The sequence below is a fragment of the Ranitomeya variabilis genome, chromosome 4 (genome assembly GCF_051348905.1).
Source record: "Ranitomeya variabilis isolate aRanVar5 chromosome 4, aRanVar5.hap1, whole genome shotgun sequence".
NCBI classification, from domain to species: domain Eukaryota; kingdom Metazoa; phylum Chordata; class Amphibia; order Anura; family Dendrobatidae; genus Ranitomeya; species Ranitomeya variabilis.
The window spans coordinates 436,504,563-436,648,741 of NC_135235.1; the positions used below are offsets into that span (position 1 = coordinate 436,504,563).

At 45.9% G+C, this 144,179-nt stretch overlaps 1 protein-coding gene across 1 annotated transcript; it reads right to left on the bottom strand.

Moving 5' to 3' along the window:
• Positions 1-24,815: 24,815 nt before the first annotated feature.
• EBI3 (Epstein-Barr virus induced 3) lies at positions 24,816-91,450 on the bottom strand. Its single transcript, XM_077251432.1, has 6 exons — positions 91,156-91,450; positions 49,273-49,518; positions 40,800-40,917; positions 38,523-38,701; positions 35,709-35,872; positions 24,816-25,284 (listed from the first exon to the last, which is right to left on the bottom strand). The coding sequence occupies exons 1-6, from the start codon at positions 91,331-91,333 to the stop codon at positions 25,111-25,113; spliced, it is 1,059 nt and encodes a 352-aa protein (XP_077107547.1). The 5' UTR covers positions 91,334-91,450; the 3' UTR covers positions 24,816-25,110.
• Between the last annotated feature and the right edge of the window lie 52,729 nt (positions 91,451-144,179).

Here is a 144,179-nt window from a genome sequence, read left to right on the forward strand (position 1 = left end):
GGCTGGGCTTTAAAGGAGAGTGTGATTTTGCTATCTACAGAAACACTGGTATTTTTGTGTATAGCACTAGCGATTCAATGGTTTCATATTCACAAGACCCCCTAAGAGGACTAATAAATACAGTAAAAGGTAAAAAAAAAAAAAAATCACTGCATTCAGTGATAGTCCAAGCTATCAAAATGTAAAACGAATTAACCCTATCAGTAGGCACCTTAAACAGAAAAATATTCAAATTCAATTTTTGCCGTTTTGTTTTTTTATTTTACAAAAACAAAACCTGAGCAAAAGGCGAAAAAGGGCATCATGTGCCCCAAAACGGTATCAATAAAAATGTCATCTTGCCCTGCCCATTACTGGTCTTGGAAAATGGTGGCAGAAATAGTTTTTTTCTGTTTTTATGTATTTTCTTTTTACCATTAAAAGAATGCAAAAAACTTAACAAATTTAGTCACCATAATCGTATTGTTCTGGACAATCGTGGTGCCATGTCATTTTTTCCACACGATGTACGCCGTCAAAATAATTCCCTAAAAACAATGTTGATGTGATTTTTTTTTTTTTTTTTTTTTTTTCCAATTTTGCTGCACTTGGATTTTTTTCCCGTGCTCCTGTACAGTATGTGCTAAAATGAATGGTGCCATTCAAAATCTAACTCTACCAGCAAAAAACAAGGCTTCATAAGTCTATGTGCACCAAATGAAGGAGTGCAAAAATGGAATTTGCCCATGACGGGAAGGGGTTAATTTGTTAGTGATTCGCTCCCTAGCCAAAACGAGTATAATTTACTAATAAAAGGCTTTTACGGAATAGTATATAATAATGTAATTAGCCTTGTATCACTTTTCTTTTCCCATGATCCACTTTTTTAATTGCATTTTAAGTTAATCAGGCAGTTACTTCTTAAGATCTTCTTAATATTTTTTACTTTGCATCTACTGTATAATATATAAAAGTATTTAATATTTTGCTGTCTTAGGCTGGTTTCACACTTGCGTTTTGATCCGCAGCGTTTTAGCGCTAAAAAACGCATGCGTTTTTTTTCCTATACTTAACATTAAAAACACACGCTTTTTTTAGCATGCGTTTTGACGCGTTTTCGGCAACGCATGTGTTTTTTGACGCGTGCGTTCATTTGCAGAAATGCAACCTGTAGTAATTTCTAGCGGCGTTTTTTTGCCGCAAAAAAATGCATTGCTGTCTATGTAAACGCATGCGTTTTTAAGCACATGCGTTTGCTTGCGTTAAAAACGCATGCGTTTTTATAGAAAAACACAAGAAAACACAAGAAAACCCTAAACACAAGAAAACTCTAACCCTGACAAGCCACCCCCCACCATCAAGGTGATAAAGGGATCCAATCCAGTCCATACTCTACGAGTTTATATTTTTAGTACTCTATAGCAATACCGTATATCTTGGGGTGTCCACATTGAACAAAGCTTTTTATTAGAAGAATGTCCTGGTCACCAGGTCAACATAATAGCCAATTCCTATGGATCCCTAGGGTTAGGGTTAGGATCCCTTTATCAACTTGATGGTGGATGGTGGCTTGTCAGGGTTAGGGTTTGGATCCCTTTATCACCTTGATGGTGGATGGTGGCTTGTCAGGGTTAGGGTTTGGATCCCTTTATCACCTTGATGGTGGATGGTGGCTTGTCAGGGTTAGGGTTAGGGTTAGGGTTTGGATCCCTTTATCACCTTGATGGTGGATGGTGGCTTGTCAGGGTTAGGGTTAGGGTTTGGATCCCTTTATCACCTTGATGGTGGGGGGTGGCTTATCAGTGACCTGGTGACCAGGACATTCTAATAAAAAGCTACCCCTAACCCTAACCCTAGGGATCCTAACCCTATCCATAACCTTAACCCTAGCTATTTCTATTTATAGTGGGTTTTCTAGTTGATTTTGATGATTGGCAGCTGTCACACACTTCTCAGCATGCGTTTAAAAAATGCAAACGCATGAAAAAACGCATGTAAACGCGGCAAAACGCCGCATTTTTTTCTGCATGCAAAAACGCATGCGTCTAAAAAAACGCGGCGTTTTGCCGCGTTTACATGCGTTTTTTCACCACATGCGTTTTTTTAAAAAACGCTGCAGATCAAAACGCAAGTGTGAAACCAGCCTTAGGTTTACATCAGTCTTTTTTTTTTTTTAATCAAGATGTCCGAAAAAGAGAAATACGTATTAACCCAAATGTGTTAAAGGGAATCTGTCACCCCAAAAATCGTATATGAGCTGTGGCCACCAGCATCAGGGGCTGTAATGCTGTAGATAAGCCCCCGATGTAACCTGAAAGATAAGAAAAAGAGGTTATATTATACTCGCCCAGGGGCGGTCCCGATCCGATGGGTGTCACAGTCCGGGTCCAGGGCCTCCCATCTTCTTACGATGACGTCCTCTTCTGGTCTTCACGCTGCGGCTCCGGCGTACTTTGTCTGCCCTGTTGAGGGCAGAGCAAAGTACTGCAGTGCGCAGGCGCCGGGCCTCTCTATGGTTGCTGATGCCGGCTTGCTGTGAGCGCCACCCTGTGGGTCGGCGCTCATAGCAAGCCTGCAATTCAGCTCCATAGGAGTGATCTGATGATGGCTGCTATGTAGCAGAGCCGATCAGGCTATGCCAGCTTCTAGCCTCCCATGGAGGCTATTGAAGCATGGCAAAAGTAAAAAGAAAAAAAAAAGTTTAAAAAAATATATAAAAGTTTAAATAACCCCCCCTTTCGCCCCATTCAAAATAAAACAATAAAAAAAAAAAATCAAACATACACATATTTGGTATCGCCGCGTTCAGAATCGCCTGATCTATCAATTAAAAAAATAACCGGATTAACCTGATCGCTAAACAGCGTAGCGAGAAAAAAATTTGAAACCCCAGAATTACGTTTTTTTGGTCGCCGCGACATTGCATTAAAATGCAATAACGGGCGATCAAAAGATTTATATCTGCACCAAAATGGTATAATTAAAAATGTCAGCTCGGCTCGCAAAAAATAAGCCCTCACCCGACCGCAGATCACAAAAACCTGAGACGCTACGGGTATTGGAAAATGGCACAAATTTGTTTTTATTTTTTTTTTTATAGCAAACGTTTGGAATTTATTTTTTTACCACTTAGATAAAACGTAACCTAGACATGTTTGGTGTCTATGAACTTGTAATGACCTGGAGAATCATATTGGCCGGTCAGTTTTAGCATTTAGTGAACCTAGCAAAAAAGCCAAACAAAAAGCTAGTGTGGGATTTCACTTTTTTTTGCAATTTCACTGTACTTGGAATTTTTTTCCCGTTTTCTAGTACACGACATGCTAAAACCAATGATGTCGTTCAAAAGTGCAACTTGTCCGGCGAAAAACAAGCCCTCACATTACCATTATTGACGGAAAAATAAAAAAGTTATGGCTCTGGGAAGGAGGGGAGCGAAAAACGAAAACACAAAAAAACGAAAACACAAAAACGGAAAAGGGCAAGGTCATGAAGGGGTTAAGGTTGAGACGAGACAAGCTGCATATTTTCCACTGTAAATTAGGTAGCAAATTTACTGTAGTTTTTTTTTTTTTTTTAAACAGTTTTCTATGAAATTTGGCATTAAAAACAAAGCATGCCCCAAATTTAAAGTAGAGATGTCCAAACATAATGGATTGGCTTTTTAAAGAGAACCTTTCACTATTATTTTTGTTGTTGTTGAAAAGGACATATAATATAATAGGTCTTGCAGACCAGGATTGTTTTTTTTTTGTTAAAAAAAAAAAAAAGTGTATGTATATGTATATGTATATATATATATATATATATATATATATATATATATATATATATATATATATATATATATATATATATATATATATATATATATATATATATATATATAATATATATTTTTTTTTTTTCTTTTACTTTGCACCTAAGCTGTTAGAAAAATAAAGTACAACTGGGCTTTACCAGAGGGATTTCATTACGGCTGTGTGAGACATGTACTGACAAACTGTTTGCTTTCCTCTGTGAGGAATGGTGACGTATGCTCGAGCACAGCAGACCTGAGTGTGATTAACTGACAGCTTTCAGCTCCCATCTCTGGCGGTCAGTGTGGGGGGAGGGGCAGTACTGGAGAATTTGTCTCATTGCAAACACTTGTCAATACATGTCTCACGCTGAGCCTGTTTAAAGCTATTGTGGGGGGGATTTTCTTCTTTCCCCAATCTGTTCCTGCCTGCTTATGATTGGTCACCGTCTTCTCAAGAAGAAGTAAATGCCACCAGTGGAATCTCTCTAGCTATGCCCACTTTGACTTTAAATAAAAATTAATTGTTTAGGTGCCAAATACTTTGATCGCGAGTATCTCTGCAACAAAGAGGTGAAATTAAAAAAAATGATAATAAATATATTCTACTTTGCAGCGCCTATTACATCATGTGTCTAGTTCAACATGAAAGATTTGGTGACTGTTCTTCTTTATGACTTTATATGTGTTGACTTGTAAGACGAGCACTTTCCATACACCCTCTTTGTTCCATTAATCACCCATTGTAAGGGTGCAATTAGACGGTCGTATAAATCGGACCAAGATCAGAACACAGTGTAAGCCTGGCCGGCGACTCTCCTGACTGAAGTGTGACAGCTTCATGTATTTCTATGCAGCTGTTACACTTGTGTCTGGAGAGCTGCGGGGACAGTCCGAGCACTGCAATCCGATTTTGGACTGATTTATATGGCCATCTGTCTGCACCCAGAGCCTGAGTGAAGAGTGACGAGGTATATCAGTGGTTTATTATCTGGCTTATCTACATATGTGGATGGCCATCCATTTGAATGGTGTCATGTACTACAGATGTGTCCTCTCTCCTTACCCCTATGTTCAATATTTCGCAAGATGACCAGCTATTAAACATGATTTTGTCATACCCTTTCCAGAGACACTGAATGGCCAATGTATGTGAGACACCTGCCCCTTCATGTTTGGGAATTTCTTGTATAGACTTTGGACACGTGAATCCAGAGAACAGCATAAAATCCAGTGTGCAAGTTTTTGGTGGATCAGTTTTTTTGAATCCACATTAGCATTGGAAAGTAGAGTGATCTTAGCAACTTCTAAACAAGTGGTCGTCTATGGTAGTCTAGCCGGAGTCAGAATTTAAAAAGCTGCCAAGCCTGCAGGGTTTTCTCATGTAACATTGTGTTTAGAGTATAGCCAGAGTAAGTGTGGTCAGGGAAAAATATCCAGAAAGTGGGATCATGTATACCAGGGGTAGGGAACCTTTTTTCTGCCAATGGCCATGTGCATATTTATTTATATTTATACCATCATTCGGGAATAATCAATTTGAAAATTACATTGCAATATTTTATTCCATTTAATTGGCCCACCCATACTGTGATGGCTGCAGCTGCTTCTGTTTGGTGTAGCTGTGATCTTAGGTGGTATGGATGATGTTGCTTTTCATAACTACTTTTCCTGGTTTACATCTGTCTAGTGCAGGTGACTCTTTGCAATAAGTTTTGTAAAGACTTTGCAGTGATAAGTCATACTAAACACAGATGTATGTTACACTGCATGTCTAGTTACACTTGGAAATCCATCACTGCTCACATTGCATTTATAGACCTCAAGCAGTGGGAGCTCTGCAGTATACATCACTTAGTGGACACCGAGACTGCTGTATACACAACACATAGGAGACACTAAGACGGCTGTATATACATCACACAGGAGACAATGGGGCTGGTGCCTACACACGACTGAAGATACTAGGGCTGGTGCCTAAAAACGACTGGAGACAAAGAGGCAGGGGCATATACACGACAATAGACATCGAGGCTGGGGCATACACACGACTATAGACACCGAGGTTGGGGAATACACACGACTGGAGACACTGAGGCTGGGGCATACGACTGGAGACTCCAAGGTTGGGGCATGCACACGACTGGAGACACCGAGGCTGAGTCATGCACACGACTGGAGACACTGAGGCTGGGGCATGCACATGACTGGAGACACCGAGGCTGGGACATGCACACAACTGGAGACACTGAGGCTGGGGCATACACACGACTAGAGACACCGAGGCTGGGGCATACACACGACTGGAGACACCGAGGCTGGGGCATACACACGACTGGAGACACCGAGGCTGGGGCATACACACGACTGGAGACACCGAGGCTGGGGCATACACACGACTGGAGACACCGAGGCTGGGGCATACACACGACTGGAGACATTGAGGCTGGGGCATACACACGACTGGAGACACCGAGGCTGGCGCATACACACGACTGGAGACACCGAGGCTGGGGCATACACACGACTGGAGACACCGAGGCTGGGGCATACACACGACTGGAGACACCGAGGCTGGGGCATACACACGACTGGAGACACCGAGGCTGGGGCATACACACGACTGGAGACACCGAGGCTGGGGCATACACACGACTGGAGACATTGAGGCTGGGGCATACACACGACTGGAGACACCGAGGCTGGCGCATACACACGACTGGAGACACCGAGGCTGGCGCATACACACGACTGGAGACACCGAGGCTGGGGCATACACACGACTGGAGACACCGAGGCTGGGGCATACACACGACTGGAGACACCGAGGCTGGGGCATACACACGACTGGAGACACCGAGGCTGGGGCATACACACGACTGGAGACACCGAGGCTGGGGCATACACACGACTGGAGACATTGAGGCTGGGGCATACACACGACTGGAGACACCGAGGCTGGGGCATGCACACTACTGGAGACGCCGAGGCTGGCGCATACACACGACTGGAGACGCTGCTGAGGTCGTGGGACCGGAGCACATTGCACGCTCCCTCCTGCCAGAGTACGTCCTGACCGAAGTAATCTTCCATTGCATGTGCCATATCATTCAGCACAGGACATGTGTGTGCTTGCAGAGTAATAAGAAATTAGTGCTGGCAGCCATCACAATGCAGCTGCCGGCCAGAGCACTTTGGTCCCCAGGAATCTGGCCGGGAGCCGGAGAAAAGGATAGCAGCCTATGGAGGCACATAGAGATAGTATTGGTGGACACCTCTGTACTACACTTCTCTGGCTGAAACCATTTTATAGATCTAAACTATTGGCTAACTGGCTTTGATCCTAATATTTAAGGGTAAACTTTGGGAAATGAGTGGTTTGGGCTAAACTCTTTAGTCCAGTAAAGATACATTTAGACAACAGGTCAGATAAATGAACCTGGAATGATACAAAGGTACCTAGAGATTGATTACTATAGCAAACTTGGCCAAAATCTGGCCTTACATCATGCTTGATAATAAATTGATCCGATCCTCCACAGCCTTGTTCCAAAATGTAGTGGAAAACAGAACGCAAGAGCAGATGTTGCCATAAATGGAAGAAACTAAATTTTACAACAGATACTCCTTGTGAAGTTTTAGATTTAGTGACAAATGGAAAGGAAAACTTTTAATCCCACAAAGTCAGAAGTGCATACTGTTCTTTTACAGTCATAATCTAATGTCCACAATCTCCAGTTAAAATCATTACAGTAACTATGCTTTAGAGTGTCCTTTTTTATGGACCTATTGTCCGCAAGAGAAAGAAATAATAAATGGAGGCAGGTCCTACTTTGAGCCATACTGTGGACCCATGTCGTCCATTTAAGTGAATGAGTTCATGAAAACTACAATGATCACTGATACCATTATTCATGCATTAAATGAGTGGCTGAGTAGTTGAATTTTTATATGGGAAAATGGATGGCGCGTGGCTGGTAAAAAAAAAAAAAAAAAAAAACAGGCCACGATCAAAAAACGGATACAGCACAATGAGCTAAAAAAAAGTACATTTTTCATGTATGAGTGAAAAAACTGATGTGTGCAGCTGGCCTAACTATTCCATAGTATAATCTCTGGAAAATGGTTAAAAATGTATTCTATTGCTGTCCCTCAGAGCATTTATATAGTTATATAGTGCACCCTATTTTATATATAAACATTACATGTCTGACTATATTTTATATTCATTTGTGCTCAGGCTGTGCCTGCCAAAGATCCCCATTGAAATAAATGAACAACCCTAAAAGTTGGGTATGCTGTCTAGTTCCTATAGTGCACGTGGCTTATGATTATTTTTAGCTCATGGTAGAAGCAAGTGCCCCCTGAATTATATCATGAAATTAGGAAGAAAGCTCTGACATGGTATTATGGGAGTAACATGTGAAAGACTTGAAAAGGGAAAAAGGGTCTGCAGCTCCAATGACTGGGTAACTTACAGGAGTTTTCCACTTCTGGGGGCTTTTTTTTCGGTATATAACTTTGACACAAAATAATTTTTGCCATTGGATTAAACTAAAATGATTGCACCATTCACCCTCTATATCATGTGTTTATTGCTGGCTGCAGAATGAGTTTACTGAGAATCTGTCAGTGAGCTTATTCAGATTGAGGACTGAGTGATGGCGCAGTTTGTAACTCTTCAATTAATTTTTTTTTCTTTCTGGGCTCATCTCGGCTGATTTATGGCCACAGAGAATATCAAAATTGATTTGGCACCAAATGACGCAAAAAGTTTTAAAGGCCCAAAAAATTTTTCAGTTTCAGAAAGAAAATACCTTAAAGGTGGACAACCTCTCTTAAGATTAGTCTCGATTACTTACAGAATTGTGACAATTCCCCCTCCCCAGTTTCAGAGAAGCTCTGGGTTAAGCTGCTGACCGGACTAGTGATATACCTTGCAGGGTATAACAAAAGGAACACTGACAAGTTAATGCAAGTTTATTTATTTTTTTAAGGGCTGGAGTATGTTAGTATCCACTGTATTTAAAGGGATTTTACAGGTTGGAAGATTTGGCTTAACCAACAAAAATTTATCTGTAATATATTTACTGTCAGAATTCAGCTCTTAGGTTGTCATCACGTGTCTGCAAGAATGCGATCTGCATAGGTACGTGGACGTCCTGACTAGCTTCTTTTCCTGCTAATTGCAGTGTTCATTGAGAGAAGTAGACGAGAAGCTAGTCGGCACTTGACTGCTAATATACAGATCGCATACTTGTTATCACATGCTGACTGGTAAGCAGAGCTGAATCGTGACAGTATGGAAAGTACTACGGATCTGCATGCTTCAGTGATTGCTGAAAAATGTCCCTGGACTAGAAAACCCCTTTAAAGGAAAGCAAAAAACTGGGACAGGCTCAAAAAAAAAAAAAAAGTTTAAAAATGAACCAGGTACAGGGAGAATCTTTGTTGGGGGTGTGCCCTATGGCCTTTCCCTGTTATGCTCTCTTTAACAGGTCCCTCCCTTTTTGTGTATAAAGAGTTACCTGTGGATCACTTTTAGCTGTGATGTAAAAAGCTGGATAGAAGTTACTGTCGCCTCTGCAGTGTGACCATTTAAAGGGAATCAGTCAGTAGGGTTTTGCTATGTAATCTGAGAGCAGTATAATGTAAGAGTAGAGACCCTAATTACAGGATGTCACTTACTGGGCAGTGTTTGTACTGAAATGGCAAATCAGTGTTTTTATCAGCAGGAGATTATCATTGCAGGACAACATGGCACGTGCACAGTAGTCCAACCCTGACGCCAGCACTGATTTAGTAGCTCTCTTACTATAAAATGTACACAGTAAGCTTCTTCACAGAGTATAGTAAGGCTACTTTCACACTAGCGTCGGGAACAACCCGTCGCTGCGCGTCGGGCCGACGTTCCCGACGCTAGTGTGTTCTCCGCCGCACAACGGGGGCAGCGGATGCATATTTCCCACGCATCCGCTGCCCCATTGTGATGTGCGGGGAAGTGCGGGGAGGTGGGGGCGGAGTTCCGACTGCGCATGCGCGGTCGGAAAAAGCGGACCGTCGGGAGCAAAAAACGTTACATGTAACGTTTTTTTCTCCCGACGGACCGCTACCATACGCCCAAACGCCGCCAAACGCATTCACCGTTTGGAAATGCGTCGCAAATGCGTCGCAAATGCGTCGCTAATGTTACTCTATGACGAAACAACGTATCCAGCAAAAACTTTTGCTGGATGCGGCGTTTCGCAAAAACGACGCATTTGCGACGTATTGCAGTTAACGCTAGTGTGAAACTAGCCTTAGTGACACATCTCTGGAATCAGGATCTCTTTCTCTACCTCATGCTGCTGTCAGATTGCATTCAGAAAACCTGCTGACAGATTCCCTTTAACCCCTTCCCGACATGTGACGGAATAGTACGTCACATGTCGGGACCCCCGCTTTGATGTGCGCTCCGGCGGTGAGCGCACATCAAAGTCGCGACATGTCAGCTGTTTTTTACAGCTGACATGTGCGCGCAATAGCGGCGGGTGAAATCGCGATCACCCGCCGCTATTAACTAGTTAAATGCCGCTGTCAAACTCAGACAGCGGCATTTAACTACCGCATCCGGCCGTGCGGCCGGATATGAGCGCATCGCCGACCCCCGTCACATGATCGGGGGTCGGCGATGAGTCAGGAAGGTAACCATAGAGGTCCTGGAGACCTCTATGGTTACTGATCGCCGGTGGCTGTGAGCGCCCCCCTGTGGTCGGCGCTCACAGCACACCTGCATTTTAGCTACATAACAGCGATCTGATGATCGCTGTTATGTAGCAGAGCCGATCGGGCTGTGCCTGCTTCTAGCCTCCCATGGAGGCTATAGAAGCATGGTAAAAGTTAAAAAAAAAAGTAAAAAAAAATGTGAAAAAAATAAAAAAATATAAAAGTTTAAATCACCCCCCTTTCGCCCCAATCAAAATAAATCAATTAAAAAAAACCCCAACCTACACATATTTGGTATCGCCGCGTTCAGAATCGCCCGATCTATCAATAAAAAAAAAGCATTAACCTGATCGCTAAACGGCGTAATGAAAAAAAAAATCGAAACGCCAGATTTACGTTTTTTTGGTCGCCACGACATTGCATTAAAATGCAATAACGGGCGATCAAAAGAACGTATCTGCACCAAAATGCTATCATTAAAAATGCCAGCTCGGCACGCAAAAAATAAGCCCTCACCCGACCCCAGATCACGAAAAATGGAGACGCTACGGGTATCGGAAAATGGCGCAATTTTATTTATTTATTTTTTTGCAAAGTTTGGAATTTTTTTTCACCACTTAGGTAAAAAAGAACCTAGTCATGTTAGGTGTCTATGAACTCTTACTGACCTGGAGAATCATAATGGCAGGTCAGTTTTAGCATTTAGTGAACCTAGCAAAATAGGCAAGCAAAAAACAAGTGTGGGATTGCACTTTTTTTGCAATTTCACTGCACTTGGAATTTTTTTCCCGTTTTCTAGTACACGACATGGTAAAACCAATGATGTCGTTCAAAAGTACAACTCGTCCCGCAAAAAATAAGCCCTCACATGGCCAAATTGACAGAAAAATAAAAAAGTTATGGCTCTGGGAAGGAGGGGAGCGAAAAACGAAAACGGAAAAACGGAAAAAGCTCCGGGGGTGAAGGGGTTAAGTGCATGGGGACAGCTGCAGTTCCATGCACAGGTGGGAGGCCTGTAATGGCACTGTGCACGGAAAAAGTAGGAAGGGGATGCAGCACTGGATAGTTCTGGGGGACCCTTCATGCTCAGGATTGATGGGGGTTCTCATAGGTTGGAATCCCAGTGATAAGTGATGGCATGACGCTTGGATGCACAATCACTTACTGGAAGTTATCAGAAAATGGTATATTGTTTAAATCAGATTTTTGGGTTACATGTTTGTTTTTTTTGTCACTTTGGCAATGTTTGTTTTTGTTTGCTTTTTTTTGTTATATTACAATCTTAAAAAAATGTATATGAATGATTAATCCTGCAGTTTTCACACAGGCCACTAGGGCTTTTTTAGACTCGTACTTCCTGCTCCTTCAAGAATATTTTGCAACTCTCCATAATATCAGAGGCAGGATTAGGCTATGTGCACACTTTGCAGATTCCACTGCGGATTTTTCCGCAGCGGAATTCCAAAATCCGCAGTGAAAACCCGTCGTGGTTTTTACTGCGGATTTATCGCGGTTTTTACTGCGGATTCTTCTGCGGTTTTTCATCCGCATTTTCCTATTGGAGCAGGTGAAAATCCGCAGAAAAGAAGTGACATGCTGCGGAATGTAATCCGCTGCGTTTCCGCGCGGTTTTTTCCACAGCATGTGCACAGCGTTTTTTGTTTCCCATAGGTTTACATTGTACTGTAAACTCATGGGAAACTGCTGCGGATCCGCAGCGGTCAAATCCGCTGCGGATCCCCAGCAAAATCCGCAACGTTTGCACATAGCCTTACACTTCAGTTGTTTGGCGTCAGTCAGGACCGACATCGTGACGGATCCGTCACAATTGTTGAAAAAACGGTACAAACGGATCCGTTTTTGTGACGGATCAGTTACACTGATCCGTCACAAAAACGGATCCGTCGGAACCGTTGCGACTGTTTTTACATCTGTTGGAACCGTTTTTTGACGGATCCGTTTTTTAAAAAGGGAGGATCTCAATGTGATTGGCTACTGGAAACTACTGGAAAACTATATATACAGTGTATTTACACCACATCTTTGAAAGGTTGTAGAGAAAGTGGCAGAGATGGAAGGAGTACTGGCGAATATTGTAAAGATCTGTGCGGATTTTACTTTTGAGGCAAATCGGTTGGCAGTCATTGTTCGAGACAAGGAGGAAGAAAGACTGCACATCCTGCGGCAGCGGCGGAAGAGAAGGCTGTGGATCCATCCCATCACAGCCCAACGCATGACCCGTGGTGTTTATTCCACACTTTACATTGAACTGAGGGAAAACCCTCAGAAGTTCTTCAACTATGTGAGGATGAAAGCCGAAAATTTTGAGATTTTATTGGGCCATGTGGAAGATTCTATACGGAGACGAGACACCCAGTTGCGCTTCTCCATATCACCAGCAGAGCGTCTCATGGTGACTATTCGGTAAGTTATTTTTTTTTTAAATGATTCTCATTCATCAGACTTATAACTGTAATGTTGTTTTTTGAAGTTTTTACTAATTATTGTCTTTTCCTTTTGTTAACAGATTCCTCGCAACTGGAGAGTCGTTTTCATCCCTACATTTTCAGTTTAGGCTTGGGATATCCACAATCTCAGGGATCATCAGAGATACCTGCCGGGCATTGTGGGATTGCTTACAAGCGGAATACATTCCAGAGCCATCACAGGAGAGGTGGCTGGAGATTGCACAAAATTTTCAACAAATATGCCAGTTCCCAAATTGTGTCGGCGCAGTCGATGGGAAGCATATAAGGATCGTCAAACCTTCTGGCTCTGGATCAGAATTTTACAACTATAAGAAGTTCTTCTCTATTGTATTGATGGCCATAGCCGACGCACACTGCAAGTTCATTGCTGTGGATATCGGTGCGTATGGACGCGCAAATGACTCACAGATCTTTAAAAGTTCACCAATGGGGCATCGGTTGTATGGAGAGACATTTGACTTTCCGCCCCCTAGACCTCTCCCCGGAACCACCGGTCCACCATTACCATTTGTTTGCGTTGGAGATGATGCCTTCCAACTTTCCCCACATTTGCTGAAACCCTTTGGAAGTAGTGGACTGACCCAGAGAAAGAAAATTTTTAATTACCGCTTAACCAGAGCACGAAGAGTAGTGGAATGTGCTTTTGGCATCTTAACTGCTAAATGGAGAATGCTACGAACTGCAATTAAACTGCAGACTGAAACTGTCGATGATGTGGTGAAGGCTTGCGTGGTACTTCACAATTTTGTTATATCAAAAGAACATGTTTCCCTGGAGGATGTGTCAGAAAGCACCTTGCGGGATTACAACAACACAACTTTTCGCAGTCCAGTGGCAGTCTCCAGAATGCGGGACAATTTTGCAGACTACTTCATGTCTCCTCCAGGATCTGTTGACTGGCAGTATGAAATAGTGTAAAAAAAAAAAAATTTTCACACTTGTAAAATACCATTTTTTGGTTTGGTTACAAAACCTTTGTACTTTAAACTTACAGTATTGTATGTTTTGAACTGGTACCCTTTAAACATTTTCTACTGTTACTATTGCCATAACCTTGGTGGTTTTAATACAGTTAAAAAAAAAAAAATACAAAGACAATAAAATTGTTTTAAACCCAAAAAAGTTTTATTTATTTACAAGAGTTTTAAAGGTTCTCCTAATTTGGGGTGGAGATAGTAGCGGAGGGGCTGACAGGACATCACGGGGAGGAACAGAAGTGGAATGGGTGGTGAAAACATGAGGTTGGGCAGGGAGTTGAGGTACAGATGTGGTTTGTGGGAGGTATGGTGAAGGTGTTGGTGGGATTGGGAAAGGTGACGTGAAAGGGGAAGGTAGGAACTGGGAAATACTGAGGGGGGAAGGAAGGTATGGCGAAGGAGTAGGAGGAGGATGGACGGAAGGAGGACGGACGGGAGGATAGACGGCGACTTGAGAGGGGAAAGGTGTTGAAACATGAAGGGTGGGTGGAGGGGCTTGGGACATCGCCTGCGCTAGAGCGGTGTGGCAGCCTTGCATCACATGCATCTGCAGGTCAGGAGTTAGATTTTCCATGTGCCTGAGGACTGACTGAAAAAAAACAGTGTCTTGGTGACTGGTTTGCATCTGATTGCATCCTATCCAGACGACTGCTGAGTTCCAGTATGCTTTTGTTAAAGCATACTGTACCCAGCAGATGTTTGCTCACCCAAAAGTTTGATGGCATTCTGGAAGGCTGCATTCAGATGCAAAAACTCAGGCGCATAGCTCCTTTCCTGACCTCTCTGGCGCTGCCGTCCTGACCCCAAAGGTGGTCTAGATGTTGCGGCAGTGTCAGAGGGGTGGGGTAAAGGGAACTCTAACTCATCACCTGCAGCTTCAAGTGACGAAGTCCGCCCTGCTGCTCCAGCGCTGGTGGATGGGGCCGAGGGATCACACAAAAGGGAAGGTACAGACACAGAGGGGTCGACGTGGTCCCCGGTGGCGGACCCCTGAGAGATCGCTCCAGAGGGGTGCAACTCTGATGCAGGCTCCCGAGTGCTGCAGACAGTACTGTTAAAGAAGAAAAAAAAACAAAACAATTATTATCTTGATATCACAATTGCCCTTGCTGCCAAAAAAAATTGAAGGTTACACATTTTAACAGTTTGACTGAAAACATGTGGTGTTGAATATTTACCTTCTGCTCAGCAGCGTCGACCGGAGGAATGACAGGGCTCTCGCATATTTATACCTGCTCCTGCGTCCTCTAGATCCACTCGGGCCCTGCATCTCCTTGCTGAACTCCCTCTTGAAGCGATCCCTCAGTGACCGCCACCACACGATAACCCTATTACCTGGAAAGATAAAACAAAAATTGGTTACTATACAACACATTAAATCATGCTAACATAAGGTAATGAAGTGTGATTACTTACGCGCTAGATCCTGGGCCCCAGCTTCGAGTTCCTCCCAGTTATCAATAACAACACTGCACACTTCCTCCCATAGCCGTCGGGTGACGAACTGGTCAGCATGGCGGCGGTCTCCCATGTTCCATAACGGCTCCCGGCTTTGGACCGCTTGGATGAGGGTGTCCACATCAATGCCCTCCTCTTCCTCATCCTGTTCGGGAGCACGCTGTGAAGCAACAAAAAAAATGAATAAAAAGGGAAAGATTATACCACATAAATTTTACAGTTTGCTAAACACCAAACCAAAAAAGGAACTTACTCTTCGGTGACCGCCGCGACTAGCATTCCGACGACTATGGGAGGTGCTCTGAGGAACTCTACGTCGAGCCCCGGATTGTGAAGACTAATAAAAAAAAAATAAATAAATGATGTGCTTGGATGGAGGCATATGTACTGTGTGTGGGCTGTGCTGAATGTTTGTGTTGGGTGTAGGGTGTTTTATGTGAGGATCTGTCTCTGCAAACTTACACTATGCGCTCCCGCTCCTCTCATTTCTCCACCCTGCCCGTCTCCTTCTGGAAGCCCCTCTGCTTCATCTTCCTGTGAAAACAGAATAAATACATATAGGGTTCAAAAACATATCAGATGTACCAAAAAAAAATTAATCAAGAGAAAAAAAAAAAAACCTCAGGTGGCTGACGATGTGAGGGGGGGCTCTCAGAAGAAGACATTATGTTTTCAAAACTTTGGGGGGCCTACTTGCGTCTGTCTTGGTCCCTAGTCCCTTGGTACCGTGGTCCCTAGAATCTGCAAGTATAAAGAGAGTTTAAAGCTACTATACTATGTATTGGTATGCCAAATTACATTCTCCCCCCCCCCCCCCCTTAAAAAATTTTTAACCACACCTAAAAAAAAAATAAAAAAATGGTAACTTGATATGCTTGATGTACAAGCTGCAAAACCCTCCACCTCCTGTTTCCCCCAAAAATTTCTGGAAAGCAACACCAAAACTACTTCAATCTTGATATGCGCCATGCGCATGTTGGTAAACCTACCCCACCCCCTCCTCCAAACACAGTTTCAACCTTATAAAAAATTTCCCTCATTCAAAGTTAAAATACCAATACCCAAAAATGATAATTATGGTTACCCTAGTTACTATTTTCTATAACCAGAACATTTTCTATACCAAAGGTTTGCATTCCGCATTTGTATATAGAACCTCAAACACCTTTATTGAATATAGACCAGTTTCACATTTATCTTGAAATCATACTACGGACGGTTTTGTGTAATTTTTATTACAATTTTTTTTTTTTTTTCTTTTTTTTTGGTTGGAAAGTAGGAGCTACACTGCTCTTTATTTGAAATACCAGTACAGTATGTTAATGTATGAAAAAAAAAAAAAATGCAGGACACACATCACTTAGCATTTATACACACCACACACGTCACAGCACAGCCATTCAAAATACCAGCACAGTATGAAAAATAAAAAACATGCAAGGTGAGCGGTCGGGCACACACATCACACGGCATTTATACACACACGTCACAGCACAGCCATTCAAAATACCAGCACAGTATGAAAAAGAAAAATAAACAAGGCGGGCACACACACACACACACACACACACACACACACACACACACACACACACACACACACACACACACACACACACGCTGGATGGCAGTACTCACATAGCAGTGTCAGGCTGGGTCTTGATGGCTGCTAGCAGGGTCTCTTGCAGGCAGGGTCTCTCTTTTGCAGGCAGGGTCTCTCTTTTGCTGGCGGGATCTCTCTTGCTGGCAGGATCTCTCTTGCTGGCAGGATCTCTCTTGCTGGCAGGGTTTCTCTTGCTGGCAGGGTCTCTCTTGCTGGCAGGGTCTCTCTTGCTGGCAGGATCTCTCTTGCTGGCAGGATCTCTCTTGCTGGCAGGATCTCTCTTGCTGGCAGGATCTCTCTTGCTGGCAGGGTCTCTCTTGCTGGCAGGGTCTCTCTTGCTGGCAGGATCTCTCTTGCTGGCAGGATCTCTCTTGCTGGCAGGATCTCTCTTGCTGGCAGGGTCTCTCTTGCTGGCAGGGTCTCTCTTGCTGGCAGGGTCTCTCTTGCTGGCAGGGTCTGTGTTCTCTCTTGGTGGCACATTGAGGAATGAGGCCCACCTGTCCTGTTTATATAGTTTTGGGGTTGTCTGGGCAAAGTATCTACTTTTTGGAGCATGCTCAGTTGAAAAAAACGGATAGGCACCCATTCTATGAATTGACGGTCCGCGACGGATCCGTTGCGGACCGTCAATTAGGCGTAGACAAAAAACATTACAATGTCCGTCAATGTCTAGACAACGTCCGCCAAATTTCGACGGATCCGTCGCATGGCGGATGGTACGGACGACCATCCGCCACAATCCGTCGCTAATGCAAGTCTATGGGGAAAATAATGGATCCGTCACAAAAAATGACGGATCCGTTATTTGATGAAAATGGCGGTTTTAGACTGACGCCAAACAACTGAAGTGTGAAAGAGGCCTAACACGGCTAACAAAGCATCCACCTTCCACAGCTGACTCTGCTTCCCTCCCTCCAGTGACTTTTGCACACGTTCACTAGAGGCTTCATTACAAAAGATGGGGGTCAGTCTGTTCAATGTGGCTAATGTTCATGTGTTGTTTCCTGAAACAGAGTAAAAAAATTTTTTTTAAAAAAGCCCCAGTGGCCAGTGTGAAAGTTTTAGGATTTTTAGTTTTAATAAGCTTGCAATAAGAAAAAAAAATTGGTATATGTTAAAAGAGAAAAAAAAATAAAAAAAAAAAAATATATATATATATATATATATATATATATATATATATATATATATATATATATATATCTATCTATCTCTGATTTAAACAGTATGCCATTTTTTCATAGATTCCCTTTTGACTGTTGTAATAATTTTATAGATTCTAGTTTTCTTGACTGAGTTTAAAATACACTATCTGGTATTGAAGGGATGGTTTCTATTTTTAATTGTGAATAAAAAAGTTAAGAAAATATCATTGCAACTGTTAACTTTTATTTAAAAATATTGAAATGTGCTGCAAATAAAAATCTCTAAAAACAAATGTAACCGTGTTATTATTTATTAGTTGTGTGGCAGCTGGTCTACCATGCTCATCAGTGGCCAGTATACGGGTTACTACGTTGCTCCGCACGCAGTTCTACCACTTTACAAATGTCAGGCCCTACATCGCTTAATATCCAATGAAATTCTTGTTTCTGAGACTTCCTCTGCTTGTTCAGAACACTGTGCAGAAGGACCCATGTGATTTTTGAAAAGTAAAATAAAAATACAATTACTATTTATGTCCATTAAGTTGCCTGCTGAGATTTCCATGGATAGGACTTCTTATTCTTGCACATACCAAAGATGATCGATCAGAATAAGATTTGGAAGCTACAGTAATTCTGTCACATTCCTCAAACCATTCCTGATTGATATATGAAGTGTGGCAGGGCGCATTATTCTGTTAAGAGATCACTGCCACTAAGTATTACTATTGCCATGAAAGGGTGTCTTTGGTCTGCAGCAATGATGTTAGGTGGTGTCTGTGTATGGCATGGCCCAAGGTCTTTTTGAGAACATTGCCCAGAGCATCACATTGCCTCTACTCATAGTGCGTCCTGTTCTCATACCTTCCCAGGTGAGTGCTGAACATGCCCTTAGGAATCCATTGTTCCTCAACATCTGATATTGTGTAAGTTCCGATGCTCCTATGCCCTTGTAAATGCATTCTTCAGTGAACATAAGTCATCAAGGTCACGTTGACCAGCAAGCTGTGATGTAGTGTTTGTCCTGCATCCATCTGTTACTATTTTTTTTTCTTCGATCACTTTTATTAGGTTGTAACCATTGCATTAATTTTTTTGTAACAAGATGATGAATGTTATTTATTATTATAGCGCCATTTATTCCATGGCGCTTTACATGTGAGGAGGGGTATACATAATTAAAAAAAGACAGTAATATTAAACAATACAAGTCACGACTGGCACAGGAGGAGAGAGGACCCTGCCCGCGAGGGCTCACAATCTACAAGGTTTTGCTTCCTCTGTCAATGTTAGATGGCCAGGGACTCTTTGATGTGGGAGCTGCACATGGCCAAAACCCTATCCACGTGCGATGGCCGAAGGGCGCTCAATTTTGTGGGTGAAGTTGAAATATCAACTTGTACATTTCAACCATAACATAAAGCTGGTGCAATAAGGGACCTTTCCTCCTGCTTTCAGCTCCATGCAATAAAGTGAGTTGAGCTTAGTGTGGAGAGGACATGACCAGTTTAATATCATTTATGCCAGGCTACGTCCTTGACTGACTTGGTACTTATTCAGACATCAGTATTTTTTAAAAAAAAGGTACTGGTGTAATCCGTTTTTTGGATCCGTGTCTAATTGGTGTTTGGTCAATATGTTATCCGTGATTTTCAAGTATGGACAAATATATTACAAAGTCCTCCTAAAGTTAAATATGGATGGTACACTGATGCCATCCGTGTGCTGTACGTGTTTTTCACAGACCCATAGAATTGTATTGGTCTTTTTCATCCGAGGTTCCGTAAAAAAAAACCCGGTCATGTCTCCGTGACTTTTGAACGGGCAAAACAGTGTGTGAAAAAACAGACCTGAACAGCTACATAGACTATAATAGGTAGAGTAGTGTTCAAAATAATAGTAGTCCAGTATGACTAACCAGATTAATCTCTGGTTTTGGTACAAATTATATTACCACATGGCAAACAATTTACCAGTTGGTGCAGTAGAGTCTAAGAAAACCAACAGATTCCGCATTCATGATCTGCAGGTTTTTGAGTCTGCGGATTTCCTGCAGAAAAAGTCCGGTTTTGTTCAGAAAAAATTCTGCAGAAAATCCTGACGTGTGCACATAGCCTTAGAATTGATTTTCTGCCACCCAAAGATATGCCTAATTTATTAACAGGGATGTGCCCCTTAAAGGGAACCTGTCACCTGAATTTGGCGGGACATGTTTGCGGTCATATGGGCGGGGTTTTCAGGTGTTTGATTCACCCTTTCCTTACCTGCTGGCTGCATGCTGGCCGCAATTTTGAATTGAAGTTCATGCTGCGTCCTCCGTAGTACACGCCTGTACAGCAGGCAGTATGCTTTGCCCAACTGCGGGCAAAGCCGAAACTATGTCCCGGAAGTATTTTGCTGTGTTCCGGGACATAGTGCTCCAGCGCATGCGCACAAGATTGCCTTGTGCAGGCGTGTACTACGGAGGACACAGAATGAACTTCAATCCAATATTGCGGCCAGCATGCAGCCAGCGGGTAAGGAAAGGGTGAATCAAACACCCGAAAACCCCGCCCATATGACTGCAAACCTGTCCCGCCAAATTCAGGTGGCAGGTTCCCTTTAATAAATTAGGACATACCAAAGCAAAGGGAAGCCAAAAAGACCATATAGAAATAACAATACAGAATTTATTAGAATAAGAATAAAACTAAGACACCAAAAATCCCTTTGCATGCATCCAAAAGGATGGCAACCAGTATGTCTGATGAGCTCAGTGGCCCATATATCCATACATAGAAGTAAGTCAATATTCAATGGTGGTTAAATAATAATCTTTATTTTAATATAGCGCAGTGCTTTACAGTTTGCACACATTATCATCGCTGTCCCTGATGGGGCTCACAGTCTAGATTCCCTATCAGTATGTCTATGGATTGTGGGAGAACCCGGAGGAAACCCCGCAAACACGGGGAGAACATACAAACTCCTTACAGATGTTGTCCTTGATGGGAATGAACCCAGGACTCCAGCGCTGCAGTGCTTACCACCGTGGCACTGTGCAAGTGCATAAATGAATGTTCCAAGTGGACGTAGGATTCATCCACAATAAGATATTAAAAAAACCATGGAAGTATAACTGTTAGTACAACTAGTCCTTGTGGGCTTCAATAATATTAGACAATAGTGTGAAAAATGAGAGGAGAATGCCCTCTGGTGGTCAATGTGCAAAAGCATGCATGATACTACATAAATATATACTGTACTGTATGTAATAACGTGTACGAAAGCCAGGAGGGAAGGTGACCAAGACCCTGATGCGCATTTCAGCAAGCTTTTGATTAAGACCAGTGTTTAAATTGGCCGTCATAATACCTAATCAGAAGGTAATATGATACTTCTACAAAATGAAGTTGTCCATTTCAGTTTCAATAAATATTTTTTTGTATAAATATTATGAATGCCCTGTAACACGGCACGGTAGCTGTCGGTGAGGAACTCGTGCTTCACGCTCCGGCACACTACATGAAAATGAAGGAGACTACCACTCAAAAATTAACTGTCTTTTACTGAACAATAACATAGGCAGAAGTATATATGGTGAAAAGCAGGTGCAAATCTTCGTGGACATTTCTCTTCGAAAATATGACATTTTCATACACATTTAGTTCATTATTGCGTTCGCTCCACTCTCTCCGTTAGCCTCTTTCTGTAACTACACCACCACCCAGTACAGCACTTCAGGAGCTTCTGTAGTCTCCAACAACAGCCCCACTAACCAGTAAGCGAGACTCCAATTTTTCAACCCATGGTTCCTTGTGACTTTTCCCCTAAGGTGAGCTACTTGTGCAACTATGGCCGTTACTTAGCTTCTCTGCTTGCCAACACCTTGCAACTACTGCACGAGGCACTCTCTACTCTCTATTTGTCACGCTGTCCTGCTCCATCATTTGACTGTCAGATAACTCCATACCATTCTGTTAGGCTTTCTACCCCAGACCTCGTCCACAGAGAATCACTCACTCCTAACACTTTTCCTTGTGGATCGCGCTATCCATTGCTCCAGTCTCCACTCACTTTAGGGACACCCAATTCATGTGGCTTTGCTGACTAACCAGCTGAAAGGTCTGCTCTAGCTCCTCACGAGGAACACGTGGGTTGGCCTGGTGGTCAGTAGCCTGCTCATGGCCCATGTAATTGCAATCTTGGTCCCTCTGTAAAGCCCAGCCTCAGCCTGTGGGTGGACTTCATAGGAGAATGTAATTTTCACTATACACTGGAGTATTGTAGTATTACAGTATAAAGTTTACGCCAGACATGGGCAAAGTGCAGCCCTTTGGCTGTTCCTGTCCGACCCATGGACAGTCAAAATGCTGGAAACATCATCCCACACCACGTGGCCTCCACTTGTCCAGGGTCTCAGTTTTATCGGTAATTGCATCCTTGGGATGCAGATAATGGTGAATACAATGATTGAACAGGGAGCTGTCTGTTTCCACCATTAAGCCTGTGCATCCAAAAGCACGAACACGATGTCATGACTACATCGCGATTATTGTGAGGAGCTCAGTACACACCATAGACCGGAAATGGGGATAGGAGACTTTTTTCTTTTTTATGTTATTATTACTTGTGGGGGCATCATACTTTGTGGGGGCTTCATGGGGACATCATACTATGTGAGGATCTCTGTACGGGATTCATGTTGTTTGGGGGTGCTGGGTGGAAATCATACTGTGTGGGGGCATCATACGGTGTGAGAGGCTATGGGGACATCATATTGTGTTTGGGGGGGCTGTGTGGACATCATACTATGTGGGGGCATCATATTGTGTATGGGGGCTGTGTGGACATCATGCTATGTGGGGACATCATACTGTGTGAGAGGCTATGGGGATATCATATTGTGTGTGGGGGCTGTGTGGACATTATACTATGTGGGGGCATCATACTGTGTGAGAGGCTATGGGGACATCATATTGTGTATGGGGGCTGTGTGGACATTATACTATGTGGGGGCATCATACTGTGAGAGGCTATGGGGACATCATATTGTGTATGGGGGCTGTGTGGACATCATACTATGTGAGAGGCTATGGGGACATCATATTGTGTATGGGGGCTGTGTGGACATCATACTATGTGGGGGCATCATACTGTGTATGGGGGCTGTGTGGACATCATACTATGTGGGGGCATCATACTGTGAGAGGCTATGGGGACATCATATTGTGGTGGGGGCTGTGTGGACATCATAGTATGTGGGGGCATCATACTGTGAGAGGCTATGGGGACATCATATTGTGTACGGGGGCTGTGTGGACATCATACTATCTGGGGGCATCATATTGTGAGAGAGGCTATAGGGACATCATATTGTGGTGGGGGCTGTGTGGACATCATACTATGTGGGGGCACCATACTGTGAGAGGCTATGGGGACATCATATTGTGTATGGGGGCTGTGTGGACATCATACTATGTGAGAGGCTATGGGGACATCATATTGTGTATGGGGGCTGTGTGGACATCATACTATGTGGGGGCATCATACTGTGTACGGGGGCTGTGTGGACATCATACTATCTGGGGGCATCATATTGTGAGAGAGGCTATAGGGACATCATATTGTGGTGGGGGCTGTGTGGACATCATACTATGTGGGGGCACCATACTGTGAGAGGCTATGGGGACATCATATTGTGTATGGGGACTGTGTGGACATCATACTATGAGGGGGCATCATACTGTGAGAGAGGCTATGGAGACATCATATTGTGTGTGGGGGCTATGTGGACATCATACTATGAGGGGGCATCATACTGTGTGAGAGGCTATGGGGACATCATATTGTGTATGGGGGCTGTGTGGACATCATATTGTGTGTGGGGGCATCATACTGTGTGAGAGGCTATGGGAACATCATATTGTGCATGGGGTCTGTGTGGACATCATATTGTGTGAGGGGGCATCATACTGTGAGAGGCTATGGGGACATCATATTGTGTATGGGGGCTGTGTGGACATCATACTGTGTGGGAGGCTATGGAGACATCATATTGTGTATGGGGGCTGTGTGGACATCATATTGTGTGAGGGGGCATCATACTGTGAGAGGCTATGGGGACATCATATTGTGTATGGGGGCTGGGTGGAAATCATACTATGTGAGGGCATCATACTGTGTTGAGAGCTGCTGATCAATATACAGGGGCTGAATAGCAGCAGTATGATTTATTGATTTATATAAACTTTTACAAAAAAAACAGTAAACTACCGTATATGGTTTTGGATTTGCTGCTTCTGGTAAGAATACAGGTTACAATGAGCCATAGTGCAACATGTATTAGCAGCAGCAGCTAGTGAGCATACTTAATTTATATGTCGTAGGTACGCCAAAATTGTATTAAATGTATGCTCAGCGGACAAAAAACAAGCCCTCACCACTCCATTAATGGGACAATAAAGAAATAATTGATTTGTGTCATGGGTAACTTTTTTACTTTTAAGAACTTCTGATGTTTTAGTTTGTTTTTTTAAACTAAAATCTAAAAAAAAAAACATGTTTGATATTGCCGTACTCTTACTGACATGACAAAGCATACTGTAATGTCATTTTTATCCAAGAACGAAAGCCATAAAATGAAAACCCAAAAAACAATGTCAGAATAGTATTTTTTTTCACAGTTTTATCACTCTTGTAATTTATTTCCTGTTTTTTTAGTATATTACATAATAAAGTGATTGACATCATTAAAAACTTGAACTCGACCCCCAAAAATAAGCCCTTCAAGTGACTATGTGCAAAATATAGAAAAAAGTTGCTTTAATAAAAAAAAATGAAAGCTCAAAAATGAAATTTTTGTCAGTAGGTAAATAGGGTTCTGTTTGCCCTTATTCTGGCTATTAAGGTAAGCCCAGCCTGTACCAGTTCTATGCAGTAAGTGCTGCAGTGTCAGTGTGTAATCATTGTGCAACTATATAGAAAAACACATGATATCATATGGCTTCCATGGCCGACCAGCTACTACTTCACTCCAGTTACTGTTGTGTCCCAAGTCCGTAATATCTTTAGCAGCCACCTGAACATGTACAGTGGTTCCTGGTCGAATTCCCGTGAGCACTAAATAGGTCTGTTCATAAGGTCCAACCTGTGGGGGATGTAGAAAAATAAGTGAAAATGCAAGATGAATAGTCAGTACATTTCAATGCTAAACTATATGAATCTAAAGGGGAATCTGTTACTAAGTTTTTGCTAGCTCATCTGAGAACAGCATGATATAGGGACAGAGACCCTGATTCTAGTGATGAATCACTTAGTTTACTGGTTGCAGTAATTATGATAAACTCACTGTTTTTTCTGCTGCATATCTAGCAGAGCTCAAATGCTGAGCCCTGTGTAACCCCTCCCACACATCTGATTGGCAGCTTTCTGTGTACATTTTATATTGACAGAAAGCTGCTAATCAGTGCTGGGGTGTGTGGTTACATAGATCAGGAGGACTACTTGGTGCAAGACTAGTCCTATATTGATAATCTGATGAAAACACTGATTTTATTGAAATAGCACACATCCTAGTAAGTGACACATCACTGGAATCAGGATCTCTGCCCCTACATCATAGTGTTCTCAAAATACTGCTGATAACATATTTTCCCGGACAAGTTCTATCACCTATTCACAAGCTGGGAATAACTTGTTGATCAGTAGGGGTCTGACTGCTGGAACTTGCAAGGATCGCCAGAATGGGGTAATTTTATCTCCATTAGAATTTATCCTAAAATCTGTATGCTCAATCTGTATGCCATTCATTCCCTATGGGGCTGCGGAGCACCTTTTGACCTGCAGCTCCATTTTGAATCCAGGATTAAAATCCTCCGAGGATAGGGGATAACTTGTTTTAACCGGACAACCCTTTAACCCCTTAAGGACTGATCCACTTTGTAAGTTAATAACCGGGCCTCATTTTTTAAAAAAATCTGACCAGTATCACTTTATGATTTAAAAAACCTGGAACACTGCAACGGATCCCACTGATTCTAGGGATTTTCCCTGACATATTGGACTTCATGATAGTGATAAAATATGTTTTATATAGCTTGCGTTTATTTGTGAAAATATCTGAAATTTATCTACAATTTTGAAAATGTCACAATTTTCAATCTTTAAATTTTTATGCCCTTAAACCGGAGAGTTATGTCACATAAAAGGAGTAATAAATAACATTTCCCATATGTCTACTTCATATCAATACAATTTTTGAAAAATAATATTATGTTTGAAGGGTTAAAAGTTGATCAGCAGCTTCTCATTTTTCCAACAAAATATGCAAAACTATTTTTTAGGACCACATCACATTAGAAGTGACTTTGGGGGGTGTATATGACTTATAAAATAGCCAAAAGTGGCACCATTCTAAAAACTACAGACCTCACAGTGCTAAAACCACATTCAAGAAATGTATTAACCCTTCAAGTGCTTCACAGTAATTAATGCAATGTGGAAGGAAAAAATTAACATTTTACATTTTTCACAAATTTTAATTCAGCTCCAGTCTTTATCTTTTCACCAAGGTAGCAAGAGAATTTGAACGCCGATAGCCCATATGTGGGGGAAAGCTACTGTTTGGCGCATGGCAGAGCTCGGATGGGAAAGATCGTCTTTTGACTTATGGAGTGCAAAATTGGCTGGAATCATTAGCAGACACAATGTTGCTTTTTCAGAGCCCTTGATGTGCCTAAACAGTGGAAACCCCCCACAAGTGACACCATTTTGGATACTAGACCCCTCAAGGAATGCATTTAGATGTGTGGTGACCACCTTGAACCCCCTTCACAGACGTTTATAAGGTAGAGCCGTGAAAATAAAAAAATAAAAAATCACATTTCCTACAATAATTTTCTTTTAGCCCCATTTTTTTTTTATTTCCACAAGGGTAACAGGAGAAAATGCACCATACATATTTTTGCAGTTTCTCCTGAGTACGCCAATACACCATATGTGGTCAAAAACTACTTTTGAGGCACAATGCAAAGCTCAGAAAGGAAGAAGAGCCATATTGGAGTTCAGATTTTGCTGAAATGGTTTAAGGGTGCCATGTCACATTGGCAGCGCCCCTGAAGTTCCAGAGCAAAAAGTGATGTCATTTTACAAACTCCACCCCCTAATGAATTCATCTAGGGGTGCAGTGAGCATGTTGACACCACATGTGCCTCACAGAAATTTATATCATTGGGCGGTGAAGAAAGAATAATTACATTTTTACCTCTAAAATGTTGTTTTAGCCCCTAATTTTTACATTTATTAAGGGCTAATATGAAAAAAATGGACCTTTCAGTTTGTTGTGCAATTTCTCCTGATTGTACCAATACCCTACATGTAATCGGTAACTACTTTTGAGGCACAGTACAAAGCTTAGAAGGGAAATGAGCACCATATTATAGTGCAGACTGTTACTGTTCTGGTTTGCAGGTGCCATGACCCACTGGGAGAGCCCATTTGGTGCCAGAACAGCAGAAACCCCCATAATTGACCCCATTTTACAAACGACACCTTTCAATGAATTCACCTAGGGGTGCAGTGATCATATTGAGACCACAGGTGTGTCACAGAATTTTATACCATTGGACAGTGAAGAAAAAATAACTACATTTTTACCACCAAAATTTTGTGTTAGCCCCAGATTTTACATTTTCACATGGCAAAATGGGTAAAAGTTGCACCAAAAATTTCCACACAATTTCTGCTGAATGTGGCCGAACCCCATATGTGGCTGTACAATACTACTTAGCACTCCATCCCTCTCAAAACTATTTGCTTCCTGGAGCACAGATTTTAATAGAATAGTTTGCAGACTCGATATCCAGAGCCCCTAAGTGCTAGAAAAGCAGAATTCTCCCTCAAGGGACACCATTTTGGAAATTATACCCCCGCCAAACATGCCGATGCTAAATGTGGTTTAAGCACACTGTGGGAATCTGAAGGGAAGGAGCATTCGGATTCTGGAGCGCTTTATTTTGGAGGGTGAGGAACCATAGCGCTTTTCCGGATCCTTTGTGCTACCAGTAACGTGGAAGCCCCCTTTATTTCCTTTAACAGATGACGGATCTGAGTGGGGACTTGCTTTTTTGTGGATTTAATTGAGGCTGTTGTTGGGAACATTTTACATTATTTGAGGTCACATTTATCTGGCGTTCGAAGCTGAGAACTTATATCGGGTTTCCAGGTTTGTATCGGTGATTCTGTCTGAATCACATATTTTGGAGATTTACATGGAAACCCCTAAGTAAGCACTCATCACAGAGTGAGGGAGGTCCTTCCCACTGCCTGCCTCCTATATGTTGTGATCGCAGTGTAGGGGACGGGGACCTGGTGAGCCGGGCAGACGGGTGGAACCATTGTTGCCGGGAGTCGGGGTTCCGAGAGACAGATTTGAGGGGCGGAGGGGAAGCCAGGCTCATGTGACAGGAGGCAGGGTGACGCAGGGAGAAGGGAGGATAAAAGGCTTTATGCGCGAGAGCAAGGGGAGAGAAGCGCGGGAAAACTCTGAGGAGAGGAAACTGCAGCGCAGTTGTCGTGTGTGTGCAGGCCGCAGTGAGACTTGCTGGAAGCAGGGGGAAAACGTGCAACAGACACTGCGGGCAATTACCAGAGCCCCCAAAAAGAGGCGCATTCGTCGTCAGCGACCCCCCAGGCAGAGGGGTAGTGCTGATCAGCTCAGGGACAGTATTACCGCGCTCCCCGGGAGCATCTTGCCACAGAGTGCTCCGGATCCTCCTGGGTTTTTCTTAGCTGTGACTGATACTGATAATTCTGCTAATTCTCCTCAAAAAGACTCCTCTCTGGACGTGGAAACGGTTACCCCGGATCAACGTCCGCCTGCGGGAGGTAACGCAGCACCGCAAAAGACATTCTGGACTCGAATCTACACCTGGGTTCGACGTCGGAGGACACCGCCTTCCCTCACCACTAGGACTACGTCGCTGACGGAGCCTCACCACCGGGACTACATCGCTGAGACAGCACTGATAAGTGAACGTTGTTGACTTTACCTTAGTAGGAGAGGTACTAGTGAGGCGCGGCCGCGTTCTTCGGGTATAGTTCAGGCCTCCTATATAGTAGTTAGGATTTACTGTGATATTGTATACTTGTACTCAAGTTCCCTGCGTGGAAAACTGTTGTTATATTTTTGGGTTGGAAGTTAAAAGAAAAGTTAAAAACGCTGTTTGCTTTCTGGCTCCCATTTGTCCCTGCATCCTTCTTTACCTGCGGTCTCTACATTTGGCGTAGTCGGCAGGATGCAGGATCCAAAGAGGGAGCCAGAAGATACGGAGGATGGGGCTGGCCCGAGAGCGTCTCTCTCATTGGGGGCCATGTTAAATAATCTGCCCAAGTTTAATGGGAGCAACATGTTGTTGTGGAGCTGGACTGAAAGGATGCGGGGGCTGCTGAGAATGCATCCTATGACCCCGGCCCTGGAAGCAGAGGTGGCCATTATGGCCTTAGACGGAGAGGCTCGGGATTCAGTGATGTTGAGACCCCCCACGGAGCGGAATACTTTTACCGGTGTGTTAAATGTGTTAGAGGGGACGCACGGGGATCCCACCGACGTGGGAGAGCTGCGGGCCCGGTTGTTTAGACGGCGACAAAAAGAGGGCGAGTCTGTCACTCAGTACATGAATGCTCTGCAAGAGCTAAACATTGCAATCGTGCGGAAAGATGGTATGGGGATGGGAAATGTTAACGTGACCCTGCGCGACCAGCTGGTGACGGGACTGCGGGATGAGTTGACCAAACAGGCTCTACGTGAACGAGTGCGGGTCGACCCGCGCCTGACTTTCTCCGACATAGGCAATGAGGCCCGCACCCGGGAACAAGAGAGGGGGGTGACCGTCCCGACAGGAGAGACTCGGGTTATCCAGACCGCCGCCGCAGGAGGGGGTGAGCCGTCGTGGGTTCAGGAGATGCGACAGGAGCTCAAACAAATCAGAGACGAACTGGCTGAAGTAAAAGAAAATGCGCGAAGCCCAAGGGAGTTACCCCGGGGGCAAGGTTCTGGGAGTCTAGCTCGTGGCGCTCGTCCAGGAAATTATCCGGTCCCCGGTGTTTGCTATGGTTGCGGGGAGGCCGGACATTTCGCACGGGAGTGCCCCCGAAGGGGGAGGGCCTCGTCTCGTCGGGCGTTAAACTAGAGGGCTCCGAGCTAGGGGGACGACGCTCGGAGTCAGAGTCCCCGCGGATGGGTGGTGAAAGTCCCGAAAATTTGGTTGCCAGCTGCCCCCTGGTCTGGGCAGAGTTTGAAGGGAGGGCTGTACGTTGTCTGGTGGATACCGGATCGCAAGTCACGACTATGCCCGAGGCTTATTTTAGAAAACACTTTCCTTCGCCCGTCAGACCCCAATGGGGCCCCGTAATTCGGTTACAGGCCGCCAATCAGCTGCCCATCCCAGTAGAAGGGGTCACCTGGATGCAAATATCTTTATGTGGGAAGGACCTGGGCCGCCGGGGGGTTGTGTTAACTCGGGGAGATCCCAGCCCACAACATACCGTGACCTTGGGGATGAACGTATTGAAAGATTTTGGCAGTTTTCTGTTAGGGGAGACTACGCAAGAGACACTCAATCAGTGGGGGACCAGTACACCTCAGGGCTCCGTGTTCAGACAGTTAGTGAGAGAAGTCCGGGTACAAGAGACCTGTCAAGAGGGAGACATACTAGGGAGAGTGATTACTTCCCCGACAGCTAAGGTGACGTTCCCCCCAGGACAGACTGTTATATCCCTGCCCATACGAGCCCGCATCCCTCTAGAAGGAGTACAAGTACAGATTGAGCCCACCTTTACATCCCCTTTGCCCACAGGACTGCTGGTGGCCCGATCTCTGGCTACTGTTAAAAATGGAGCCATACCAGTGCGATGTGTGAATGTGGACGAACACGATGTCGTGCTACGGGTCCGAAGTGAGATGGCCAAAGTGTTACGACCTTTAGAAGTGATGCCTCCTCCGGATACTTTGCAGTTAAAGGTGGATTCCCCTGATCCCTGGACGGTCAGTGTCCGGTCTACGCAGGATCCTGAGCCAATAGCGGTCCGAAAGGGACAAACTATTCTGGAGCACATGCGGACAGGATTACCGGGCCTGGATCTATCACAGGTCTCGCGAGTGCAACGACTCCTTGGGCACTATGCTGAAGTGTTCGCGCAACATGAAGATGATTTTGGCTGTACCACGGCCATCGAACATGGAATTCCTACCGGGGAGACAGTGCCCATCAGGGAGCGGTACAGACAGATTCCCCCGCAGATGTACCAAGAAGTAAAGACCTTGTTAGGCCAGATGCTGCAAAAAGGAGTGATCCGCGAGAGTCAGAGCCCGTGGGCTGCCCCGATCGTGCTGGTGCGGAAAAAGGACGGCACGCTACGGTTCTGTGTGGACTATCGTAAGCTAAATGCATGCACCGTCCGAGACTCTTATCCACTTCCCCGTATTGAGGAATCTCTCTCCGTGCTGGGTCGGGCCAAATATTTTTCCACCTTAGACCTAGCCAGCGGATACTGGCAGGTCCCGATGTCAGAAGCAGATCGTCCCAAGACAGCGTTTATCCTGCCCATGGGATTATTTGAGTTCAATCGAATGCCGTTTGGACTGGCCAACGCTCCCGGCACCTTTCAGCGATTAATGGAGTGGTGTCTGGGGGATTTGAACTTCGAGGCCACTCTCATTTATCTGGATGACATCATCATCTATGCCCCAACATTCGAGGAACATCTGTGCCGACTGGAGCAGGTGCTGGACCGGTTACTGAAATACGGGCTTAAGGTGAAGCCCCAGAAATGTCACTTGTTCCGGGAACAGATCGAGTACCTGGGGCATGTGGTGTCCGCCGAAGGAGTCCGACCATCACAGGAGAAGATTGCCGCAATCCAGGAGTGGCCCACACCGGAGACCGCCAAGGATGTACGGGCGTTCTTGGGCCTCGCTGGGTACTACCGGCGCTTTGTGAAGAACTTTGCGCGCCGCTCTTACAATCTACAAGTCTTGCTGAAAGGAAGTTCCCCCAAGGAACGGGGGAAGAAGATACAATGGCAGGAGCCACAAGAGGCAGCGTTCCAGGACTTGAAGACAGCTCTCATGGAGCCGCCTGTGTTGGCTTATGCGGACTTTTCGCAACCGTTCATCCTGCACACCGACGGCAGCTCTCAGGGATTGGGGGCTGTGTTGTCTCAGGTTCAGGATGGGCGGGAGAGAGTGATCGCCTATGCGAGTCGGTCTCTTCATGACTCTGAGTTGAACCCGGACAATTACAGCTCGTTCAAGGTGGAGTTGCTAGCCGTGGTGTGGGCTATGACGGAGCGGTTTGCTGAGTACCTGGCCAGTTCTGAGGTGCTGGTACGCACGGACAACAACCCATTGGCACATCTGGAAAATGCGAAATTGGGTGCCCTGGAACAGCGCTGGGTAGCCCGGATGGCCAAGTACAGATACCGTATCCTCTACAAGCGAGGAGCGGAGAATGTTCATGCTGACGCATTATCTCGTCTTCGGAGGGTCACCCCAAGAACTAACCGAGATGAGGAGCTGGAGGGAGAAGAAATCCCTTACACCATCGGGGGCGCTGCTCGGACGGCTGTGAGCCGGGAGCAGACCGGGAACGGAACGGCTACAGGACTGTTGGTTCAGAGTCGAGACGAATGGATACGGTTACAACAAGAAGACCAAGAACTAGCTCCATTGCGACAGTGGGTAACGAATGGCCTATTGCCCGTGAGAACTCCTGGACAAACCATCTTGTCAGACCTGAACCTTCTTCTGCGGCAATGGGAACGCCTAACTCTTCAGGAAGGGCTCTTATGCCACTTAACCATGGCTCAGGCAGATTCCGGGCCGACGTGGCAGATGGTCTTACCAGGGCCCGTGGTGGCCGCAGTTGCTAAAGAAGCTCATGAGTCCGGGGCACACTTCGGAGTGAAGAGGACATTTAAGTGGCTGCAAACTCGGTTCTATCATCCTCGACTGCTCGCGGAAGTACAAACTGCCTGTAGGCAATGTCGACAATGTGAGTTAACCAAGTCACCGGAGGAAAGGGCGCCTGTGCAGAGCATCACGACGTCTGCCCCTTTTGAAGTATTGATGATAGACTACATCACCATTGGAGCAGCGCATCAAGGCTACGAACACTGCCTCGTTATGGTGGATCATTTTTCAAAGTTCGCAGTAGTCACCCCTACCCGTGATCAGACAGCTGAGTCTGCGGCGAGCGCTGTCTGTAAGAACTTTATCCAAGTCAACGGCTGTCCGAGGCGAATACATTCGGATCAAGGAGCCTGTTTCTTGGGCAAAGTCATGGATGAGCTGCATCATCTTTACGGCATTGATAAGTCACGCACCACACCGTATCACCCCCAGGGGAATGGGGCTTGTGAGCGGTTTAACCGGACTTTGCTTCAAATGTTGCGGGCGCTAGAACAAGATCAAAAGACCCGCTGGCCGGAGTATGTGTCTGACCTAGTGTGGGTCTACAACAATAGGGTTCATCAAGTCACAGGACGCACCCCGTATGAAGTGGTCTTTGGGCGCCCAGGGAAAGGCGTGACAGATCTAGAACTGTCTTCGGAGGAAGAAGGCCCCCGAACAGGGATGGCTTCGTGGGTGCGTGATCATCGACATCGGCTGCAGACCTTACACCGGATGGTGCACACTCGAATTCGGGAAGTGGAGCATCGGAGCACCCCTACAGCAAAACCCCCAGAGTTCCGGCCAGGTGATCGAGTACTCGTTCGAGAGCAAAGACCACAAAACAAGTTAGACCATCGTTGGGAAAAAACACCCTATCGGGTGCTTCGCCGTATAGACCCGCATGGGCCTGTATATGAAGTACAGTCTGAGGTCCCCGGAAGTACAGGTACTCGCATTCTCCATCGCAACATGCTCCGGTTGTGTCGCTCTGTTGACTCGGACCCCCCAGAACCCACAATTAGAGAAGAGCCACCTACGACTGAGTCCCCCAACAACCATTGGTGGGATGAAGAGGATGATGAAGAAGAAGAATGGCATCAAAATACTCCCCCTATCTCGACTAATACCCACCCCCTGACCAGTCGCCCCTCCGTTGACCGCATTCCCCCGACACCCTCGACACCAGGACCCGAGCTACGACGTACTGAACGTTCTACTGCAGGAAGACCCCCAACTCGCTACAGTCCTGACTTACACACTAGACAGACCCAAGTGTGGAACAACCCGTCAGGTAGACGACCTGTCAGTGCGAAGGCCTCGCCCAGGGACTGGCGAGCATACAGGGTGGGGGAATGTAGGGGACGGGGACCTGGTGAGCCGGGCAGACGGGTGGAACCATTGTTGCCGGGAGTCAGGGTTCCGAGAGACGGATTTGAGGGGCGGAGGGGAAGCCAGGCTCATGTGACAGGAGGCAGGGTGACGCAGGGAGAAGGGAGGATAAAAGGCTTTACGCGCGAGAGCAAGGGGAGAGAAGCGCGGGAAAACTCTGAGGAGAGGAAACTGCAGCGCAGTTGTCGTGTGTGTGCAGGCCGCAGTGAGACTTGCTGGAAGCAGGGGGAAAACGTGCAACAGACACTGCGGGCAATTACCAGAGCCCCCAAAAAGAGGCGCATTCGTCGTCAGCGACCCCCCAGGCAGAGGGGTAGTGCTGATCAGCTCAGGGACAGTATTACCGCGCTCCCCGGGAGCATCTTGCCACAGAGTGCTCCGGATCCTCCTGGGTTTTTCTTAGCTGTGACTGATACTGATAATTCTGCTAATTCTCCTCAAAAAGACTCCTCTCTGGACGTGGAAACGGTTACCCCGGATCAACGTCCGCCTGCGGGAGGTAACGCAGCACCGCAAAAGACATTCTGGACTCGAATCTACACCTGGGTTCGACGTCGGAGGACACCGCCTTCCCTCACCACTAGGACTACGTCGCTGACGGAGCCTCACCACCGGGACTACATCGCTGAGACAGCACTGATAAGTGAACGTTGTTGACTTTACCTTAGTAGGAGAGGTACTAGTGAGGCGCGGCCGCGTTCTTCGGGTATAGTTCAGGCCTCCTATATAGTAGTTAGGATTTACTGTGATATTGTATACTTGTACTCAAGTTCCCTGCGTGGAAAACTGTTGTTATATTTTTGGGTTGGAAGTTAAAAGAAAAGTTAAAAACGCTGTTTGCTTTCTGGCTCCCATTTGTCCCTGCATCCTTCTTTACCTGCGGTCTCTACAGCAGCACGCAGCATTCAGAGGGTTAAACGGCCCTGGGCAATGCACTGTCCCTGGCTGTTAGCGCAGGAGATCAGCCACTAGTAGCACCAAGCTCCTGCTGTGATCAGGCAGGAGGTGCTGCCTGCGCGATCATGCTGTGACCGGTCAGACAGATTGACTGACCAATCACAGCTCCCTGAATGCGGGGACCCGCACCTCTTCTCTTGTCACTCAGCTGTCAGTACGAAACTGTCAATGTGTCTTTACACATGGTTATATATAGGGCACCATGCTGGTTCATAAGCTTTCAGTTTAGTACTTTGTATAAAAAGAAGAAAGTAGGGTGCATTTGTGTTTCTTACCATTGTGTAGAATTTGGAACCCTCCTTTCTGTAGCGGATATTGTATTTTAGTGGGAAAAGGTCCGGGTATGGCCAAGAATATGGAGGCTGCCACTGTATATATAATTTCTTACTTTCATGACATATGGAAGATATGCTGACATTCACAGGAGGATCAGGGCGTACTAGAAAATAAAACATATTAAGTGTAATGAACTATATGCCCTACACAAGTGCTCTGTTAAAAATCTTTAGCTACATCAATGTGGCTGTTCCTCCTAAGGGAGTACACAGACTTTCACTGCTAAGAAGACAATGGTGCTCTTATTAACTGCCATGGCCATTCATATTACTACTTGGACAATCCCTTCTGAAATCTTACATTCCCTTTGTAAAATAAAAATACTCAACTTTCCGATTTCGACGCCAGGTCTCCGAGGTTCGCATGACACTGTTATGCCTTGAGAGCCCTGCAGCCAATCAATGGCTGCTATTGAGCTGCTGCACTTCCATTTCCTACAAATTAACCTCAGAAGTACTGGGAAAGGAAGGAGCCCTACAGCCTATTGGCGGCCACTAATTGACTGCAGAGCTTAATTGACAAATCAATGTCATCCAAGCCTTGAGAGATCCGGCGTCGATATTGATGGTATGGGAGGTGAATATAGGTTTTTAGTTTTTATTTTTTACAAGGGGGAATATAATATTGACAGAAGCACTCTCACGTATTTTTTTAATTATATAAGTATATAATTAGTTAGAAGGTCACTGCCAATGTGTTGGAGGGGAGATATGTTTCACTGAGGTTATTAGCCACAGTGATATGAACCTGGAGGTTGCGCCAGCATGTTATGTGCCGAGAGGGGTTAATCAGCCATGACAGGGCCACGTTTTTTTGTTTAGCAGCTAAACAGTGGGGTGGTATGGTGGTGTGCTCCTGGAGGTAAAAGTGAAGCCTCTGGACTTTGTTCTGTGTGTGCTCTGAAGGGGAAACTGACCTACAGAGCTGTGCTCTTGCTAAAGAGAGCTAAATCCTGCTTTCTGAGCCGACGGATCCCCACATTTATATGGACTATAAGGTTGCTGTGTGCTCAGTGTCTCTCTGTGAACTATTACCTGTCTGATGGCACCGCAAGCGTGAGAAAGTTCTCCTGCTTGTGGTGCCGTCAGGAAGGTCCTGGGAGTTTACAGCCAATGAACTCACTTTACCTTTCTGACATCAGCGCGAGTGTCGTGGGAAAATTCTCCACTGCGCTCATGCTGATGTCACATAGGTAAAGTGAGTTAATTGGCTGTGAACTCCCAGGACCTTTCTGACAGCACCACAAGCAGGAGAACTTTCTTACGCTTGCGTTGCCATCAGACAGGTAATAGGAGTTCACAGTGAGAACTGAGCACATGCACAGTGTGACTCCAGCCTTAAAGTGATCCTGTCAGCAGGATTTTGCTAAGTAAACTACAGGCATTGCAATGTTGGTGTTATTAAACTGATTAAAATGATACCTGGGATGAAAAAATTTGTCTTGTGGTTCTTGTATAATCAATGTTAGAAGTTTTGAGCTAATGATATGCCCGTGCCCTGAGTAATGACTGTAGGCAGAGTCTTATCTTCCTTCTCTAAGCCAGAGAAACTAAGGAAACACCTGCCCACAGGCCGCTCTGAAGCATAAGCATGTTCCTCATCATAGAGAGAGACAGACTGTTTGTGCTTCGGGGCGGCCTGTGGGCAGGTCTTTCCTTGGTTTCTCTTAGAGCAGAAAGATAAGATACTGTCTACAGTCCCGCCCCAGAGCATGGGCATATCATTAACTCAAAATGTCTAACACTGATTACACAAGAACCACAAGACAGATTTTTTTCACCCCAGGTATCATTTTAATCAGTGTAGCAGCACCAACCTGCCAGTGCCTGTAGTTTACTTAGCAAAATCCTGCGGACAGGTTCGCTTTAAGGAGGAAATAGTTACTATTGAATCTGAATTACTATTACTAGTGCATCTACTGCAAAGTGATGTTAATTACAATATTGTTCCACTATTTCTGTTGTAAGCTGTCTAATTAATGCCCACTATACTGTTCTTCACAGCAGAGATATAAAAATAATGTCACTGTAGCATTAGTAGTGACAAGATTGGAAACATTACAGCTACCAGTGCCTGTGACCACACATACTCTGCCTAATATATATATACGGTGTGGTCACTAATGTAGTGGAGAAGAAACATACATTAGAAAGATTAGGGATCTGGAGAGGTGACTAAACAAACAGGAGGTACTTTTTTATGTGCTTATGCCTAAAAAAAATATTAGAGGTATTCCCAAAATTGAAAGTTATCCCCATGTCTATAACAGTGCTGTATTTCCCTGGCAGTCCCATAGGCAATGAATAGAGGTCGAGCATGTGCACCTTCACTCTATTCAAGATAGAACCCTCTGAATCACTGGGGGTCTCAGCAGTTAGACCCCCACTGATCAGCACAATACTCCTAATCCTATGGTTAGGGGATAACTTGTGATGTTGAGAAAACCCCTTTAAATGAATAAGAATGTAATTATCTTTATTTTATGGATAATAATATCTGCCTTATTAAAGTGGCGCTGAGGATATATTTCAGTGGTGTTTTTATTGTACTTTATTAATATGAATAAAAGAGTCAAATGTAAAATATAAAGAAACGATCGGGTTTTGTTGGGGGTTTTTTACCCACAAAGCATTAAAGCTTCCATTCTCCGCCACATCACTGCCCTGTGTGAATAAGCCGATATAATGGCACAACATTGTATACACGATCACATCTGCATTACTAGAACGCCACAGTTATGGAGTGAAACTCACTGATGTTCTCCACAAAGAAATAGTACAGTTGTGTTATGGATCCCAAGCGGTTCACAGCTGTTACATTAAGTAGATAAGGAAACGCTTCAAACATCTGAAAGTTTCTTATCTCACAGCTCATTGGATGCATTTCATGCTGTACACACTTCTTAGGTGACCCCGGTCCTATCAAGCCCAACCTAAAAAGAAATACATGTTTTAGTGATCAGACATAAGATATATTACAAAAGTTTCTTATTATCAGAGAAATCTGTTTCTTTCTCCATCCGCACTCATCTTTCATTCTCAAAATTCTCAATTCACCAGTAAAGTCTGCCTTCAGTGAATGCAGATTTTTCCATTACTGAGACAAATGACAGTTAGTTCTCATGACATTCTATGGAAAACTATAACTGTCGTTTCAGGAGAACTTGCAGCAGAATGTTGGTCCGCCTCTAACTCCTCCATCCAAGCACCAATAGTCATCTCCTACCTCAGTAAGGGCTCGTTCAAACACAAACGTTTTATGCAAAACTGATAGAATGTGGACAGCATACTGACCAATGCAAGTCGCTATGATAGTTCACATGAAAAATAATTGCACCATACACTACTGTGATTGTATTCTGGGTCAGAATCATCCATTATAACGCAGGGTTCACACGATCGAATGCAAATTTGTCTGTTTCACGTTCAGAAAAAATGACAATTTTTCATCTGAATTGTCATGTGTGTGCCTTCTGTTCATCATTTTTTTACGTCTGTATGTCCATTTTGCACACCCTAATACGGCATCTGTTTTCTACATAAACAATTTAATAAATAATGGAGGCCAATATACAGTTTCCAATGTCAATAATAGTATTGGATCTATGAAAAAGCCATGACATATGGATGGTAACTGTGGCACCCCAAGAGTCCGGTTGCCACAGTGGCATTGCCTCCCTCACAGGGGGTGATGTCATGCCTGGAAGCAAGGAGGGGTCCCCTTGCCAGGTAACATCAGGATACAACACCTTCCTGACTCCAAAACCAGAAGGGGGAACTCTAACACCTGGTTTCAGGGGAGCTTCCCTATAAGTTCTGGTCTGGAGGCGGAGTTAGTCAGTATAGTCTGAGAGTGAGAGAAGAGGAGGGAAGTCGAGGAGAACCTGGGGAGTGGAGCTGTGACCAAGCTCACTCCAGAGCTGAGCGCTGACAAAATAGGACACCAGAGTCCTTGGCTGTGTGGGTGCAGTACGCCCCGAAAGCCAAATCTGGTGGGCAGGGAACTGCAAGCTCCATGGCCACACTGAACACCCTGAGGCACGACAGCAGACCAAGAACCAGGGCTGCCAGTGAAAAAGCAGTGCTCGTGATAGGCTCACGCTGTCTGCCACACAGGTTAGAAGCAACACGCAGGAGAGGAACTTGAGCAGAGCTTAAAGCAGCAAGGACCTAAGAGAATAGCGCAGAATGAAGGACTCCAAACCCACCTGGCTAGGTGGATCCTAAGTTGCTTCCAGGCCGCCTGGACCCCATCATCACCTGTTACCCATGCCCCGGACTGCACCTGCAACTAACAAGTAAAGGTAAAGAAAACTGCAATCCTTGTGTCCTCCAGTCATTTCCCGCACCCTCAGTTCTGCACCCCATCGTCTACGATCCCTTACCAACTGTACCGGTAGCCCTGGGGCCCGATCCACCTGTGGGGAGCAGAACCGTCCCAGCTGCGTTACCATCGGCCCCAGCGGTCCCCTTAAGTAGCGTCAGCCATCCATTGCCGAACAACACAGGTGGCATCACGAGCTAACTCCCTATAGACTCTATTTCCCCTTCATTTCATTAATTTTATTGGACGCCCAGGGCCACAGACTGGGTCACTGCTGCCTTTGACAACCCCTGAAGAACCATCGGACCCAGCCCGAGTACCCCACAGTCCCGGCGGGCGCACCATAACCCATATGTGATCCGTTTTGTATGCTCCCATTGAGTTATAATGTGTGAATTTGACCCAGAATACGGATCACAGTAGGGCGTACTACAACATTTTACTCCCTGACAATCGGTCCAAGGGTAAAAACAAAAAAAACACCAGTACACAGGCAGAGATGCTTACCTGTCCAAGGCCTCCGAACAATTGCACTAGCCAAGGTGCAGCGGGCCCAAGTTAAGATGGCAGATACACAGGTGCAATTATAAAAACGTTCACGCGACTATCACAGCAACTTGCATTGGTCAGTAGTGTGCTGTCTGTATGCTATCAGGAGAAGAAAGATGTAGAAAATGCTTCCAATTCACTAATTGTAGAAACATTACCTGTATGTTGTAAGGAAGTTGGTATGTAAGTTGGTATCAGGATTGAGGTGCCAGGTACATTTTATTTTCTCTGGGTAACTTGCAGACCAACATTGGATATGGAGCTTTTCTGGAGGAACTAAGTAGACAATAAAATTAATAATCAACAAGACTATAAGTTTTATTTTATTTTATAAGTGTACTGTGTGTTTGGTGGATATAAAGTCATGGCTAAAAGTGTTCACACCCTTGAAACTATTCCAGAAAATTAAGTATTTCTAGCAGAAAAAATATTGCAATTAAACGTTTTGTTGTACACATGTTTATTTCATTTGTATGTATTATAACAACACAAGAAAAGACAATAAAGGCATATTGGACATAATTTCACACAAAACCCCAAAAATGGGCCAGATAAAATTATTGGCACCTTTCCAAAATTGTGGGTAAACAATTTTGTTTAAAGCATGTTATGCTCATTCAAACTCACCTGTGGCAAGTAACAGGTTGATTATAGTCTCAATCCCCTGATGATGCTAGTTTAGGCCTGTCCCACACGTCCAGATAATTCCGGTACCGGAAAAATCGGTACCGGAGTTATCCGTGTCCGTCTGTCCGTGAGCGCACGTGGCATATCAGTGTGCCGCCCGTGTGCCGACTGGGTACCACACGGACCGTGCAGGAGAGACAGCGCTACAGTAAGCGCTGTCCCCCTGTGTGGTGCTGAAGCCGCCATTCATCCGTTCTCTCCAGCAGCGTTCGCTGGGGAGAAGGGATGAAAAATCCTTTTTTTTTGTTTTTTTGGGTTTAAAATAAACTTTCGGACATCCAACCCTGTGCGCCTGGCCGCCGGCATTAAAATACTCACCCGCCTCCCTCGACACTTGCTCTCTGCCCCGCAGCTTCTCCTGTATGAGCGGTCATGTGGTGCCGCTCATTACAGTTGATGAATATGCGGCTCCACCTCCCATTGGCTAAAGCACTCGCTCGTGCCTGTAAACCCCGGGTGCTGAAAGGAAAGCAGGATCATCTGTACTTACGTTGAGTCGCGGTGAGGCGCCCTCTGCTGGATGAACTCATATGAACTCGAGCGTGGGAACTTTTCCAAGGCTCCAGTTCATGAGGACATCCAGCAGAGGGCGCCTCACCGCGACTCAATGTAAGTACAGATCACCCAGCTTTCCTTTCAGCACCCGGGGTTTTTACAGCCACGAGCAGTGCTTTAGCACAGCTCCTGCCTGTAAAATGATTTAACCCCTTCAGATGGATTTACTTTGTGGGACGTGACAGATCAACAGAAGGTATGTATATTGTTGGTTTATTTTGCCGAGTGAGGGTCTTCAGGTGGATTGAGAGAGCAATAAAATATTAAAACAACTTGTGTTTCATTAAAATACTTTTTAATAATGTGTGTGTGTTTTTTTAACCCTTTCATACAATTGGATTAATAATGGATATGTGACATAACTGACACCTCTCCATTATTAATCTGGCTTAATGTCACCTTACAATAGCAAGGTGACATTAACCCTTCATTACCCCATATCCCACCGCTACACGGGAGTGAAAAGAGAGTGGCCAAGTGCCAGAATAGGCGCATCTTCCAGATGTGCCTTTTCTGGGGTGGCTGTGGGTAGATGTTTGTAGCCAGGGGGGGGCCAATAACCATGGACCCTCTCCTGGCTATTAATATCTGCCCTCAGTCACTGGCTTTACCACTCTGGCGGAGAAAATTGCGCGGGAGCCCACGCCAATTTTTTTCGCCATTTAACCCTTTATTTTAGCAGCTACAGCACCCAAATTTTGCACATACACACTACTAACATTAGTAGTGTGGAATATGCAAAAAAAAGGGATATGAGATGGTTTACTGTATGTAAACCATGTCTCATATCCTGTCGGGTTTGGGAAGGAGAAATGAAAAGCCGGCAATTGAATTACCGGCTTTTCACTAACACCGCTGCGTATTTCTCGCAAGTCACACTGCTGGTCCATGTGGAATCCGTATTTTTCTCGCCCCCATAGACTTGCATTGGCGATTTTTTTGCGCAATACAGTGACAAATGCAGCATGCTGCGATTTTCTACGGCCGTACAAGACCGTATATTACGGATGCGTAATATACGGCAGATATGAGCTGGGCCATAGAGATTCATTGTGCCGTGTGTAATGCGAATTTTACGGACGTAGCTTATGCGCTCATACGTCCGTAAAACTCGCTAGTGTGAGGCCGGCCTTATACTGAGCTGACTGGTGCGAATTTTAACACTTTAGTTCCCTTATTAATAATGTCAGTAAAAGTTATATTTTAGGTCTTTAGTTAGGGATTAGTTGCCTTCTGACAAATTGCTATTTAGACAAAATTGTTTAACCCCTTCATGACCCAGGGTATTTTCATTTTTTGTTTTCCCCTCTTTCCCAGAGCCATAACTTTTTTATTTTTCGTGAATATGGCCATGTGAGGGCTTATTTATTGCGGGACGAGCTGTACTTTTGAACAACATAATTGGTTTTAGCATGTCATGTACTAGAAAATGGGAAAAAAATTAAAAAATTCCAAGTGCGGTGAAATTGCAAGAAAAGTGCAATCCCACACTAGTTTTTTGCTTAGCTTTTTTGCTAGGTTCACTAAATGCTAAAACTGACCTTCCATTTTGATTCTCCAGGTCATTAGGAGTTCATAGACACCAAACATGTCTAGGTTCTTTTTTATCTAAGTGGTGAAAAAAAAATTCCAATCTTTGCTTAAAAAAAAAAAAAAAAAAAAAAAAAAAAAAAAAAAAAGCGCCATTTTCAGATACCCGTAGCGTCTCCATTTTTCGTGATCTAGCGTTGGGTGAGGGATTATCATTTGCGTGCTGAGCTGATGTTTTTAATGATAACATTTTGGTGCATATATGATCTTTTGATGGCCCGTTATTGCATTTTAATGCAATGTCGCGGCGACCAAAAAAAGTTATTCTGGTGTTTCAAATTTTTTCTCGCTGTGCCATTTAGCGATCAGGTTAATGCTTTTTTTTATTGATAGATTGATTGGGCAATTATGAACGCAGCGATACCAAATATGTGTATGTTTGTTTTTTTATTGTTTTATTTTGAATAGGGCGAAAGGGGGGGTGATTTAAACTTTCAGATATTTTTTATTTTTTTCATATTTTTTAAAACATTTTTTTTTACTTTTGCCATGCTTCAATAGCCTCCATGGGAGGCTGGAAGCTGGCACAACTCGATTGCCTCTGCTACATAGGAGCGAAGCTCAGATCGCTCCTATATAGTAGACATACTATGAGCGCCGACCTTCCGGATGGCCGGAAGCGCTAGTTAAATGCCACTGTCAGCATTTGACAGCAGCATTTAACTAGTTAATAGCGGCGGGTGAATCGCGATTCCACCCGCCGCTATTGCGGGCACATGTCAGCTGTTCAACAGCTGTCATGTCCCGACTTTGATGCGGGCTCACCGCCTGAGCACACACCAAAGCAGGGGATCTGACCTCGGACGTACTATCCTGTCCGAGGTCAGAAAGGGGTTAAAGCATGTGATGCTCATTCAAACATACCTGTGGCAAGTAACAGGTGTGGGCAATATGAAAATCACACCTGAACCAGATAAAAGGGGAGAAGTTGACTCAGTTGTTGTATTGTGTGTCTGTGTGAGCCATACTAAGCATGGAGAACAGAAAGAGGAGAAGCTAGCTGTCTGAGTACTTGAGAACTAAAATGGTTGAAAAACAATCTCAAGTAGGGTTGAGCGAAACGGATCGTTCATTTTCAAAAGTCGCCGACTTTTGGCAAAGTCGGGTTTCGTGAAACCCGACCCGACACCAGCGTGGGATCGGCCACGTGGTCAACGATCTTGGCGCCAAAGTCGCATTTTGTATGACGCCTTCCCCGCCATTTTTTTAGCCAATTAAGGAGTGTGGGCAGCGTGATGACATAGGTTCCGGCCTGGTTTCTGCGGCGTCATAGAGCCATATTACCGTTTGGGCTGCAGTGATTTCCGCAGTCAAATACAACATATGCTTTGCACGGAGGGGGGAGGGAGAGAGAGAGAGAGAGAGAGAGCTACAGCACTGTAGCTTATCTCCCTGGATGCAGACAGCACGGTGGTAAGGTCCAGGGGCCGCCGGAGAGGTGAGTATATATATATATATATATATATATATATATATATATATATATACACATATATATATTTATATATATATATATATATATCCATATACTCACCTCTCCGACGGCCCCTGGACCTTACCGCCATAACCGGGAGCCTCCGTTCCTAAGAATGAGCGCGTGAAGGACCTGCGATGACATCGCGGCTTGTGATTGGTCACGTGAGCGGTTACATGAGCGCTCACGCGACCAATCAGAAGCCGCGACGTCATCGAAGGCCCTTCACGCGCTCATTCTTAGGGACGGAGGCTGCCGGTTACAGCGGTTAGATCCAGGGGCCGCCGGAGAGGTGAGTATATCCATATTTTTTATTTTAATTCTTTATTTTACACATGAATATGGTTCCGATACCGATTCCCGATATCACAAAAGTATCGGAACTCGGTATCGGAATTCCGATACCGCAAGTATCGTCCGATACTTGCGGTATCGGAATGCTCAACACTACTCAGGATGCATCAGTGTCAGTGTGAACTATCCGTCAATATTAGAATGAAATTAAATGCTACGGCAGGAGACCCAGGTGGACCCCACTGCTGACACAGAGACACAAAAAGCTATACTGCAGTTTGCCAAAATGTACGACAGTAAGCCAAAATTCTACTGGGAAAATATCTTGTGGCCAGATGAGACCAAGATAGAGCTTTTTTTGTAAAGTACATAATTCAACTGTTTACCGGAAAAGGAAAGAAGCCTGCAAAGAAAAGAACACAGTACTTACAGACAAATATGGTGAAGGGTGAAAGATGTTTTGGGGTTGCTTTGCTGCTTCTGGCACTGGGTTCATTGACTGTGTGCAAGGCATCATGAAATATGAAGATTACCAAAGGATTTGGGTCGCAATGTAGTGCCCAGTGGCAGAAAGCTGGGTTTGCGTCCTAGGTCATGGGTCTTCCAGCAGAATAATGACCCAAACATACTGTACTTCAAGAAGCATCCAGAAATGGATGGCAACAAAGTGCTGCAGAGTTCTGAAGTGGTCAGCAATGAGACCGGCTCTAAATCCCATTGAACAGTGGAGAGAGAGATCTTAAAAATGCTTGTGAAGGTGCCCTTCCAATATGAGAGACCTGGAGCCATTTGCAAAAGACGAGTGGTCAAGAATTCCAATTGAGAGGTGTAAGAAGCTTGTTTATGGTTATAGGAAGCGACTGATTGCAGTTATTTATTCCAAAGGGTGTGCAACCAAATATTAAATTAAGGGTGCCAACAATTTTGACTAGCCCATTTTTGGGGTTTTGTGAGTTGTTCCAATACACACAAAGGAAATAAATGTGTGTATAACAATGCATGTGTAATTGCAATCATTTTCTGGGAGAAATACTTCATTTTCTGGAACAATTTCAAGGGTGCCAACACTTTCAGCCATAACTGTATGTGGCCCTGAAGATAATGCCCAATTAAGGACAATACCATCCAAAACCACTTTTATACTAAAATATATATAAAAAATACTTTCTAAAAACCCAAATAAAACAAAGCAGTACCCTACAGACAATATTGTAATCCAGAAAATATCAATATGCAAAACATACCAAAAGGTAAATCAATAAGTGAGTGTGTTTCCAGAGAGAGAAATATTAATATATAAGTTAGGATAGGTTAGGGTGTTGTGTGTCCTTAAAGGGAATCTGCCAACGGGTTTTTGCTATGTAACCTGAATACAGCATGAGGTAGGTACTGAGACACAGATTTCAAGGATGTGTTGCTTATTAGGCTGTGTTGTGTTGATTCAATACAATGAATGTTTTATCACTAGGAGATTATCACTGCCTAGACTACAGCTCACTTGAGCCCTGGTCCAACCCCACCCCTCCTCTGATAAGCAGCTCATGGTCAATAGACAATGTACACAGAAAGCTGTAGTGTGGGCAGGGTTGGCTTCCTGAGCTTACCTACATGTTACATCTAAAAACTCTGATTGTATCGCAACCGCTGCACCTACTAAACTAAGTGACACATCCCTGGAATTAGGGTCTTTTTTCCTACATTATGCTGCTCTTAGATGAGGTGGCAAAAATCTAATGGCAAGTGTCAGATTCCCTTTAAAATGATCCTTCATAAACACATACCTTGATCGCCAACAAGAAAAATATGTAGTGCCCCTGCTTATGAATTACTGACCCTGGGTATCTATGGTAAACCTCTCGAGACCTCAAAGGCCACATCAACATGATAGGTAAATAAATGTGTGAATTAATGTGAACCTAATACCTCATCCACATGACAAATAGATGTGGAAATACACAATACTCAAATAGAAAAAAAATGTAGGGTCACCTCAGTCAAACTCAGTCCTCAGTTATAAACCACATATGTATATACTGATGACTCCATTGAGTATGTATTAACATCTAATAACTACATACAGTCATAGAAAAAAGTTTAGCAAAAACATAGCTTTCAAATCTGCTGCATGTCAATTCTTTCTGCGTTTGTTTTTTCTCCCATTCTATTGAATGTCTAAAAAATGCAAAAATAAAATGCATAACAAAGAAGAAAAACTTGCGAAATGCATGCAATATTTTTCCTGCCAAGACCTACATTTTTTACGCAAAAAAAAAATTGCTGCAAAAATGCCCTGTGTGATCATTCCCTTATAAGCATTTCATACGTTTTTAAACTTTTATTGACAAATCATCAAGTTCATGCAAAGACTCAATACATACAGTGTTAAGAAGCTCAGGAGAGGGACAGAAGCGCACACAAAATAGGGCAATAATAGAAGCTGGCATGTTTAGGTGGGTTGCGTTGCGGGAATGAAGAGCCTTGGGATTCCAAAACTGTTTTTTATTAATAAATCCATTTTAGAATACCAAGGGTCTCTTCTTTCACGCAGCACAGCCCGCCTAAACATGACAGCTTCCATTTTTGCCAATATTTACAGTGTTGTCTCTTAAAGACTTAGCAAGAAGTACAGGGATTGGACTACAGAAAACTGGGGTGGTTATTTCTCTGATGAAGCCCCCTTTGGACTGTTTAGGACATCTGGATGAATGATTCTGCAGAGAAGAAAAAGCCAGAGGTACCATGAGTCCTGTGTCATGCCAACAGTAAAGCATCCTGAGACCAATCGTATGTGGTGTTGTTTTTCATCCATGAAGTCAGCTCACGCGCAATTTTTCCTAAGAACACAGCCATGACTAAAGAGTGGCATCTAAACATCCTTCAAGAACAACATCTCCCAATGAGCCGGGGCAATTTGCTTTTTCCAGCATGATAAAGCACTATGTCATAAGGCAATAGTGACTCAGAGAAAAAAAAATTGAAATGTTTGGTTTAGTAAGGTCCCAAATTTCAATCCAACTAAGAACCAGTGGTCAATCCTAAAAAAGCAGGTGCACAAACAAAAGCACAGAATTATGATTCATTTCAAGCACTGATTAGGTAATAATGGGTTGTCCTCAGTCAGGATTCGGCCCAGACGCTGATATCGAGCATGTCAAGCCAGATTGCAGAAGTTTGAAAAATAGGGGTCAACGCTGTGAATATCAAATTTTTACATAAACTTGATGTACTTGTCAATAAAAGTGTAAACAATCCTTAGAATTGTACTTCAGTAACCGGAGAAGCTTCTGACCAAAAGATCTAAAAACACTGAAGCAACGAAGTATGTGAAAACCAATAATTGTAATGGCATCAAAACTTTTGGCTATGGCTGAACATTCTGTCTTGTCCAGTGTTCCCCTTGCTGTCTGGGGTTCATCATGAAGGTCCAAATGGCCAGAAATGGAGTTCAATAGATAGTGTGTGCAATAAACCAATCAAACAAGGACAAAGTGAATAGCTTGGCACAAATAATATTAGGTGTAATAGGACAGGGGCCGCTGTTATTTGGGCACTGCATTGTACTGTTATGGGAATATATTGGAATATTGCCGCAGTTGTACTTAATTTTGTGCCTCTTCGTTTGATCATTGGTTTGGTTTTTTTTCTACATATCCACGACCCTGCTGTAATTAATAACATGTGACCAGGTACAGACTGGGGCTGAAATTGAGCCCTGGCATTTGAAATCACACCGGCCCATGTTGTCCCTGTCCCAAAGCACCAGATGGGATATATTACTAATATTACCCTGGATGGAGGAAAGGAAGATTTTCTACAAGACGAATATTTCTAATGATACCCGTGGCCAGCGGTGTTAATTGACGAATTCAGCAGCTCCTTCACACATCTTAACAGTATGGGTATCTTGAAAACACTGATTCTGTTAACAACGTACCAGACAAGGCGGCCCACAACCAGACAGGCCCTTCTGGCATTTGCCAGAATTGCCAGATGGCTAGTCCGGCCCTGCATGTGACATAGATTACACTTACATCCAAGTTGTAGTTCTGTTAGGGACAAAGTCTTGTTGCTCTGAGGGTGATGACAGCTGTAATTACCGCTCTGGTGTTTCTTCGCTTCCACTAGTGTGAGATTACGACTTCCATTAGAATACGCACCATCGCTCTCGCCAATTTCCCTACCATTAAGCCTCCATTCTACAGATGGACAAGTAGTATGACAGTGCACTACTATCTCTTTTCCTATTTCCCCAAACTGACGAGTAATTGGAATTACCTCTGTGGAAAAAAAGAGATAAAATATTTAATTAATCCTCTTGATCAGAAATTAACGCATATATTTCTTAAAAGAAACAGCTGTTGGAAATATTATTTGTCCGCAAAATGAATTACTGTACTGACTTTGTTTCTTTTACGCACTTATATAGCGCCATTAATTCTACAGCGCTTTACCACCATCATCATCGCTGTCCCCGTTGGGGCTCACAATCTGCATTCCCTATCACTATGTCTTTGGGAGGAAACCCATGCAAACACAGGGAGAACATACCAACTCCTTACATATGTTCTTGGCGGGATTTGAACCCAGGACCCCAGAGCTACAAAGCAACAGTGCTAACCAGTTTTCAGCCTTACTCTAGTCACACCACAGGTGGTCTTATGTTTGGCAATATACAGTACATGTAGATATATGAGAAGAAACATTATAAAATCCTTTGGATGACAAACTTAGTAAGCCCATATCAAAACATGTTTTATAAGATGCAGCCATAAAGCTAAAGTAGAATCGATGCCGCTTGGGGAGCAGGAGTACTCATTGCCACATTATAGGGGTTGACAGGGTGCCCCTGAAGAAGGACCCCCAAAATGTAACATTTAATATCACCTCTCCAGTGACACATTAGTATATGCTCATGTCTTTGAAACCGTAGGAAGTGAAAGTTGCAAGTCACACAAGTTCTACTGACTTCCGGTTTGCATTAGTAGAAATGAGAAACAAACCTCAGAGACCAAACACAATGACATAGCAAAGACACGATTAGTCTGAACAATGAATTTTATGATTCACTGTTTGTCAAGCGATTGTACCAATACTTGGACACTGAATGAGTTAGTGTAAGATCCACAATAATGAATAAGACTATTGTTCAATTTATTACTGATTAAAAACAAATGCTGCTCAGAGCAAGGCTCTAGAAATTCTCTACTTTTCATTTTGGTTCATCCTATTCTGAGTAAAAGGCTCAAGGTTACCAGCATTTAAAAAAAAAAAAAAAAAAGCTACAATGCCTATGATATATTCCAATTTGCATTACAGTCTGTGAAAGGTTTTTCTAGTATGTCACAATGATGTATTAAGTGTGTTTTGTGTGAAACTGGAGACTTTAAGGAGGATCTGTCATGTGCCTAAAAAATTGGAGTTAAACACTTTGCAAAAATCCCCTGACTCTGCCGTTCTTTTCTGTTTTACTCTGCGATACTCTATTGCAGAGATATTCACATCTGTTGATTTTGGAGCGCAGCATGTGAAATCTCTGCTTCCAGACCAACTAGGCATTTCTTCAAAGTCTTCTCTAGAGGTGTGCGCTTTCACTCCTCCTTCTCAGACACTGCCAATTACAGCTTGGCAGTGTATAACACTGCTATATCAGCTGCCGAGCCGTGATTGGGAGCGAGGAGTAAAAGCACAAGGCCCCAGAGAAGACTCTGAAGAAACATCCAGTTGGTCTGCAAGCCAAGATTTCACATACCGTGCTTCTAAAGTAACAAATGTGAATATCTATGAAATGGGTTGACACTGTGCAAAATAAAAAAGCGGCAGAATCAGAGGATTAACTATTTTCTTTTTTAAGTGACCGGTCCTGTTTAACCAATTTCAAGAAAAGGTATGGGTAGAAAAGCTTTAGCTACTTTACAATTACCTAAACTAGAAACCAAGCTACTAAGAAACTAGCAAAACTGAACTATTAATTTACCTTTATTGTTTACAGACATCACTAAGACGTATCCTGCAAGCAAAGCTAAATCCTGTATACCCTATTTTTATGTAATGACAGTCTTAAGCAGTTCTCATTTCATTGTTAAAAAAAGCCATGTCCAAAATTGAGAAATAATGGTTACGTCAGTTATAAAGATGTCCACTAGGTGGCTCTGATAGCATTTTCTTTGGTTCATAATCCTTATTAAAGCAACAGGAGGGAAGGGCTGCAAAACCAAGCAGATTAAAAATAGAGTGAAAAGATCACATGGGAGGGTATTGCTGGAGGAGCAAAGAGGCTAGACTGGCTCATCTGGCCAAACAGCAATAATGATAAGATACAATGTCAGTTCTCATAATAATAAAGTACATGTAACAAAATAAACTAATATGGAAACAGCTCTATTACATTTCAGGAGATAAATGTAACACAATTTACTGTTCATTTGCAAAATAAAGTAAGTTTCAGAAATTCAAATTTTATACTATCTTTAAAATGTCTTTAGATGCCTAATGTCTTTACGAAATTGCTACTCCAGACTACACTCAATTCACACCGAAATGTCATCAACTGAATATCGGTTTCATACATGTAAATGGGACAGTTTCAGATAAAGGAGACAGTTGGAGAATTTTCTGCAACAAAGTCCGCAGCTTGTGAATTCACCCTAAAAGAGGTACACCAAGATACTTTTCAGGTGGACATCTCTCCTGCGTATGCTTTTCACTAAACCAAAAAGCTGTTGCCTTTAGTGTAAAGATTGGGTGCCATGAAATAATACTGTACACCATAGTGCGAAAGGGCATGTCCAGTTAAAACGTTATCTGTAAATGGGTTTATGAAAGCAAGATGTAAAACAAAGGTAAAAAGAGTCTCTGATTTCATGATACCCGCACCAATTCCAAGTCCTGGATTGACGCAGGAGAATGTTCCCTATGTTGCAACATCATCGGCACTTTGTGTGAAGGGGGCTGGCTTCTTATTTCAATAGCAAGGCCAGCTTCCTCCTGTTTCATGACCGATGTATAGAGAAAGCGGCTAACAGCTATTGAAAAGAGCCATTCCTCCAGCCTCCTACATGCAGCAACTTATTGTGACCATCGCAGATACAGTCATGGCCAAACGTGTTGGCACCCTTGAAATTGTTCCAGAAAATAAAGTATTTCTCCCAGAAATGTATTGCAATTACACATGTTTTTCTACGCAAGTTTATTTCTTTTGTGTATATTGGAACAATACAAAAAAAACCCGAGAAGAAAAAAATGGGAAATTGGACATAATTTCACACAAAACCCCAAAACAAAATTGTTGGCACCATCAACTTAATATTTGGTTGCAAACACTATGGAATAAATAACTGCTATCAATTGCTTCTTAGAACCATCAATGAGCTGCTTAAACCTATCAACTGGAATTTTGGACCACCTTTCTTTTGCAAACTGATCCAGGTCTCTCTTGTGTGAAGGGTGCTTTCTCCCAGCAACAATTTTAAGATCTTTCCACAGGTGTTCAATGGGATTTAGATCCAAACTCACTGCTGGCCACTTCAGATCTGGCCAGCGCTTTGTTTCCATCCATTTCTGGGTGCTTCTTGAAGTATGTCTTGGGTAATTGTCCTGCTGGAAGACCCATGACCTAGGACCCAAACCCAGCTTTCTGACACTGGGCACTACATTGCAACCCAACAATTGTTTATTAATCTTCATATTTCATGATGCCTTGCGCATAGTCAAGGCACCCAGTACCAGAAGCAGGAAAACAGCCCCAAAACATCTTTAAACCTCCTCCATATTTGACTGTACGTACTGTCTTTTTTTCTCACTGTTTTCAGTAAACAGTAGAATGATGTGCTTGGTCTCATCGGTCCACAATACTTTTTTTTTTTTTTTGTTTACCCGGGTACATTTTGTCAAACTTCAGTCTAGCTTTTTTATGTCTCTGTCAGCAGTGGGGTCCTCCTGGGTCTTCTGCCATAGCATTTCATTCCAATGTCGACAGATATCTTGCGCTGATACTGATACACCCTGAGCCTGCAGGACAGCTTGAATTTCTTTGGAACTTGATTGCGGCTGCTTATCCCCCATCCGGACTATCCTGCATTGCAAATGTTCATCAATATTTCTCTGCTATCTATTCCAGAGAGTTTAGCCTATACTGTGGGTTGAAAATGTTTTGATTATGTTCTCTCCCTCTACAAACCTACCTTTGCCCGACATTGCCATCTCTGTGTGCGGTTCCACCATTACTCCAAAGCAACATGCCCGCTGCCTTGGAGTCATCCTTGATTCCGAGCTTTCATTCACCCCCCACATCCGATCACTGGCTCGCTCTTCTTATCTGCATCTCAAAAACATTTCCAGAATTCGCCCTTTTCTTACTTTCGACTCTGCAAAAACTCTTACTGTCTCACTTATTCATTCTCGTCTGGACTATTGTAACTCTCTACTAATTGGCCTACCTTTTACCAGACTCTCCCCGCTCCAATCTGTCCTGAATGCTGCTGCCAGGATCATATTCCTCGCCAACCGTTACACCGATGCCTCTACCTTGTGCCAGTCATTACACTGGCTACCCATCCAATCCAGAATCCAGTACAAAACTACTACCCTCATCCACAAAGCACTCCATGGCTCAGCACCACCCTACATCTCCTCTCTGGTCTCAGTCTACCAACCTACCCGTGCCCTCCGCTCTGCTAATGACCTCAGGTTAGCATCCTCAATAATCAGAACCTCCCACTCCCGTCTCCAAGACTTTACACTTGCGGCGCCGATTCTTTGGAATGCACTACCTAGGTTAATACAATTAATCCCCAATCCCCACAGTTTTAAGCGTGCCCTAAAAACTCATTTGTTCAGATTGGCCTACCGCCTCAACGCATTAACCTAATTATCCCTGTGTGGCCTATTAATAAAAAAACAACAACATAATCACGTTCCTCCATCATGTTCTCATACACTTTATGCAGTTAATAGCCTCTGTGTCTGTACTGTTACATACTTAGGTAGTTAACTGGTTCATGCAGCTTTACATGAACACCCGAGCCTTACACTATGGCTGGTCCAAATAACTAAAGCAATTGTTACCATCCACCTCTCGTGTCTCCCCTTTTCCTCATAGATTGTAAGCTTGCGAGCAGGGCCCTCATTCCTACTGGTATCTGTTTTGAACTGTGATTTCTGTTATGCTGTAATGTCTATTGTCTGTATAAGTCCCCTCTATAAGTTGTAAAGCGCTGCGGAATATGTTGGCGCTATATAAATAAAATTATTATTATAAAATTATTATTATGTTGCTCACCATAGACAAAGGCACATAAAGATCTCTGGAGATAGATTTGTAACCTTGAGGTTGTTGATATTGTTCAACAATTTTGGTTCTTAAGTCCTCAGACAGTTCTCTTTGTTTCTGTTCTCCATGCTTAGTGTGGCACACACAGACATACAATGCAAAGACTGAGTCAACTTCCCCCCTTTTCACATGGCTTCAGGTGTGATTTTCATATTTCCCACACCTGTTACTTGCAACAGGTGAGCTTGCACAATTCTCACATGCTTGAAACAAAGTTGTTTACCCACAATTTTGGAGAGGTGCCAATAATTTTGTCTGGCCCATTTTGGGGGTTTTGTGTGACATTATGTCCAATTTGCATTTTTTCAGGGTTTTTTTGGTGTCGTTCGAATATATACAAATGAAATAAACATGTGTATAACAAAACATGTGTAAGTGAAATAATTTTCTGGGAGAAATTATTCAATTTCTGGAACAATTTCAAGGGTGCCAGCAGTTTCGGCCATGACTGTATTTCTCATACCTGGGCATCGTTGAAGTATTATACTCAGTTTTTTAACCACTGTAAACATGTTCACACAATATCTTTTCAGTTTGACAATGAATAAGAACCCTTGACACAAGTTGTAAGATTGCATACTGTATGTTGGCCAAAATAGTAATTAACGCCTTGTGATTTTGCGGAGATTAGAGTGTTTACACTTTGCATTTTAATTAAAAAATACTGGGCAGCTTGTGATCATGTGCAATCAGTAGGCTGATAGTATGGTGCAATACGCTAGCACCTCATAAAAGCACCAAGCATCCCTGCCCTAAGATAGTAGGTGTGTTCATTTGTTATTAGTATTTTATACATCTGCGGCCTCATAAAACTGTTACTAGTTTGCATTCTAATAGGAACAATTATGTCACATGCCATGAGAAACAGAACTCTTACTCACTGTGTAAACAGAAATGTGTTCAATTGGGCCTCTGCGCCACCAGTCAACATATGGTTCAAATAATTTCCAAGGAGAAGTTCCTTGGGCATTGGATTGCTGTTGACTAGCTCAGTGCTAACTAGATCCCAAAGGAAAGAAACGTAACTTGGATAGCACACTGATGGCATCTTAGTTGCATCCTTGTGCTGTCTATTTTTCACTAACTATTTTGTAGGAGAAGCTTGAGAAACCATTTTTGCATGCAAAGATACTGATGAAACACTCATGGTTAAAACCGACACAATTTAAACACCTTTAAAATCAGTGTCAAGTTCTGAATCAGGCCGAATGTACAGATTGATGGACACCTTGGAAATGGTCATCATTACATATTATGTTTCCATTTGTTTTTTTTAATATGTTTTATAAAGCAGCTAAAAAAACACAGAACTTCACTAAGCAAGAAACTAGTTAGAAACTATAGATTTGTAAGTTTAACCCACATTCTAACAACAAATTAGAGCTAAAAGAGCTAAAGCCAGTAATGAAGTAAGGCTTGCAAGGCAGACAAAAGCAGTAAAAAAGGATTTAGGGGTATGTCAAAAGCAAAAGAAAAGTCTAAGATGCTATAGGATTTTTACAGAATGAAAATGGTGTTCTCTAAGAAAGCAATTGTAACGTCAACTGATCTTCATGGTGCCATCGAAGGAATAAAAGAATCCACACTATCCATAAACAGAGAGATGGTGAGGGAACACTTAGCTAATTTAAATGAATTTAAATCTCCTGGTCCAGATGAATTACATTCTTAGGTGCTATCCAAGAAGTATAATTTCTCCTTGTGGAGATTGACATGCTAAGCATGCCGAGATGAGGAGACTTAAAGCCGCAATGCTCCTCTGGGAAATATGGAAATTGTCTCTTCAGAGAGGGGGAGGACTAGTACTCGAGTGCCACCTATTGGAAGGTAGCAATCCTATAAGTCAATGTTGACCCTTTAATGAGCCTTGTCACATGACTTAGGCTAAAAGCCAAACCAGAATCTCAATTTGCAGACACTGTGTTTCGTTGGTACTCCTTCTCCGCAAGGAGAAACGATACTTCTTGGATATCTGTCAGACGCCTCTCACTCAGCCAAACCAGATCTCGACTTTGCACTGACGACGGGCAGTACCCTGAAACACAGTGTCTGCAAATTGAGATTCTGGTTTGACTTTTATCCTAAGTCATGTGACAAGGCTCATTAAAGGGTTGACATTGACTTATAGGATTGCTACTTCCAACAGGTGGCACTCGAGTTCTAGTCCTTCCTCTCTGAAGAGACACTTTACATATTTCCCAGAGGAGCATTGTGGCTTTAGGTCTCCTCATCTCGACATGCTTAGCATGTCAATCTCCGCAAGTAAATACGATACTTCTTAGATATCGGTCAGACGCCTCTCACTCAGCCAAACCAGATCTCGACTTTGCACTGACGAGGGGCAGTACCTTGAAACAGTGTCTGCAAATTGAGATTCTGGTTTGGCTTTTATCCTAAGTCATGTGACAAGGCTCATTAAGGGTCAACATTGACGTTTAGGATTTCTACTTCCAATAGGTGGCAATAGAGTTCTAGTCCTCCTCCTCTCTGAAGAGACAATTTGCATTCTTAGGTGCTGAAAGAGTTGGCAGAAGAAATTGCAGAACAACTAGCCAGAATCGCTGAAAAATCCTGGAAAACAGGAGAGGTACTAGAAGACTGGAGAAGGGCAAAACATGTCCTTATCTTCAAAAAAGGAAAGAAGACAGAGCAAGGAAATTACAGGCCAGTGAGCCTTACTTCTATATCAGGAAAAATATTTGAACAAATTATTAAACAGCATGTATGTAAGTGCTTGGATAAGAATACAATAATTAACCAGAGCCAGCATGTGTTTGCAGCAAACAAGGTGCACCAGACTAATCTAATTTCCTTATATAATGGAATCACTGACTGGATGGATCAGGGAAATGCGGTAGAGTAGATATAGTATACCTCGACTTCAACAAAGCATTTGATAAAGTATCTCATACTATCCTTATTGAAAAAATGACCAAGTATTGGATTGACAAGGCTACAGTTAGGTGAATTTATAACTGGCTCAGTGATCGTACTCGAAGAGTGGTAATAAATGGTTGCACATCCAATTGAAAACGTGTTTCAAGTGGGGTATCACAAGGCTCTGCCCTGACCCTAGAGTTGTTCAATATTTTTTATAAATGATCTAGATAAGGGAGCAGAAGGTGAATTGATCAAATTTGCAGACATTGCAAAGCTAGGAGGGATAGCTAACACTAGAGAAGACAGAGAAAGGATTCAGAAGGATCTAGATATGCTTGAACAATGGGTAGCGACTAATAGAAGGATATTTAACAGGGAGAAATGCAAGATTCTACATCTGGACAAGAAAAACTAAAATTACATGTATAGAATGGGTGGAATAGAACTAAGCAACAGCACGTGTGAAAAAGACTTGGGTATACTAATAGATCACAGATAGCACATGAGTCAACAGTTTAAAGTAGCATCAAAAAAAGGCAAACATATTTCTAGGATGTATGAAGAGAAGCATAGAGTCTAAATCACGTGAAGTAATTATCCCCCCACTTCTCCTTGGTCAGACCTCATTCTGGAATACTGGTCCAGTTATGGGCACCACAATTTAAAAAAGACATTAAAAAACTGGAGCAGGTTCAGAGAAAAGCTACCAGGATAGTAAGCAGACTGCAAAGTATGTCCTACGAGGAACAGTTAAAAGATCTGGGAATGTTTAGCTTGTAAAAAGAAGGCTAAGAGGGGACTTAATAGCGGTCTACAAATATCTGAAGGGATGTCACAGTGTAGAGGGATCATCATTATTCTCATTTGCACATGGAAACAAGAGAAGCAATGGAATGAAACTGAAAGAGAGACGATATAGATTGGATATTAGAAAAAACTTTTGACAGTTAGGGTGATCAATGAGTGGAACAGGCTGCCAGGAGAGGTGGTGAGTTCTCTTTCAATGGAAGTTTTCAAACAGAAGCTGCACAGACATCTGTCTGAGATGGTTTAGTGAATCCTGCATTGATGACCTTGAAGTCCCTTTCAACTCTAACATTCTATGATTCTGTGACATATAGAGGCTGAAGACTGGATGACACCAGTACCATTTTATCACATATATGTTTAAAAACGAGCATGTGAAAGAGACCTAAAACACAGAAACCCAGCCTACAAAATAATTTAACTGTAAAGGCTCATGCAGATGTCTATGGATCTTGGGCCAATCACAGACCAGAATGCATGGACTGGCCCTGAGTCTCCAAATCGGAGCATGACAGTTTCATATATTTCTTTGACACTGTCACACAGGGTTGCTGCTAGGAATTTCAGGGCCCCATACTGGCAAAATTTTTGGCCCCCTTTAGACTCTGGACCACATATTACCAACACATAGTGACCACAGAGAAATACCACAACACATAGTGACCAAATAATACCACATACAAGTGACAAATACCGCCACATCATGACCAGACCACATATTGCCACCACATAGTGACTGAATGCTAAAATACTGATCAATAATTAATAAACAATACTAATATTACCATAAGTGCCATTATACACAGGAACTCTGTACATAGCATACCGTGTATAATGTCAGTGTACAAGTAACTCACTGACTTACCAGTGACATCTCTAGTTGAAGATATTCATCTTCGCTTTGCTTCTTCATCCATTGCAAACCACAATCACTTTTCCCAGCCAGGGCTCATCTCTGCAGAAAATAACTCAGTTATCTAGAGCACATTCCCCAATTTTTCCCCAAATTCTACTCTACATCAGATGAAGAAAAAAGGAGACAGTGTCGCCCTGCTGCATAGTAACTAGAGATGAGCGGTGTTCGTGTCGAACTGTTCGCTAATTTCAAATTCGAGCTGTTTTGGGTGGTGTACGAGTAGTTCGACGAACTCGAACAATTTGCTTAAAATTCAGCTGTTCGAGTTTCTGTTCGATAACTGTTCGTTCACCAAACGCCTAGCTTGATTTGCACATTAAAACGGTTTATCATTGTTAATGGACTGTTTCAGTGTATAGTGGGTGGGGACGGGGGCTAGATCTGTGCTGAAATAACGCTGAAATGGGCGCTATACAGACTAAGAGTGTTTTTTTGGAGCAAATTGTCAGAGAGATAGGTTTAGGGAGTCGGGAGGAGTCGGGACTAGTTGTAATATCAGCCCTTTTCATGGTAGGTTACCATACCTCCCAACTTTTGAAGATGGGAAAGAGGGACAAAGTTTGCGTCGCGCGAAGCGGCAAATTTTAGGCCACTCCTCTGACCACACCCATTCATAATTAGTCACACCCATATCCACGTCCCAACCACACCCATTTAGCACTGCCGATCACACTGTTTCATATACAATAATTATAAACAAAAAAATATGGCCACACAGTGCTCCATACTGTATAATGGCCACACATGATGCTGCATACTGTATAATGACCGCACATGATGCTGCATACTGTATAATGACCGCACATGATGCTGCATACTGTATAATGGCCGCACATGATGCTCCATACTGTATAATGTCCGCACATGATGCTCCATACTGTATAATGACTGCACATGATCCATACTGTATACTGGCTGCACATGATGCTCCATACTGTATACTGGCCGCACATGATGCTCCATACTGTATAATGACCGCACATGATGCTCCATACTGTATAATGACTGCACATGATGCTCCATACTGTATAATGGCTGCACATGATGCTCCATACTGTATAATGGCTGCACATGACCCAGCTTTTATTTAAAAAAAAAAAAAAAAAAACAGCCACAAACCTAAGTTACTCAGGTGCCGCCCCCTGCATTGTCCCCGCCCTAGGCACGTAGTGCGGGACAACTAAAGTCCCGCCCGGGATCCCGGGGCTGACTGTCAAAATCAGGACAGTCCCGCGGGATCCGGGACGGTTGCGAGGTATGGGTTACAGCAGTTCATAGCACTGTTTGCCAGGCAGGTCTGAGCCAGTGCTGTGCAAGTGTTTGTCACAGCATTTGGTGTAATCTAGCTCAGCCAATCCTTTTGGGCTAATAGCATTGTCTGATAGTCATCTGATTAGCCCGCCTGGGAAGCTAGCTATACCCCGCCTGTGTATCTCAATTTTTACTGCATCTAACCCAGTAAATCGTTTTGGGCTTAGTTGCAGTGTCTGCACGTCATCAGAGTAGCCCCCCTGTGAAACTAACTACACCGCCTGTGTATCTCTATTTTCACTGCATCTAATCCAGTTAATAGTTTAGGGCCTAGGAGCAGTGTCTGCACGTCAGCAGAGTAACCCGCCTGTGAAACAAACTATACCGCCTGTGTATCTCAATTCTTACTGCATCTAATCCAGTTAATAGTTTTGAGCCTAGGAGCAGTGTCTGCACGTCAGCAGAGTAGCCCGCCTGTGAAACAAACTATACCGCCTGTGTATCTCAATTTTGACTGCATCTAATCCAGTTAATAGTTTAGCGCCTAGGAGCAGTGTCTGCATGTCAGCAGAGTAGCCCGCCTGTGAAACAAACTATACTGCCTGTGTATCTCAATTTTTACTGCATCTAATCCAGTTAATAGTTTTGGGCCTAGGAGCAGTGTCTGCACTGTCCGACGAGCCTTGGTGCAATATGTTATGATGTATAGCCTGGGCCAACGAGCTCAAGAGGTGGGGCAAATCACACTGCAGGAGTGGTCTCAGATCAGGGACCTATGCACGCTTCTGCACAGTTTTGAAATAGCAATGAAGATTTTTAGTGCTGACGATGCCAATATCAGCATGACCATTCCGGTGATTTACATGCTGGAGCACACCTTATACAGTGTTCGGAGTCAGGTGGTGGAACAAGAGGAGGAGGAGGAACAGGAGTCGTATGCAGAAGGGATCATATCTCCAAGGTCAAGAAGGTTGGCAGCACCAAGGCGGCTGGCATTGGAGGCTGGGGGAGAGGGATTACCGAGGGCGCATGGCAGCAGCCAAACTGTTGAGGAAGGTGCAGGAGGCGAGGAAGAAGTGGAGGATGAACTGGCACTGGGCATGGAAGACTCATCAGATGAGGGAGACCTTGATCAAATTTCTGTTGTGCGAGGTTGGGGGGGGAGAGGGCAGACAAAGGAAGCATGATTCTCACCTCGCCACCACCAAGACAACAAGGACTTGGTCCTCCTGGATGCGCAAGACACATGAGTGCCTTCTTGCTACACTACCTGCAACATGACCCTCGGATTGACAGAATCCAAAGTAATGCCGAATACTGGGTTGCCACACTCTTAGATCCCCGGTACAAAAGCAAATATGGTGAAATAATTCCTGCCATAGAAAGGGATTCACGCATGCAGGAGTATCAGCAGAGACTGTTACAGAATCTAACATCTGCTTTTCCACAAAACACCAGTGGTGCACATAGTCAATCTCTGAGTTCTAACTTGCTAACCGTGAGACTATCGAGTCATCACTCTAATCGTAACAGTAACATCGTATCTGGTGGTAACAGCAATTTTTTCCAATCGTTTCAAGATTTTTTTAGACCATCCTTTGCAAGGCCACAGGAGACAAGAAGTCTGACACATAGCCAACGCCTAGAGAGGATGGTACAAGAGTATCTCCAAGTTAACATCGATGCCATGACTGTGGAACCGGACCCTTGCTCATTTTGGGCTTCCAATCTTGAAAAATGGCCTGAGCTCGCCACACACGCCTTGGAGATCTTGTCGTGTCCCGCAGCCAGCGTTCTCTCTGAACGTGTGTTCAGCGCTGCTGGTGGTGTGCTGACAGATAAGCGCACGCGGCTGTCCAGTGACAATGTAGACAGACTAACGTTCATCAAGATGAACAAACCCTGGATCCGCAAGGACTTTTCTACCCCTGTGTCATCTTGGGGAGACTAAAAGCTTGATGATTTTTGAAAATCACCTCACCAACCGTTTTAAAAAACTCTGCCGAAATTGATGCCACTTAAGTGGTGTCTGTGGCCGAATTTTTTGAAAAAATGGAGACTTTTATTTAGTCCCCTTGCTGAGTTTTACATGACGTTGCCATCGTCAATTCCAGGTGGGGTTGTCTGCAGAGTTGTTTACTCATACTATGGCCTGAGATTCAGAGGTCTGCTCCTAAGCTTCAGTGTCTGCTAGTCAGCAGAGTAGCCCAGCCACCCACCGCCTGTTTACCTGAGTACTATTTTTAACGGCATCTGGCCCAGGAAATTCTTTTGGGCCTAGTAGAATTTGGTGCTACTCAGCAGCGTACCCCACCCATGAAGCAAGCTACACCGCCTGTTGATCTAATTACTAGTTTTTAACTGCATCTGGCCCAGGAAATAATTTTGTACCTAATATCATTTTGTGCTACTCAGCCCAGTACCCCACCCAAGAAGCAAGCTACACCACCTGTTTACCTAAGTACTATTTTTTTAACGGCATCTGGCCCAGGAAATCCTTTTGGGCCAGTAGAATTTGGTGCTACTCAGCAGCGTACTTCAATCATGAAGCAAGCTACACCGCCTGTTTACCTAACTACTGTTTTGTAACGGCATCTAGCCTGGGAAATCCTTTTGGGCCTAGTAGAATTTAGTGCTACTCAGCAGCGTACCCCACCCATGAAGCAAGCTACACTGCCTGTTTACCTAACTACTATTTTGTAAGGGCATCTAGCAGAGGAAATCCTTTTGGGCCTAGTAGAATTTGGTGCTACTCAGCAGCGTACCCCACCCATGAAGCAAGCTACACCGCCTGTTTACCTGAGTACTATTTTTAACGGCATCTGGCCCAGGAAATCCTTTTGAGCCTAGTAGAATTTGGTGCTACTCAGCAGCGTACCCCACCCATGAAGCAAGCTACACCGCCTGTTTACCTAACTTTTATTTTGTAATGGCATCTAGCCCGGGAAATCCTTTTGGGCCTAGTGGAATTTAGTGATACTCAGCAGCGTACCCCACCCATGAAGTAAGCTACACCACTAGTGTTGACTGTTGAGCGATACCGTCCGATACTTGAAAGTATCGGTATCGGAAAGTATCGGCCGATACCGGCAAAGTATCGGATCTAATCCGATACCGATACCCGATACCAATACAAGTCAATGGGACACCAAGTATCGGACGGTATCCTGTATGGTTCCCAGGGTCTGAAGGAGAGGAAACTCTCCTTCAGGCCCTGGGATCCATATCAATGTGTAAAAGAAAGAATTAAAATAAAAAATAGGGATATACTCACCCTCTGACGCGCCCTGGACTTTACCGCCGTAACCGGGAGCCGTTGTACCTAAGAATGCGCGCTTGAAGGGCCTTAGATGATGTCACGGCGCTCTGATTGGTCCGTAGCGGTCGCGTGACCGCTATGTGACCAATCACAAAGCCGTGACGTCACCTAAGGTCTTTCAAGCGCTTGAAAGACCTTAGGTGACGTCACGGCTTTGTGATTGGTCGACCGCTACGGACCAATCAGAGCGCCGTGACGTCATCTAAGGCCCTTCAAGCGCGCATTCTTAGGTACAACGGCTCCCGGTTACGGCGGTAAAGTCCAGGGGCCGCCGGAGAGGTGAGTATATCCCTATTTTTTATTTAAATTCTTTCTTTTACACATTGATATTAATCCCGATACCACAAAAGTATCGGATCTCGGTATCGGAATTCCGATACCGCAAGTATCGGCCGATACCCGATACTTGCGGTATCGGAATGCTCAACACTATACACCACCTGTTTACCTAACTACTATTTTGTAACGGCATCTAGCCCAGGAAATCCTTTTGGGCCTAGTAGAATTTAGTGCTACTCAGCAGTGTACCCCACCCATGAAGCAAGCTACACCGCTTGTTTACCTAAGTACTATTTTTAACGGCATCTGGCCCAGGAAATCCTTTTGGGCCTAGTGGCAATTTCTGCTACTCAGCAGAGTACCCCACCCATGAAGCAAGCTACACCGCCTTCTTTCTTTCTCAATCTAACCCCCCGGCTCTGGGGTGTCCACTCTCCCTCCAGCTCTCTCCTTCTCACAGGTGGACTACCGCGTGTTTTCACACTGTGGCGAATCTTTTGGGCCCAGGCATAAGAAGTCGTCGAGGTAATGGATAATATGTGCCGCCTTAGGCTGGTTTCACATTTGCGTTTGTGGCCGCAGCGTTTGTACCGCATATAAAGGCATGCGTCGTGTTTTCCTATATTTAACATTGAAAACGCATGCGTTTTTTTTTGTCCGCGTTTTGCCGTGTTTGACGATGCATGCGTCGTCTCGTCGTTTGCGGCTTGGCGCGGAAATGCAACATGTAGTAATTTCTAGAGGCGTCTATTTGCTGCCAGAAAACGCATGCGTTTGATCGCGTAAGGATTGCGACAAAAAACCGCATTGCTGTCAATGTAAACGCATGCGTTTTTAAGCACATGCGTTTTGTTGCTTTTTTGAACGCATGCGATGTACAGTAAAATCACACTGACAGGTTACAATAGAGTAGATATATACACATAGAATAGGTATATATACATATATATATATGTCAGTGAGACACCTATGTATATATATTTATATTTAATGCAGCGCTAGATAGCATAAAAGCCGCTAATTCAATTACCGGCTTCTGCTATCTCCTTCACAAATCCGACAGGATATGAGACATGGTTTACATACAGTAAACCATCTCATATCCCTTCTGTTATTACATATTCCTCTTCAGTAATGTAAGAAGTGTCTGTGTGTCAAATTTGGGGGCTCTATTAAATTAAAGGGTTAAATGGCGGAAAAAATTGGCGTGGGCTCCCGCGCAATTTTCTCCACCAGAGTGGTAAAGCCAGTGACTGAGGGCAGATATTAATAGCCTAGAGAGGGTCCATCGTTATTGCCCCCCCCTGGCTACAAACATCTGCCCCCAGCCACCCCAGAAAAGGCACATCTTGAAGATGCGCCTATTCTGGCACTTGGCCTCTCTCTTCCCATTCCCGTGTAGCGGTGGGATATGGGGTAATGAAGGGTTAATGTCACCTTGCTATTGTAAGGTGACATTAAGCCAGATTAATAATGGAGAGGCGTCAATTATGACACCTATCCATTATTAATCCAATCGTACAAAATGGTTAAGAAAACACACACACACACACACACACATTATTTCAAAGTATTTTAATGAAATAAAGACACATGTTGTTGTAATATTTTATTAGACTCTTAATCCACCTGAAGACCCTTTGTCACCTGAAACAAAGTTTAAAAAAACAAACAACAATATTCCTTACCTTCCGCCGTTCTGTCCCACGTTATAAATCCATCTGAAAGGGTTAACTAGTTTTACAAGCAGAAGCCTGTTAATGCAGCCGCCCCTGCCTGTAAAAACCCAGGGAATGAATGGATTGGAGGGGAAAGACCTGTAGTTACCTTGAGTCGCGGTGATGCGCCCTCTGCTGGATGTCCTCATATGAACTCGAGCATGGGAACTTTTACCAGGCTCGAGTTCATATGAGGACATCCAGCAGAGGGCGCCTCACCGCGACTTAAGGTAACTAAAGGTCATTTCCCTCCAATCCATTCATTCCCTGGGTTTTACAGGCACGAGCACTGCTTTAGCAGAGCTCCTGGCTGTAAAATGAATTAACCCCTTCAGATGGATTACTTCGTGGGACTTAACCTGAGCGAGGGAAGGTATGAGATATTGTTGTTTTTTATTTTTCCTTTGTTACAGAACGAGGGTCTTCAGGTGGATTAGGAGTCTAATAAAATATTACAACAACCTGTGTCTTTATTTCATTAAAGGACTTTGTAATAATGTGTGTGTGTTTTCTTAACCATTTTGTACTATTGGATTAATAATGCATAGGTGTCATAATTGACGCCTCTCCATTATTAACCTGGCTTAATGTCACCTTACAATAGCAAGGTGACATTAACCCTTTATTACCCCATATCCCACCACTACACGGGAATGGGAAGAGAGAGGCCAAGTGCCAGAATAGGCGCATCTTCAAGATGTGCCTTTTCTGGGGTGGCTGGGGGCAGATGTTTGTAGCCGGGGGGGGGGCAATAACCATGGACCCTCTCTAGGCTATTAATATCTGCCCCCAGTCACTGGCTTTACCACTCTGGCGGAGAAAATTGCGCGGGAGCCCACGCCAATTTTTCCGCCATTTAACCCTTTAATTTAATAGCTAGAGCCCCCAAATTTGACACACAGACACTTCTTATATTACTGAAGAGGAATATGTAATAACAGAAGGGATATGAGATGGTTTACTGTATGTAAACCATGTCTCATATCCTGTTGGGTTTGTGAAGGAGAGAGCAAAAGCCGGTATTTGAATTAGCGGCTTTTATGCTATCTAGCGCTGCATTAAATATAAATATACATATATAGGTGTCTCACTGACATATATATGTATATATACCTATTCTATGTGTATATATCTACTCTATTCTAACCTGTCAGTGTGATTTTACTGTACACCGCTCGGAATTTTACCGGCTTGATTTTTCTCTTGTGAAATTTCTCATCATGCGCACCATAAACGCAAACGAAACGCAGGAAAAAACGCATGTAAACGCGTACAAACGCGGCGTTTTTTAACAGCATGAGTCAACGCATGCGTAAAAAAACCGCCGCGTTTGTACGCGTTTATATGCGTTTTTTTCACCACTTGCGGATGCGTTTTAAACGCTGCGGATTTAAACGCAAATGTGAAACTAGCCTTACAAACGTCCATGACGACACATTCGAGGAAGCAACTAAACGCCTCAAATAGTGAGCAGGATATGGAGCACCCCATGGGCAAACAGCGATCTATGTAGTATGCTCCTTCACAGAAGCAGCCCAATGGGAGGACACTATTCGGAGGCACAGGTAGTAACCAGAACGCCCCCTCAATGTCTGTTTTGGCCATTAGGGTGCCCCTTACCAACTTCTTGACCCACCTGATTGCCTCGTCAAAGGAGGTACAGTACATAGTACCGTACTTGGTTCCGATTCGATGTTGTCGTTTACTGACCTGCCCCTTGGATATGACAAATGGTGGATTGTCTGAATGTATTGGGTTCATTTTTTGGCACAACTCCCAACGTGGGTACCACTACGTCTTCTAAGGAAAGTGTTCTGAATGGACCCGCCGCCATTCTACCTAAAGAACTTTCTTTTTTTATTTTTTTTGTCAAGACGTCTGGGTGTTGGTAGAGTGAGTTTAGATTTTTACTCCAGCCTTTCTTGATTTTAGAAGGGCATGACATGCCTATATCTGTGTCTCCTCCTCCTTTTACTCCTCCGCCTCTTTTCTTTTCGCATGACTATATGTAGTTGTGACTTTTCCATGTGTTTGTTGTGTCTTCTGAGCAGTTTGTCAGCTTTTGGACACCTTTTAAGGTGTTTTCTATGTGTTTTCCATGTGTTTGTATGTGTTTGTGTTTGCCTACCATTGGTTTCAATGGGGTTCGACGAACCGAACCGAGCCCGAACACTAGGGAGGTGGCTCATCTCTAATAGTAATAGGACCTCTCCCCACTTAAAACAGTATCCTCAAAAATAAAGTCCATCACAGCAATAATAACATCTCTAAGGCTGGTTTCACACTTGCGTTTTGATCTGCAGCGTTTTTTAAAAAAACGCATGTGGTGAAAAAACGCATGTAAACGCGGCAAAACGCATGCGTTTTTGCATGCAGAAAAAAACGCGGCGTTTTGCGGCATTTACATGAGTTTTTTCCTGCGTTTGCGTTTTTTAAACGCATGCTGAGAAGTGTGTGACAGCTGCCAATCATCAAAATCAACTAGAAAACCCACTATAAACAGAAATAGCTAGGGTTAGGGTTAGGATCCCTAGTAACCCTAGGGATCCTAACCCTAACCCTAACCCTAGGGATCCTAACCCTAACCCTAGGGATCCTAACCCTAACCCTAGGGATCCTAACCCTAACCCTAGGGATCCTAACCCTAACCCTAACCCTAGGGATCCTAACCTTAGGGTTAGGGTTAGGGTTAGGATCCCTAGGGTTACTAGGGATCCTAACCTTAGGGTTAGGGTTAGGGTTAGGATCCCTAGTAACCCTAGGGTTAGGGTTTTCTTGTTTTTTCTTGTGGTTAGGGTTAGGGTTACGGTTTTCTTGTTTTTTCTTGTGTTTAGGGTTAGGCTGGGTTCACATTGCGTTAATGTGTGCACGCTAACGGACAGCGTTGCACGGCGAAAATGTCGCAATCAACGCCGTGCAACGGGGCCGTTAGCGTGCCCATTGACAGCAATGTCAATTTCTCCTGCAGTGCATCACTAGCGCGTGCCTTTTTCGGCTCGCGCTAGTGATGTGCCGTTCTTCTGTGACGCGCCTCGGACGCTGCGAGATCTGCGAGAGTGGGGACGTTAACGCGACCCCAAACACGGCCCCTAAATAAACATTGCGTTAGCGCAATCCGCTAGCGCTAGCGCTAAACGGATTGCCCTAACGCAATGTGAACCTAGCCTTAGGGTTAGGGTTTTCTTGTGTTTAGGGTTAGGGTTAGGGTTTTCTTGTTTTTTCTTGTGTTTTCTTGTGTTTTTCTATAAAAACGCATGCGTTTTTAACGCAAGCAAACGCATGTGCTTAAAAACGCATGCGTTTACATAGACAGCAATGCATTTTTTTGCCGCGAATAAACGCATGCGTTTTTTGCGGCAAAAAAACGCAGCTAGAAATTACTACAGGTTGCATTTCTGCAACTAAATGCATGCGTCAAAAAACGCATGCGTTGACAAAAACACGTCAAAACGCATGCTAAAAAAACGCATGCGTTTTTAATGTTAAGTATAGGAAAAAAAAGCATGCGTTTTTTAGTGCTAAAACGCTGCAGATCAAAACGCAAGTGTGAAACCAGCCTTAATTAGCCCCTACAGTTATAACGTCCCCCATCCTGGCCTGCATGTGTCTCATTCCTGGCTCCATGTGTCTCCATTCTGCTCCCATATGTCCTCCCATCATGGCCCCATGTGTCTCCATCCTGGCCCCATATGTCCTCCCATCTTGGCCCCATATATGTCTTCCCATCCTGGCCCCATAGGTCTCCATCCTGACCCTCCATATGTCTCGATCCTGCCCCCCATATGTCTCCATCTTGCCCTCATAAGTCTGTGGCACCCCAGGAATTCAGGTACCACAGTGGTATTGCCTTCCTCTTGGGGAGGGTAATGCCATGCCTGGAAACAGGAGGAATCCCTTTGGCAGGTAACATTACATGCAACACATTCTGACTCCAGGCCAGAAGGGGGAGCTGTAAACCCGGTTCAAGGGGAACTTCCCTATATACATCCTGGTCTGGAGGAGGAGTCAGTTAGTCTGGTGCAGACAAGGGGACAGTTGACAGTTGGTAGCAGTGAAGGAGCACAGAAGGACTTAGGAGCTAGAGGAGGGCTGTCACTAGGCCTCTCTAAGCTGAGCGCAGAAACCGGGCATCGGGAGCCCGAGGTCATGAGGAACTACAGGTTCCATGGCAGAAACGGAGGGCAGGAAACTAAAAGGGACTTGCCCACATAATAACTGAGGTACAGCAGCAATCAGAGCCCGGAGCCACTGTGTACAGAGACCCCAAAGAGACGGCTCAAGTTGCCTACCGTGCAGGTACTGTCCCTGGACAGGGAAAAAAGAGGACCTTGCTAGACAACTACAGGCAGCAAGGGACTACAGACAAGCGCATAGTGGAAGGCTCCCAAACTGACCTGTCAATGGGATTTCCACTTGTCTTCAGGCTACCTGGACTCCATCTACAAATCTTGCCGGTACCCTGGACTGAGGCTGCTTAACACCAGTAAACTAGGTAAAGACTGCAACCCTGTGTCCTCCATTTATTTGCCGGCATTCACGATCCCTGCCAAACACACCGGGAGCCCTGGGGACCCCGCTTCACCTGTGGGAAGCGACACCATCTTTGCTGCAGCACCATCGCCCCCAGAGAACCCTTTAAGCAGCTTTGGCCACCTCTGTCCGAGAACCACAGGTGGCGTCACAAATTTTCATTATTTCCACGTCCCCTTTAAAGACCGTCCCTTTTACTTGGGCGACCAGGGCCACAGACCGGGTCACTGCCACCGTGACAACCCCTTTGATTGCGACTAGACCCAGTACCAAGTATCCCCACTACTCTGATGGGCGACTCAACTTGGCGTCACAAACAGGATGGACTGTCCCTTTGAAGTGGGTCTTGTGCACCTAAGAAACTATGCTTAAAAGAGAGACTTTATTAAGTTGTGTGCCAGAGACTTTAATGAGCTTTTAAAATATCGCCATCAAAACATCGCTATAACTGCATCACACAGTGCGCTCGCTTTATTTTCAAAATAGCCGCCAAAAAAAAAAACGGCCGTCAGAAAGAGCACCGTGAGGAGCGCAGTAAAAGAGGGGTGTACCATTGTGGGTGGAGCCTGAAGAGAGAGCGGGAAGAGGAAGCGGGTGCTGTGCTGACAGGAAAGCCGCAAGTGAGGATGCTGTGCTGACAGGAGAAAGCCGCAAGTGAGGATGCCGGAAGCCACGGAAGGAGGACCAGGAGAAGCACTGCAACGAGCTCAGAAGGTACCGCTGCAGACACTGGTGGTGAAACATCAGGCCTGATTGAAGGGGTTAGCATGGGGAAGGGGAAATGTCAGACCCGGGAAGAGAACTAGCGGCGGTCGCAGCCGCAGGTCCCGTGATGCCCCCAGGCCCAGCGGTGGACGCAGTCGCAGGCCCCATGATGCCACCAGGGCTCGTGGTGCCCGCAACTCCTGTAAATCAGCAGGACCCCGCCACAGTAACTGCTCTTATAATGCCGCTATCCATGCCCTATATACCAGGAGCGGCCTGGCTACCTCAATATGCAGGGGAGTCCCATACACTGAGTGACTTTAATGAAAGGCTCTGCAGCCTATTTGAAGTATATTTCCTGACGGAACATCAAAAGGTTAGCAACTTAGCATTCTAACTGGCCAACTAATTGGCGCAGCACAAAGAAGTGAAATCCTGGCTGGATATTGAAAAGGGAACTGTTAAGCAGATATTTGCCAAACTTAAAAATACTTTTGACACCCGCACCGCTGCAGAAAGCAAAATGAGATTTTTTGGGTGCAAACAAAGAGCACAGGATAGCATATGGGACTATGCCCTTAATCTCCAGGAGGCATTGCAGGCCATTAAACAGGTTGACCCTAACGGCGTGCAGGATGGGGACAAGCTATTAAAGGAGCAGTTCGTTGAGGGACTCTTGTCCAGTACCCAGAGGACACAGCTACGCATGCTGGCCTTGCAATACCCTGACCTGGACTTTACACAATTTAAAGACAGGGCCATCCGGGTGCTGCATGAACCTCAGCCCAGCAACACAGTGCCCCCTAGGCATCCAGCCCTCACGTACCACCAGGAGGTGCCACCCTTTCCTCAGGTCCCCGTTGAGGCTGATGCACAGATCCTGAATGATGATCCCTCCACCGAATTGTGCCTCCAGGTCCAGGACAACAGAAGAGGATCCCACCAATCAGAGGAAGAGATAACGACCGCTATCATCAGGACAAACGACCCATCTGCCGCCACTGTAATGAGGCGGGGCATATCGCAAGGTTCTGCCATTTAAACGAGCAACCCCCAGAAGTAAGATGATGAGCAGGCCCACAAAACTGGTGAGCCAAGTACGTTGGAGGACAATCGGTCCTCCCCATTGTGATCGACGACATCCCGATTAATGCTTTACTGGACACCGGCTCTAAGGTGATGACTATGCCTTACATTCTCTACAAACAATATTGGGCTGACTCTGATATTACCCATGGCCCAGATAGTGATTTGACAAGAGTAGCCAGTAAAGGCCAGCCTTTGCCACAGGTGGGGTACAAGGAGGTAACCATTAAGGTGGGGCGGGTAGAATTGAAGGCCCAAGGACTGGTGATTCTTGATATTGACTGACGAGAATGTAACCCTATGATGACCTTAGGTACTAATGCCATAGAAAACTGTCTTGGCGAGGTTATTGTTTTGTTACAACAGGTGGCCGAAACTGCTGGTTCCAGTGAGCAATGTGTCCTGCAAAAAGAAATCACAGCCCTGGTGCAGAGACAACAGGTAGAATTGTCTGGTGGAGAAATTGGCCGTGTCACAGTGACACGATCCCCATTGCAATACCCCCCAGGAGTGAAATGTTGATCTGGTGTCAGGCTGCAATAGGCCTCAGAGGTAAAGACTACCAGGCTCTGGTAGAACCTGTGTATTCAGATAGTAGGCCCACAATCCTGACAGCCAGAGGGGTGGTTGATGTCTGAAAGGGGAGGGTACCAGTACGTGTCCTTAACTGTGGAAAGAGGTCCACTTACCCAGATCCCATCCTAGCCCGTTATGTCCTCCCATCCCGGCTCCATATATGTCCTCCCATCCTGGTGGTCTGCATCCTGCCCCACAATATATCTCCATCCTCCCTCCCATATGTCTAACCATAATGCGGATTTCAGTACTTAAAAAAAAGTTTCTTCTTTCCTGGCCACGGTCCAGCAGTGTTCCCTTCCTCAAACATTTGAGGTACTGATGCATGACACTGACGTCATATGCCGGTGACATGCATGCTGATGTCAGCTCCCAGTATCTGATTGGCTTGAGGCTCCTATTGCAGTGTAGGAAGCAGTCCTGCACAGCAATGGATTGCAACTCAACTTGCATCCGAGGACGCATATCCAGTTACTGAGCGAACGGCCGAATCCTGCCCTGGGGCCCAACTAGGAAGGGGGCCCGAATCGGCCCCCCTCCTCACCGAGCCCCCTACACCACTAAGGGCATTGGCAGCCCTGCTGTCACGTTCGGGTCAGGAGAGCAGATGCCAGTCCGTGCATTCTGGTCCGTGATTCGTCCGAGATCCATGGACATATTCTTGAGCCCTAAGTTTATTTTATTGGTGTGTTTTTGTGAATTGGATGTATACAGGTTAGCCCAAATGTAGGTATACAGTTGAATCAATTAAAGTTCTCACAATGGATTATATGGGTAAAATTTCATACTGACACAGAATTTTTTTTTAATTTTTATTAAATTGATTATTACCTTTACAAATTTGTATAACACAATTTAATCTCATGAGTACTTATATGTATAGTACATAGGGTATGTATAGAACATATATGACGCCCCAGGGACCTGGTCGTCACAGTGACATTGCTTTCCTCACGGGGAGAGCGATGTTACGCTTGGAAGCAATGAAGGATAGCTCTTTATCAGGTAATCATAATGCACACATGTTCACACTCCAGGCCTCAAAGGGGAGCTTTTGATCCTATTTCTAGGTGACTCCCCTATATATATTGTGGTTTGGAGGGAAAGTCAGGCAGCTCCTGACAGAGGAGAGTGCAGACAGACATAGAGTGTCAGGAGGTCTGAAGGGGCCCTGTAGTCTGAAGTACTACAGCCCCTGGAGAAAGAGACATACAGAAGGAAAGAAAATTGTTCAGTGAGCGTGAAGGAGAGCGAAGCACAGGAGTGTGATATCAGGGGAGACCAGCTGCGAATGAGCTGCCTCCCTCTGAAGTGCAGATAACCAGTAGCTGGAATACCGAGGTTGTAAGGGACTCTACGACTTACAGCAGAGACCGGCAGGACAGCTGAACTGCAAGTTACCTGTCCGCCTCAATACCCAGGAGGCACAGTGACGCATAGAGCCCGGGTCATGATAGAGATCCTGTAAAAAGGCTCGAGTAACCTGTCATACAGGATTGTGTCCTATCCTACATGGGAGACAGAGAAGAACTGTGAGGACCCTATCAGAAGCCATAGGCAGTAAGGGACTACAACACCACTGCGCTAAAGGAAGGCTTTTAACTCCACCTGCTAAAGGGGAACTCTGGATTCGCTTCCAAGCTGGCCGGACTCTGCCTATTCTGTGATCCGGTATCCTGGACTGTGGCTGCCTGAAGTCTTCAGTAAACCAGGTAAAGAGACTGCAAACCTGTGTCCTCGTTCTTTACTGCACCATTCACAATCTTCCATCTACACACCAGGAGCTCTGGGGATATACTTCTCCTTTGGGAAGTTATACCATCTAGCTGCCATAACAGCAACAACAAAATTGGGGTAGTCTCAGGGTGGACACTGCACTTTATCATTGTATTGCAAAAATTTGTGGATGGCCTCAAATCGTGTCCGGGACATAGCCATGTGGAAAACTGGAGTGTTATATAAAATATCAGCACTCCAATATTGCTGAACTTCTGGCTTCACTAACCCCATGTGAAGGACAAGACCCCAAAACTTCATAATTTCTATTGCATCTACAGGGGTCCAAATAGCATATGATGAAGTGGGGTTTTGGGCAAGAAATTGTTCGGAATATAAATTTGTCTGGGCCACCATGAGGTTTACAAAATTTTCAGAGAAAAAGACTTTGAAAAGTCGATTCCTGTGAAGCCTATGGTGTCAAATTTGGGCCACAAATCAGGAATTTGATGCTCATAATTTTTTTGAGATGAGGTCCACAGAGGGTCACTATCGGGGGGTGCCTGCAAGGAGGTTTGTTATCACTAGGAAGAAGAGGAGAAGGAGAAGGAAGAATAGAAGATTTATTTTCACGGCTCTGAGTATAAACTGTAGTGAAACACTTGGGGGTTCAAAGCTCACACAACACATCTATATAAGTTCCTTAGGGGGTCTACTTTCCAAAATTGTGTCACTTTTGGGGGGTTTCAATGTTTAGGCACATCAGTGGCTCTCCAAACGCAACATGGCGTCCCATCTCAATTCCTGTCAATTTTGCATTGAAAAGTCAAATGGCGCTCCTTCCCTTCTGAGCTCTGCCATGCGCCCAAACAGTGGTTTACCCACACATATGTGGAATCAGCGTACTCAGGACAAATTGTACAACAACTTTTGGGGTCCAATTTCTTCTCTTACCCTTGGGAAAATAAAAAATTGGGGGCGAAAAGATAATTTTTGTGAAATAATATGATTTTTTATTTTTATGGCTCTGCATTATAAACTTCTGTGAAGCACTTGGTGGGTCAAAGTGCTCACCACACCTCTAGATAAGTTCCTTAGGGGGTCTACTTTTCAAAATTGTGTCACTTGTGGGGGGTTTCAAAGTTTAGTCACATCAGTGGCTCTCCAAACGCAACATGGCGTCCCATCTCAATTCCTGTCAATTTTGCATTGAAAAGTCAAATGGCGCTCCTTCCCTTCCGAGCTCTGCCATGCACCCTAACAGTGGTTTACCCCCACATATGGGGTATCGACGTGCTCAGGACAAATTGTACAACAACTTTTGTGGTCCATTTTCTCCTGCTACCCTTGGTAAAATAAATCAAATTGGAGCTGAATTAAATTTTGTGTGAAAAAAAGTTAAATATTCATTTTTATTTAAACATTCCAAAAATTCCTGTGAAACACCTGAAGGGTTAATAAACTTCTTGAATGTGGTTTTGAGCACCTTGAGGGGTGCAGTTTTTAGAATGGTGTCACACTTGGTTATTTTCTATCATATAGACCCCTCAAAATGACTTCAAATGAGATGTGGTCCCTAAAAAAACATGGTGCTGTAAAAATGAGAAATTGCTGGTCAACTTTTAATCCTTATAACTCCCTAACAAAAAAAATGTGGTTCCAAAATTGTGCTGATGTAAAGTAGACATGTGGGAAATGTTACTTATTAAGTATTTTGTGTGACATATCTCTGTGATTTAAGGGCATAAAAATTCAAAGTTGGAAAATTGCAAAATTTTCAAAATTTTCGCCAAATTTCCGTTTTTTTCACAAATAAACACAGGTAATATCAAAGAAATTTTACCACTATCATGAAGTACAATATGTCATAAGAAAACAATGTCAGAATCATCAGGATCCGTTGAAGCGTTCCAGAGTTATAACCTCATAAAGGGACAGTGGTCAGAATTGTAAAAATTGGCCCGGTCATTAACGTACAAACCACCCTTGGGGCCTAAGGGGTTAATAGCCCTCTGTGTCTGTACAGTTACATATTCTGGCTGATAACCGGTTCATTACATGAACACCTGATTTCTTACATGCTGGTCAGAACAATGAAAGCAATTGTTACCATCCACCTTTCGTGTCTCTCCTGTTTCCTTAGGCCATGTTCACACTTTGCGGGTTTTACTGCGGATCCGCAGCTTTTCTGCAGCTGCGGGTCCGCAGCAGTTTCCATTGCGTTTACATTTACATGTAAACCCTATGGAAACCGCAATCCGCTGTGCACATGCTGCAGGAAAAACCGCACAGAAACGCAGCGGTTTACATTCCGCAGTATGTCACTTCTTTGTGCAGAATCGCTGCGATTCTGCACACATAGGAAAGCATTGATCCGCTAACTTCCCGCATGGGGCTGTGCCCACGATGCGGGAAGTAAGTGGATAATGTGCAGATGGTACCCAGGGTGGAGGAGAGGAGACTCTCCTCCAGGCCCTGGGAACCATATTAGTGTAAAAAAAAAAAGAATTAAAATAAAAAATAATGATATACTCACCTCTCAGCGCTGCACGCGGCCGTCCGGTCGCTGGGTTGCTGTGCGAGCAGGACCTGCGGTGACGTCGCGGTCACATGACCGTGACGTCACGAAGGGCCTTCTCGCACAGCATCTTTGGAACCGGACTGCCGTGTGCAGCGCCGAGGAGATCGGGACGTCAGAGGGTGAGTATATAACCATTTTTTATTATTTTTAACATTACTATTGATGCTGCATATTGCTGCATATGCAGCATCAATAGTATAGGAATAAACCCGCAGCGGAAACCGCAAAACAAACCGCGATAAATCTGCAGGGATAACCGCAGCGGTTTTGCCCTGCAGATTTATCAAATCCGCTGCGGGAGAACCCGCAGAGGACCCCGCAAAGTGTGCACATAGCCTTAAGGTACCGTCACACTAAGCAACGTCGCCAGCGATCTGTGACGTTGCAGCGTCCTAGGGAGCGATATCGCTGTATTTGACACGCAGCAGCGATCAGAATCCCGCTGTGAAATTGCTGGTCGCTGCTAGAAGGTCTGCACATTATTTGGTCGCTAGGTCGCCGTGTATCGCCGTGTTTGACAGCAAAAGCAACCATACCAGCGATATTTTACACTGGTAACCAGGGTAAACATCGGGTTACTAAGCGCAGGGCCGCGCTTAGTAACCCGATGTTTACCCTGGTTACCAGCGTAAAAGTTAAAAAAACAAACAGCACATACTCACCAGCGCGTCCCCCAGCCTCTGCTTCCTGACACTGACTGAGCGCCGGCCCTAAACTGAAAGTGAAAGCACAGCGGTGACGTCACCGCTGTGCTGTTAGGGCCGGAGCTCAGTCAGTGTCAGGAAGCAGAAGCTGGGGGACGCGCAGGTGAGCATGTACTGTTTGTTTTTTTAACTTTTACGCTGGTAACCAGGGTAAACATCGGGTTACTAAGCGCGTCCCTGCGCTTAGCAACCCGATGCTTACCCTGGTTACCCGGGGACCTCGGCATCGTTGGTCGCTGGAGAGCGGTCTGTGTGACAGCTCTCCAGCGACCAAACAGCGACGCTGCAGCGATCGGCATCGCTGTCGCTATCGCTGCAGCGTCGCTTAATGTGACGGTACCTTTATAGATTGTAACCTTGCAAGCAGAGCCCTCATTCGTCTTGATATCTGTTGATTTATGTGATTAGTGTGGGAAGAAGAAGAGATCACAAAAAACTTTAAAAGCAATTCTTATTGATACACTATTAACATACAATTAGAGATTAAAAAGGCAAAAATGCCGTAGGGGACACCTACAAGCGCCAAACATACTGTATATGCTTATAGAAGGGTAGGAATTGCTGTACCCAAAATAGGTTGTAATTGGCTGTTGAAAGGTCTCAAGTATAACACCCACATAAAAATATAATGTGCCTAGTTCAAATGCAATAGCAGCATGCAATAGGTAAAAAACACTGAGGTCCAAAACTCACCAAATACTCATTGTGTGAACGCTGCCTTACTGTTGCACCATCCTTTTTGAATCACTCTGTTCATCCTAGATGCTGAAGAATTGCACAGCAAGGGCATGTAACCCTGTCCTTACTTTAACGCCAGATTGTGCTGCACAGCACTAGACATTAAAAAGATCAGGTTGACATAGTGTTAGCCCAAGTCCCCTGAAGATGACAGAGAACTGAAATGATCAGCTACCTATCACACAAAACACTAACATCAATGTTCAAAGTGAACACTAAGTCCTGGAACACAAATGCAGGACTGTTGTTATGGAAACATCACAATGACAGCACGAGCTTTGAACTGTGACATTTAGTGGCAAAGCATGCTGGGAGGATGTGATCTTTGTCCTGTCAACAACCCTTTGAATGTAGATCGCTGTTCAAAGACATTCAAAGCCCTGCATGCATTATATGACTTATGTGAGGTCAGCATAAAAAGAAACGCTGGGAGGAAACATACTATCCTAGCTTCTTTCTCCTGCTCTTGTGCCCTAAGCGTATTTATTTCTAAAGGTTAATACAAATAAAAAATATCCTGAACATAAAAAAAGCAAACAAAAATATTAAGTCCTGACCCGTCAGTGCTATTGGGAGCATTCCCTATGACCTGGGATGAAAATCATCGAGAAATGTTTGTGCCCATTTATGTATCCTATTTATTATGTATCCTATTTAATAGGGTCAAACTAGAATAAATATGGGAACATAACTTATTATCAAAAATGCCACTCTAATGGACCCGACTTTCTAGTAAAATTCAGGTCCAATCTTCCAGGTTCTTGAAGAAACTGTGCACCCCCCTCACTGTGAAAGCTTTGAACCAAAGAAACATTGCCACATTTTTTACTAAGCAGCTATGGATCGGTAACCGCTTAGTTCACAGAGCAAAATAGGGGCTGCCAAGAATTTTGGAATTCCGCTTTGCTTGTTGGGTTCCTACAACATAGAATCAGCAAAAAAATAAAAAGTATAATCCCTTACAAAACAAATCAATTCCAGAATATGTATTTCCAAAAGGTGAACATTTTCTGTGGATATTCAGGCATCTCAAGACCTAGGTCTAAAAAGGTTAAATAACCTGAGGATCTTCCAGATAATAATCCAGATTCAAATACAGAATGGAAGTTCCCCATTTTATGTGTTGCTTATTCAACATGTGATATGTACCTTCAGCCGTTGCAGAACAGCACTCTGTGTCAAAGATTAGCTATTGAAGTTGTGCCATTTGGCACATGTCATAGGATATGTTGTGATTCCTATTTCGAGTTATAGATCCTTCTACACAGTCACTAATATCATATACTGTACCTGGACTTATAATTTCACTGCTAAGCACCTTCTTAGAAAGGTTTACTCCACAGCAGGTTTACACAGTTAGTCTAAACTCATAATTTTAGATAGTAGGGCATAGTTATCAAAAAGGTATAATCCTTAGTACAACCTTAGACTACCCCAAATCTATCATTATGGTTCATGCATGAAAAATCTGCCATATCTTTAGTCTGTTTAGTCTCAGTTTTCACTACCTATTGGTTATCTTACTTAGTGAAAGAAATTTACTCCAATTTTACTCCAAAATGTTGGCTTTTTTAAGTGCATGGTGTAGCATGTTAGACAATGCACGCTTTCTGTGTAAAGAGAAGTTATCTGTGAAGAGTCTTTCATATTTGTTGATGAAGCATTGCATGAAGAGAAGTGATTCTGTGTGATGAAAAGAAGCATGAATAAAACCCCTGTGATCAACTTCAGCTCAGAACTGTGTCATAGCTGTGTGCCTGTGAACCGTTACCTCCCCTCTACTGTGAAGAATTATAATTAACTAGATGGCAGCCCGATTCTAAAGAATCGGGAGTCTAGAATCCATATATACTTTATTTATTCAAATGTAAGAATAATACAATCTAATATATAATTGCCTAGAATACTACTTCCTGCAATTTGTGCCAACTTCCGTGGCTTTGTCCGGAGCTAATGTCCGGAGATAATGTCCGGAGCTAATGTCCGGAGCTAATGTCCGGAGATAAGTGACGTCACCAGTGTCCTACACCCAGGCAGAGCACAGGGGCCCCAGGCAGCATATGGGGCCCCAGGCAGAGCACAGTGGCCCCAGGCAGAGCACAGGGGCCCCAGGCAGCATATGGGGCCCCAGGCAGAGCACAGTGGTCCCAGGCAGAGCACAGGGGCCCCAGGCAGCCTATGGGGCCCCAGGCAGAGCACAGTGGCCCCAGGCAGAGCACAGGGGCCCCAGGCAGCATATGGGGCCCCAGGCAGAGCACAGTGGCCCCAGGCAGAGCACAGGGGCCCCAGGCAGAACATGGGGCCCCAAGCAGAGCACAGGGGCCCCAGGCAGAGCACAGGGGCCCCAGGCAGCATATGTGGCCCCAGGCAGACCACAGGGGCCCCAGGCAGCATATGGGGCCCCAAGCAGAGCACAGGGGCCCCAGGCAGCATATGGGGCCCCAGGCAGAGCACAGTGGCCCCAGGCAGAGCACAGGGGCCCGAGGCAGAACATGGGGCCCCAGGCAGAGCACAGGGGCCCCAGGCAGCATATGGGGCCCCAGGCAGAGCACAGTGGCCCCAGGCAGGGTATGGGGCCCCAGGCAGAGCACAGTGGCCCCAGGCAGAGCACAGGGGCCCGAGGCAGAACATGGGGCCCCAGGCAGAGCACAGGGGCCCCAGGCAGCATATGGGGCCCCAGGCAGAGCACAGTGGCCCCAGGCAGAGCACAGGGGCCCCAGGCAGAACATGGGGCCCCAAGCAGAGCACAGGGGCCCCAGGCAGAGCACAGGGGCCCCAGGCAGCATATGTGGCCCCAGGCAGACCACAGGGGCCCCAGGCAGCATATGGGGCCCCAAGCAGAGCACAGGGGCCCCAGGCAGCATATGGGGCCCCAGGCAGAGCACAGTGGCCCCAGGCAGAGCACAGGGGCCCGAGGCAGAACATGGGGCCCCAGGCAGAGCACAGGGGCCCCAGGCAGCATATGGGGCCCCAGGCAGAGCACAGTGGCCCCAGGCAGGGTATGGGGCCCCAGGCAGAGCACAGTGGCCCCAGGCAGAGCACAGGGGCCCGAGGCAGAACATGGGGCCCCAGGCAGAGCACAGGGGCCCCAGGCAGCATATGGGGCCCCAGGCAGAGCACAGTGGCCCCAGGCAGGGTATGGGGCCCCAGGCAGAGCACAGTGGCCCCAGGCAGAGCACAGGGGCCCCAGGCAGCATATGGGGCCCCAGGCAGAGCACAGTGGTCCCAGGCAGAGCACAGGGGCCCCAGGCAGCTTATGGGGCCCCAGGCAGAGCACAGTGGCCCCAGGCAGAACATGGGGCCCCAGGCAGAGCACAGTGGCCCCAGGCAGAGCACAGGGGCCCCAGGCAGAACATGGGGCCCCAGGCAGAGCACAGGGGCCCCAGGCAGAGCACAGGGGCCCCAGGCAGCATATGGGGCCTCAGGCAGAGCACAGGGGCCCCAGGCAGCATATGGGGCCCCAGGCAGAGCACAGGGGCCCCAGGCAGCATATGGGGCCCCAGGCAGAGCACAGTGGCCCCAGGCAGAGCACACACCAAATCGGAGGCCGAGGGGCCCCGCCAACCAAATCGGAGGCCGAGGGGCCCCGCCAACCAAATCGGAGGCCGAGGAGCCCTGCCCACCAAATCGAAGGCCGAACGGCCCCGCCCACCAAAGCGGAGGCCGAGGGGCGCGGCCCCGCCCACCAAAGCAGAGGCCGAGGGGCCCCGACCACCACATCGGAGGCCGAGGGTCCCCGACCACCACATCGGAGGCCGAGGGTCCCCGCCCACCAAATCGGAGGCCGAGGGTCCCCGCCCACCAAATCGGAGGCCGAGGGTCCCCGCCCACCAAATCGGAGGCCGAGGGTCCCCGCCCACCAAATCGGAGGCCGAGGGTCCCCGCCCACCAAATCGGAGGCCGAGGGTCCCCGCCCACCAAATCGGAGGCCGAGGGTCCCCGCCCACCAAATCGGAGGCCGAGGGTCCCCGCCCACCAAATCGGAGGCCGAGGGTCCCCGCCCAACAAATCGGAGGCCGAGGGTCCCCGCCCACCAAATTGGAGGCCGAGGGGCCCCGCCCACCAAATCGGAGGCCGAGGGTCCCCGCCCACCAAATCGGAGGCCGAGGGGCCCCGCCCACCAAATCGAAGGCCAAGCGGCCCCGCCCACCAAGGCGGAGGCCAAGGGGCCCGGCCCCGCCCACCAAAGCGGAGGCCGATGGGCCCCGCCCACCACATCGGAGGCCGATGGGCCCCGCCCACCACATCAGAGGCCGATGGGCCCCGCCCACCAAATCGGAGGCCGATGGGCCCCGCCCAACAAATCGGAGGCCGAGGGTCCCCGCCCACCAAATCGGAGGCCGAGGGTCCCCGCCCACCAAATCGGAGGCAGAGGGACCCCGCCCACCAAATCGGAGGCAGAGGGACCCCGCCCACCAAATCGGAGGCCGAGGGGCCCCGCCCACCAAAGCGGAGGCCGAGGGTCCCCGACCACCAAATCGGAGGCCGAGGGTCCCTGCCCACCAAATCGGAGGCCGAGGGTCCCTGCCCACCAAATCGGAGGCCGAGGGGCCCCACCAACCAAATCGGAGGCCGAGGGGCCCCGCCCACCAAATCAGAGGCCGAGGGTCCCTGCCCACCAAATCGGAGGCCGGGGGGCCCCGCCAACCAAATCGGAGGCCGAGGGGCCCCGCCCACCAAATCGGAGGATAAGGGGCCCCGCCTACCAAATCGGAGGCCGAGGGGCCCCACCAACCAAATCGGAGGCCGAGGAGCCCCGCCCACCAAATCGAAGGCCGAGCGGCCCCGCCCACCAAAGCGGAGGCAGAGGGACCCCGCCCACCAAATCGGAGGCCGTGGGGCCCCGCCAACCAAATCGGAGGCCGAGGGTCCCCGCCCACCAAATTATTCTTACATTTGAATAAATAAAGTATATATGGATTCTAGACTCCCGATTCTTTAGAATCGGGCTGCCATCTAGTGTATCAATAACTATGTATATTGGTATGTTCTTTCTTGGCACAAATTTCAGGAAGTAGTATTTTAGGCAATTATATATTAGATGGGCATTTCCTGAAGGAAATACATGGTGCTTGAACAGCGCTACCAGCTTTACAGCAGCACTTTTCACACACGGGACTGGGGGGCGCGCTTACTTTTGCACCCGGGGCCGGGGGCGCGCTTACTTTTGCACCCGGGGGCGCACTTACTTTTGCACCCGGAGGCGCACTTACTTTTGCACCCGGGGGCGCACTTACTTTTGCACCCGGGGGCGCACTTACTTTTGCACCCGGGGGCGCACTTACTTTTGCACCCGGGGGCGCACTTACTTTTGCACCCGGGGGCGCACTTACTTTTGCACCCGGGGGCGCACTTACTTTTGGGGCCGCACTTACTTTTGGTGGGCGGGGGTCCTCGGCCTCCGATTTGGTTGGTGGGGCCCCTCGTCCTCCGATTTGGTGGGTGGGGACCCTCGGCCTCCGATTTGGTGGGCGGGGACCGGCCTCCGATTGGGTGGGCGGGGACTCTCGGCCTCCGATTTGGTGGGCGGGGACCCTCGACCTCCGATTTGGTAGGCGGGGACCCTCGGCCTCCGCTTTGGTGGGCGGGGCCCCTCGGCCTCCGATGTGGTGGGCGGGGTCCCTCTGCCTCCGATTTGGTGGGCGGGGACCCTCGGCCTCCGCTTTGGTTGGCGGGGCCCCACGGCCTCCGATTTGGTGGGCGGGGCCCCTCGGCCTCCGATTTGGTGGGCGGGGCCCCTCGGCCTCCGATTTGGTTGGCGGGGCCCCTAGGCCTCCGATTTGGTGGGCGGGGACCCTCGGCCTCCGATTTGGTGGGCGGGGACCCTCGGCCTCCGATTTGGTGGGCGGGGACCCTCCGCCTCCGATTTGGTGGGTGGGGCCCATCGGCCTCCGATGTGGTGGGCGGGGCCCCTCGGCCTCCGATTTGGTGGGCGGGGCCCCCAGGCCTCCGATTTGGTGGGCGGGGCCCCTCGGCCTCCGATTTGGTGGGCGGGGCCCCTCGGCCTCCGATTTGGTGGGCGGGGAACCTCGGCCTCCGATTTGGTAGGCGGTGACCCTCGGCCTCCGATTTGGTGGGCGGGGACCCTCGGCCTCCGATTTGGTGGGCGGGGACCCTCGGCCTCCGATTTGGTGGGCGGGGACCCTCGGCCTCCGATTTGGTGGGCGGGGCCCCTCGGCCTCCGATGTGGTGGTCGGGGCCCCTCGGCCTCCGCTTTGGTGGGCGGGGCCGGGCCCCTCGGCCTCCGCTTTGGTGGGCGGGGCCGCTTGGCCTTCGATTTGTTGGGCGGGGCTCCTCGGCCTCCGATTTGGTTGGCGGGGCCCCTCGGCCTCCGATTTGGTTGGCGGGGCCCGTTATCCTCCGATTTGGTGGGCGGGGACTCTCGGCCTCCGATTTGGTGGGCGGGGACCCTCGGCCTCCGATTTGGTGGGCGGGGCCCCTTATCCTCCGATTTGGTGGGCGGGGACCCTCGGCCTCCGATTTGGTGGGCGGGGCCCCTCGGCCTCCGATTTGGTGGGCGGGGCCCCTCGGCCTCCGATTTGGTTGGCGGGGCCCCTCGGCCTCCGATTTGGTGGGCGGGGACCCTCGGCCTCCGATTTGGTGGGCGGGGCCCCTCGGCCTCCGATTTGGTTGGTGGGGCCCCTCGGCCTCCGATTTGGTGGGCGGGGACCCTCGGCCTCCGATTTGGTGGGCGGGGACCCTCGGCCTCCAATTTGGTGTGCAGGGACCCTCGGCCTCTGCATTGGTGGGCGGGGCCCCTCGGCCTTCGATTTGGTGGGCGGGGCCCCTCGGCCTCCGATTTGGTTGGTGTGGACCCTTGGCCTCCGATTTGGTGGGCGGGGACCCTCGGCCTCCGATTTGGTGGGCGGGGACCCTCGGCCTCCGATTTGGTGGGTGGGGACCCTCGGCCTCCGATTTGGTGGGCGGGGCCCATCGGCCTCCGATGTGGTGGGCGGGGCCCCCCGGCCTCCGATGTGGTGGGCAGGGCCCCTCGGCCTCCGATTTGGTGGGCGGGGCCCCTCGGCCTCCGATTTGGTGGGCGGGGACCCTCGGCCTCCGATTTGGTGGGCGGGGACCCTCGGCCTCCGATTTGGTGGGCGGGGCCCCTCGGCCTCCGATTTGGTGGGCGGGGCCCCTCGGCCTCCGATGTGGTGGTCGGGGCCCCTCGGCCTCCGCTTTGGTGGGCGGGGCCGGGCCCCTCGGCCTCCGCTTTGGTGGGCGGGGCCGCTCGGCCTTCGATTTGTTGGGCGGGGCTCCTCGGCCTCCGATTTGGTTGGCGGGGCCCCTCGGCCTCCGATTTGGTTGGCGGGGCCCCTTATCCTCCGATTTGGTGGGCGGGGACCCTCGGCCTCCGATTTGGTGGGCGGGGCCCCTCAGCCTCCGATTTGGTTGGCGGGGCCCCTCGGCCTCTGATTTGGTGGGCGGGGACCCTCGGCCTCCAATTTGGTGGGCGGGGACCCTCGGCCTCCGATTTGGTGGGCGGGGACCCTCGGCCTCCGATTTGGTGGGCGGGGACCCTCGGCCTCCGATTTGGTGGGTGGGGACCCTCGGCCTCCGATTTGGTGGGCGGGGACCCTCGGCCTCCGATTTGGTGGGCGGGGACCCTCGGCCTCCGATTTGGTGGGCGGGGACCCTCGGCCTCCGATTTGGTGGGCGGGGACCCTCGGCCTCCGATTTGGTGGGCAGGGCCTCTCGGCCTCCGATTTGGTGGGCGGGGACCCTCGGCCTCCGATTTGGTGGGCGGGGACCCTCGGCCTCCAATTTGGTGGGCGGGGACCCTCGGCCTCCGATTTGGTGGGCGGGGCCTCTCGGCCTCCGATGTGGTGGGCGGGGCCCCTCGGCCTCCGCTTTGGTGGGCGGGGCTCCTCGGCCTCCGATTTGGTTGGCGAAGCCCCTCGGCCTCCGATTTGGTTGGCAGGGCCCCTCGGCCTCCGATTTGGTGGGCGGGGACTCTCGGCCTCCAATTTGGTGTGCAGGGACCCTCGGCCTCTGCATTGGTGGGCGGGGCCCCTCGGCCTTCGATTTGGTGGGCGGGGCCCCTCGGCCTCCGATTTGGTTGGTGTGGACCCTCGGCCTCCGATTTGGTGGGCGGGGACCCTCGGCCTCCGATTTGGTGGGCGGGGACCCTCGGCCTCCGATTTGGTGGGTGGGGACCCTCGGCCTCCGATTTGGTGGGCGGGGCCCATCGGCCTCCGATGTGGTGGGCGGGGCCCCCCGGCCTCCGATGTGGTGGGCAGGGCCCCTCGGCCTCCGATTTGGTGGGCGGGGCCCCTCGGCCTCCGATTTGGTGGGCGGGGACCCTCGGCCTCCGATTTGGTGGGCGGGGACCCTCAGCCTCCGATTTGGTGGGCGGGGACCCTCGGCCTCCGATTTGGTGGGCGGGGCCCCTCGGCCTCCGATTTGGTGGGCGGGGCCCCTCGGCCTCCGATGTGGTGGTCGGGGCCCCTTGGCCTCCGCTTTGGTGGGCGGGGCCGGGCCCCTCGGCCTCCGCTTTGGTGGGCGGGGCCGCTCGGCCTTCGATTTGTTGGGCGGGGCTCCTCGGCCTCCGATTTGGTTGGCGGGGCCCCTCGGCCTCCGATTTGGTTGGCGGGGCCCCTTATCCTCCGATTTGGTGGGCGGGGACCCTCGGCCTCCGATTTGGTGGGCGGGGCCCCTCAGCCTCCGATTTGGTTGGCGGGGCCCCTCGGCCTCCGATTTGGTGGGCGGGGACCCTCGGCCTCCAATTTGGTGGGCGGGGACCCTCGGCCTCCGATTTGGTGGGCGGGGACCCTCGGCCTCCGATTTGGTGGGCGGGGACCCTCGGCCTCCGATTTGGTGGGTGGGGACCCTCGGCCTCCGATTTGGTGGGCGGGGACCCTCGGCCTCCGATTTGGTGGGCGGGGACCCTCGGCCTCCGATTTGGTGGGCGGGGACCCTCGGCCTCCGATTTGGTGGGCGGGGACCCTCGGCCTCCGATTTGGTGGGCGGGGCCTCTCGGCCTCCGATTTGGTGGGCGGGGACCCTCGGCCTCCGATTTGGTGGGCGGGGACCCTCGGCCTCCAATTTGGTGGGCGGGGACCCTCGGCCTCCGATTTGGTGGGCGGGGCCTCTCGGGCTCCGATGTGGTGGGCGGGGCCCCTCGGCCTCCGCTTTGGTGGGCGGGGCCAGGCCCCTCGGCCTCCGCTTTGGTGGGCGGGGCCGCTCGGCGTTCGATTTGGTGGGCGGGGCTCCTCGGCCTCCGATTTGGTTGGCGAAGCCCCTCGGCCTCCGATTTGGTTGGCAGGGCCCCTCGGCCTCCGATTTGGTGGGCGGGGACTCTCGGCCTCCGATTTGGTGGGCGGGGACCCTCGGCCTCCGATTTGGTGGGCGGGGACCCTCGGCCTCCGATTTGGTGGGCAGGAACCCTCGGCCTCCGATTTGGTAGTCGGGGACCCTCGGCCTCCGCTTTGGTGGGCGGGGCCCCTCGGCCTCCGATTTGGTGGGCGGGGCCCCTCGGCCTCCGATGTGGTGGTCGGGGCCCCTCGGCCTCCGCTTTGGTGGGCGGGGCCGGGCCCCTCAGCCTCCGCTTTGGTGGGCGGGGCCGCTCGGCGTTCGATTTGGTGGGCGGGGCTCCTCGGCCTCCGATTTGGTTGGCGGGGCCCCTCGGCCTCCGATTTGGTTGGCGGGGCCCCTCGGCCTCCGATTTGGTGTGTGCTCTGCCTGGGGCCACTGTGCTCTGCCTGGGGCCCCATATGCTGCCTGGGGCCCCTGTGCTCTGCCTGGGGCCCCATATGCTGCCTGGGGCCCCTGTGCTCTGCCTGGGGCCCCTGTGCTCTGCCTGGGGCCCCATGTTCTGCCTGGGGCCCCTGTGCTCTGCCTGGGGCCACTGTGCTCTGCCTGGGGCCCCATGTTCTGCCTGGGGCCACTGTGCTCTGCCTGGGGCCCCATAAGCTGCCTGGTGCCCCTGTGCTCTGCCTGGGACCACTGTGCTCTGCCTGGGGCCCCATATGCTGCCTGGGGCCCCTGTGCTCTGCCTGGGGCCACTGTGCTCTGCCTGGGGCCCCATATGCTGCCTGGGGCCACTGTGCTCTGCCTGGGGCCCCATATGCTGCCTGGGGCCCCTGTGCTCTGCCTGGGGCCCCATATGCTGCCTGGGGCCCCTGTGCTCTGCCTGGGGCCCCTGTGCTCTGCCTGGGGCCCCATGTTCTGCCTGGGGCCCCTGTGCTCTGCCTGGGGCCACTGTGCTCTGCCTGGGGCCCCATATGCTGCCTGGGGCCCCTGTGCTCTGCCTGGGGCTCCATATGCTGCCTGGGGCCCCTGTGCTCTGCCTGGGGCCCCATATGCTGCCTGGGGCCCCTGTGCTCTGCCTGGGGCCCCTGTGCTCTCCTTGGGGCCCCATGTTCTGCCTGGGGCCCCTGTGCTCTGCCTGGGGCCACTGTGCTCTGCCTGGGGCCCCATATGCTGCCTGGGGCCCCTGTGCTCTGCCTGGGGCCCCATATGCTGCCTGGGGCCCCTGTGCTCTGCCTGGGGCCACTGTGCTCTCCCTGGGGCCCCATGTTCTGCCTGGGGCCCCATATGCTCCCTGGGGCCCCTGTGCTCTGCCTGGGGCCCCATAGGCTGCCTGGGGCCCCTGTGCTCTGCCTGGGACCACTGTGCTCTGCCTGGGGCCCCATATGCTGCCTGTGGCCCCTGTGCTCTGCCTGGGGCCACTGTGCTCTGCCTGGGGCCCCATATGCTGCCTGGGGCCCCTGTGCTCTGCCTGGGTGTAGGACACTGGTGACGTCACTTATCTCCGGACATTAGCTCCGGACATTAGCTCCGGACAAAGCCACGGAAGTTGGCACAAATTGCAGGAAGTAGTATTCTAGGCAATTATATATTAGATGGTCACCCTGAGTAAGATTTCCCCAGGATTCCAAAAAGAACTCATGTTTCCTTTGTATTGCCTTCATATACTGAGTGGCGTACATACAACCATTGACCCTACATATAAAAAAAGCATATTTTTTGCACTTTCCTATGCAATTAAACAAACATTAAGCAAGCACATACCAGCTAGACGGAGGCGGAAAGAACACACTTTCGGCCTGCATCTGGTGAATGGTTGCCTATGGCAATATTTCAGTATATGTGGGGAAAAAGCTCCCCAAGTACACTGTAGACTAGGTGCAATGACGAAGTGCACCTAGCCTTAACTTAAATAGGACCTAGTATATTTGATGTTAATTATAACCTTGGAGTTTCAGAGTTCTATTTGGCTCCTTTCTCAGTAGCTTTCCTCATTGGATATAGGAATGTGAAATTGTATTACAGATACTCAATCCAATTTATAACTAGGGAATTTGGAGGCCAATTAAACATCTTGAAGTTGTACCATTCTTGAACAATTTTTGCAGTGTTGCAAGGTGTATTATCCTGCTAAAAAGAAGACACTAACTAGGGAATTAAGGGGTCTATTGGGTCCTCAATAATGTTTTTAGGTAGGTGACATACGTAAAAGAAAAATACCCATGAATGCCTGGAACCATGGTTTCCCAGTACAACATTGTCCAAAGCATCACAATATCAGGTGTCCTCAAGGGCTATCAGACTGGTCTGCGGCTACAAAGTCCTATAAATAGCAAGCTGTGATACCTTCTTATTATAGTGAATAATGTATGCTTGCAGTAGCTGTTTTGGGAGATTGGACCTATCTTCACTTCATTAAGCCAGTCTTCACTCCTCACAATCAGTGAGCCTTTGGTGCCCATGACACTATCAACTGTTCACCATTGGTCAGTCAATAATAACTACTGTGCAATGAGAAAACTCCATAAAATACAGTATGTCATTTTAGAAATACTCTCAGTCAGTCATCATGCTATCACAATGTGTTTAAAGTTCTACTTTGATCTCATCTGACTAGAGCACCTTCTTCCACATGCCATGTATGGTGCACAAGTATCAAATAGAAGAAGGTGCTCTGGTCAAGTGAGACCAAAGTAGAACTTTTTGGGCTAAATTCAAACCACTATACGGGGTGGAAAACTAATACTGCATCCTGAAAACATCATCAACATCATCATCATCATCATCAAGCATAGTGGTGGCAGCATCATGCTACAAAGTATTGACTCGGCACTGCAGGCTGAAGATAAATGCACATCCCAATTTTCAGATTTATATTTTTTAAATATTTAGAAAACAATGTATTATTTCCTTTACACTTCACAAATACTTGCTACATTGTGTTAATATACATCACATAAAATACATTTAAATTTGCAAATGTGACATGAAGAAATGTGAATACGTTTACGGGGGTATAAATACTGTTTCAAGACACTAAGATGAACAGACGAAGCAAGGTTTGTATTAATGGACACATGGACAAAAATAAGTGCCACACACTGAAAACAACAGGGGACACTTTTCACATATGAGGTAAAAAATAGGTGGGTGAAAAAGGGGCTTAACAGTTCACATCCCTTTACGAGGGCAATTATGACTAATGTTGCCCGATCAATCTATGTTCATTTATTGTGTAACTTTCTGACTAATCTTGAAGCCCGAAAGCACAAACTCATGTCGACCAACCCCGATATCAACGGGTTTGACCTCATGTGTATGAGGGAGTCGGCCAACTGATTGTCGGGGGAGATGTGGATCTGGCATGTCCAATTTCAGACGGCAAATCGCTATGTTATCCGGGAGATAAGCCACCTGCCAACTTGTCTGTCAGCGGCTTTTTCATAGAAAACAGAAGTGCCGACAGCTGTTTAACGCATACCGAGGCTTTCATATACATAGTTGCATCAAAATATAAATGTTTCTTTGTCCTACCTTTGTTCTCCAGGACTTCACAAGAAGGAAGCACAAGAACAGCTGCTAGAGTTACTGTCCAGATCATTGTTGAAACGTGAAGAACACAGTTCCTACCATGTAAGCTCAAGGAGAATACATAAAATACGTAATATAAGTAATGGCAGTGTTCAGGGAGTGAAGTGTGATCTCTCTTCATTTACAGTACACTCCTATTGGCAAACAATGTGGCATAAACAAATCCTGATATCTGCTACATTAGATCCTGCCATCCATTGGTCAGGAAAACAATTTGGAAGCTAAAAGAATGATCAAAAGAGGAACAGAGTTTAGCAAAATCAAAAGTGAAACAACCTCAAACTAACTCCCATTGACAGTCATGTGCTTTAGGAATTTCCAATTCAAATCACAAAACATGAACTATCGGAAAACCCATGCCTTTTTTCTTGTTTTCATGCTATGAAGTATTAAAGGGGTTTTCCACTTTCAGGAAAATGGACTTCAAATGCTCTAAGATACTTAAAATAAAAATAAAAGCCGATGCACACCCTTGCAACATCCTGTTCTGTCTCCTCGCCGCTGCTTGGTTCTTCATGTTTTGCCTGCGGCAGTATCGCCACTTCAACAGTACGCATCAAACTGTTGTAAACCACTGAGCTCTGCAGTTCTTGCCCTCTACCTTAGCCAAGCAGCTGAGCTCAGTGATTGGCTACAGCAATGATGCCTACTGTCGACTTGACATCACTGCTGCAGCCAAAATACCGAGACCCAAAAAGGGTAAGGGATCCTGCGCAGGAACGGAGACAATGAGTACCTTCTCTGTACGTTTAGGCTGTGTGCTACAGTGCGTTTTTGATGCGTTTTCGCTGCTTTTTTTAGTAGAAATGGGCCAAAAACGCTATAGAATCCTTATGCAAGCTAATTCAATGACAATCCTGAAAAGTTTTGCACATGATCAGTAAATTTCGTTTGAGTATTTGTAGTGTGTTTTTTTTCTGTAGCATGTCCATGCCTTGTGCGTTTCTGCAGCATTTTTCATCCATTGACTTCAACTAAGTCAGTCAAATACGCAGCACAGCAAAAATGCAGGTATAAAAATGCTTGCTGATTTATTGTTTGCGTTTTTACCAGCTTCATATAGTGTTTCCCACGCTGTCATCTGTGTGACAGCATGGGAAACACCGGCACGGTGGCTCTCATCTGTGGTAAGGTTACCAGTCTTAGCTCTGCAAGGTCATGCTGTCAGATGTCAGTGTGACCCCACAACTGTGACTGTGACTCACAGCCCAGCCACGTAGTATATAGCACAGACATGTAGTGTATAGCACAGACACATAGTATATTGCCCAGCCACGTAATATATTGCACAGCCACATAGTATATTGCACAGCCACATAGTATATTGCACAGCCACGTAATATATTACACAGTCACGTAGTATATAGCACAGAGACGTAGTATATAACACTGCCCATGCAGTATATAACCCAGGCCATGTAGTATAGAGCACAGCAATGTAGTATATTGCCCAGCCACATAATATGTACCACAGCCACGTAGTATATAGCACAGCCCACATAGTATATAGCACAGAGATGTAGTATATAACACAGCCCATGCAGTATCTAACATAGCCCACGTAGTATATAGTAATGTGGACACCATATCCCTGTTAAAAAAAGAATTAAAATAAAAAAATAGTTATATACTCACCTTCCGTCGGCCCCCGGATCCAACCCAGGAGTTTACCGATGCTCCTCGCGACACTCTGGTCCCAAGAGTGCATAGCGGTCTCGCGAGATGATGACGTAGTGGTCTCGTGAGACCGCTACGTCATCATCTCGCGAGACCACAATGCATGGACCGGACCGTCGCGAGGAGCGGGAAAGGCGCCGAAGGTGAATATATAATGATTTTTTATTTTTTTATTATTTTTAACATTAGATCCTTTTACTATTAATGCTGCATAGGCAGCATCAATAGTAAAAAGTTGGTCACACAGGGTTAATAGCAGCGTTAACGGACTGCGTTACACTGCGGCATAACGCGGTCCTTAACACTGCCATTAACCCTTTGTGAGCGCTGACTGGAGGGGAGTATGGAGCGGGCACTGACGGCAGGGGAGTAGGGAGCAGCCATTTCGCGGCTGCACTGTGCCTGTCGCTGATTGGTCATGGCCGTTTGAAGGTGACCAATCAGCGACTTGGGATTTCCGTGACAGACAGACAGAAAGACGGAAGTGACCCTTAGACAATTATATAGTAGATAAGGGCCTTTATTCTGGGTGTCTATGTTTTTATACAAAATCACTGAATAGGACCTGTGCACAGTATATACCGTATGGGAATAAACATACTAGAAATAGGAGGAAACCAATATGGGTAAATAGAGCTGTAAGGGGAGCAATAAGTGACAAAAAAAAGCATTTAGAGAATTAAAGGAAGTAGGTAGTGATGAGGCATTAAATAAATATAGAAAATAAAATATAAATATATTTTGTAAAAAGCAAATCAAGGCAGCAAAAACTGAGACAGAGAGACTCATTGCCAGAGAGAGAGAGTAAAAATAATCCCAAAATATTCTTTAACTATATAAATAGTAAGAAACTAAAAAATGATAGTGTTGGCCCCCTTAAAAATAGTCTGGGTGAAATGGTGGATGAGGATGAGGAAAAAGCCAATATGCTAAATGACTTTCTTCATCAGTATTTACACTACAAAATCCCATGGCAGACAATATGATCAGTGATAGCAAAAATTCCCCATTAAATGTCACCTGCTTAACCCAGCAGGAAGTACGGCGGCGTCTAAAAATCACTAAAATTGACAAATCTCCAGGCCCAGATGGGATACTGTCATGATTCCCAATGGCAGGGACATGGGCAAAAACGGACCAGCTCTAGGAAGATGGTATCTCAGGTAACCGCGATGCTGAACCTAACACGTAAATAAAAGTAGCCAGGGGGTGTGCCTACGTTGTATCCCTAGACACCTCGCGCCAGCCGGAGAGCTAACTACCCCTATAAGAGGAATACACAGACCTGGCTTGCCTCCAGGGAAACCCCAAAAGTTATAGTAGCCCCCCACATGTAATAACGGTTAGGTAAGAGGAAAACACAAACGCAGTATGAATATAGATTCAGCAAAGTGAGGCCCTCTGACTAGATAGATGAAAATACAAAAGAGGACTTCGCGGTTACCTCAAAACCCTAAGCAGCCATCCTGAAACTACCTTAACTCCGTTATCAACTCATGACACCGGAGTAGTAATTTCAGATCACTAGAGCTTCCAGCAGCACGAGAAATATAAATGCATGCTGGACAAAACAAACACAAAAAGCCAAAGATTTCAACTTAGCTGAATTGCAGACTTGGAGCAGGTAGCAAGCAACAGAGATGCTCTGGTAACATTGATTGCCGGCACTAGAGTGACTGAGAAGCCAGACTAAATAGGAAACTCCCAATTTCCTGATGAAAACAGGTGCACTGGAAACACAAGACCAAAGTCAACCAGTACCACCAGTAGCCACCAGAGGGAGCCAAAAACAGAATTCACAACAGTACCCCCCCATAAGGAGGGGGCACCGAACCCTCATGAGAACCACCAGGGCGATCTGGATGCGCCCTATGAAAGGCGCGAACCAAATCAGAGGCATGAACATCAGAGGCAGTCACCCAAGAATTATCCTCCTGACCGTATCCCTTCCATTTAACCAGATATTGAAGTCTCCGTCTGGAAATACGAGAGTCCAAAATCTTCTCCACAACATACTCCAATTCACCCTCCACCAGCACAGGAGCAGGAGGCTCAACAGAAGGAACAACCGGTACCTCGTACCTCCGCAACAACGACCTATGGAAAACATTATGAATGGTGAAAGATGCTGGAAGGTCCAAACGAAAAGATACAGGATTAAGAATCTCCAAAATCCTATAAGGACCTATGAACCGAGGTTTGAACTTAGGAGAAGAGACCTTCATAGGGACAAAACGAGAAGACAACCACACCAAGTCTCCAACACGGAGATGATGACCCACACGACGATGACGATTAGCAAACTGCTGAGTCTTCTCCTGAGACAACTTCAAATTGTTCACCACATGACTCCAAATCCGGTGCAGTCTATCCACCACAGAATCCACTCCAGGACAATCCGAAGACTCCACCTGACCAGACGAAAAACGAGGGTGAAACCCTGAATTGCAAAAGAAAGGAGAAACCAGAGTAGCAGAACTGGCCCGATTATTGAGGGCAAACTCTGCCAACGGCAAAAAGGCGACCCAATCATCCTGATCAGCAGACACAAAACACCTCAAATACGTCTCCAAGGTCTGATTAGTTCGCTCCGTCTGGCCATTAGTCTGAGGATGGAACGCAGATGAAAAAGACAAATCAATGCCCATCCTGGCACAGAACGCTCGCCAGAACCTAGACACAAATTGAGATCCTCCGTCAGACACGATGTTTTCCGGGATACCATCTAAGCGAACCACATTCTGAAAAAATAAAGGAACCAACTCCGATGAAGAAGGCAATTTGGGCAAGGGTACCAAATGAACCATCTTAGAAAAACGGTCACACACCACCCAAATGACGGACATTTTCTGAGAAACCGGGAGATCCGAGATAAAGTCCATAGAGATGTGCGTCCACGGCCTCTTCGGAATAGGCAAGGACAACAACAATCCACTAGCCCGAGAACAGCAAGGCTTGGCCCGAGCACAAACATCACAAGACTGTACAAAGGTACGCACATCCCGAGACAGGGAAGGCAACCAGAAGGACCTGGCCACCAAATCTCTGGTACCAAAAATTCCAGGGTGGCCCGCCAACACAGAAGAATGAACCTCTGAGATGACTCTACTGGTCCACTCATCTGGAACAAACAATCTCCCAGACGGACAACGATCAGGCCTATCAGTCTGAAACTCCTGCAAAGCACGTCGCAAGTCTGGGGAGACAGCAGACAAAATCACTCCATCCTTAAGGATACCCGTAGGCTCAGAATCACCAGAGGAGTCAGGCTCAAAACTCCTAGAAAGAGCATCTGCCTTCACATTTTTCGAGCCCGGCAAGTATGAAACCACAAAATTAAACCGAGAGAAAAACAATGACCAGCGCGCCTGTCTAGGATTCAGACGCCTGGCGGACTCAAGGTAAATCAGATTCTTGTGATCTGTCAAGACCACCACCTGATGTCTAGCACCCTCAAGCCAATGACGCCACTCCTCAAATGCCCACTTCATAGCCAAGAGCTTCTGATTACCGACATCATAATTTCGCTCGGCGGGCGAAAACTTTCGAGAGAAGAATGCACATGGTCTCATCACTGAGCAATCGGGACTTTTCTGCGACAAAACCGCCCCCGCTCCAATCTCGGAAGCATCAACCTCAACCTGAAAAGGGAGCGAAACATCAGGCTGGTGCAACACAGGGGCAGAAGAAAAGCGGCGCTTAAGCTCCCGAAAGGCCTCCACAGCCGCAGAGGACCAATTGGCAACATCAGCACCCTTCTTAGTCAAATCAGTCAGAGGTTTAGCAACACTTGAAAACCCAGTTATAAATCGACGATAGAAATTAGCAAAGCCCAAGAACTTCTGAAGACTCTTCAGGGAAGTAGGCTGCGTCCAATCACAAATAGCCCGAACCTTGAAAGGATCCATCTCAACAGAAGAAGGGGAAAAAATATACCCCAAAAAGGAGATCTTCTGAACCCCAAAGATACACTTTGAACCCTTTACAAACAGAGAATTGGACCGCAAAACCTGAAAAACCTTCCTAACCTGTTGAACATGCGACTCCCAGTCATCCGAAAAAATCAAAATATCATCCAAATACACAATCATAAATTTATCCAGGTATTTACGGAAAATATCGTGCATAAAGGACTGAAAGACTGAAGGAGCATTAGAAAGACCAAAAGGCATTACCAAATACTCAAAATGGCCCTCGGGCGTATTAAATGCAGTTTTCCACTCATCTCCCTGCTTGATCCGCACCAAATTATACGCACCCCGAAGATCAACCTTAGAGAACCACTTTGCCCCTTTAATACGAGCAAATAAATCAGTCAGTAGTGGCAAAGGATACTGGTATTTGACTGTAATCTTATTCAACAGGCGATAATCAATACAGGGCCTCAGGGAGCCATCTTTTTTACCCACGAAAAAAAAACCTGCTCCTAAAGGGGATGAGGATGGACGGATATGTCCCTTTTCCAAGGACTCCTTAATATACTCTCGCATAGCAGCATGCTCAGGCACAGATAGATTGAACAAACGACACTTGGGAAACTTGCTGCCCGGAATCAAGTCTATAGCACAATCGCAATCCCAGTGAGGGGGGAGAGAACTAAGTTTAGGCTCCTCAAAAACATCACCATAATCAGACAAAAATGCCGGAATTTCAGAGGGAGTAGATGAAGCAATGGAAACCAAAGGTACTTCCCCATGAGCCCCCTGACATCCCCAGCTTAACACAGACATTGTTTTCCAGTCAAGGACTGGATTATGAGTTTGCAACCATGGCAATCCAAGCACTAAGACATCATGCAAGTTATGCAACACAAGGAAGCGAATCACCTCCCGATGGTCAGGAGTCATACACATAGTCACTTGTGTCCAGAACTGTGGTTTATTCCTAGCCAAAGGTGTGGAGTCGATACCCTTCAGAGGGATAGGAACTTCCAAAGGCTCTAGGCTAAACCCACAACTTCTGGCAAAGGACCAATCCATAAGACTCAAGGAAGCGCCAGAATCCACATAGGCATCCACAGTAATAGTTGATAATGAACAGATCAAAGTTACAGACAAAATAAACTTAGACTGTAAGGTGCCAATTGCAAAAGACTTATCAACCTTTTTTGTGCGTTTAGAGCATGCTGATATAACATGAGCAGAATCACCACAGTAGAAGCACAACCCATTTTTACGCCTATAATTCTGCCGTTCACTTCTGGACAGAATTCTATCACATTGCATAATCTCCGGTGCCTGCTCAGAAGACACCGCCAAATGGTGCACAGGTTTGCGCTCCCGCAAACGCCGATCAATCTGAATAGCCATAGTCATGGATTCATTCAGACCTGTGGGCGTAGGAAACCCCACCATGACATCTTTAACGGCGTCAGAGAGACCTTCTCTGAAATTCGCCGCCAGGGCGCACTCATTCCACTGAGTAAGCACAGACCATTTTCGAAATTTTTGACAATATACTTCAGCTTCATCATGCCCTTGAGAGAGGGCTAGCAAGGCCTTTTCAGCCTGAATCTCCAAATTAGGTTCCTCATAGAGCAACCCCAGTGCCAGAAAAAATGCATCCACATTGAGCAGCGCAGGATCCCCTGGTGCCAATGCAAATGCCCAATTCTGGGGGTCACCCCGCAACAAGGCAATAACAATTTTAACCTGCTGAGCGGGGTCTCCAGCGGAACGAGATCTCAGAGAAAGATACAATTTACAATTGTGCTTAAAATTCAAAAAGCGAGATCTATCTCCAGAAAAGAACTCAGGTATAGGGATCTTGGGTTCAGACATAGGAGCATGTATCACATAGTCTTGGATATTTTAAACCTTAGAGGCAAGAGTATTAAGATTAGAAGCTAAACTCTGGATATCCATTTCTCAACAGCAGAGATCTGAGCCATTCAGGGGTTAAGAGGAGAGAAAAAAAAAAAAAACAGCAGATTGCAATTATGGCTAGACAGAACCTCTGAGTAAAAAAAAAAAAAAAAAAAAGTGTCAGAAACTTCTTTTTTTTTCTCTCCTTCTTTAGCCAATACCTTTAATACATTATGGCCGGCAATACTGTCATGATTCCCAATGGCAGGGACATGGGCAAAAACGGACCAGCTCTAGGAAGATGGTATCTCAGGTAACCGCGATGCTGAACCTAACACGTAAATAAAAGTAGCCAGGGGGTGTGCCTACGTTGTATCCCTAGACACCTCACGCCAGCCGGAGAGCTAACTACCCCTATAAGAGGAATACACAGACCTGGCTTGCCTCCAGGGAAACCCCAAAAGTTATAGTAGCCCCCCACATGTAATAACGGTTAGGTAAGAGGAAAACACAAACACAGTATGAATATAGATTCAGCAAAGTGAGGCCCTCTGACTAGATAGATGAAAATACAAAAGAGGACTTCGCGGTTACCTCAAAACCCTAAGCAGCCATCCTGAAACTACCTTAACTCCGTTATCAACTCATGACACCGGAGTAGTAATTTCAGATCACTAGAGCTTCCAGCAGCACGAGAAATATAAATGCATGCTGGACAAAACAAACACAAAAAGCCAAAGATTTCAACTTAGCTGAATTGCAGACTTGGAGCAGGTAGCAAGCAACAGAGATGCTCTGGTAACATTGATTGCCGGCACTAGAGTGACTGAGAAGCCAGACTAAATAGGAAACTCCCAATTTCCTGATGAAAACAGGTGCACTGGAAACACAAGACCAAAGTCAACCAGTACCACCAGTAGCCACCAGAGGGAGCCAAAAACAGAATTCACAACAGGATACACCCCCGAGTACTGCAGGAACTAAGTGCAGTCATTGATAGACCATTATTTTTAATCTTTAAAGAGTCCATAATAACAGGGTCTGTGCCACAGGACTGGCGTATAGCAAATGTGGTGCCAATATTCAAAAACGGGGCAAAAACTGAACTAGGAAATTATAGACCAGAAAGCTTAACCTCTACTGTGGGTAAAATCCTGGAAGGCATTCTAAGGGATGCTATGCTGGAGTATCTGAAGAGGAATAACCTCATGACCCAGTATCAGCACGGGTTTACTAGGGACCGTTCCTGTCAGACTAATCTGATCAATTTCTATGAAGAGGTAAGTTCTGAACTGGACCAAGGACACACAGTGGACGTAGTGTATATGGACTTTTCAAAAGCTTTTGATACAGTGCCACACGAAAGGTTGATACATAAAATTAGAATAATGGGGATAGGGGAAAATATGTGTAAGTGGGTTAAGAGCTGGCTCAGGGCTAGGAAACAAAGGGTGGTTATTAATGGAGCACACTCGGACTGGGTCGCAGTTAGCAGTGGGGTAACCACAGGGGTCAGCATTGGGCCCTCTTCTTTTTAACATTTATTAAAGACCTTGTAGGGGGCATAGAGAGCAGAATTTCAATATTTGCAGATGACACTAAACTCTGCAGGGCAATCAATACAGAGGAGGACAATTTTATATTACAGGAGGATTTATGTAAATTAGAAGCTTGGGTTGATAAATGGCAAATGAGCTTTAATGGGGATAAATATAAGGTCATACACTTGGGCAGAAGTAATAAGATGCATAACTATGTGCTTAATTGTAAAACACTGGGCAAAACCGTCAATGAAAAAGACCTGGGTGTATGGGTGGATGACAAATTCACATTCAGCGGCCAGTGTCAGGCAGGTGCTACAAAGGCAAATAAAATAATGGGATGCATTAAAAGAGGCATAGATGGGCATGAGGAGAACATAATTTTACCTCTATACAAGTCACTAGTTCGACCACACTTAGAATACTGTGCACAGTTCTGGTCTCCGGTGTATAAAAAAGACATAGCTGAACTAGAGCGGGTGCAGAGAAGAGCAACCAAGGTTATTAGAGGATTGGGGGGACTGCAATACCAAGATAGGTTATTACACTTAGGGCTATTTAGTTTGGAAAAATGAAGACTAAGGGGTGATCTTATTTTAACCCCTTCACCCCCAAGGGTGGTTTGCACGTTAATGACCAGGCCAATTTTTACAATTCTGACCACTGTCCCTTTATGAGATTATAACTCTTTAACGCTTCAACGGATCCTGGTGATTCTGACAATGTTTTCTTGTGACATATTGTACTTCATGATAGTGGTAAAATTTCTTTGATATTACCTGCGTTTATTTGTGAAAAAAATGGAAATTTGGCGAAAATTTTGAAAATTTCACAATTTTCCAACTTTGAATTTTTATGCAATTAAATCACAGTGATATGTCACACAAAATACTTATATATATATAAGTAACATTTCCCACATGTCTACTTTACATCAGCACAATTTTGGAACCAAAATTTTTTTTTGTTAGGGAGTTATAAGGGTTAAAATTTGACCAGCAATTTCTCATTTTTACAACACCATTTTTTTTAGGGACCACATCTCATTTGAAGTCATTTTGAGGGGTCTATATGACAGAAAATACCCAAGTGTGACACCATTCTAAAAACTGCACCTCTCAAGGTGCTCAAAACCACATTCAAGAAGTTTAGTAATTCTTCAGGTGTTTCAGAGGAATTTTTGGAATGTTTAAATAAAAATGAACATTTAACTTTTTTTCACACAAAATTTACTTCAGCTGCAATTTGTTTTATTTTACCAAGGGTAACAGGAGAAAATGGACCCCAAAAGATGTTGTACAATTTGTCCTGAGTACGCCGATACCCCATATGTGGGGGTAAACCACTGTTTGGGCGCATGGCAGAGCTCGGAAGCGAAGGAGCGCCATTTGACTTTTCAATGCAAAATTGACTGGAATTGAGATGGGACGCCATGTTGCGTTTGGAGAGCCCCTGATGTGCCTAAACATTGAATCCCCCCACAAGTGACACCATTTTGGAAAGTAGACCCCCTAAGGAACTTATCTAGAGGTGTGGTGAGCACTTTTACCCACCAAGTGCTTCACAGAAGTTTATAATGCAGAATCGTAAAAATAAAAAATCATATTATTTCACAAAAATTATCTTTTTGCCCCCAATTTTTTATTTTCCCAAGGGTAAGAGAAGAAATTGGACCCCACAAGTTGTTGTACAATTTGTACTGAGTACGCTGATACCCCATATGTGGGGCTAAACCACTGTTTGGGCGCATGGGAGAACTCGGAAGCGAAGGAGCGCCATTTGACTTTTCAATGCAAAATTGACAGGAATTGAGATGGGACGCCATGTTGCGTTTGGAGAGCCACTGATGTGCCTAAACATTGAAACCCCCCCACAAGTGACACCATTTTGGAAAGTAGACCCCCTAAGGAACTTATCTAGATGTGTGTTGAGCACTTTGACCCACCAAGTGCTTCACAGAAGTTTATAGTGCAGAGCCGTAAAAATAAAACAAAATTTTTTTCCCACAAAAATTATTTTTTAGCCCCCAGTTTTGTATTTTCCCGAGGGTAACAGGAGAAATTGGACCCCAAAAGTTGTTGTCCAATTTGTCCTGAGTGCGCTGATACCCCATATGTTGGGGGAACCACCGTTTGGGCGCATGGGAGGGCTCAGAAGGGATGCAGCACCATTTGGAATGCAGACTTAGATGGAATGGTGTGCAGGCGTCACATTGCGTTTGCAGAGCCCCTAATGTACCTAAACAGTATAAACCCCCACAAGTGACCCAATATTGGAAACTAGACCCCCCAAGGAACTTATCTAGTTGTGTTGTGAGAACTTTGAACCCCCAAGTGTTTCACTACAGTTTATAACGCAGAGCCATGCAAATAAAAAAAAAAATTTTTTTCCACAAAAATTATTTTTTAGCCCCTAGTTTTGTATTTTCCCAAGGGTAACAGGAGAAATTGGACCCCAAAAGTTGTTCTCCAATGTGTTCCGAGTACGCTGATACCCCATATGTTGGGGTAAACCCCTGTTTGGGCGCACGGGAGAGCTCGGAAGGGAAGGAGCACTGTTTTACTTTTTCAACGCAGAATTGGCTGGAATTGAGATCGGACGCCATGTCGCGTTTGGAGAGCCCCTGATGTGCCTAAACAGTGGAAACCCCCCCAATTATAACTGAAACCCTAATCCAAACACACCCCTAACCCTAATCCCAACGGTAACCCTAACCACACCTCTAACCCAGACACACCCCTAACCCTAATCCCAACCCTATTCCCAACCGTAAATGTAATCCAAACCCTAACCCTTAGGGCTTGTTCACACTTTCCTTTTTTTGCTGCGGATTTTTCAGCTGCGGATTTGTAAAAACCGCAGTGCAAAACCGCGCTGGTTTTCACTGCGGTTTTTTGTGCGGTTTCTACTGCGGATTCCACTGCGGGTTTCCAACTGCACTTTCCTATTGGTGCAGGTGGAAAACTGCTGTGGAATCCGCAGAAAGAATTGACATGCTACTTTTTTTCCGCAGAAAATCCGCGCGGATTTTCAAGCGGAAAAACGCAAAGTGGGCACAGCGGTTTTTGTTTTCCATAGGGTAACATTGTACTGTACCCTGCATGGAAAACGGCTGCGGATCCGCAGCTGCAAATCCGCTGCGGATCCGCAGCAAAAACCGCAAAGTGTGAACATAGCCTAACTTTAGCCCCAACCCTAAATGTAGCCTTAACCCTAGCCCCAACACTAACCCAAACCCTAGCCCTAGCCCTAACCCTAGCCCTAGCCCTAATGGGAAAATGGAAATAAATACATTTTTTAATTTTTTTACATTTTTCCCTAACTAAGCGGGTGATGAAGGGGGGTTTGATTTACTTTAATAGTGGGTTTTTTAGCAGATTTTTATGATTGGCAGCCGTCACACACTGAAAGACGCTTTTTATTGCAAAAAATATTTTTTGCGTTACCACATTTTGAGATCTGTAATTTTTTAATATTTGAGTCTACAGAGTCATGTGAGGTCTTGTTTTTTGCGGGACGAGTTGATGTTTTTATTGGTAACATGTTCGGGCACGGGAGATTTTTTGATCGCTTTTTATTCCGATTTTTGTGAGGCAGAATGACCAAAAAACAGCTATTCATGAATTTCTTTTGGGGGAGGCGTTTATACCGTTCCGCGTTTGATAAAATTGATAAAGCAGTTTTATTCTTCGGGTCAGTACGATTACAGCGATACCTCATTTATATCATTTTTTTATGTTTTGGCGCTTTTATACGATAAAAACTATTTTATAGAAAAAATAATTATTTTGGTATCGCTTTATTCTCAGGACTATAACTTTTTCATTTTTTCGCTGATGATGCTGTATTGCAGCTCATTTTTTGCGGGACAAGATGACGTTTTCAGCGGTACTATGGTTATTTATATCCGTCTTTTTGATCGCGTGTTATTCCTCTTTTTGTTTGGCGGTATGAGAATAAAGTGTTGGTTTTTGCCTCTTTTTTTTTTTTTACGGTGTTCACTGAAGGGGTTAACTAGTGATATAGTTTTATAGGTGGGGTTGTTATGGACGCGGCGATACTAAATATGTGTACTTTTATTGTTTGATTTTTTTTTTATTTAGATAAAGAAATGTATTTATGGGAATAATTTTTTTTTAAATTTATTTATTTCGGATTTTTTTTTTCATTTTTTTTTTTTTTACACATGTGGAAATTTTTTTTTTTTACTTTTTTACTTTGTCCCAGGGGGGGACATCACAGATCGCTGATCTGACAGTTTGCACAGCACTCGGTCAGATCAGCGATCTGAGTTCCAGTGCTGCAGGCTTACCAGAGCCTGGTCTGCACCCGGAAGTAATCCCTGCAGGACCCGGATGCAGCCCCGCGGCCATTTTGGATCCGGGGCCTGCAGGGATAGGAGGTAAGAGACCCTCGCAGCAACGCGATCACATCGCGTTGCTCTGGGGGTCTCAGGGAAGCCCGCAGGGAGCCCCCTCCCTGCGCGATGCTTCCCTGTACCGCTGGCACACCGCGATCATGTTTGATCACAGTGTGCTGGGGGTTAATGTGCCGGGGGCGGCCCGTGACCGCTCCTGGCACATAGTGCCGGATGTCAGCTGCGATAGGCAGCTGACACCCGGCCGCGCTCCCCCGTGAGCGCGGCCGATCGCGCTGGACGTACTATTCCGTCCTAGGGAAGTAGGGCCCACCCCACATGGACGGAATAGTACGTCCAATGGCAGAAAGGGGTTAATGTATAAATATATGAGGGGACAGTACAAAGACCTTTCTGATGATCTTTTTAATCATAGACCTGAGACAGGGACAAGAGGGCATCCTCTACATCTGGAGGAAAGAAGGTTTAAGCATAACAACAGATGAGGGTTCCTTACTGTAAGAGCAGTGAGACTATGGAACTCTCTGCCGTATGATGTTGTATTGAGTGATTTATTACAAAAATTTAAGAGGGGGCTGGATACCTTTCTTGAAAAGTATAATGTTACAGGTTATATAGGCTAAATTCCTAGATAGGGGGTTGATCCAGGGAACTAGTCTGATTGCCGCATGTGATGTCCGGAAGGAATTTTTTTCCCCAATGTGGAGCTTACTCTTTGCCACATGTTTTTTTTGCCTTCCTCTGGATCAACATGTTAGGGCATGTTAGGTTAGGCTATGGTTTGAACTAGATGGACTTAAAGTCTTCCTTCTACCTTAATAACTATGTTACTATGTTACTATGGGATACTAATGGATAGGTGTCTTATAGGCGCTTCTCCATTTTTAACCTGTGGGCTTGATGTCACCTGACAATACAAAGGTGATATCAATCCCCTCAAATATGAACACCACTTGCCACTGCTACGGGAAAAGTGGGAAGAGCGAGGCTAAGTGCCAGTTTTGGCCCATCTTATAGATGCGCCTTTTCTGGGGAGGCTGAGAGCTGATGTTTTTAGTCTGGGAGGGACCAATATCCATGGCCCCTTCCTAGGCTATTAATATCAGCCTGCAGCTGTTGAGGGCAGAGCAAAGTACTGCAGTGCGCAGGCACAGGGCTTCTCTGACCTTTCCCGGCGCCTGCGCACTGCAGTACTTTGCTCTGCCCTCAACAGGGCAGACAAAGTACGCCTGCACCGTAGCCGCAGCCTGAAGGCAAGAAGAGGACGTCATCGTAAGAAGGTGGGAGGCCCCGGACCGGACCGCGATGCCCATCGGACCAGAACAGAACCGGGACCGCCCCTGGGTGAATTAAATCTAACCTCTTTTTCTCATCTTTCAGGATACATCGGGGCTTATCTACAGCATTACAGAATGCTATAGATAAGCCCCTGATGCCGGTGGGCTTAGCTCACCTTTGATTTTGGGGGTGATAGGTTCCCTTTAATAGCCTGGGAAACTTTATAGCTATTGGTTCCTTCCCAGAATATTAACATTAGCCCTCAGCCATTGGCTTTTCCTCTGCTGGCTATTAAAATTACGCACGAGCTCATGCAATTTTTTTTCTTTAAAAATTAACGGTTGCTGTTTGGTTGCAGCCTATGTACGTTCGTTCTGTTAATGCTCATACATAGGCTGGTGACAATGCGTGTATTTGTGTGTGTGTTTGTATGTGTGTTTGTGCTTACTTATCGGCTTAGTAATTAGGGTGTCAGGCTGACATCTTTTCATTATTAATCCTAGGTGTCAATGACAGCTGCTGACACCAAGCCCTAATCCCATTAATTTGATGCCTCTGCATCAGCATGAAAAAGGTGGTGTTGAACCAAGAAATTACCTTACAAAACTTTTTTTTTCAATCTTTATTTAGCTCAAAAATGCCTTAATTGCTGTACAAAAACGCATGCAAAAATGCATAAAAAAGGCCAAAACGCACTTTCTGCAGCAGCATTTTTCCTGCCAAAAGATGGAGAAACCTTCCAGAAATTTCTGCAAGCAAATACTCAATGTGCGCACGTAGCCTTACGGCGTTTGAGATTCGCTTTCCTGAAAACTCCTTTAAATACAGACATTTCTGCTCATCTTTAAAGTGCATGCATAACTATGCATAGCTACACATACTTGAAGAGGTTAAACAACTTAGCTGAGATCACATTATATAGTTGTCCAGGTCAAAATTATCTTTATTGTATTACTGTACTTTGCAAAGTTTAAAGTCACCTTGTAAATTACCAACACAACTTTTGTAGAGAAGTGGAACATGTGAATGTTGGGAGATTTCAGCTGTGGTGGGCTATGCAGGCCCGGATTTAGGGGGGGGGGCAAGGGGCCTGGTCCCTGGGCCACCCACCAAATGGGGGCCCCCACCACTATAGGGATAAATATATCAAAACATGTAAAATACACGTCTCTTTGCTGTGAACCGTTTCTAATGATAAGGAACATTTAACAAAAGAGAAACTATTGAAAGTGTATGATACAATATGATACGATACACTTTATTGATCCTGGGGGAAATTACGGTATTACAGCAGCAATGCAAACAGTAGTACATAAAATATTAGGACACAAATCTTGCACAAGTATACCAACATTACATAACAAATAAATGTGGGTAGTTCAGGTATATAAGTCACTGTTAATTGACATTAGTACACCAGCAATCAGTCATTGTTGTCTACCACCCGTAGGAAATTATTATACATTCCCATAGCACTAGGAATTTCTCCTTCTTACACCTTAGTAGGATTAGACGGCTGCTGAATGTGCTCTTCTGGTTCAAGAACAGCTCGTATAGTGGGTGTGTATTATTGATCATTATAGCCCTTACACTTCTTCTGAATCCTATCCTCTAATACCTCCTCAAAAGAGTCCAGATGGAGGCCAACAGCCGTGTTTGCCTTCTTGATAAGTTTGTTGAGCTTTAGTGTCAGATACTCGCACACTACTGCCCCAGCATAGGATAGGAAAAAAAATAGTGCTTGCCACAACGGACTGGTAGAACATTTCCAGCATTTTACTGCACACATTGAACGACCTGAGCTTCCAAAGAAAGTAGAGTCTGCTCATTCCCTTCTTGTAAACCATTTCTGTATGACACCTCCAATCGAGTTTACTGTCAAGGTGAACCTCCAAATATCTGTAGCTCTCAACAATCTCAACCTCCTGGCCAGCAATATTAATCAATAAGTAATCCTCCTTTTTCTTTCTATAACTTACCACCAACTCCTTGGACCTGGCTACAGTCCTGCATCTCAGTGGCTGGCGCAGATCGGCAGAGTCATGGCAGCTGACCTGCGTCAGCATCCACTGACCTGGCTAGCCTAGCTAGACTTCCTTAGTACCCTCACTGTACCTAATGCTTAGCTTATGGCATGCGGCAGCCTTCTCCAATCCCAACAGAAGCTTCTAGGTGCTACCTATTCAGCTATATGATCGCTCCCTCAGATTAGATCAGGTGAGAGTTTGTTCAGCTACCTTCGAGGAAGGAGGCGGAGCCACAATGTCGGAAAGAGAAGAGGATTCTGCACCACGGAGCGTGGCAGGACTTCACTCTGGATCTTCAGCCACTGTAACTTTGGCTATCATGAGCATCGAGTCAGATATACTGCATGAATTGGACTTAATTGACATCATTAGTGATTTCGCAGCACGAAAATCAAGGAATGTGCCTGGATTGCAAAAAATGCATGATTTTACCTGAATTACTCTGCGTAAATGATTTTTGTAAATAAACCTGCGTTCGTTTCATTTTGTGTTTTTGCATTACATATTTCAACACCTTGAAAAATGGGCCTCCCTCCACAATGGGCCCCGGGCCACCCACCTCTTAAATCCGGCCCTGAGGCTATGTAGACATTAAGCCATATGCTGTTTCAAAAGTGTGGTTCCTCTTCTCAACCAACACCCTGCCATGCTGATGTCTATAGTCTACATCACTTTTCTGAGCGCTAGCAGGTTTCACTTTGCTTAAAGTGTCACAAGATTTCACAATACAAACAACATTCTTAGGCCCCTTCAAACCTCAGTGTCTCCAGTATGTGTGGTGATGGTTTTCACATGTACTGGAGACACTTACACATGTAAACCCATTGAAATCTGTGGGGCTGCCCACATGTCCATGTATTCACATGGTCTGCTTTTTCGTGCAGCACGGACTGCAATTCATCCCACAAACGTGCACACTAATGACACACGGATGACATCCATTTGTCATCTGTGTGACAGGTACTGGGATGAAATGCTCCAGCGGCTGGGAAAAAGCTGTTCCAAGGCGCCGGGTGCTGGATACAACTGTCATCTTCCTCCTGATGACAATTGTAGTCAGCACCTGCCACCTGGGAAGATCTAGGAATATCAGGCTGGGAAGGTCCATAGTCAATGGCCCATTCCCAGCCAAAAAAATAGAAGCCAGCAGCTGCCCCAGAATGGTTGCATCACATTAGATGCGCTAATTCTGGTGCTTTACCCGGCTCATCCCTATTGCCTGGTGCGGTGGCAATCTGGGTAATATATGGATTTGATGTCAGCTAAATTTCTTGTGTAATCAGCATTAGAAGTTTTTCAGTTAATGAGATGCCCGTGCTCTGGGGTGGGCCTGTAGGCAGAGCCTTATCTTCCTGCTCTAAGCGGGAGAAACCAAGGAAAGACCTGTCCACAGGACACCCTGAAGCACAAATAACCTGTCTCTCTCACTGTCTTTATGATGAGGAACATCTTGCTTCGGGGCAGCCTATGGGCAGGTCTTTCCTTGGTTTCTCTGGCTTAGAGCAGAAACATAAGACTCTGCCTACAGTCCCGCTCCCGAGCACACCATCCATCCGGACTTTGACCATGGTCGGACATGTACCTCATGAGCAGATATGTCCAAAAGTGGCCACAAACATAGTGTGCAGGTAGCCTTACTGCATCTATTGGTAACTTAGATACCAACAAAATGGTTGCATTCACTATGTAGACAAGACACGCTTCCTTAGCACAGTCGCCTCTTTTTAAAAGGTATTGTCTATGTACACTAACCTAGAGGAACAAAGGAGAAAGGAAGGGGGAAGAAAATGGCTTACTCCTTTAAAAGGTTTTTCTATTTTATTTTTCATACATAGCAATTGTGATAGGGGATAGGAGAAGAGCACAAAAATGCTAAAATCAAGTCAGGTTTTGTTTGTTCTTTTTTATTCTGTTTTGTAATGTTTTACTTTGTATAAATAAATAGTTTGTTAATTAAATGACATTTGGGATGGACATAAAATATTTTTCATTCCAAACTTTTGAAACCTGGGTTACAAAATCCCCACGAAACTGTCATTTACCGAAAACCTCAGACGTGCAAATGAGCTGACAAAAGGGTATTTTGTATAACTTTCCAGTCTGGTGTTTAGTGGTTACGTAATGCACAGAGGAAACCACATTTATTCCAAAGAAAGCAATACCATATAGCTGACTTAGAAATGTGACTTCGGTTACTTAGTCTTATGAATTCAATACATTACTGCTTGACAACACTTAAGCTACACAATAAAAGTGTCAACTTAAATTTCTGGTTGAAGCCTTTAAGGAACATTTCCAATTCAGTATCCTTGGCGTTACTAAAAAAAGTTGCAAAATATCAGTAGTACTACATATATAAAGTACAAAATGGGAACCTAGCCGGCCCAAGCTTTAAGGGTAAGTTTATTTTTTATGTCATCATAGTTAGTAACATAGTTAGTAAGGCCGAAAAAAGACATTTGTCCATCCAGTTCAGCCTATATTCCTATATTCCATCATAATAAATCCCCAGATCTACATCCTTCTACAGAACCTAATAATTGTATGATACAATATTGTTCTGCTCCAGGAAGACATCCAGGCCTCTCTTGAACCCCTTGACTGAGTTCGCCATCACCACCTCCTCAGGCAAGCAATTCCAGATTCTCACTGCCCTAACAGTAAAGAATCCTCTTCTATGTTGGTGGAAAAACCTTCTCTCCTCCAGACGCAAAGAATGCCCCCTTGTGCCCGTCACCTTCCTTGGTATAAACAGATCCTCAGCGAGATATTTGTATTGTCCCCTTATATACTTATACATGGTTATTAGATCGCCCCTCAGTCGTCTTTTTTCTAGACTAAATAATCCTAATTTCGCTAATCTATCTGGGTATTGTAGTTCTCCCATCCCCTTTATTAACTTTGTTGCCCTCCTTTGTACTCTCTCTAGTTCCATTATATCCTTCCTGAGCACCGGTGCCCAAAACTGGACACAGTACTCCATGTGCGGTCTAACTAGGGATTTGTACAGAGGCAGTATAATGCTCTCATCATGTGTATCCAGACCTCTTTTAATGCACCCCATGATCCTGTTTGCCTTGGCAGCTGCTGCCTGGCACTGGCTGCTCCAGGTAAGTTTATCATTAACTAGGATCCCCAAGTCCTTCTCCCTGTCAGATTTACCCAGTGGTTTCCCGTTCAGTGTGTAATGGTGATATTGATTCCTTCTTCCCATGTGTATAACCTTACATTTATCATTGTTAAACCTCATCTGCCACCTTTCAGCCCAAGTTTCCAACTTATCCAGATCCATCTGTAGTAGAATACTATCTTCTCTTGTATTAACTGCTTTACATAGTTTTGTATCATCTGCAAATATCAATATTTTACTGTGTAAACCTTCTACCAGATCATTAATGAATATGTTGAAGAGAATAGGTCCCAATACCGACCCCTGCGGTACCCCACTGGTCACAGCGACCCAGTTAGAGACTATACCATTTATAACCACCCTCTGCTTTCTATCACTAAGCCAGTTACTAACCCATTTACACACATTTTCCCCCAGACCAAGCATTCTCATTTTGTGTACCAACCTCTTGTGCGGCACGGTATCAAACGCTTTGGAAAAATCGAGATATACCACGTCCAATGACTCACCGTGGTCTAGCCTATAGCTTACCTCTTCATAAAAACTGATTAGATTGGTTTGACATGAGCGATTTCTCATAAACCCATGCTGATATGGAGTTAAACAGTTATTCTCATTGAGATAATCCAGAATAACATCCTTCAGAAACCCTTCAAATATTTTACCAACAGTAGAGGTTATACTTACTGGCCTATAATTTCCAGGTTCACTTTTAGAGCCCTTTTTGAATATTGGCACCACATTTGCTATGCGCCAGTCCTGCGGAACAGACCCCGTCGCTATAGAGTCCCTAAAAATAAGAAATAATGGTTTATCTATTACATTACTTAGTTCTCTTAGTACTCGTGGGTGTATGCCATCCGGACCCGGAGATTTATCTATTTTAATCTTATTTAGCCGGTTTCGCACCTCTTCTTGGGTTAGATTGGTGACCCTTAATATAGGGTTTTCATTGTTTCTTGGGATTTCACCTAGCATTTCATTTTCCACCGTGAATACCGTGGAGAAGAAGGTGTTTAATATGTTAGCCTTTTCCTCATCTACAACCATTCTTTCCTCACTATTTTTTAAGGGGCCTACATTTTTAGTTTTTATTCTTTTACTATTGCTATAGTTGAAGAACAGTTTGGGATTAGTTTTACTCTCCTTAGCAATGTGCTTCTCTGTTTCCTTTTTGGCAGCTTTAGTTAGTTTTTTAGATAAAGTATTTTTCTCCCTATAGTTTTTTAGAGCTTCAATGGTGCCATCCTGCTTTAGTAGTGCAAATGCTTTCTTTTTACTGTTAATTGCCTGTCTTACTTCTTTGTTTAGCCACATTGGGTTTTTCCTATTTCTAGTCCTTTTATTCCCACAAGGTATAAACCGCTTACAGTGCCTATTTAGGATGTTCTTAAACATTTTCCATTTATTATCTGTATTCTTATTTCTGAGGATATTGTCCCAGTCTACCAGATTAAGGGCATCTCTAAGCTGGTCAAACTTTTGTGTCAAACACAGGGCGTTTTTGCTGCTTTTTTATGCTAATTTTCAGCTGCTTTTAACATTACCAGCAAAGCCTATGAGATTTCAGAAATTTCATGCACACACATTGGTTTTTTGTGTGATCAGTATTTTGTGCTTTAATGCGCTTTTTGGACATAGAGCGTGTCACTTCTTTCAGCGTTTTTCAGCATTTTCCACCCATTGACTTAAATGGATGGTGAAAAAATGATGCAAATATGCAGGTTGACTTTTCTTGCAGCGTATTTGCTGCAGAAAAGTCAAGGACAGCCGGATGTGACATCACAATCGGCTCTGCTACATTTAGATGGCAGGCTGCACGATGCATCCATACAGTCTGTCATCCAGCAGAGCAGACCCGATCCCCATTCACTTGAACAGGAGTTCTGACATTACAGTGTTTGACATGCTGTCATATGCATGATAGTGCGGCAAACACCACTTCTGATCAGCGGGGACATGATCCCCGATGGTCAGGGAGCCGCACTTTCCACGCTGTCAGAAGACAGCTGGGATCAGAGGTATAAACTTCACCTCCGGTCACTGGTGTCATCTGATGGGACTACTGCTCCCATCATCTAACACCTACAGCCGCTAATTACAGCGAGAGCAGGAGCAGCGGATGGGAGTATTCATCTGTCGCTCCTGCGCTATAAATAAATAATTTAAAAAAAAAACGGCATGGGTTCCCCCCTATTTTTGATAACCAGCCAGACAAAACTCACAGCTGGGGCTGCAACCCCCAGCTGTCATCTTCAGCAAGGCTAGTTATCAAGAATAGAGGGGTCCTCACGCTTTTTTTAAAAAAAAATATTTAAATAATTTAAAAAATGGCATGGGGTCCCCCCCATTTTTGACAACCAGCCTTGCTAAAGCTCAGAGCTGGGGACTGGTATTCTCAGGCTGGTAAGGGGCCATTGATATAGGCCCCCAACCTAAAAGTAGCAACCCACAGCTGCCCAGAAAAGGCGCATCTATTAGATGGGCCAATTCTGGTGCTTTTTCCGACTTTTCCCAATTGCCCTGTAATGGTGCCAAGCGGGTTAATGAGGGGTTTATGTCACCTTCCTATTGTAAGGTGACATTAAGCCGGCTTAGTAATGGAGAGGCGTCAATAAGACACCTATCCATTACTAATTCTATAGTAGTTAAAAGGTTAAATAAACACACATATGCAGAAAATTAGTCTTTTAATGAAATAAAACGCCACACAGTTTTACCATTTTATTGTTCTGCCATTCCAAACGAAGCCATCGATCTTCTGAAATAAAAATAAAATAAAAAAACAAAAGTATACTCCCTGATCCGTCGTAGTCCAATATAATGAGTGTCCCACGACGTATCTCTGGGGAGATAAAACCTACAACCAGGACCGCTGCTATTGCGACCGCTCCCGGCTGTAAGTACTGGGGAATGAATGAGACGGAGCGGGCGCAGGCTCAGTAACTAGCGGTGACGTCACCGAACCTGCGCTCCCTCACAGCCTGACCTGAGGTAACCTCTGCACCGTGGGAAAATGCAAGGGAAGAGGATACTGCAGGTAATGTATCGATCTATTCTATCTATCTATCTATCTATCTATCTATCTATCTATCTATTCTATCAATCTGTTCATTCTATCTATCTACAGGAAGTTATTTTTTTTTTCTCAATGTGCACTCAACTTTATTGGCATGCACAAAGAAAAAAAACGCATGAAAAAAAACGCGGCAAAAACGCACATAAACCTGCATTTGTGGCGCAGCTTCTTTCCAGCCAAGATGATCAGGTTTTGCTGCAGAAAAAAAACGCAGTAAAAACACCCTGTGTGAACTTACCCTAATAGCGACGATAAATCAGGGGAGCTATATAATAATCACAGAAAGAGGGCAACCAAGTCACTATGCTAATGCACTACCAGATAAAGCAGCACAGGTGTAAAAAACTGATGAAACAGTCATGGAGGGGGTGGTAGCCTAGTATTATAGATGTACATGGATAAGTGTTATAAAGGGCACCAGTCACACAGATGTAGTGCACAGTGTCTGGCTTACAGCCTATTAGTGACGTCCATATTACTAGATTAGGCGGACTGCCCAGCACTACATAAGTGCACCCCACAGGGCTAAGCAGCCTAAGGTCACCCAACCTTTGGATATTATGGGTTGTCATTATGATTTAAAGAGAGAAAATACAGTAGTTTGACAATAAATGGCTTCATCCAACCATTCATATTCACGGAAATAAGGCCAAGAAAGCAAAAATTCTGCCGAGGTATGTAAACTTTGGAGCACAACTGTATATACAGTGTGTCCGTAAAGTCATGGTGCACTTTTGACCAGTCACAGGATCTATTTATAGTTTACATTTTGGTGCCCTTCCTCTGTCCCAATCATATCAGACCTATTCATGAGGAGAGATAACAGGAACCAATCAAACAACACAAACTCATTTAAGGGTGCTTTCACACTAGCGTCGTACGACGCACGTCGCAATGCGTCGTTTTGGAGAAAAAACGCATCCTGCAAAATTGCCTGCAGGATGCGTTTTTTCTCCATACACTTGCATTAGCGACGCATTGCGACGGATTGCCACACGTTGCATCCGTCGTGCAACGGATGCGTCGTGTTGTGGGCGGCGGACCGTCGGCACAAAAAACATTACATGTAACTTTTTTTGTGCATCATGTCCGCCATTTCCGACCGCGCATGCGCGGCCGGAACTCCGCCCCTGCCTCCCCGGACATCACAATGGGGCAGCGGATGCGTTGTAAAACTGCATCCGCTGCCCCCATTGTGTTTTTTTTTTCACAGTATGCGTTGGTACGTCACATTGCGATGTGCGTCGTATACGACGCTAGTGTGAAAGTAGCCTAAGTTGTTGCTGACCTCCAGTCAGATTAACCCCTGATCAACTGAACTCTGAATACACTGCCAGGTCTGTAACATCATGCAACCACAAGCTTATGCCAGCTGTGTGGTTTTCCATGCCAGTCGAGATGTGGACGGCACAGGGGGAAGTTCATTGTGTTCTGTGGCTCGCTAAATTGGAATTCGTGACCAAAGTGCTACACAGACTACACAGGTCTCTTAAAAGCTTGCAATTTGTTACCATCTTTTCAGTTAGCCATTAAAAGGTATCAACCACTGAGGACTCTCAATTCTAAATATTTTTCTATCTACTGGCTAACACGGTACCAAGATATATATCTTTCCTGTATCAATCACTTAAAACAGAGAATCACAGATGTTATTCACTCTGTTACACCAGACGTCCTTTGGACGTCGTTTGGATGTGTGTAGGGCAACAAATGGAGCCCACATCGAACTGCACTGAATAGGTATGAAACTGGGAGAGTTTTTCTTTTATTTGGAACATTTCTATTTGTTTTTTGTTGCTTTCCAGTGACTGGTCAAAAGTGCATCATGACTTTACGGACACACTGTATATATATTACTGCTGTTGTGCAACTTTTTTTTGTAACAACAAGGATATTTTGCACCTGTTCTGACACAGTCTTTATCATGGGTGCCTTCAATATCTTGTAGTGCATTAATATTGTGACCCAGTGTTGATAAATACAGTTGCCTTTTTTGGTGAGGTTTTTAAATTGTATGTGATTTTTGGTGAATTTCTAAATTACACATAATCAACATTTTGCAAAAATGAATGCACCCCAAAGAAAGTCTTAGCAAAGTCAAAGTTTAGACTACAACATTTTTATTAACAAGAATTGAACCACAAGTAAATTTAATTAATCATTAACCCCTTTCCAACATTGGGCGTAAATTCTTCTGTTCTTACCATCATACAGTAGGGGACCTGAATAGTATAGAAGTATAAAATAGTTTGTAGCATCCAGTGTGTTAGAGGCCTGATCCATAGGCCATAAAAAATTATTCTGTTCCTAGTGTCATATAGTAGGGGACCTGATTTAAAAATAGTTTGTAGCATCCAGTGTGTTATAGAGGCCTGATCCATAGGCCACAAAAAATTATTCTGTTCCTAGTGTCATACAATAGGAGACCTGACTTTCAAATAGTTTGTAGCATCTAGTATGTTATAGTGTAGAGGCCTGATCCAGAGGCCACAAAAAATTCTTCTGTTCCTAGTATCATACAGTAAGGGACCTCACTTTAAAATAGTTTGTAGCATCTAGTGTGTTATAGAGGCCTGATTCAGAGGCCATCAAAAAATCTTCTGTTCTTAATGTCATACAGTAAGGGACCTGACTTTAAAATAGTTTGTAGCATCTAGTGTGACATAGAGGCCTGATCCGTAGGCCACAAAAAAATTCTCCTGTTTCTAGTTTTATAGAGTAGGGAACCTGATTTTCAAATTGTTTGCAGAGTAACTTCTTTGTCATACAGGCCTCACCCACACTCAAACAATTCTTTTTTTATGTGACTAACACGATACAGCACTCCATTTGGTCACTCCAAGGTCCTTTAACCTTTTCCCGGGCTGTACCTTTGCATCTAGGACTATGGAGACAGTAGTGGACTATCCGACTGTATAGGGTGAAGTATGAAAGGCATTTCATACTGGTCATTGTTCTATGTGGCATGTTTAGCTTCTCATTTTAAGGCTATAAGGGAGCTCATTTTGGATACTTGTATCCCTGTGGACCATTTCAGACCATATAGACCCTACATAATCTATTTGGGAATGATGCGTTGATATGAGCTATAAATGCCACTGTTATATATTTTTGCCACCATGTATCAATAGTACACATATATTTAGTCTTTATACATATTACCTGTATCATGGGTTGTGTATGTCATTTTTGAAATATTTTCTCATGTTGGTTTTTAGCATATGTGTCTCTGCTACCCTATTGCCCACCCAAGTCTCCACACCATGACGTGTACGTATTACATGTATTGGATTAAAAGGAGCCTGCAATAGACTCTCCTGATGCAACTGTGATTTTCAGCCGGATAGTGCATTTATATCTATATATTTATGTATATTAAATTCAAAAACTATATTGGGTCTGACATGTATGTTCCAGAGTGGAACAATTTTTAGATGTTTTTAAAACAGTGTGTAGTGTCTTGTTTTTTGGTGTGTATAATAAAATATTTTTTGTAATCATATTGCTATTTGTGTGGTGATCCTACATTAATGTGCATGTACCTTTTTCTTTCTCTTTGGTTTGTTATGATACAGCACTCAATGCAGAATTCTTTGTGCCAGTTAACAGGTTGATATGCTATGTGCCGACATGGTGGAATTCCACTCTGCACATGTTGCAGCAACTATGGCAGCAGCAATGAGTCCTGACGCAGTATGCCATTTCGTATAGCCTGGGGCAACGCAGTACGGATGTGGCACATATCACGTTAATAGAGAGGGCAAAGATTACGGACCTGTTACACAGGAGGGTGCCAAGGGAGGGTGGATTACTGCGATGCGATCGATGGGGGCTGGTGATAACAGACAAACTATTATCGAAGGTGAAAGATCCGAGGAACAAATGCAGGAGGAAGACGTAATGGGCGAACAACTGTCAGATGAAGAGGATAATCCTCCCCTCTCTGATGTTCATGGTTGGTAGGAGGGGATGGAGGAAATTAGCCTCATTGTTACCCAGCCACCAATATAGCATGGGCTTGTACCTCATGGTAGAGCCCAACATATGGGTGCCTTCTTGCTGCAGTATCTGCAACATAATCCCCGTATAGTTATGATTAGGAATAATACTGACTACTGGGTTGCCACTCTTTTAGATCCATGTTATAAAACCAAATTTGGGGAGCTTTTCCCCAAGACAGCAGTGAAGCACACAGTTCGCATCGCAGCTCTAGACTTCCAACCTCAGGCGCATCAATTCGTCAAAGCCAAGACATTAGCAGCAGCTGCGGTGAAAGTGGAAGAAGCAATTTCTGTGAGTCCTTTGACACTTTTTTTTAGACCAACTCATGCACTAACACAACAGAGTCCAATTCTTACACGTGGTGAACGAATGGAGAGGATGGTGCAGGAGTATCTAGAACTGAATATAAATACCATCAGGGAGGGTTTGGACCCTTTCACATTTTGATCTTCCAAAATGGATGAGTGTATGTGGTTAGTGCCAGATCGGTGTTGGGGAAACCCACAATGTGCTGGACCCCCCAAGTGAAATCTATTAAGTGGTTTCAGATAGTGGAACCCCTGTATTAAGTGCAGGAATGGCTCACAGGTAGTGGACTATGCTGAGAAAGCCAGGTTAGTTAACAGCTGCCTCTCAGCTTGTGCTAAAATGGCTAGAGATAAGAAACTCAGCTTGAGCAGTTGGTTATATACATACTGTCTGTCACAGGTCAGGAGCTTCAAGGACCATCCTCCAATTTTCATTTGTTATACTTATTTTGTTATAATAAAGACTGCCATGGCCAATTTAAACCCATCCTGGTTTGTAGTTTGTTTATTTGGGTAAATAAATTGGAGGTGGGTGAAGGTATGTTGGAGGTGACATCACACATGACTCGCCAATACCCTTTGTCAAGTTGACACCTTTAAATTTCAGCGAAGTACTTACTACAATGCTACCAGAACGTCACTCTGGACCAAATAATGATCTGGTGATGTACTTTATAAGAACACTATGTACCTTACTCTTCCAACTGTCGTCTATCTTTGGTCCTCAACTAGAAGACTTTCTCAAATCCATCAGTGAGGGCAAAGGTACATCTTTTCCACAGTACAGGAGGTCTTTTCAACCATTTTGCAAAAGCGAAAAGTGTAGAAGATTCAATGGCAGTCCTTCCATTTTTAAAAAGAACACTTCTAGGCAGAAATCTGACTTATGACATCAGAAGTATACTCCCACAGGTAGGGGGAAAATTCTCATATTTTAAAAAATTTTTTTACACATTTTCAGATGTCTGGGTAACATCTATATATATAATTGTCTAAGAGGTACTTCCGTCTGTCTGTCCCGGATATTCATTGGTCAAGGCCTCTGTCTGTCATGGAATCCAAATCGCTGATTGGTCTCGGCAGCTGCCTGTCATGGCTGCCGCGACCAATCAGCGATGGCCACAGTCCGATTAGTCCCTCCCCTACTCCCCAGCAATTACTGCCCGGCGCCCGCTCCATAATCCCCTTCCCCTCCAGTCACCGCTCACACAGGGTTAATAGCAGCGGTAACGGGCCACGGTGTAAAGCACTCCATTACCGCTGCTATTAACCCTGTGTGCCCCCAACTATTTAATATTGACGCTGCCTATGCAGAATCAATAGTAAAAATATGTCATGCTAAAAATAATAATTTAAAAAAAAAAAACCTGCTATACTCACCATCCGCCGCCTTTCGCGCTCCTAGCGTCACTACGGTGACCGCTCCATGCAAACGGCAGCTTCCGGTCCCAGGATGGTATGCCAGAAGGACCTTCCATGACGTCACGGTCATGTGACCGCAACATCATCACACCCTGGGACTGGAAGCTGACGCCTGCACTGCGCACGGGGCCAGGACTTCAACGGGCCTACGGAGGGTGAGTATATGTTTATTTTTTATTTTAACTCTGTATACTAAGTGGCTGGGTGCTGTATACTCCGTTGCTGTGCAATATACTACGTGACTGGGCAATATACTACGTGACTGGGCAATATACTACGTAGCTGTGCAATATACTACGTCACTGGGCAATATACTACGTGGCTGGGCAATATACTACGTGGCTGGGCAATATACTACGTGGCTGGGCAATATACTACGTGGCTGGGCAATATACTACATCGGTGGGCAATATACTACGTGGCTGGGCAATATGCTACGTCGCTGGGCAATATGCTACGTGACTGGGCAATATGCTACGTGACTGGGCAATATACTACGTGGCTGGGCAATATACTACGTCGCTGGGCAACATACTACGTCGCTGGGCAACATACTACGTCGCTGGGCAATATACTACGTCGCTGGGCAATATACTATGTCGCTGGGCAATATACTACGTAACTGGGCAATATACTATGTGGCTGGGCAATATACTACGTGGCTGGGCAATATACTACATCGCTGGGCAATATACTGTGTGACTGGGCAATATACTGTCTGTCTGTCCTTCTGTCTGTCCTTCTGTCTGTCCTTCTGTCTGTCCTTCTGTCATGGATATTCATTGGTCGCGGCCTCTGTCTGTCATGGAATCCAAGTCGCTGATTGGTCGTGGGCGTTTTGCCACGACCAATCAGAGACGCGCACAGTCCCGAAGAAAATGGCCGCTCCTTACTCCCCGCACTCAGTGCCCGGTGCCCGCATGCTCCCCTCTGGTCACCGCTCACACAGGGTTAATGCCGGCGGTAACGGACCGCGTTATGCCGCGGGTAACGCACTCCGTAACCGCTGCTATTAACCCTGTGTGTCCCCAATTTTTTACTATTGATGCAGCCTATGCGGCATCAATAGTAAAAAAAAATGTAATGTTAAAAATAATAAAAAAACAAAAAAAGGGAAATTAGACTTACTGGTAATTCCATTTCCAGATAGTCCCTCAGGACAGCACCATGGAGGACGTCCTTCCTTGACCTATAGCGGGACAGGATCATAGAGAGGTTAAAAGGACCCTCCCACCTCCACCCTCCAGTGTTGTTTCAAAGTACCACCGAGGATGGAAATAAATGGTCCAAATGTGCCCTTACAAACATGTCTGTAATAACCATTAAACTGCTTCATCTTAATTTCGAGCCATGGTGACCCGAAGGATAAACGATCTGCCGGTAGATTAATCCCGAATAATCCTAAAAAAACAGAAACATAAGGGAGGGAACTATGGGTGCTGTCCTGAGGGACTATCTGGAAATGGAATTACCAGTAAGTCTAATTTCCCTTTTTCCATTACGTCCCTCAGGACAGCACCATGGAGAATACCAAAGTAACTCTCCCAGGGTGGGTACAGAAGCCCAGGAATCAAAGTCCCAGGCAAAAACCAGACTAAATATATAGAGGATCTGAAAGATAAGAAAAACCATAGATATCTAAAGAGATCCGCAAAGAAAATCACCGTAGTGAGTGTCTGGTATACATCTATAATGGCCAATTTCAGTATGAATGTGGTAAATGAAATAAGCATCAGGAGCAGAGCGTGAGATACACCCATTGTACTCCAATACCAATAATGAACCACAGCAAGTTATTTATTGTGATAGATACTTATAGACATCGCAGCCCCCGAATAGGGTTAGAGAACCTTACTGCCCAGCAAAATATAGTGAAAGTCACAGCCACCACACAATGAGGACTGTACCGACCAATAATAAGCTGCATGTGCTTATAACAGGACTGTTCCTTCATCGGACCTTCTGGGCTCAGGTTAAGTCTTGGTTACAGACCAACTTACCGTACTACAAGGAGACCTGCAGGACAGAGGCCCTGGACTGCGGGAAGATCAAACCAATAACAGTTAGTACATGGATAATGGCAGAGCATTGGGATGTACGCACAGTACTCATCCAGGAGATCACGTCTATTTCAAATCCTTAGATGTCTAACCCCAAGTAAGGGTTATATATTATTGAAACTAAGGAATACACCATCTGGCAGGTAATATCTCCTGCCATTACCAACGTCTGGCTTCTCATTAGAAGCGCTGAAAGAGAAACGTGGATCATCACTCCTGTATTACTTGATGTTAGACACAGGGAGTCCGGACTCTGAATCAATGAATGTGGTGGTGCTAGTAAAAATCTTCCGACACTTTAAATTATTCGGAACTGCATTTATACGAGTCATTAGTCCAGGCATTATAAGTATGTCAACTTATTTGTCCATATATGCATATTATGCTCATACATATCCCAAGAGGCAATCTTCTCAGGGATCTTTATACACCCAGACTGCCATTGTGGGAGTAACCATATTCCATGGCTGGAGAAAAGTAGGTCTCTTCCCCATTACGGAGGGAGATTATCTACTGTGAGGCAGTGAGACTATGGGGTCTTAACAGTAAGAGCCCTGGATACGGTTTCATTTATCTTAGGAGCCGTGACTGTTCTAAGAGCAGCGAGTATGGGATCCTCTGCCACACGACACAGTGCTGCTGCTTCACCACAAGGTACAGAAGGCCGTGCTGATGTCCCTGGTAAACACAACGCAACAGACTTCTGGGACAAGAATCTGTCTGATTGCCGAATGTAGAGTTTGGGATGGATTAATAATAACAACAATAATAAACTTTATTTATATAGCGTCAATATATTTTGCAGCGCTTTACAGTTTGACAGTTTCAAACACAACGGTCATAAGTAACAACCATATAATAATTAAAGCAAAATAAGACGACCCTGCTCTTGAAAGCTTACAATCTACAATGAGGCGGGAAAGATACAAAGTACAGGTGTGTATCAATATTTTATTTACAATGATGGCACAACCATCTCAGGGGGTGGGGGATAGATGGAGACAGTGAATGGGCTACACACACACACACAAACATAAAATGACTGATTAGGGAACGTGATAGGCCGCTCTGAACAAATGTGTCTTAAGGGAGCGCCCAAAACTATGCAAATTGTAGATGGTCCTAATATCTTAGGGCAAAGCATTCCGAGGCGCAAGGAATCCTTCCTTTCAACTCGTGGGATTTTCCGCTCCCGGGACAGTAGTATGTCCTTCTATAGGATTATAGAATGTATCAAAATGACGTATGTCATCTTTTAAAGCTAATTATGAAATAGACTTGCCTTTAGAACTCAAGGTAGAACCTACCTGAGAGACCTGTTCCAAACAGAAGAAATGCAGATTTTACTAAGCCAATTCAAGCATATCTGTTTGCTTGACTAAGCCCTGTTGTAAAGAATGAAGTAACAGAAGCTGGATCTGGGTCTAAAACACAAGGACTCCATATCCAGAGTTGAGGCCTAAGACAAAAATGTGAAGTGGTAGGCCAATGATACAATGTGCGGCCACACAACAAGGCACCAGACAGAAGGTCTGATCCAGTGGCTCACAGCCAGAGGCGAAAAAGGCACGAAGCCTGACACTGATACCCCCTGCCTTGCAAAAGGGCACCGAAACCTTATAATGCAAAATGATGCATATAGGACCTATGAAACATATAGGAACTATGAAGCAATATAATGCAATATGATGTACAAATTACTATGAAGTGCTATGATGCATATAGCAACTATGAAGAAATATGGTGCACAAAGGCAATTTGAAGCACTATGATGCATATAGGAACAATGAAACAATATGATGTAAATAATGAAGCAGTATGATGCAATATGATGCATGAAGTAACTATGAAGCGCTATGGTGCATATAGGAACAATGAAGCAATATGATGAATATAGGGACTATGAAGCAATATGCTGTAATATAATGCGCAAAGTCACTATGAAGCGTTATGATGCATATAGGAACCATGAAGCAATATGCTGTAATATAATGCACAAAGGCAATATGAAGCGCTGATGTGTATAGGAACCATGAAGCAATATGCTGTAATATAATGCACAGAGGCAATATGAAGCGCTGATGCGTATAGGAACCATGAAGCAATATGCTGTAATATAATGCACAAAGGCAATATGAAGCGCTGATGCGTATAGGAACCATGAAGCAATATGCTGTAATATAATGCTCAAAGGCAATATGAAGCGCTGATGCGTATAGCAACCATGAAGCAATATGCTGTAATATAATGCACAAAGGCAATATGAAGCGCTATGATGCACATAGGAAACCTGAAGCAATATGATGCACAAAGGCAATACGAGCACTATGATGCATATAGGAACAGTGATGCAATATGACGCACAGAGTCACTATGAAGCGCTATGATGCAGATAGGAACCATGAAGCAATATGATGCAATAGGATACACAAAGTAACTATGAAGCGCTATGATGCATATCGGAACAATGAAGCACCTTGATGCATATAGGAACCATGAAGCAATATGATGCAATATGATACATGAAGTAACTATGAAACAGTATGATGCCACAGAGGCACTCAATATGATGCATAGATGTGCTATGATGCAGTATCATGCACAGAGGCACCCAATATGATGCATAGAGGCACTATTATGCAGTATTATGCACGGAGGCACTCAATATGATGCATAGAGGCAGTATTATGCACGGAGGCACTCAATATGATGCATAGCGGCAGTATTATGCACGGAGGCACTCAATGTGATGCATAGAGGCACTATTATGCAGTATTATGCCCGGAGGCACTCAATATGATGCATAGAGGCAGTATGACTAGGCCATGCCTGAAGGTGCCAAACAAGAGACCAGACTTACACTTTTAAGCAAAAGAGCAATCTATCAGAGTTCCAGATAAATCTCCACTCTGAACAATACATCTCATTTGTCAGACTGACTCCACCCGAAGGAGCTAATTAATGAGCCGCAGCTGGAGGGCAGTCTTCATGGAGACAATGTGCTGAATTAACACCTTGTGTCCTCCTATGGATGGAGTAGTTAGGTTGCAAAGAAAAGTGAAACACTTGCTTATTGAACCAGAAAATGGAAAGCATGCTTCCAAAGTCACTCTGAAGCCCGATCATAAGGCTCTGTGCAGACAAGACCTGCAACTAACTAAATTCCAGTCATGAGATGTAGCCTGGACATATGGCCCCACCATAGCCTAGAGGTCCAAGGCCTAGCTGCAAATGGGTTCCAGGTACAGCTTTGGCACAAAGGCCTGAGACTAGAGTCAGTCCAGAGGCCCCGGCCATCGATGCAACATTAAACCAAGCACTCACCTGTGCTGGCTCCATACCTGCTAGAAGACAGGGGGAGCTGGTAACGCCGAGAGCCTACCGTGGAAGGAAGCGGCGTCCATTCAGAAATGCTGCATTACTGCCTGTGCCCCCTTCCGTGTTCCATTGTGGAACGCACGCTGATCAAATGTGCCGGCGCTCCTCTCTGACGTCACTGGGAGTGCAACGGCCTTCTCCACCACACGACTTTTCGGAAGAAGCGGTGTTTTGCCGGTCAGCATCCGAGCCGAGAGCCCCCCCACTGGGAGGAAGCGGCTCTGCCCAGGAGCCCGTCCGCTCGACTGGTCTCTGGGGCTGAGGGACTCCCCACTGGGGAGTTTCCACCCTGGGCTACTTGACAGGGGGAAGGATTGGACCTGCCGCACGATCCCCCTAAGCCCATTACACAGGCTGATGGCTGAGAAACCTCTCAAAGAGGAGTCGGCCATGGTCCGTCTGACCGGGAAAAGGGAAGGCTGAGATCCCCGAACTCTGAGTCCATCTGGTACAGCACTGATAGCTGAGGGACCTCTACCCAGTGAGGTGTCGGCCACGGACCACTTGACAGGGGGAAGAGAATCCACAGGATATCTTCGCTCTAGGAGCAACCTCTCATACAACCGTCCCTGTAGGGACAGGAAAAAACACTGGAGGGTGGAGGTGGGAGGGTCCTTTTAACCTCTCTATGATCCTGTCCCGCTATAGGTCAAGGAAGGACGTCCTCCATGGTGCTGTCCTGAGGGACGTAATGGAAAACCTGCTATACTCACCCTCCGTAGTACGCCGGCTCGCACCGGCCTCCATCTTCCGTTCCCGGCGATGCATTGCGAAATTACCCAGAAGACTTAGCGGTCTTGCGAGACCGCTAAGTCATCTGGGTAATTTCGCAATGCATCCTGGGAACGGAAGATGGCGGCCGGTGCGAGCGGCTTGGCGGAGCTTCGGTGGATCCCAAGCGTCGGTAACCGCTTCCTAGATCCAGGCGCCAACAGAAGGTGAGTATATAACTATTTTTTATTTTAATTCTTTTTTTTTTTTTTTTACAGGAATATCATGCCCACATTGCTATATACGTGGGCTGCACAATATACAACGTGGGCTGCGCAATATACAACGTGGGCTGCGCAATATACTACGTGGGCTGCGCAATATACTACGTGGGCTGCGCAATGTACAACGTGGGCTGCGCAATGTACTACGTGGGCTGCGCAATGTACTGCGTGGGCTGCGCAATGTACTGCGTGGGCTGCGCAATGTACTGCGTGGGCTGCGCAATGTACTGTGTGGGCTGCGCAATGTACTGCGTGGGCTGCGCAATGTACTGCGTGGCTGTGCAATATACTACGTGGGCTGTGCTATACACTACGCATACATATTCTAGAATACCCGATGCGTTAGAATTGGGCCACCATCTAGTCTATCATAAAAAGAGGTTAATCTCTTGAATTGAAGGATTTTCCACCACATCGTTTTGTTCTTAGTTCGGATAAGAACGCAGCCATTCCTCAGCTGGGCCACGATTTTGTCTACAAAGGATCATTATAACTACTTTCCATACACGCCAATGAAAAAGGTGTTTACTCCAGAAATTTTTCACACCAAAGCTGGACGGAAAGTGGCTTCTTGCCACTATAGACCTACAGAATGCTTATTTACATATTCCGATCCTCCTAGTCCATCGGAAGTTTCTCAGATTTGCGATCCAGGTGAAATTTCAAAACCACCATCTACAATACTGATGTCTTCCATTCGGCATTTCGAGAGCTCTGAGAATCTTTACAAAGGTGACAGCAATCCTCTCAGCTGCTCTTAGACACACAGGTATTTATGCAGTTTCTTACCTGGATGACTGGCTAGTCAAATTCTTCTCCAAGTTACAATTAATTCAGCATATTTAGGTAATGATAAATATATTGCCCTCTCATGGTTTTATTATTATATATAAAACAAGAGGGGATTATAGGGAGAGAAATGCACAGCGCAGACTTCTGAGTGTAGCAGTTAGTTTCCAAAGGTGTACACTCAGTGTGGATCCACTCACTTTTTTGGTGTCTTGATATACTGCGTATAGATCCAATCCATGGATCACTCCATTCCTCTTTCCATTCAGTTTGCTGCAGAGATCTGGGAACTGATGAGCGCACTGAACAGTGCTTTCATAGGCGATAACACTTTGTAAATATTTCTCCCAGCAATATGCACTTGGAGCGCCCCCACTGCCGCAGGGCCGAGGGGCACCCGGTACCGGGCCTCTGTGTCTCAGGACTGGGGTTGTCACGGTGGCTAGGCCCGGTCCGTGACCCTGCTGAGGGGCGTCCAGTCAAAGTTGAGAATGTGAGGATGTTGTGATGTGGTGTAGGTCGCGGTGAATAATGAGGACACCAGGTTGCAGTCTCTTTACCTCTTTACTGAAGGCTTCAGGATCCTCAGTCCGGAATACGGTTAACCGGGATACCTGAGTCCGGCCGGTCCGATGGCACCTCCAGAGTTCCCTTTGCAGGTGGAAATCTGTGCCTACCTTCTAGCGCTTGTGTGTTGTAGACCTTCCCTGCTGTGCTTACGGGATAGTCCTCACAACTGTTGTGTCTGTTTCTGAAGTTCCCTCACAACTCGATTATGATGTTCTTCTTCGTCCCCCAGATGATATGGCTAGGACGCACCCGTATGACGGGTAGGCTCGGAGGTCTTCCGGGACCCTAGAGTCACCCCTCTCCAAATGTTGCCCCCTGTGTCTGCTTAAGTGATTTTGGGTGAGACAGCCCGCCTAGAACTGACTGTCCTGCCGTAGGTTTGAAGTAAGGCCTGGAGCTCAATACTTCCTCAGCGTTTCCGGCCAACGGCTGCGCGCCTCAGTAGGATGTTGCCTCGTCTTACAGCACGACTCCTACTGGTGTTTCTCCTTGTTGCGTTGATCTCGTTTCTCACTCAGCACAATAAACCTCTCTTCTTGTCCTTTCTTGGGGTACCGCCGCAATGAAGTGCATGTGCGGTCCTGTAACGTCCTTTCTGTTCCCTAGGCATCTGTCAGGATCCCACCCCTGACAGGCACCCCCCTGAATCTTCCCCTGCAACACCCTCTGCCACAGGATGTTGCCTGGTTCCAACCCAGTCAGCTTCTCACTAACTTCCTATCTAACCCCCAGTTTTACCAGATTGTGAGGAGTGGCCTAATACATAGCACCCTTAGCTCCCCCTGGAGGCCAGACTGTGAAGTGTATTGGTGTCTGTGATACCTGGTCAGGTGAACTCCTTCAGTGCCATCAGACGTACCATAGCCCCCCTTAGCGGCGGAGCATCAGTACTGCAACGACCAGGACTCTGGGGCGCTGCACGCTCCTGGAGGATGATGATGGAACTGGATATTCTGATTCAAGGATGATTTTTATTTCAAACTAAAATACAACCGGTTTCAACTTCTTGGAGTCTTCCCCAAGTATAATGTCATGCATATAAACAGATCTATCTGAACACATATTATAGCAGATAAAATCTGCTTTCTGCTATAAAATGTGTTCAGATAGATCTGTTTATATGCATGACATTATCCCTGAGGAAGACTCCAAGAAGTCGAAACCGGTTGTATTTTAGTTTGAAATAAAAATCATCCTTGAATCAGAATATCCAGTTCCATCATCATCCTTCAGGAGCGCATATTGCTGGGAGAAATATTTACAAAATGGTTTTACTATTAACAAAGAAAAATCTCAGTTGATTCCAGTAAAATAACTCAAATTCTTGGGCTTCCACATCAATACCCATCAGATGAATATAAGACTCTCAGATGACAGAGTTCACAAGCTTCTGTGGGCTGTACCTTCCCTACTCCACCTCTCCTATGCCCTTATTGGCTCTGCAGTCAGTTCCCTGTGCATTCTTACCTCTGTGATAGATGCAGTTTTATGGTAAAAGGTGAATTTTGTAACTCTCCAATCCAGCATTCTTTTAGTTAGGCACAAGAATCCTCTCAACCTGCATGCTACCATAGAGATTCTGCCACCCATCACAGAATATCTCAGCTAATGGTTAACTCTGGGTCATCTACAGATGGGCAGGTCACTACATTCATAGCTATTGTCCCAAGGTCTCAAGATCTCAGGGCTTTCCAGAAAATTTTATATCTACACTAGCTGCCGCTTTACATCTGGTTACTGCCAAGCTGTATATTCTAGGGTTTTGAAGATATTCAGTTCCTGATGTAACTCAAAAACCTTCTCTTGACTCTTTAAAATCTCGGTTCTCTGCAATTAATGTTTTTCAGCTAAGGAAATATTCTGGTCATATGCAAATAAAGAAGTTTTTTAGAGCAGTTAAAATTTTGAAACTTAAATCTTCCATGCTCCAGTTCTCTCTTGGCTTGGGACCTCTCCATAGTCCTGAATCATCTTGTGTCTCCACTATCCGAATACTGAAGCTGTTTTAATTTATCATATTTCCTTCAAGACTTTATTACTGTTGGCCATTGCATCTGTCAAAAGAAAAAGTGAGCTTTAAGCCTTGACTTCTAAGGAGCCCTATTCCAGAGTTTTCCACCTAGTGCTCAGATTGATGCCAGGTTTCTTTCCAAAAGTAAATCAATAAATGTATCTTCCTGTTTTCTTCCTTGATCCTCAAAATGTAGAACAGGACATACTCCATCTTTTTTATTTCAGAAGAATTGTTTTAGTTTATCTTAACAGGACTCTTTCATTCAGATAGGCAGAAAACTTGTAAAACTTGTTTCTTCAATCTCAGATCTTAACAAGGGCAATAAAGTCAGTAAAGTCTCATTATCCAGATGGATTTGGCATGCCATCACTGATTTTATCTTCTTGCTGGCCAAGACCAGTCCTTGTATATTTGTGCCCATTCCAATAGATCAACTTTAGCCTCATGGGCCAAACAAGCTCACATCCCACTTTAACAAATCTGCAGAGCTTCATCATGGTACTCCCATTCTACTTTCCTTAAGCACTACAGACTAAACAGCCTCTCTGCTGAGAGATCAGCCTTTGGCAAAATATTTTTGGAACAGGCAGTAAATTCCTAAGTTTATGCCCCTTATTTTCTTGCTTTTCAAGTTGTATTGTGTGCTGCCCTAGGACACCCAGGAAAAAATATACAGTAGTTATTTCCTGGAGTCCGTAGGCAGCTCAAGTTTTCCCACCCTTAATAAATTTCTATTGCTGGTCATACATGGTCTCTCTCGTGTTGTGTAATTGGCACTTGATAACATAATTAGCATATTAATTCGGTATTTTAACTGCTAACTAAAATGTCTTCTGACCTAGAAGGACAACACATTGTGTGCTGCCTATGGACTCCAGGAAATGAAAATTTCAGGCAAGTAAATTTTATTCTGTTCTATGCTATATGTAGCCACATATGGGATTATAGGAAGGAAAAGAGGAAACACAACTCTCCCCATTGACATCTAAATAGAAGAAAGGGAACAGAGAGTTTAAATCCAGCAAACAAATGACCCAAACTATATATATAATTGTGTAAGGGGTACTTCCGTCTTTCTGTCCTCAACTTCCGTAACGGAAATCCCGCGTCGCTGATTGGTCTCGCCAGCTGCCTGTCATGGCTGCCGCGACCAATCAGCGACGGGCACAGTCCGATTAGTCCCTCCCTACTCCCCTGCAGTCAGTGCCTGGTGCCCGCATACTCCCCTCCTGTCACCGCTAACACAGGGTTAATGCCAGCGGTAACGGACCGCGTTATGCCGCGGGTAACGCACTCCGTTATCGCTGCTATTAACCCTGTGTGTCCCCAACTTTTTACTATTGATGCTGCCTATGCAGCATCAATAGTAAAAAAATGTAATGTTAAAAATAATAAAAAAAACAAAAAACCTGCTATTCTCACCCTCCGTAGTCCGCCGAGCCGCACGCGGCTGCCGCCATCTTCCGTTTCCAGAGATGCATTGCGAAATTACCCAGAGGACTTAGCGGTCTCGCGAGACCGCTAAGTCATGTGAGTAATTTTGCAATGCATCCTGGGAACGGAAGATGGCGGCAGCAGCGCGCATCACGAGAGCTTCGCTGGATCCCGGCGGGTGAGTATAACACTATTTTTTATTGTACCTATTTTTTTAAACAGGGATATTGTTCCCACACTGCTGTATACTACGTGGGCTGTGCTATATAATGCATGGGCTGTGTTATGTACTGCGTGGGCTGTGCTATATATTATGTGGCCAGTGTTATATACTACGTCGCCTGTGTTATATACTGCGTGGCTGCTATATACTGCGTGGGCTGTGTTATATACTGTTTGGGCTGTGTTATATACTGCGTGGCCTGTATTAATGCATCGGGTATTCTACAGTATGTATGTATGTATGTATGTATGTGTATATATATATATAGCAGCCACATAGTATATAGCACAGGCCACGTAGTATTTATCTGCTATATACTACATGGCTCCTATATACTACGTGGCCTGTGCTATATACTATGTGGCTGCTATATACATACATACATATTCTAGAATACCCGATGCGTTAGAATCGGGCCACCATCTAGTGAAATATAAACACCATATATTAATACAACTGCTTAGGTTTCTGATTTTTTTTTACATTTTTTTCTGTCCTTTGGTAGGACATATACAGTGGTCACGTACAAATGTTATATGGACCATTGCGGGGGAACTAGATCTTAAATGATCTCCTTCTTCTTGTTCTTTCCATTTTCAAGGTGTTTCAGGCCTGACTTTTTTGCTGATCTTCTCTTGGGCTTTGCTGCCACCTCTCTATCTCTTCTAACTCCTGGATTCTAACAGATAGTTCATTTTCAATGTCAATAGTAGTTTCATGATTAGCTACAATACAGCTCTGGAAAAAATAAAGAAACCATTACATCAAAACCCTGTCATGGGCAGCCCAATCTCCAGACCTGAACCCCATTGAAGAGGATGATGGATAGTCACAAGCCATCAAACAAAGAAGAACTGCTTATATTTTTCTGCCAGAAGCAGTGTGAAAGACTGGTGGAAAGCATGCCAAGATGCATGAAAGCTGTGATTAAAAATTATGGTTATTCCACAAAATATTTTTTAAACTCTTCCTTAGTTAAAACATTAGTATTGTTGTTTCTAAATGATTATGACCTTGCTTTCTTTGCATTATTTGAGGTCTGAAAGCACTGTTTTTGTTTGTTTTTTTAATAACTTTGACCATTTTTCTGTGTCAGAAAAAAAATATAAAATTTATTGCTTGGAAATTCGGAGACATGTTGTCAGACGTTTATAGACTTAAAGAACTATTTACATTTTACTCAAAAATATAATATATAAAGCTGAATGTGTGTATGTGTGTATGTGTTGTAGCGTGGCTAAAGGGTGTCTAATCGATGGGAGATATGTGTCGCATAGATGGCTTGCCGCTGTGATGTAGCCATAGCTACCTATATGTCTGTCAGGACCTGTGGTGATGTCACAACCACATGCCTGATCATGTGATGGGTTCTGGGTGTGGTTAGACCTATAAAAGAAAGCCTAATACTTAACACAGTGGATATGTGTGGAGCTGCTAGGCTCCTGAGTGTGTTAAAGTTCCAGGTCTGAGCCTGGTGGACTGGACACTTTGTTTTTCCTTTTCCTGAACTAAAGGCTATTTGTTTGCTGTTATTTTGCCACATGGTTTATGATGTAATAAACCTATGAACTTTTTAAAGGAACGTGCCTCCTGAAGTGTCAGCCATCGCACCTGAGTGAGTGAAACCCCTACAGTGTGTATGTCCGGGATTGGCATCTGAACCGTCGCAGCTACAGGCACAAAATTTTGCACAGTCACACGTCTGGACCCCGAGAGCGTCATAGGCTATGTTGTGAGGTGAAATTTTAACCCCGCGCTTTCCAATTCACCAAACAATTTTGCCCCTATCTACATAATGGGGAAAAAGTGAAAGGAAAAGTGTTGGAGGCAAATTAACAGCTGCCAGATGTGAACAAGGGGGACTTAAAGAATGAGAGCGATGGCGCCAAAGAGTATATACTGTACAGTTGCTAAGGTGGGGCCCCGACATGGGATAATCACCACACCACCATGGGGATATGAACACACACACAAAATGCGCCACACACTACTACTATGCTCGAACATATATACCACTGTAGCGCCCCCACTGCCGCAGGGCCGAGGGGTACCCGGTACCGGGCCTCTGAGTCTCTGCTCTGGGGTTGTCACGGTGGCTAGGCCCAGTCCGTGACCCTGCCAAGGGGCGCACAGTGAATGATGTGACGGATGTAGATGGTGCGGTGCAGTAAATAACGAGGACACCAGGTTGCAGTCTCTTTACCTCTTTACTGAAGGTTTTAGAGTCCTCAGTCCAGAGCGCTGTCAACAGGGCTGTCTGAGACCGGCCGGTCTAAAGGCATATCAGGAGTTCTCTTTACAGGTGGGAATCAGTGTCTACCTTCTAGCGCTGTGTGTTGTAGTCCTTCCCTGCTGAGCTCCCGGGATAGTCCTCACAACTGCTTCTGTCTGTCTCTGATGTTCGTTCTCTCCGTCCCCCAGATGATATGGTAGGACGCACCCGTATGACGGGGTAGGTCTGGAGTTCTTCCGGGACCCTAGAGTCGCCCCTCTCCCACAGCTGCCTCCGTTGTCTGCTTAGGTGTTAAGCGAGACAGCCAACCTATAATTGGCTGTCCTGCCGTGGTTTGCAGTAGTACTTAAAGTCTCTTACTTGCTCGGCGTTCCGGCCACCGACTGTTTGCGCCTCAGAAGGATGTTGCCTCGGTCTAACAGCACGACTCCTTCTGGTCCTAATTCCTCTTTACTGTATTCCCGTTGTGCACTGGTAAGTTCTGCTCTGAGGAGTCTGCCAGGATCCCATCCCTGACAGGTCCTCTCTCTAGCTCTTCCCAGCTACTTCTCCCTGTCTTCCTGTCCAACCCCCAGTTTTACCAGAGTGTGAGGAGTGGCCTACTAGATAGGACCACCCCCCCCTGGTGGCCGGAGTGTGAAGTGTAGTGAGGTGTTACCTGATCAGAGAAACTCCTTTAGTGCAATCAGACGTACCATAGCTCCCCATAGTGGCGGAGCCACAGTACTGCAACGACCAGGACTCTGGGGCGCTGCACTCCCCCCCGGTTAAATCCAGTACTCCGGGACTGGGAAAACAAGAACAACAATACATGTTAACAGGGAACACACAAAATTTTGAAATAGCATAAACAATTAAACATAACAGTGCTTCCCTTTAGGGGAGGTGAGAACTCTTGAACGTTGCGAAAATTAGGTCATGCACAGTTTATGACTCTCAGTTCAGTGGTGGAAACAGCGGGGACCCCGGGTAAACAAAGGGGTCCCCCTTTTTGAAAGTTTTTGAGCAATTCACCGTCCATTACTCTATTGTCCATTTTAAAACCTGTAACAAAAGATATGCACACAAACAATTTCAACAGAATAGCAGCCCTTATTAATACCTCCAAGTTTTGTAGCGGAGGGGAGTTTGATTTTGAGTGCTGCGTGTGGACCTTCGCAGCGCAGGGGTTGCTATTGGCCTAACAGGGCCCGCTATGCTTGCTACCGCTGGTGTAGTGCACTGTCTTCTAGCTACACTTCTAGTGAGTCTGGGTAGCACTGGCAGGTTGGGGCTCTCAGAGCTGCTGCTATCAACAGTGGGTACAGCAGGTTCACTGACAGCAGAGGGAGGATTTGCCGGTTCAACGGTCGGCATGGCATCTTCAGGTAAGGCTTGTTGAGGTTGCGGGACCGGATGATCTGGTACCACCATTGTTTCTGGTGGGTCCGGCTGTTGAAACATTAGAACAGGTACCACGATGGCTTGATTTATCTGAGTCCAGGACTGGGGAAAGTCACCAAGGACGGTATGGATCATCTTCTCCTTTTCCGCTGGCGGGGAGATTTCCGGGGCCATGTCCCTCTCTCTCAACTTATCGGGGCAGACCTTAAGGTGATCCCTGGATACCGCTGTCGAAGTCTCCCCTCTGTCCTTGCTGATGAGACAGACCTTCGTGTTATCGAAGTTGGATGGCAGGATGGTATACGGTTCCGCTTCCCATTGGTCATCGAGCTTGTGTAATCTCCTCTTCCGTTTAAGTACGTGTTCGCCAGGGGACAGGGGAATCGCAGGAGTGTGTTGGTTGTAGTCCCTTTCTTGTTTTTGCCTAGCCTGGGCGAGACTTCTTTCTACACACTCTTGTACCTCGCGGTACCTTCGCTGCCTTTCTGCATCCCAGTCGGCATCCGGTGAGGTATCTTCGGGTACTAGGACCCCCATGTCCAAATCAACGGGTAACCGACTAGATCTTCCTCGCATCAGGTACGCTGGGGTACAGTTGGTGGAACTTACTGGGATGTGATTGTACATATCCACCAAGTCAGGCAACTTTATTGGCCACAGGTTCCGTTCCTCCACAGGCAAGGTCTTCAATAAATCGATTACCACTTGGTTCATCTTCTCACACATCCCGTTGGTTTGAGGATGGTACGGTGTGGTTCTGATCTTCTTACACCCGTACAGTTGACAGAATTCTTGGAACACTTCCGCTTCGAATGCAGGTCCCTGATCAGTCAGTACCTTCTCTGGGTAGCCATGGGGCCTACAAAAGTGCTGCTGGAAGGCCCTGGCTGCAGTCCTGGCCGTTAGATCCTTGACAGGTACAACCACCAAAAACCTGGAGTAGTGGTCCACGATGGTAAGGGCGTAGATATAGCCCGACCGGCTAGGTGTCAGCTTCACATGATCCAGCGCGACCAGTTCGAGCGGCCGTTTGGTGATGATAGGCCGCAGGGGAGCCCGTTGACTGTCACGGTCCTTCCTGCGCAGACTACATGGACCACACTCCCGACACCACTTCTCAATGGTTCTCTTCATGCCAATCCAATAGAACCTCCCTCGGAGTAGCCTTTTTAGCTTCCTCCATCCGAAGTGTCCGGCTCCATCATGGTAGGATCCCAGAACCATGGGCGCATCTCGCCTTGGCACCACTATCTGCCACACCAATTCATGAGTACGTGGGTCGATGCTCCTCCTGCACAACTTGCCATCATGGATAAACAGTTTGCTTCTCCCCTTCCACAGCTGTTGGGTCTCTTGTGGGTCATCTGGGCCAGGGTGCGACCCTGCCTGCGTCAAGATCTCTTTCACCCGACGGACCGCGGGGTCACCATCCTGGGTTTCCGCCCACCCGTGATGGGGCAGGGGATTCAGCGTGTCATCCGGTTGGTTCTTGTGCCTGTTCTTCACACGATGAGAGCTCGGAGTGGCTTTGGGGCGATGGAATGCAGGCAGCTCCACCTCTTCAAGTGCCTCCGGGTCTTCCCCCGCTTCTGGCAAATTGGGCATTCGGGACAAGGCATCGGCATTGGCATTCTCGTGTCCTGCCCGGTACTTGATGGTGTAATCGTAGTTGGACAGCCGGGCCATCCATCGCTGTTCCAAAGCCCCGAGTTTGGCAGTATCCAGATGCGTTAGCGGATTGTTGTCCGTGAAGATGGTGAATTTCGCGGAGGCCAGGTAGTGTTTGAACCTCTCTGTCACTGCCCAGACAATGGCAAGGAATTCCAGCTTAAAGGAACTGTAGTTGTCAGGGTTCCTTTCCGTGGGACGGAGTTTCCTGCTGGCGTAAGCGATCACCCTTTCTTTTCCTTTCTGGACCTGAGACAGCATGGCTCCTAATCCCACATTGCTGGCATCTGTGTACAGCACAAACGGTTGGTCGTATTCAGGGTAAGCCAGTACCTCTTCTCCCGTCAGTGCCGACTTCAAACAGGTGAAGGATTCCTCCAGCTCCTTGTTCCAATCAAAGGGGGTGTTCCTCCCCTTGGTCTTCTTTGGTTGGCCCACCAACAGGTTTTGCAAGGGTGCGGCCTTCTTGGTGAAGTCCTTAATGAACCTTCGGTAATAGCCTACCAGCCCGAGGAACTGCCGGACTTCGTGGAGGTCACTGGGCTTTGGCCAGTCTTTGATTACTGTGACCTTGTCGGGGTCTGGGGCCACTCCTTCAGCGCTCACCACATGGCCCAGGTACTGCACTTTAGGTTTCAGCAGATGACACTTGGACGGTTTCACCTTCAAGCCGAAGTTGGACAGGGCTTCAAACACCTCGGCCAGGTGCTTCAGATGGTCTTCGTAGGTCTTAGAGAAGACAATGACATCATCCAAATACAGCAGCACAGTTTCAAAGTTCATGTGTCCTAGGCAGCACTCCATCATCCTCTGGAACGTCCCGGGGGCATTGCACAATCCGAAGGGCATGTAGTTGAACTCGCAGAGACCCATTGGTGTCGTGAAGGCCGTCTTCTCTTTGTCCGCCTCCGCTACAGGAACCTGCCAGTACCCACTGGTGAGATCTAAGGTAGAGAAGTAGTTAGCAGATTTTAAGGCAGCCAGAGACTCCTCTATCCTGGGCAGTGGGTATGCGTCCTTATGTGTAATGCGATTCAACTGCCTGTAATCAACACACATCCTCATGGTACCATCTTTCTTTTTAACAAGGACTAACGGAGCTGCCCAGGGGCTACAGCTGTCTCTCACCACCCCAGCCTCCTTCATTTCCCGCAGCATGTCCTTGGCACACTGGTAATGAGCTGGGGGTACAGGGCGATATCTCTCTTTTATGGGTCGGTGATCTCCCATGGGGATGTGATGTTGGATCCCTTTCACCTGCCCAAAATCTAAGGGGTGTTTGCTGAATACCTGCTCATACTCGTGTACCACCCTGTAGGCCCCCTGTTTTTGATGGGATGGGGTAGAGTCAGTGCCCACATGCAATTCCCGACACCAGTCTTTCAAGTGCTCTGCAGAACCTTTGTTCTCCACCACGTTTGACGGGACCAAGGGTTCAGATGTCTGTATCACACTATTATTGACAGTGAACAGTTTGGCGAGCGTGGTATACTTGGTGAGGTGAACCTCTTCCTCCCCACAATTGAGGACACGTACGGGCACTCTCCCCTGGCGGACATCGTCCACCCCCCGGGCTGTCAGAACAGTAGGCCTATTGTCTGAATATACGGGTTCTACCAAGGCCTGGTAGTCCTTACCCCTGAGGCCTATGGCTGCCCGACACCATATTAACATCTCACTCCTTGGGGGTATCGCGATGGGGTTTGAATCACTCACAGTGACACGACCAATCTCACCACCAGTCAGCTCTACCTGCTGTCTCTGCATCAGAGCTCTGATTTCCTTCTGCAGGGCACGTTGCTCGCTGTGGCCAGCGGTTTCTGCCACCTGTTGCAACAAAACAATAACTTCTGCAAGACAATTTTCTATAACATTAGTACCAAGAGTCATCATGGGATTACATTCTCGGCGATCAATATCAACAATCACAATCCCTTGGGCTTTCAATTCCACCCGCCCCACCTTGATGGTGACCTCCTTATACCCCACTTGTGGCAACGGCTGACCATTACTGGCTATTATGGTGAAATCATCGTCAGGGCCACGAGTGATATCAGCGTCCTCCCAATACCGTTTATAAAGCACGTAAGGTATAGTCGTCACCTGAGAACCGGTGTCCAGCAAAGCGTTCAAGGGGATTCCATCAACCACTACAGGGAGAACTGGTCGTCCTCCAATATACTTGGTTCTCCAATGCTGCGGGCCTGACCGTCCTACTCCTGGGGGTTGGCCCTTTGCCCCAGGGGTTGCTCGTTTAAAGGACAGTACCTTGCAAGGTGGCCCACCTGGTGACATCGGCGGCAGATGGGTCGTCCGTCCTGATGGAAGCGATCGCTGTCCCGGCCTCTGGTCGGTGGGGTCCTCTTCTGTCGCGTCCAGGGGACATCCTCTGGTCCGGAGGCTAGCTGGATCTTTTCCTTGGGGGCCTCCTGTAGGGACTGCACCGTCCGGGGTAGGGCAGCAACGCTCTTGGTTAGCTCTTGCATCTGGAGGCGAAGTCCTGCAGGGGAGTCGTCCTCGAAGCTCTGGGCGTCGGCCTCCGCGGCAACTGGGGTATCCGATGCCACCTCCTGGTGGTACGTGAGAGCGGGGCGCCTGGGTGGTATTGCGCAGCTGTGCTGTCGCTCCTGCAATGCCTGGATAGCCTTATCTTTGAATTGCGCAAAAGTCAAGTCTGGATTTTGCATGGCCAGGAAGTGCAATTGGCCCCGCTGGTGACTGCACAGGAGCCCCTCAATGAACCGCTCCTTCAGAAGTTTATCCTCATCTTGCATGCTGCCGGGGTCACTCTGCTTAATGGCCCGCATCGCCTCCTGGAGATTAAGGGCATAGTCCCGTAAGCTATCCTGCGGCCTTTGTTTGCATCCATAGAAAGTCAGTTTAATTTCTGTAGCAATGCGAGTATCGAAGGTGGCTTTAAGCTTTGCAAAAATCTGTTGTGCAGTTCCGTTATCCTCGGCGGGCCATGACTTCAATTCTCTCAGAGCCGCCCCAAAGAGTTGGCCGGTTATCATATGAACCTTCTGAGGCTCTGTCAGGGGATAGAACTCGAGCAGGCTGCAGAGCCCTTCTTTAAAGTCAGTGAATGTATGCGACTCCCCAGAGTATCGTGGGAGCCAGGCCGCTCCGGGCAGGTACGGCATGGAGAAGAGCATTATGGCTTTTGTGTTAGCGGCAGTGTCCGACTGGCTGAGGGGGACAGCGGGTTCTGCGGCAACCGGTGGTGGTATTAGGGCCGCGGCTTCACTCGCTGCGGGGACCGGAGCTGCCCCTGTGTCCGCGGCTGCGGCCGCCACCTCCTCTCCTCCCGACTCGGACATGGCTGTCCCTTCCTCCCACTAACCTGCTGGAGGTCGGAGTTCCTCTTCCGGGATTGGCGCCTTACTGCGCTTTCCGTTCCGCGCTTCTTTTGGCTGGTTCCGCCCACGAAGCTAAGGCTCCTCCCTCCGTGTGTGGCAATGGCGAATTTTGGCGGTAAATGGCAATACGCAGTCCAAGCACAATAAATCACAGTTCCAAGGCACACATGACCTGATTCTTCAGGCTTAAGTAGATCCTGTTCGTGACGCCAACTTGTAGCGCCCCCACTGCCGCAGGGCCGAGGGGTACCCGGTACCGGGCCTCTGAGTCTCTGCTCTGGGGTTGTCACGGTGGCTAGGCCCAGTCCGTGACCCTGCCAAGGGGCGCACAGTGAATGATGTGACGGATGTAGATGGTGCGGTGCAGTAAATAACGAGGACACCAGGTTGCAGTCTCTTTACCTCTTTACTGAAGGTTTTAGAGTCCTCAGTCCAGAGCGCTGTCAACAGAGCTGTCTGAGACCGGCCGGTCTAAAGGCACATCAGGAGTTCTCTTTACAGGTGGGAATCAGTGTCTACCTTCTAGCGCTGTGTGTTGTAGTCCTTCCCTGCTGAGCTCCCGGGATAGTCCTCACAACTGCTTCTGTCTGTCTCTGATGTTCGTTCTCTCCGTCCCCCAGATGATATGGTAGGACGCACCCGTATGACGGGGTAGGTCTGGAGTTCTTCCGGGACCCTAGAGTCGCCCCTCTCCCACAGCTGCCTCCGTTGTCTGCTTAGGTGTTAAGCGAGACAGCCAACCTATAATTGGCTGTCCTGCCGTGGTTTGCAGTAGTACTTTAAGTCTCTTACTTGCTCGGCGTTCCGGCCACCGACTGTTTGCGCCTCAGAAGGATGTTGCCTCGGTCTAACAGCACGACTCCTTCTGGTCCTAATTCCTCTTTACTGTATTCCCGTTGTGCACTGGTAAGTTCTGCTCTGAGGAGTCTGCCAGGATCCCATCCCTGACAGGTCCTCTCTCTAGCTCTTCCCAGCTACTTCTCCCTGTCTTCCTGTCCAACCCCCAGTTTTACCAGAGTGTGAGGAGTGGCCTACTAGATAGGACCACCCCCCCGGTGGCCGGAGTGTGAAGTGTAGTGAGGTGTTACCTGATCAGAGAAACTCCTTTAGTGCAATCAGACGTACCATAGCTCCCCATAGTGGCGGAGCCACAGTACTGCAACGACCAGGACTCTGGGGCGCTGCACCACCCTCAGCGCACATTTCACCACACATACACCAACCTCACCACATAAAAGTCGAAACACAAAAGTCGCCGCTCAAAACTCGCCACGCGCAAAACTCTCCACATGCAAAACTCGCCACACGTGCAAAACTCACCTCATGGAAAACTCGCCACACGCAAAACTTGCACACGCGGAAAAATTGCCACATGCACAAAAGTTGCAACACATGCAAGAGTTGCCTCACACAAAACTTGCACATACTCAAAAGGCACCACACATAAAACTCGCCACGCGCAAAACTCGCCATGCGCAAAACTTGCTGCACACAACTTGCTACACTAACCTGTCACATGCAACTCGACACACAAAAAGTTGCTACACGCATGTCGCCACACAAAACTCATCTCACAAAAGTCGCTACATGCATGTCGCCACACGCAACTCAACACACACAACTTGACACACGAAACTCTCCCTAAAACACACACAAGTCTGGTATTATCCTTCAAAAATAAAAATCTGATTAATAAGCAGACAAACTACAAGAGCAACAAACGTACCATATAGGAATCCGGCAGCTGTCAGTCACATGACCAGTATATTATGTGTATGTGTGAGCTAATATATACTGCCAGGGGGTGGGCTTACTGTTGGCTGGGGATTTATCAGGCTGCCAATTTAGCTTACAAATACTGAGGTAAAAATACTGACCAAATAACGTGTGAACGAGGTCTAATACAGGAGGAGATGACATACAGATATATACTATATACAGGAGGAGATGACACACAGGTATATACTATTTACAGGGGAGATGACACACAGGTATATACTATATACAGGAGGAGATGACACACAGATATATACTATATACAGGAGAGATGACACACGTATATACTACATAGAGGAGGAGATGACATACAGGTACATACTACATACAGGAGGAGATGACATACAGGTATATACTATATACAGGAGGAGATGACACACAGGTATATACTATATACAGGAGCAGATTACCTACAGGTATATAGTATATACAGGAGGAGATGACATACAGGTATATGCTATGTATAGGAGGAGATGACATACAGGTATATACTATATACAGGAGGAGATGACACACAGATATATACTATATATAGGTGAGATGACACACAGGTATATACTATATACAGGAGGAGATTACATACAGGTATATACTGTATATAGGAGGAGATGACATACAGGTATATACTATATACAGGGGAGATGACATACAGGTATATACTATATACAGGAGATGACATACAGGTGTATACTATATATAAGGGAGATGACAAACATGTATATACTGAGGTGAAAATGAGAGGTGTGAGGTGAAAATGAAAAGGTGTGAGTGCAAAATGAGAGGAGTGAGGGAAAATAGTGGAGTGATCGGAAAATGACAGATGTGAGGTCGAAATGACAAGTGTTAGGGGGGAATGAGAGGAGTGAGGGGGAAAATAAGAGGAGTGAGGGGGAAAATGAGAGGTGTGAGGGAGAAAATGAGAGATGTGAGGGGGAAAATGAAAGATGTGATGGGGAAAATGAGAGGCGTGATGGGAAAATAAGAGAAGTGAGGTGCTATAACTAACCACAGATATTTACTATGCCCAGGCAACGCCGGGCTCTTCAGCTAGTATACCTATAAAAAGAAAAATCAGACAAACTGAACATTTTGCAGTGGTCTCTTAATTTTTGCCAGAGCTGTATAAAAAAATCCATCATTAGGCAACAAATGAAACAAAACTTTCCCCTATAATTTATGTGTAATGCAATATAGCACGGCAGCCGTCAGAAGGCCTATAATGTTTCACTGCTGCATTCTGATGATTTCGCTGGAACTAGAAAGACCACTCATGTGTGACCTCATCAATAATGACATGTAAACATAAGCTCTTCCCATATATGGGTTTTATAGTACTTTATATGAAGAGCTATTTGGCCTCATCACTACAACAACCTCCATTAGGTCTGCATACTCCAGCATGTCACGTCTCCAGATCCCATACAGAATATACCCATGAACCCTCTCCCACGACAGAGAGAAAGATCTAAAAATGCAGCGTAATGTATACCAGTCCTAGTATATAATACATCATAATACAGCACTGATTATAGCACAACCTGATCCACCCCTGTATTATTGCCCAGCTGCTGTAGCTATTGCTCCCGCCTGTAAGTCACACAGTAAAATACATAGAGAATAATGTAATATGCAGAGTAGAAGAAAATAAAAACTCACCAGCAGACCCAGATCCCCATCAAGAGAACAAATAGTACAGCAAGACACATGATGGATGTAGCAACGGACGACTGGTAATAAAGAAAAGGTGCCAGTTATTAATTATTGCTACAGACAGTATACTCTACAAGACATTCTCCCTGGACACTGCCTGGAGGATGCGTCTTCCTGCAGAGATTATTTTACATATAGGGGGAATTACCAGTGTGATGTGCAATGGCCACCCTCTGCTGTCCTGATCTCACTGCAGAGCTGTGTGTGATTATAAGGCCAGGATCACACTTGTGAGTGCAATGCGAGAAACTCAGGCGAGTCTCTCGCTTCAATATCCGACACTAATGCTGGCACTTGGGACCGGAGTGTGCAGCTGCATGTATTTCTATGCAGTTGAACGCTCTGGTCCAAACCGCTGGCAGCAGTGCTGGGTATTGAGGCGAGAGACTCACGTGAGTTTCTCGCATTGCACTCACATGTGTGACCCCGGCCTAACTGACACATGTGCAGTCTCCTCTCAGTGTTCCAGTTTCCAAGTCAGAGACAGACAGGGTTGTAATATTGTTGCAGCACAGCAGAGCTCAGAGAGAGAGAAAAAATGTGCAAGAAGACAAAGTTAATTTCTCCTGTTTTGTGTTAGTTACATGTCTCACACTGGTAACACTCCCTTTGTGTGGGTAGGCTTTGGAGGCTGAGTTGTCTTCCAGGCAGCGCCTTCCACAAGGCCTGAAAGAGGTCATTCAGATATAAGAAAAATGTGTATTTCTCTGGAATGAGACATCTTATCGC

Coding starts and splice junctions, on each gene's coding strand:
- EBI3 (XM_077251432.1), bottom strand. CDS start 91,333: ATGAAGAGAGATCACACTTCACTCCCTGAACACTGCCATTACTTATAT. Junction 38,702..40,799: donor AACTTCCTTACAACATACAG/GTAATGTTTCTA, acceptor ATTTCTTTTTAG/GTTGGGCTTGATAGGACCGG. Junction 25,285..35,708: donor GTTCCAAATTCTACACAATG/GTAAGAAACACA, acceptor CATCCCCCACAG/GTTGGACCTTATGAACAGAC.